General features: G+C 36.0%; 1 protein-coding gene and 2 long non-coding RNA genes across 3 annotated transcripts in view; 1 reads left to right on the top strand and 2 right to left on the bottom strand.

Annotated features, from left to right (window-relative positions):
* LOC106492589 (uncharacterized) overlaps positions 1-926 on the bottom strand; it is a 14117-nt gene extending 13191 nt beyond the window's left edge. Inside the window, exon 1 of the long non-coding RNA XR_001294031.1 lies at positions 830-926. This is a non-coding gene — a long non-coding RNA (uncharacterized lncRNA). The remainder of the gene's footprint in view (positions 1-829) is intronic.
* A 38981-nt stretch (positions 927-39907) lies between these two features.
* CDH10 (cadherin 10) lies at positions 39908-140747 on the bottom strand. The gene is made up of 13 exons (XM_013952901.2): positions 140478-140747; positions 136927-137281; positions 100475-100853; positions 78263-78557; positions 67683-67802; positions 66894-67061; positions 61283-61470; positions 58055-58308; positions 54601-54737; positions 53352-53473; positions 44104-44212; positions 41826-42077; positions 39908-40966 (listed from the first exon to the last, which is right to left on the bottom strand). Exons 3-13 carry the CDS (start codon positions 100703-100705, stop codon positions 40473-40475), a joined length of 2370 nt encoding a protein of 789 aa, XP_013808355.2. The 5' UTR covers positions 100706-100853; positions 136927-137281; positions 140478-140747; the 3' UTR covers positions 39908-40472.
* LOC136991272 (uncharacterized) lies at positions 42004-43665 on the top strand. The gene is made up of 3 exons (XR_010883375.1): positions 42004-42015; positions 42880-42958; positions 43586-43665. It is a non-coding gene; the product is annotated as an uncharacterized lncRNA (long non-coding RNA).
* Positions 140748-144179: the final 3432 nt, after the last annotated feature.

Below are 144179 nucleotides of genomic sequence, written 5' to 3'. Positions count from 1 at the left end.
GTACATCCGTTGTTTAATTTAACCAAAAGCATTATTTTAGATAGTCTCAAGAATTAATTATTAGTTATAATAAAAGTAGACACTTGTCATCTAAGATTGTAGATTTAATAGGCAAAATTTGCAGTTGAGGATATAGTAAATAAAAATACAGAGGAGTGCAGAGAAACTTAAAAAATTAAGTTCTAATTTTTCCTTATTCTGATTCAATTTCTTAATAGTTTGTGTTACTGAAATTTCTGATGCCCAGATGCTGAGCTTATATACTTATACTGAAGTCATCAGTGTTCATAAAAGCAGAAGGAAGAAAGATTGTGCGAGAAGACAGTGGGAAAAAATACAAATTGTTTACTCCTTCCAAGTAAACCATTCTAATTGTTGCTTGTGTGTATTTTACAATGCAGGATCAGGCTTGGTGAATATCAAGATCATTTCCTAAATACATTTATATTGCATTCTACAACGCATGTTATGTTCCTGTCTGATCTTGCCAAGCATGTTGTTATTTGCCAATCATCCAACACACAAATTACTCTGGAACCTATTTACATTCTGAGATCAAAGTTTTTGTCACATATTTTTTGTTTCCAATTATTATTTATTATTTGAACACTACTTCCAATGTGTGAGAAGCATTTTGTCTGCCTTCCTATTTTTAAAAACAGTCACTAGCTAGCTAATATTGTTTGAGGGAAGCAAAAGGAACAACCCCTTAATAAATTGATACTTCTGTTTGGCATTAGCATTCTCTCAGCTGAAACTATGTCTATTTTGAAATATCTTAACTAATATAAACTCTATTTTGCAGTCAGTTTCAATTAATCATAATTACCTTTTGTCGTGCTTGTTCAATTTTTTCATCCTCTCACTGAAATATCTTACAATATGTTGTCTCCCCCCGCTGTTGTAATAGAAAAGCCAGCACAGGACATTCCTGTCTCTGAATTTCACCCTCGTGTGAATGCAACTCTTTATAGGGCTGCATCAGATCAATGTGATAAAGTGAGGTAAAAGATCATTTGAAAAAATATTTTTTTCTAGCTCAGATCATTTTAATAGTATAACAAGGCTTCATAAACAGTCTATAACCAGAGATGACTGGGAAGGAACAAGCTGCTGGTGATGGGAATTTTCTATATCAGCTCTGTTGCCAAAGAAAACATAATCTAACTAGTTCCACAGAGTTATTATTCTCAGATAATATTTTCAGAAATGCTTACTTTCAAATGTTTCTTTCTTTAATATTAAATTATTTTTATTGCGAGACACTTTACTTTGCAATATACATAAAAAATGACAATTCAGAGAGCTATATATCTGTTATACAGCAGTAGGCACTATTGATTAACTTCTTAGAGAAGCCTGAAGCAATGATTAGGACTACAATAAAGGCATAATATGCAGCATTGCAAGAAGATGCTGATGGTTGTTGGTTTCTTCACTATGATATATTTCTCACCATTCTTTCTATAACTGACATACAATACAGTTTTCACGAGCTGGATTCTTTTTCTTTCTCCATGTGTGTCTGTGTATACATATATATATTTAAATACATACATATATGTATAATAATATATATATGTAGAGAGAGAGATTGATGGTTTCCCCACACACACACATATAGCAGTACTTTAATGTAAATTACAGTCAATTTGGGGAAGGCATAAAGCTGTTCTTCTGACAAGAAGCAAATGGACCACTATGAAAATAACTTTTTTTCTGCTAAAATTCAAATTTTATGTAGATATTTTAGAGTTAAAGAGTTGTTAGGGATACAAATTAGCTTCTTGCTCTGTATTTATTGCTTTAAGGCAGAATTTGGTCAAAAGTACATATGCACTTGAAAACGTGTGTTAGAGTGCTGAAAGTGCCATAGTCACTACTGGTCATTATGGTCCAACCATCTTTGGATACTCTTCTGCAGAGTTTTATATAGTGATAGTAAAAGTGAACATTATTGAATAATAACTCAGCAAGTAATTAGACATTGGTTATGTTATACTTCGGAAGAGATTTCATATTGTGGGAAGGAGGATTAAGGTTGAAAAATCAGAGCAGGATCATGTCTTATAGCCACTGAAACCTACTGTTTCACAGGGGATGTATATTGAGATAGGGCAGATGGCAACATTTCTAGAAACATCTGTTGCGCATCATTCTTCTGCACAGCAACCCAGATACTGCTGACAACTTGTATGTAAATCATGCTGACAATTCGTTCAATGTCTTTCCTGCTGTGACTGAGGTTGTTCTGGCCATACCATTTATCAGATATAGAAGATATCACAGTCCTGCAAGAACGGCTCCAACTGTTCTGTTGGCCAACAAACAGTGGAAGTCATTAAATCAGTGAAAAAGTTTCTCTCCCTAAAATTTATCTCTATCTTACAAAAGGAATAGTTACCTCTATCCCTGATTCTGTGTGAAAATGAACATTAGATATTAAATGTTGTGCAGACTAGAAAAATGCTAAATTGCTTTCTATGATTGTTCTTAGCCATTTTCCTTTATTTTTCTAGTGACACTGGTAGATACTTTTCTGACCTTGTGTTTTAAAATTACTTTCATCTCAAGAATGTGACATATAAGGGGGAAATTATGCATGTATTACTGTATAAATGTCAGCCTTTTTAGTTTGCAAATGCCTGCTATAAAATAATCGCATTCACAGGAAGTTGATTTACAACCCATATCAGGCTTGGATCTGCATCTTTCTAATTTAATATCCTAAATGAAGCAAAAAAAATTTGATATTGTATTAAGATGGAGAAAAAAAGTCAGTGTAATATTTCTTTAATTAATAAGACTCTCAAAATAATGAACTAAAACACTGGTATTTAGTAAAGATATATATATTACCCCTGTTAACGACTATCCACCCTTTAAAAGTCTACTCTATTGTGAAGAAAAAATGATTTAGATTCATAGGGTAGAATGACATCCTACGTGGAGGCAGTGGAATAGTATATATGTGTTAAGAGGTAGGTAATGCATAGTTCTTATGTGGCAATTAAGAGAAGTCTTGCATCTTAGAATTATGATTGTTTCTAGTACACTAGACATGAACATACATTAGAGAAAAGTGTGTGTCAGGGAGAGAAGTGATCTGCAGGTCTGATTCAGACTGCTAAGTTTACTATTTCAGACAACTAGTCTGAACTGGAATATATCAAGGAGTATTAAATTTCATCCAGGCATTTAAAAAAATTTCACTGGAGGAACTTCTGTGGTCAAATACTAATGAATACAAGCTTCATTAGACGGTGGGAAGAATCAAAGTCAGTAGGTAATGAAGTCTGACTGCTTCCTGAGAGGTACTGAATTTACTCCTAAATTTGAGTAAACTTTAATGTACGAAAATTCTGATCACCTTGCAAAAGCAAGGAGAATTAGATGACCAGAAAACATTATATAATTTCAAGCAACACAATGTCTATACCTTGTTAATATATGTAGTAATCTGAGTTCTTCTGTTCCTGTGAATGCATCTGTTGTCATTCTGTGACACTACCTATATGCGTGCAATGAATGAAAGCTGGTCTAAAAAACAACCAAAAAAACCTTTTGTACTATTTGACATGTTACTTTAACAAGTCCTAATTTTCTATCAACAAACACATACAACTTACAACTTAATGCCCTGCCAAATAGCATGCTATGGCTTGCATTATGGCCTTACTGAGACTGATGCCAAGGTTGTTCTTGTTTTCAAAAGAGCTTTAGAATTCCAGTAGCTCAACAGGGAAAATATTTTGTCTTGGATTTTCTTTTTGTAGTTTTGCATGTTTTTTTTTTATATTATTATTTATAATTCACTTCAGTTTTTATAAGGTTGACTATACTTGGGCTGTTGTAAACTTGCACTGTTTTCCACTTAATATTATCAAAGTGGTTTTATATATATATATATATATATATATATAATTTGTAAAGGAACATACTCAGAAAGTCAGGTAAAATTATCAGAATGGTAACAGAGTCATAAAAACTTCCACCCCAACACCTTGGCATACTGCCCTTTTATTGGACTATAATATATTTTAGAAGTATATCCAGTGCTTATTTGAAAACTTTGCTTACTCTTGTTTAAAAAAAAGAAATTAAAATTACACAGTGCTTTTTGGTCTGAATTCCTCTAGCTTTAGTTTCCTATCATTTTTCTACTATTAAAGATGTATGTATTATGAGGAATGACAGCTGTTCTATTTCTAATGAATTTTTAATAACCTAATGTATTCTTAATTTATTTGAATAACAAAAGTAGAAAATAATTCAGATAGAATAGTTATTTTGAACTGCCACTATATCATTACTTTCTGCTGTGATTAAAATGGATTTAAAATATCACTATAGTTATTTATTTTACAAATCAAGAATCAATAACTGTTTGGATTCCAACTTGCAAACATGTTAGAATTGAAAAATTGCACACTTTATACCTTGTGACAGTTTTTTCATAAAGTTATCCTTTTTATTAGAGTATTTCACCACCTCCAAACACACATGAATATGTCACAACATGCAGAGCATGACTTTCCTCTTGAAATGGTTCTGCATCTGACTGATGTGTGATACACACATTATCAGGAACCAAGTGTGAAGTCTGTACCCTGCAGACTTCTTTGAACTTAGGAAACCATGAGTTCTTACGCTTCCGTCTGCAGTCAGTCACAATATTTAAGTTGCAATAGTCATGATAGTCATAATGTTTACATTGCAGGCAAGATTGAAATAAACTTCATGGAGGACTGAACCCAAGGACTTTTGGTTCATTAGACATACGTAAACTGTATGATGTATTTAATTTATGTTAAATGATACAGATTCCTATGTAATAAATACACTGTTCCACTGAAGTAGGTGGAAGGTGGAGTAGACATCACGCTTTGGGCATCTTCCTGCTTCTATAAATAAATGTCAAGGAATATACCTAAAAATTAGTATAGAAGCAGTATCTGGGAAGAACAGTGCAATATCCACCAGCATGTGTAAGTATGAATAATGAGACAATTGCTAAAACCAAGGTTAATCTAGACATTCCAGTAATTAAAATGTGTTCTCCCTCTTTGATGAAATCGCATGAGTTTTCCATTCTACTTGTTTGCTAAAATACTGTCACCCTTGGAGAAAAGAATACTATTTTCTATTCCTGCTGCAATTAAGATGTTGGCAGTTTTCACATGCGAAAAAATGAATTTATGAAAGTCTGTTTCTATTTCATGAAAAATGACCCTGAAAGATTTTCTGGTAATTCCTGTAAAATCTTTTGCTATTACACAAAATTTGCTTGGATCAATTTGTCAGTTTATTGCCACTAATCTGACTACTTCAAAAAGCAAGCAGTGATATAGTATTTTTGCAGACCTGAGAAGCCAACAAGTACTTTCCAGCTACATGTGGAAAAGTTGTGGGTTCTGCCACTTGTATTTGAATATATGTGAATATCTTTGAAAGAATATTCTTTCCTGTCTGCTTAGGACAGAAGTGAGACAGAGTGAAAGACAGACTAGAGTAATATCACTAGCTGTTGCTCACAATTAAATCATGAATAAAATCTTCTATTAAAACCAGTGTTTCTCCCACTTCTGTATTCTGGTGCATGGGTGCCCAGACAATTCTATCAATTGCACAACCAAAGGTTACGGACTTAGTAGTTCTAAATGTGGATTTAGTAGAATATCTTGCTGGATATTTACCTTTAAAAAAAGTTTTTTTAACACGTTTTTCTTACCAACTTTCACAGTTCCTTTCCTCTTTTTGTATAATCTACTCAATCAGAAAGCTTATCTATATCATAACGCGTAGATAATGGGTTAATTTTTAAATATACATTAGGTATACATTTTCTGTGGTGCTACTTAGGATAGAATTCAGGGTATTGGGTGTTCTGCATTTCACTATTTTAATGCATTTCTTTTTTGCTATCTGAAATCTCGCTCTAATTTCCCAGGTTTACGATGCCTGGTATGGTATCAGTGCTTATCTTTTGTACCGTGTTATTACTGTTTAAACTATACTGACTGAGTCTGAACATCTTCATTTTTTTAAAAGCAAGCAACCATCCCACACATGAATAAGAAAGTTAAGAAAATCTTACCTTATCCTATTTGCAACTGTTTGAAGTGTTAAGTTTAAATGGCTTAATTAAGAATGTAAATGCTTTACACCACTCTTAACAGGAGAACATTCTAGCACATTAAATTCAGTTGAAAGTTGCTTACTTTTTTTAGATGCAGTATGCATCTTGAAATTCCCCTAGCTTTTTAACATATTCACATGCACTTATCCTCAAATTACCTTTCTTTCCTTCAACACTCCTGTTGTACGCATGAAAGTAAACTTCTACAATACACCTTGCAGGCTTGTTCATACTCCTTTTTAGTCTGTCATTTCTAAGGGAAGGTTGGCAATCAGAATCTTCTGAGGAGAAGCTCTCAAAGAAGAACTAAGTTTCAATTCAATATTGAGATTTTTTATTGTTCTCACTGGTTTAGTATGTTGGTAAGAACAGTGGGCCAAATTCAAGCCCTTACATCCTGTATAGATTAGTCCCTGTGACTGCTTCAGTCCATTTGCTCTTACAGACTGTCTTTTTGTTGGAGATACCTAAAATAACTTTTTTTTTCTTTTTTTTTTTTCCAGCTTGCAGCTCCTAGGCATCTGCACAGGTGTTTGAAAGTGCATTTCATTTTCCGTCAGAGAATCATCGGATAAAATGCAATCATTTGGGGGATCAGGGAGCAAAATCTAGGTCTTCCCCTCAAGGTGAGCATCTTCCACAGTGTATTACAAAACAGGACTCTTTCTTCTTCATTCCCTTCTTCTCAAGCCACATAAATCTTACATTTCTATCTGCACTATGATCCAGTTTCACCAGGGAGAATGGAGAAGGAATCCCATCCCTGAGTGTTTCATAATCTAATGAACTCTAGTCTTATTTCCTAGACAATCATTGCAATCACAGAGGGGTTGCCTGTTCCTCCACCTTGACTGTAGAAGCTGGTGTGATGTTCCAAATCACCAGTGAACAGAGGCATTAATTGTGAAAGCCTGACTTAGGTTCCTGTTCAAGCTACCTGTTTGCCCAATGCTCTCTGTAGAAGACAACATACCACGGCATCGTGCACGAGTGCTGAATTTGTCTTACAGAACCACAGAAGTTTCTGTATAGCCAATGAGGAACAGTAAATGTACTTTAGTTAGACACTCTGACTCACTTCTTAGAGACATATGCCTACAGCCATTGATTACCTAGGGAACTAGAGGCTTCTAGACTAAGAGATCCAAATCACCATGATGAAGCCAGGTGTGAACTATGCTTTAGGCACCACAGTATGTGGGTAAAGCTGCTCAATAGACGTCTCAGGATGGCTAACTTTTAGATAGCAACATGGCCCATTATTTTCAAGTGAATTTTCCATTCTGAAGAGTGGAAAGAAGGTTTTGAAAAGGATAAGAGAAGGTCTGATAGTGCATTTGAGGGGCTATTTTTTTACTTCAGTTTCTACATTTATGAAAACTTCCTTTTTAAACATGCTTTGATAAAATTTTGTCAATGCTGGGTACCTGCTACAGTTCTGAGACATACTGTTGCTATTTTTTTATAATTGGAAAGCGAACTGGATTGAATCTCTGCTTTGAGCTCAGAAATCAACTAAACTTTGTCGTGGAAGCTGCAAACGGTGTATTTCATCAATGCTATCTAAACATAGTCCAGTCCTACAGCAATATCTATGCTACCCCTCAGGGAGACATAAAGGCTACTGTCAATGTCAAGTTTGGGATACACTTGTGGAGTTTGTCCATCCTTTGGCTGACTACAAAATAAACATATGGACAGAGAAAAGGCATAATGCAAAGCATGGTGTGTTTGATTCCATCCTGTCACTGAAGTTTAACCTGCATGCCTTCATAGGCCTTTTACCTTATTGCCATTTTGAAAGTAATTTTGTTTAGAAATGGAAGAATACCCTTTAAAATGTAAATATTTTATTTATTTTCTTGAAAAGCAATGGAAACTTATAAATAGGGATATCCCTCCAGAGTTGATATACAAGCTCTTCTGGAATAGATTTTGATTATTCACATAGGCCATTAAATGAGCATTTTACTGATAAATAGAATGAAAATATCTTAATTTCACAGGTAATCTTTCTTATGAATGCCTAACAGTCCTTTACAAATAACCCACAGTACCAGAAATTCCTCACAAAAGCTGGAGCAGAGTTTGGTAATTGGAAAGGGACATTCTGTCGGATGAAAGACAGCCACTAGGAAGGGTGAGGGGCAAGAGGCTATTAATGTAGAAAGAACTATACAGTAAGCTTTTCTTATTTTTCTTTTACCTGTGTGACCTGAAACTGAATTCCAGGCTTGCTTGTTTTACCTGTAACTCTCAGGGTATATGTGTTGAAAATATGGCACTTTCATTCTTATCTTGCCTTCTGTCCAGTGTTTTCTACAAAAAATACATTTTCCACCATCATCTTTTTTCCTGTTTTGAAACTGCTTCCTATGCTTTTCCTATTTCCAACTCCCAGCCTTCAAAAGGTTTTGTATATGAATACTTTGAAAGAGTTAAGTGATAATATATTATTGCTCAATCTCTAATATTTACCAGAACGGAGCATAAAATGTGACTTGGAGAGCAAGCCAGTGTAAAAAGAAAACTTACAGGGAAGCAAAAACATTGAACAGGGCTGGACTTTGACACATGCCTCAAACTGACCTATGTGGCTGTGAGTCACTGATGCCAGTGTTTGGATTTCTGATATCAGACCAAAAATGCCGTGGTGACCCAGCAGGACCTAACATAAATTCTTGGTTTTGGTTCAAATTTATTAAAGTTTTTTGCTGGGTTAGTTTGTTCTGCCATGCTTCATGCCAGACTAGGTATAATCTGTTCATGCTACCCTGAGTGCAGTGCGTCCTCCTGTGGCCGATGGAGTCACCGTAAAAATGCAGCAACATCCTCTTATAAACTCTCTGTGGGGGCTCTGACTGTTTCAGCAGCAACACAGTTGTGTAACCTAACTGGTTCCTGCTTAAACGTTTGCTCTAGTGCACAGACCCAGTATTAAAGATAGTGGAAATACAGTCTGGTGGTAAATTAGATTCATTTAAGTTTTGTATTCTGACACTGGAAACTGAGCCTAATGCTTCCCTTGTCCATAGTCTTGGTGTTTGAACAGGCATGCATCTTGCATTTATTAGTCTTTTTAGAGTGCACAGTGATTTTGAATGTAGATATCTTGATAGTCAATGCCAGAAAACTGAATGTTGGTTCCCTATGAATAAAACTACCTGGCAGACTGAGGAAACCTGACTACAAGCAAGAAAAGTAGTCCAGTGATAGAAGACAATGCTTTGGGAGATAGGGATTCCCTGATATATGAAATTTCTGTTGGAAAAAAAAAACTTCACTCAACAAAATTTAGAGATTTAGGTTGACTTTTCAAGCTACTGGAGTAGAGAAGAGTTTACTTGCCTCCAACAGAAGCCATTCTTTTGGGTTGAAATTCTGCCTTGTTTTACATACTGATGAAGTGCCCATGAGGCAGCAATGTGCCCTTGTGGCCAAGAAGACCAATGGTATCCTGGGCTGCATCAGGAAGAGTGTTGCCAGCAGGTCGAGGGAGGTGATTCTCCCCCTCTACTCAGCCCTGGTGAGGCCACATCTGGAGTACTGCATCCAGTTCTGGGCTCCCCAGTACAAGAGGGATGTGGCACTGCTGGAGCAAGTCCAGTGGAGGGCTACAAAGATGATTAGGGGACTGGAGCATCTCTCTTATGAGGAAAGGCTGAGAGAGCTGGGCCTGTTTAGCCTGGAGAAGAGAAGGCTGAGAGGAGATCTTATCAATGTGTACAAGTATCTGAAGGGAGGGTGTCGAGAGGATGGAGCCAGACTCTTTTCAGTGGTGCCCAGCGACAGGACGCGAGGCAACGGGCACAAACTGAAACACAGGCAGTTCCATCTGAACATGAGGAAAAACTTTTTCACTGTGAGGGTGACAGCACCAGAACAGGTTGTCCAGAGAGGTTGTGGAGTCTCCTTCTCTGGAGATATTCAAAACCCGCCTGGACGTGATCCTGTGCAACGTGCTTTAGGTGACCCTGCTTGAGCAGGGGGGTTGGACTAGATGATCTCCAGAGGTCCCTTCCAACCTCAGCGATTCTGTGATTCTGTGAATGCTTCACCAACATTAATTCCTATTTATGCAGTTCAGGTAAGAATGAGATTACCTCCTTCAGCTCAGTAAGATATTTTAAGGAAAGCGGTATTTGTCATTCAAAATCCAGAGTAAACTCTATCCTCTGAGGAAATATTTTGTATGTAGTAGAAAGAAAAATATTGGTTTTTCTCCACAGTTAGAAACACTATCTTCAGGTTTAGAGAGTGAGGGCATGATATAGTTATGCAAACTAGGAACAACCAATAATTCTATCATCTTTGTTTTGAAAGCAAAACTTTGTTATGCAAAATGAATTTGCTGTTTTAACAAATGGCTTACTTCTATGGAGAGTCTTTTCATTTTTTGTTGAGCTTTAAGGCCTATTGACCTCTGCTAAGCTCTTAAAACTTTCTTTTTCAGATTGTTTAAGGAGCATTCCTAGAGAAGTCAGAGTTATTTTAAAATTCCAAGTGGTAATTTGCTATATATTTTGAGAATACTAATGCTTGTCCAAGTCATTATGTTCATGATTGCTTTATAACCAACCTGTTTCTTTAATTTAGCCTCTGCCCAGAAGTTTTGTAGTAGCGTGAGAAAGTTCCTTGCTTTTTCTCTCCTGTCTTTTGCCCCACCCCTTTATAGCTCTCATTGCAATCTATAGGCGTCCTTTAGTTCTTTGATTCTCTGTGGCACAATAAAATTAGGCTGTAAAGGAAAAGTACCATAGGAAACAATGTGTGCTTCTGGAATACTGATTAAATATGGTTACTTTCCTTTTTTAAATCTATAATTCATAGCCTGATCTACATTAAAGCTTTAGAATATATTCCAGACTTGATTTTGTTATTGTTAATTCATTTTATTCACTTTTTTTCCCTATCATCCTTTACACTTTAAAATATCACCTAGTATAATACTAGCTAGCATTTTAAAGAATTGATCTTGCAGCTAAATTGGATTCAGGAGCACTTCTTATTCTGCAATGCATTTATTCCTGATCGTGGATATGATAGGTCTGAATCTGTTTCTGCTTTAGTCCAGCTCCATTACATTCAGATTACTTCATATTTCTGCTGTGACATTAAATTCTTCTCTGTAATGGTGCTCATTACTTGTAACAATTTATACAAATATCTTTTTCGGTAATACTCTTTTTAATTTCAATAATGCATTTGTCCCTTGATGAGAGTGCCAAAATCTTCCTTTCAGTTTGTTTTATTATCCCCATGGAAGAAATGAAAGCATTTGGGAAATCATTACAAGTAATCAGAAATTTGTTGTAACTAGGTGAACAAGAACAGGAGTTTCCTCACTTGTTCTTTTCCCAGATGATTTTGAAGAGTTTTTGGGAAGCAGGGATACTTTTAGCCGAATACATAGCATAACTGATGTAGAGCTATGTAACTGTTATCATTCCCAGACTTTTAATGTTTTTGAGGCAAAAGATTTTGGAAAACCAAAAGCAGGATTATATATCGGTACTGATGAGCATAATAACCAGAGTCACAATTGTGACTTCTTTTCCCAGTATGGTTATATAACTGAATGAAAAACAGCACTTCCTTAGAGACTTGAGTCTATTTCTACATTTCGTAGGTTCTAGAACATGACAGCAGTCTTCCTGCCTCTAATTGATAAGAAGTTTTTTATGTTTTCCTCTGGAAAGTCAGGAAAAAGGATATTCCAAATGGGCCACCATCTGATTGTCATGACTGTGCCTATGCCCTGGGAACGGTACACTGGAAGCAGTGTCATGCAGACCTTGCCACCGTTAAAGCTCAGTTTCCTCAAAGGCAACTCTGAAAGGGAGATACAGAAGTAAAAATGGATGGAAATCCAGGGATTACTTAGTTTCTGTTAGTCTTATTACTAGATAGACTGAAGTATGAAGAACACTGACAAAGTTACCTAGAAACTTGGGATTTTTTTCCTATTGCTTTCTTTATTGGGAAATTAATTCCTATGTTCAGGTATCATGAAAATTTGATGACCCCTCCACCCACCCAAGTCAGGAAGTTAACAGCTCTCTTGGTAAAGTTAACTTCCTTGTCATATTTTACTTAGGAAAGAATAACTGTTCCATTTTAGAAGATTGTATAAGGTATTGTGTTTGGGAAGTATATTTAATTTAGTTAAGGTGGAAATCATCATAGGATATAAGTTAGTTGGATTGTTGCCATATCTCTGAAATAAAGCAGAGCAACTTGGATATAGAGCTTGGGTATTTTTAACATAGAGATAGATAATTAAACTTTTACAATTTGTTCTATGTTCTGCTTTGAATGCTTTCAAATTAATCTTTGGTAAAGAGTTCCATCATTAGAATTCTTCGCATAGTTTCCTAAAGAAATGAGACTTAAGGGATCATACCATCTGGCTTCTATATTTTACTATCCGTTGATAACTTTTGCATCATTTGACCGGTTGAAAACAAATTTATCAGAGATGTAGAAGTCTGAAAAGGAATTAACTTCATATAAGTTGGAAATCTGGAAGATGAATAGAAGAGAGAGTCGCATGTGTGACCTCAAGAACTATGCTTGGCCGCCTACTTTGTGTCTTTTGCATAGGAGATCATGAGGAGATCAGAAAAGAAAACGGAGATACTGTGATAACAGTATTTGAAAATGGTGGTAGGAGAGGAAATATGGGAAGCATGATGGGAAGGGACAAAGTCTCAACCATATGAGAAAAAGAATGATAGTTATATTTGACACTGACCTCTAGGAGATTAAACTTCATTAGTTCATCTGTTTTTGGAATAGCTTGTTTATTGTTAGGAAAAACGTAGGGGAGCTGCTCTGAAATTCAAAGTCTGTCATGATGGAGCTTTAGTAAGATAGATAACTTCCATTCCATGTGAATGATTATGGTCCTGGGCCTCTGACCAAGATTTTCAGCTGTGATTTGTGATGTTATGACTTTTATTATTTTAATAGCCAATAATAGATGCTGTAAAAGGACTTAGTTTTCAGAAAGTACTGAACACTTAATTTTTGAAATATATCATTCTTTTTTTCTGGGGGGGGAAGGCAAGGTCAGAGGGAGTAGAAAAGAGGAAACTCAGAGATTGCAGGTAGGATGTTTCTTCTTTCAGTCTTTGTCATGAGATAATTTATAGGATTGGTACTGTCAAATTAACGTTGTTCTGCCGTTTGTTCTACTATTGTCTTGCTTAGCAATGAGAATTCTTTAATGGTGATTTTTGTGCATAATACTACCTATGGCTACACTTAACAGTAATTTGGTTATATTTAGGAGGTTTTATTTCTGATTATTTATTTTTAATAAAAAGAATGAATAATCAACTCTCAGATTGTGTCAATTTAACTACTTAATACTTTAAGCCAAAAATATATATAACCCTGAAGTGCTGTTTGTAAGAAAAATAGAGGCAAAAAAAGAAATTATCTGAGACTTCAAAAAGTGGAAAAAGAACATATGACTGAAAACATCACTGAGGTCATCCCCTGTAGTCACTTTATTATCAACCAGGTCGTGAAGCTGTGCAATACCTTTAATAAATCTCATCAAAAGAGATCAAAACAATATGAAAAGTACCTACATTGTTAAATGTAGCATGGCACAATTGGTTGAATTTTGGCCTTTCAGGCCTACAGGTCTGAGATTCCTGCCTGCTCTTTTATATTTCTGTGTTGTGAGAGGACAAGAGAGACTGCTGAAGACTTGCAGATGATGGAGCATTATCTGTTGTGGCTGTGACCATGAATAAATTGGTAGCATAATAAGTCATACTAGTGTGGTCCAGTCTCACCTAGTTAACCTCTCTGAGCGGGAGGTAGAGATCTGACAGGACTTAGGTATTTCTGTAGCGTGTGTTTTGTATATAGTTCCATACTGTATTTCTGTGTGTACTTAAAGGCTAACATAGAGGGAAGAAAAATAATGTATGGATATCATTATGAAGTGAAATGAACGACAACAAAAAAAACTAAAGAGGAAAAAGCTTAGATTTTTTGTGTTTTTACTGGTTATATAGTTAGCTCATAGTTAGGGTGAACTCAAACTATTCCAAATATATGCTGGTGAAGATGGCATACTCTTATGAATAAGATACTGGGGTGGAGCTCTGGATATCTCAATTTTATTCCCACCCTGATGGCTGTGTGTTAGTTTTCAAGTCATTTCATTTCTATCTGTCCTTCTTTTCCATTTGTTAAATGTATGTAATGGGAATAAATGTACTTTGGTCAGCAAGCTGCTCTTCTAAATTGAAGGGAAAGAATCCTTTGGAGGGTGACTTTAAAGAGCAGCTTATGCTTTGAATATCAAGTGAGTGCTTTGGCCAACCCAGGTACATGATGTGTGCTGTCCTTAGGGGAATAATTACCTCTGTTCTTTCTTTTACATAGCATGTGGAAGGCTTATAGCTGTGCACTCACCAATCACTCATCCATTTTGCCTCCAGAGCCATAAGAAACAAGTTTCTATCCATCCACTCAGGAAGAATACAGCCAGCAGGAAGAATCTCATGCTATATGGCACTGTACTGCCAGTTTTTACAATGTAATATTGCAAAAGGAATTCTCCTGGGGAGGGCAGAGTTGGTGCAGGGCTGCTTGGGGTTTTCAGCCTTTCATAGTGTCAACTGGCAGAGCCCAGACTCTGGGAGGCTGTGAGCACTGAGAAAGGGGTAGGAGACCTATAGATCTTCAGATTATGTCCCTTATTTGGGGGGTTCTGACTGGAGGGTATAAGTGGTGTGCTATACCTTTGCATTGGACACTGATCATTTGGTTGCATGATACAGAATTAAATGAATCTGTGGTCTGTCAAATCAAAAATATCAGAGGGTTTGTGTTATCCTTTAGCTATGTGTCCCAAGGTGGAGGAATCAATACAAGAGTACTAAGCTGTCTTTGAGAGAAGTATCTTTCTTTCCACAAGCAACTTTCTAATTTAGGCATTGAATTTGGTGTGGATATCTTTTGCTCTGAAAAACAAGGCCCTGAAATTAAAGCTGTACAAAACCTTTTTTGTCCTTTCTGTTGCATTCTGCTCTTGTCTATTTGTGAGCTTTGTTACTTAGGCCTTTGGGGCAGACAAATCTGATATAAAGAAGCAGCAAAATTTAACTGTGAGCATCTAGAGAAACACTAATTTGTTTAAGGATTTCAGTCTTACCTATTTTGTAACCTTTTCTATCTATGATCTCTTTTGCATAACTATTTAACTGATGAGATCTGTAGTGTAGACTGTAGATCTGATAGGAGCCTGTAAAAGCTGCCGCAGTACAGATAACACATTAATAAAGAATGACTGACTGCAATTGTTTGTTAAACCTAATCTTTGTCACTTATTTCATCTTGGAAAGCTGGAGGCTAAATATTCTTGAACGCTAATAAAGAGACTTTAGATAATTGGGAAATGTTTTTCAACATTTTAATTCTAGATCATTTTGACTGAAAACTAGAATTTCTGGGCTAGTTATTTTGGTTGCTTTTACTTTCTCCTCATTCATTATTCTCTGTGAGTCTTGTTTTCAAATACCTGCTCATTTTTCTCAAAACTTATCATATTCTTCACAGAAAAGAAGTGAGTGCTCCATTTGAGACTGGACAAAATATTACAGTATATTATTTTTTATTATAAATAAAAGAAGGATTTTTTTAAATGAAATTATTTTAAAATTAATAGCCTAAGGAATATTGCAATACAAATATTTCTTCAGCATCTATAAGGATGATGTATTGCTATGCCTTATTATATGCAGGGTAATCACTGACATCTTTCCACTGTGCCTTACAGTTTGCCTTGTAACAGCTTGTTCTGTAGTCAGGAAAGTATTTAATACTCTTACATCTTATAAATGTCTTCTATATATCTTATTAAAACACAGTAAGCATTACTGAAATGTTGTATATTTCTTATTAATACTACAATAACCGTCAGGAAGAAGATCTATATATCTTATTAGTATACCAATGACCATTAAACTATTTTAATATTAATAAAAGCATATAAAAATGTCATTTTAATATACAGCCCTAGTATCTTTTGTATACACAGTACGTTTATTGTAATGTTATAATAAAAAGAAAATATTGCTAAATAAATACAGCAGAAATACATTTTTCTGTAATGTGAAGAATGGTTTGAAATAATCCCTATTATCCAACAAACATAAAAAACTGTATGCAGAAGTATGCTAATGTTAGATAAATATACTTTAGATTGATTAATCAGTGAGATAATTTGCCTTTTACCTATTTAATGGATTGTAGTTGTTCTGCCAGGCTGTATAATTCATCTGTGTTCTTCCCATTAATTATTTTTGACTGGAACTTGTATTAACACTCAGAATGTTTGAGCAGCTTCAGATAGACATCATTAAAAAAAAAAAAAAAAAAAGAGGAGTGAGAAAAAAACCTTATGGGAAACTATTATGCTCCCCTTCAAACTGAGATTTTATGACCTTGTATGTCTATGTCAATATTGTGCTTATGAACATTTTACAGTCTGATGTCTCATCAGTTTCAGCTTTCTACTTTCCACCTACTGCATAACCCCTTGTTCTTTTTGGCCTTAGAAATTAAAACAGGAAATTTCTGTAAACAATGGAAATATTGAAGCCATTTTTCCAAAGGATTTGAGTCTTCAAGGTAAAAGTACTTTTTGGATTCACTGATATTTCTGGCTGCAGCTTGGAGAATTAATGTTTCTTTTTTTTCTTCGTTCTTCTGTTCTTCTTTCAACATTCTTCAAGCATACGACTTATGCATGCATACACCTAAAGTTACAAACCCAAATAATCTTTTTTTTTTGTTAAGCGACACTTAATTCCTTCATAGTTAAGCACTTTTCCAGGTTTCTGCAACATGAGAGGTTGCAGTCTGCATAAATATTTCATTGGCATTACTTGCTTGATAATTTTCAATATACACTGCACCCTGTAAATTAGCAGTCTGGAACATTTTGTAAACATTAAGCTAAAATTTCTATGCTAATATTAAAAATTAATGTTTGTTTGCATATATCAAGAATTATTATTGTTAAAAAGGCAATTATTTTAAAGTATTAAGATAACCTTCAAAGGTTATATACTTGCACACAAGTTTTGCATGGCCTGTTCCAGAAAGGATCTTAGATTTCAGTAAATCCAGTAAGAACAGTGCTCTGCATTTCTCCCCTGACATTTCCAAGCTCCGCTTAATTGGAGTTTTGGTGTCCTGGAAATGAAAAGTCAAATCTTTAGCTTCGGCACTGGGAGAGTAAATTGTTTGCTCAATAAGAATGAAAAAAAAGATTGGTAGTAGTACTAACTTGTTTATTGCATTTTTCACATATGGATCTTGGCGTTCCTTGCATATTATCCTCAGATGCTTTTGGTCATGACTAAAGAATCCACTTAGAATCCACATTTTGTAGATCACAGTAGAGTCGTTTTTAATATAAATTGTTTTGCTTGAGTAAATGTGTCATACTTCCTCCAAAGCAGTGAAAGCTATATATTAGTATGGAAAACTACAAAATACTAATCTTTAGCAAAGATGCTTGCAGAGTGCTTTTCATTGTTGTTCTTCAAAAATATTATTTTAATTTGTAGGTAAATTACAAAGGAGATTATACATCTAAAATAAAAAGGCAGATCATTTGCAATGAATAGTGAGAGTCTGTATTCTACTAAAGATGCCAACAGTGGTATATGTGATTTAATAGCCCCCATGCTATAGATAATAACAGCTAGAGTAGCGGTGGTATTCTCAATGGACTGAAGCAATTTGCAGAAGTACTTACTGTGTGATTGTAAATAAGTCATTACCAATCCATTAGAACATATATTAATAATAATTACTAGTTCACTTAAGTATACAAACTCCTAGAAGTCTGTGGTTAGGTTGCTTACCCATATAGTCCCTCAGAAATTTGGCAAAGTACAAAGTACACAGTACAAGCAAAAATGAAGTTGATGAAGTATTTTTGCACAAACTTATGGTAAGATGTTTTTATATACCTATGATAACATTGTAGCATTTACTGGGAATGTCAAAGATATGCAAGTCTAAGCTGCAGACTATCGTGAATAATATATCAGTGTTTGAAACCTGAATAGAATTTTTTTTCTTTCGACTACATGTTTTCCAGAGGTCCCTTCCAACCTCAGTCATTCTGTGATTCTATGGATCTGTGTTTTCAAATATTTTATAAACTAGTAATAGCTGTATTTTATTATATTTAACTTCTAACTTGTATGCAATTATTTGTCACACAGTACCCAAAAATGTCTTATGAGCATGATGGACTCATAAAAGGTAAGGACTTAGGTGAAAGGACAGGTTCTAATAATAAGAGGAAACATGAATATGAAAGAAAACATGAATGTGAAAGGGAACACCAAACATGAAAATTACAAATGGACTAATAGAGAATTTATTTTGTGATAGAAATAGGTCATGTGGGGAACTCATTTAAAAAAAGTTCCAAATTTTACTGATGAAACTTGGTGAGAAGACAGGCACTCTCACTGACTAAAAAACTTGGTGATTGGTGAAAATTTTTATGTGTAATTTGCCATAGTTTGCCACTGTGGGTAGCCCACCAAATGCAAACTTAGGCAAGAGTACTACACATCAGATAGCTTCGTAGAAACAGTAACACTGGTTTTGGGCAACCTTTTCTCTTATACAAATGGCTGCTGCAAGGGAGAGCACTTTGACGCTTATTTAGATGTCACATAGCTTAATAAACAATAGAGCAATAGAGGTGCAATACATCCTAAACATCCTGCAATGCATGTCAGGCCATTTTGCACATGGACAGTCAACCCAAAGTATCACTTCCCTATAAGTTTTGGAAGATACATGGAAGAGATGAGAAATGGAGAAGTATAGCACACACAGAGGAAGAAAAGATAGTGTTTGGCTTGCCTTCACATTTCATATTTCTACAGGTTGTCAGAATATAAAGAAGAGCTGGAAAGAGCTTCAAGGTAATTGTGAGCTACCTGATAGTGCTTGGGGATGTCTGATTTTTGATCTAAAATATTAATCTGAAAATAATATTAAGGAAACTGTAATCTTCCCACCCAAACATAGTAGTATCTTGCCATTTGTGAGCTACATGAAATATATTTTGGATGGAGAAGGGATAGTAGGGTTTCTACAAATAGATAGTTGTAGAAAATGTAGTAGAAGATAATAAATGCACCTAATTTTAAAGAGATGCTGAGATGATTGTAAGAAAGATAATAACTTAGCCTACTTTTTCTTTCACGTTTTACTTAGAGTGCTGTGTGCTAGCTAATCAACTGATATTAATCATTCAGGTACCAAGAAATACGTATAAGCCCTTGGAGCAGTAGTGATACATTTGTCTCATTGTGACAGAATTGGTACAGAACTACCTTAGGAAATCTGTATTCCTATATTGTGTATAATGTCACCTGGAGTTACTCCATGAACACGTGAGCTTGGCCCTTCTCCACTAGCCAACATAGAAAGTGTGGGGAGGAGGCAGAAAGAGAGAAGAAATTATGGCCTTAACTCTAAAATCACAGAATCACAGAATCGGTGAGGTTGGAAGGGACCTCTGGAGATCATTTAGTCCAACCCCCCTGCTCAAGCAGGGTCACCTAGAGCACGTTGCACAGGATCACGTCCAGGCGGGTTTTGAATATCTCCAGAGAAGGAGACTCCACAACCTCTCTGGGCAACCTGGTCCAGTGCTCTGTCACCCCCCTCACGGTAAAGAAGTTTTTCCTCATATTCAGACAGAACTTCCTGTGTTTCAGTTTGTGCCCGTTGCCTCGCGTCCTGTCGCTGGGCACCACTGAAAAGAGTCTGATCCCATCCTCTCGACACCCTCCCTTCAGATACTTGTACACGTTGATAAGATCTCCTCTCAGCCTTCTCTTCTCCAGGCTAAACAGGCCCAGCTCTCTCAGCCTTTCCTCATAAGAGAGATGCTCCAGTCCCCTAATCATCTTTGTAGCCCTTCGCTGGACTTGCTCCAGTATGTCCACATCCCTCCTGTACTGGGGAGCCCAGAACTGGGCACAGTACTCCAGATGTGGCCTCACCAGGGCTGAGTAGAGGGGGAGGATCACCTCTCTCGACCTGCTGGCAACACTCTTCCTGATGCAGCCCAGGAGACCATTGGCCTTCTTGGCCACAAGGGCACATTGCTGCCTCATGCTTAACTTGTTGTCCACCAGCACTCCCAGGTCCTTCTCCGAATGTCTCTTGTGAGGAAGAAAAGTATGGAGAACTCCTTCATTTGTGTTGGGACTGTCACATTTATACCCTCACTCTTAAGTGAAAAATGAATGGGTTTTCTTTTTTTTCTTTTTTTTTTTCCTCATTAGAAACTTATATTGATAATCAAGCTATTCCTGTAATTGCTATATCTTCATTTACCCACTAGAGGTATTTTTGCAAAGGACAAGCATTTGAGAGGCATTGTATTTGCTCAGTGAGAGCTGGTGGTTGATAGTACAAGGCTTTCACTAGTTGGATACTCCATTTAGCATTTCTATGCATTTTATTCTGACAATCTTTTTCTCCCCGTGTATTAAATGGGCTAATATGTATAGAATCCATTCCTGAACCAAACTATGTCAAAATGATCAACCTAGCTTAAAATAATACCCATGAAAACTCCATTTTTTTTTGTGGAGTTCTGGCATTTTAGCTTGCTTGTCTAGTTGCTTAACCTAAACATCATTCACAGTTACAACATGCAAGTATGTGTTTTTTTGTGGCTTTTGCCAGACTAAAAACTGAACCCTTGTTCAAACTGACAGTAGATCAATTTTCTTCTGTTTAGATGTTATTAAATTATTATGTAATATCATCTTCAAAAGCACAGAACAGTGTTCTGACCCTTGAGAAGGTTGTATGTAGATATGTATATTCTTCTAGTATAAATTATGTGTATGCATGTATTCAGACAGACACATATTTGAATAAATTTGCCATCTTTTTCAATTTGCAATACCGTAGGAAAACTGAACATGGACTGGATTTGGTGCTTAGTTTTAACATCTTTGTCTCTCTAAATGGACCCCAAAATCAGACATCCTACTTAATTTAAATACTTTACTTTGTTTCTGTTACATCCTTTTTCTTATTTATCTTGTCTATTGGTCAGAAAGTTGTGCACACACTGAAATGAGTTATGAGTAAACAGAGATCTTCAGACTGCTACTGATTGTTAAATCAAACTTAGGCATCTTTTTTTCTGAAGTTCTAGAAATCACTTTGTACAATTATAAAAATCTTGGTAAAGGACAAAATTCAGGAAACAGTTCACAAGAAGGATACTCAAGGAACAAAGAATTCAAATGGGCTGGCTTCCCTTGCAACAGTTTTATACTGCTGTTTTTTATTAACTTCAGTGGAATTAATGCTGATACACACTAATTTAAGGGGAAGCAAAATCACTTCCTAAGTCTTTAGATATGGTTTCAAAGAACAATCTGTTAAAGATACACTCTGGCACGCTTACTTAACTTCAAGCAATTAAGGATTTAGAAACTAAACTGGAATCTCAAATTGCTAAAAAGTTTGCATGTATTTAAAAGGGAAATTAAAATTAATTCTCACACGACTAATGTGTATCAATCAGATGAAAATTCAAAACTCTTTTGGCTGTTATAAGTAGATATATTGTTCATATTAAGATTAATGCTTCAAGGAAACATTTAGATGCTGCTACTGGATTTAAGCGAGAAACTGAAGGTTGTTCTTCCTGTAATAATCTTATGGTTGTTCTTGAATCTACATTGGATAGAAAGAATTGCTGTGGTTTAGTGAAGACCTGCTGTCCGTGAAGAGGAAAAGGTATTATCCTAGAAAAAGTATTCCTCTAAAGGAATTGTGCCATCAACACATAAGGCATAAATATTATATCTGAAACAGCTGTTGAATTTCTTGTGTGTGTGTGTATATATATGTACATACACATATATATACACATTTAAAAACAGAATTTAAGAGCAAAGTATAGTTGTGGATTAAGCAGTATTTTAAAGATTTGTGTCTGTAGCTAACATTTGTTACTTCTTTTCTATAGAAGAAAATGAGATTTTTCCGTGCCAAGCTTACTAGAGGTCTGTGACTGTCTTTTGAGGCTTGATGCAGAGAGACTAATCATCCAAAAATGTGTCTGACCTCCGCTTGGCAGACCCTGGACTAAATCTACGCATTCTCATCACATCTGCCGCCTCCTCAGTCCTTCCAATTCATCTGGTTTCTTTGTGCTTAAACTCTTGTCCTATCTACATTTGGAGAGAAAGACGAAATGCTCAAAACGATGAGACACAGACATCAAATTCATGATCTGTTTTAAGAGGCCAGCTTTTCTTCCAGCTGAGTACCGTTTTGCCTAGTATACTTATCTCAAACATATGCTAGATATCTGTGCATTGCATCTTATGTAGAACTGCTAAGTCATATCTGAAGTTCATCTGGCCAATCTTAATATGACTGTTCTTGGATATTAGCTTGCTGCTACCAAACATCTTCTCCTTTCCCTGCATGTGCTTCTGTTGCTTCCTTTGCACTAGCTCTTGTGGTCCTCTGATCTTTTTCTGTGCCAATTCAACTAAAAGCAAAGTAATTTAGTAAAGGAAATGAATAGTTTTCTGCTGGGTTGCTGAATTGAATTGACCAAACTTTTGGTAAATTACTCAACAGTTAGTTGCTGGAGTTGGTACAAAAGAGGTGGCAGAATGATGCAGGAGAAGGAGAAGAAGGGGAAAACCTGATGAGGAATAAAACCCTTGTTTTAGTGTCAGCAAGCTACTAAATTGGCTCAGCTGTATCATTTAGCTGTTGCCCTGTTAACTAGCCGGCACACCCTTTCAACACCCTTATGTAAATAAATAAATAAATAAATACTTGTGGTATGCTTCAGGCTTCTTGTTTGTTCTGCCTGTGCATTTAAAAGGCTACACATCAACTAGTTCTTGTATTCTAGTACTTTGCCTTTTTCTTTTGATAACAAAGAAAGATATTTAAAATGACGTCTTGCCGATGTTCATTATCACTGTCATTCTCCTGAAAAGTTAACGTCCCTGCAAACTCATTTTAAACTCATTTAGCACAAAAAGCATTTACACCTCCAGCTGTGCAATGGTATTGCACCATAACGTACTTCAAGTTATGGGGTCTGTGTTTAAAAAATAAAGAAACTCATTTTTATTGTCTTTCCTAGTTCTGGTTACCCCCTGTGTCTGACCATCTCGAGTCTAGAAGCAGGAGTGTTGAGGGTGGAGGCAGCAGCGAAAGCGGAAGAAGAGCAGAAGCTAGACTTCATTGAAAATCCAAACGAGAGTATACCCTTTTAAATTTCCAGATTGATTTTGTACTCTTGAACAGTAACAGCATTTAAGTAAAAGCTGTTCTGACATATTTAAGAGAATATTTTGATTACGCATAGGATCTGGAGCTATGTGGTCTTATCCACCAACTTAAGGAGCACAGACATTCTGGGTCCAATTATTTATTTGTAGTTGCAGTGCTCTGCCTTCAAACAGATATGACAAAGAAGGTATTGAAACGATTGTGTTCATCATCAATCATTTACAACTGCCTGATGCAATTGTTTAGTGCAAAAAAATCATTCATATTTGCTAGCTTCTTCTATTCATATAATTGCACTGTTAACAGGCAGTTCACTGAATCCAAATTGTAAGTGATTTTGTAGCCAGAGATGACTGTATGTGGAGAGAAAGTAGAAAGGGTAAATATCAGAATTTTAGACAGTCTTAGTAGTTAATCAAGTATTAGTGCTCATCATCTGCATGGTTTTGGTTTGTCACGTTATTACCAAGTTTAAGCAGGCTATTAATGCTTTATTTAAAGCTTCACAGAGATGTTTTTAAGGTGCTTGAATTGTTATTTGGTGAATTTTGAAGAGGCTGCTTAGTCAAATTAAGAGCTAGGCATTTTCCAAAGGTAAGCAGGAAAGCTGAGAAAGTTAACAACAAAAGCAACCTATAACGAGCTGAGAAAGCTGAAAAGGCATGACTGGTCAGTACTGTCTCATCCTTTCAGCAGGATGCTCTTGTCAGCTGAAAATAACCTAAGACAATTCTGAGACTTGATCCCAGAAGAGATACTAAAGAGAGTTGCAAATTGTCACCATAGTTATTATAGTCTCTGTAAAATGTATGCATGAACTGGCACATGCACAAGGCTAACTTGCCACATTTAAAAGGAACACAGTCACTACATAGCAATCATGCATTATTTCTAGCCTTAAATAGCTAAGTACTGTTCTATCCCTCTCAGCTGACATGTTGCTCCCAATTGGAAAAGCAGCAAGGTGTGAAAACAACAGTCAGGGTGACAGAGCTTACACCTGGGACTTGAACAGCTGGAAGATAACTGCAGTTGGATTTCCATCCCAGGAACCAAAGAATATTAGTATGTATCTATTGGTACAGAAGTGCAGAGTAGTGCAGAAATGCAGAGCTGGCTAGTGGCCATTTTCCTGTTGATCTGTCACTCAGGAATTTTGCTGACAGAACTGATTTTATGCTCATGGCCATCTGAGTCAGCCAGAGGTGAGACAGAGCTGGAAAAGAAAGTTCGAGCAAGAGTAAGAGGTGAGGTGGGTTAGCTTGAGCTCAGCACTGCCTTGCTGTGGCTGTACAGATTTCAGTTTGGAGCTCCCACATTTTGTCTCATAGTTGTGAAGTGCAGTAAGGATAAGTTCATGTAGTTTTGAGAAAAATGGGTAAGATTTTTGTCTTTAGACAGACATTTCTATGTTATAAATACAGGAAGCTTAAAAGACAATTAACAAGTTGCAAGTATAAAGACCATCAGTGTTTCTATCCAAAGGGGCAGTCTTGTAGCCCAATTTAATTCCATGTGTTTAACATGCTATCTCTTGAACTGATTTTTGCTTTGTTTCAAGGAAGCACACTTCTGATATTCATGTGAAGTTGTTGCTAAATGTCTTTCCATGCGAGTATCTGTTTTTTGTTAGGGCTATTGGAATGATTTCCTTTTTTGTGTGTGTGTTTATTTCATTTATTGTCATAATTTATTACTTGTGTCCATTCATTGTTTGAGCACCAATATATGCTATGTCTGATCTGTCTGATATTCTGTAGGAGACTAATAGCATTCAGGAGGGCAGGCAAAATATAGTTACAAGAACAGAGTTTAGCCATATTTAACCTAGAATTCAGTTTAATTGCAGTGTTAGCTATTTTTCATACTTGTACATGGTGTGCATGTATCAAGAGTGATCAGTGGCTTTTTACTCAGTTAAAAAAACCCAAAATAACAGTCAAGAAAAATGGGCATTTTTCTGTATTAAATAAAAAACTCTTATTTAACTAGAGTTCAAAGATTTTCAGACACTTATCCCAAACACATCAATTGGCACCAATATATTTGTTTTTTTGTTTGTTTTACATTTTTTTAAAGAAGGAAAACCTGTCTACAATATAGTATCTTAGGACATATATTTCATGTGTTAATAATAGTAATCCCATTGATACATTCCTGGCTGGAATTGCTGCTCCAAAAAAAAAACCCAAACCAAAAAAACCCCACCAAACCCAACCCAATGACAGATGTGCTCATATGGCTTCTGGTCACCTACATTTCTTGTCCATCTGTTTGGATGGCATTGTGCTTAATCACAAATTAATCAAAGCCCTTTCCACGAGATTATTATGGTTTGCCAAAAATAAATTTGGAACTAGTAGTTTGTATTATGCTACATGTGCCAATTTTGCTCTATGCTAGCATTGTGCTTTAGTAGATTCCTCCGGCATTTGATCACGTCTGTTCAGTTCTTAGACAAAATTCAGTAAATGACCAGGTGAAAAAGAAAATAGTTTAAAGACGGTCAAGCCTTGTACAAGACAGGTTGCATAGCAGTGGATGTTTGAGAAAGTCAGAATTCAGATGTTGACATGACCGTAATAGAGATGAGCTTCTCCCTCTTGAAGTGCTGTAATTCACTTTATAGTGCAAGCTCTCACGCATTGCCAATAAAGAAAAAAAAGCAAGTTAAATTATGATCTGAGATAACTACTTATCAAGAAAAGTAAGGAGCAATCTATAGAGTATGACATCAGGAGTAGTAAGGTGTGAAATGCCTTTTCAGAGGGCTAAAGGAAGTAAAGAAAACTGCTGTCTATTTTTTCTCTGTTACCTGGTATTTTACAAAAGGTATATTTAATGGAAAACTCTCAACTGTTTATCTCAACTGTTTACCTGAAAGGAGCATGCCAAGATCAGTTTTCATTTTTTTCCTGTTTAAACCCCAAAATAACTTCATTGAAATGCACTTACTGTCCTTCAAAATTTACATTAGGCGATCCTTCCAAATGGTCCTTCATGGAACTGCTAGAATAGTCATAGCATCAGGGCAGCAGACTGATCAGGAAGGTTTGACTGATCAGGAGTGTCTCTAAGGGACTTGATCAGGACGCTGTGTCCAGCTGAAGATGAACTAAGACAATTCTGAGACTTGATCCCAGAAAAGTTACCAAAGAGGGTTGCAAATTGTCACCATATTTTCAATCCATGTAAAATAAATTGAAAACATTTTAATACAATTTTATTGAGAAATGCAGTATGGGGGTGGGACATAAGAACTTTTGTTATATAGATAATGCTATTTTAATATGAACTCAGGGGCGTTTTTTGTAGGAGCATTCTTACAGATGTTTCATTAGTACACAAAATCATTCGACAAACATCTCAGGTTCATCGTTTTTCTAATTCATCCCTAGAATGTTATTTTATGAATTATATTGATAATGCTACTATAGGACATGTACTGGAGTATACTTTAAATAAGACTTAAAATAATACAGTTGAAACAACTATTATTCCAACAATCTAATAATTCATGTGGAATAAATTAACGCCCTCATCATGTGACTGAGCCCAAACTATTACAGTGAAAGCAGTTTGGCAGCATTGTTGCTTAATATGCATCTGCTTGAAATGCCATTGACCATCTGAAAAAATAAATCTAGAGGGGGTGGAGGAAAGACCCACAAATTAAAATAGGAGGATTTGAAGCCCGTTGAAAAAAATCTCTTGGTTTCCCAGTATAATATTAGATTATCTTGCAATTTTACTTCTTTTCTTGGCTCGGTTGAATCAGTTGTCATATTGATTTACTGAAAAAGTTTAGAAATGTTTCACCATGTCCTGATTTGTTATATCAGAGCAAATATTCACTAAGCTAATAAAATATATAATAAGTCTGCCTGAATAAAGGATATAAACTTTTTTAAACTTTATATAACTCATTCTTTCTCCCATCTGAAGCAACACTAAAGTAAAATGTTAAGATTAGGTGCTGCTCATTTGGGGAGGGGATTTAAATTTGGATTGTATTCTGGTTAATTTTGTATTCATAAAATGATTTTTTTCTAGAGAAACCATTTCAAGTGTTCTAGTTTCAAATACCTGAGCCATTTCTTAATACCCTGTTAGAGCTATACTAAAGCAGTGAACCAGTGTTAGTAGCCTTCAAATTTAGCATCTCAGTTTTCTGTTTAAGTATACTTAAAAACATATAACTAAAATATGATCTTTGCATATTCATCAAAGCAGATGATATCTTCCACAGATGTTAGAAATACAGGGCTTCTCACTGAAATGTAAAACTATTTTGGCACATAGAATGTGCTGTAGACAGTTGTATCTTGACTCTCTTCTTAGCGGCCTAGGTGATAGTTTCAAAATGTTTAAATTCTATGAAGAGCACTAAAAAAGAAGATCACAAAATGGGCCATTTTTGTATAATTCTTGCCATTGCTACTTCTTGTTCTAACCTGTTGTCTTGTTGGGATAACAGCAACTTGTAAGCAAATATCTTGAATTACATTAATCGACTTGTTGTAGCATTAACATATGCTTCCTGTTCTCAAAGAAATTTTGAATCACTAGGAATAATGTTTTTGCTGAAATACAGTCATGCTAGGCAGAGATATAGGTGATCTTCAGTCTTAGCCACTTTTCTGAGAATAATAAGTAAAAATTGGCTGATTGCTTTTATGAACAAGGGCACGGTCACAGACTTTAGAGTTCTACTGTCTTTTGCCTAATCCTGTTTTTCTGCTTATTCATTTGGGGTAGGTGCCATTAAAATAAATGAATGCTGCTTCCCTTTGGAATTACACCAGGATATAGTAGTAGAGTCTGTTACAGTTTCTTCTCAGACTTGATCCCCTTCATGTCCTGAACACAGATCGGCTTATGATTATCTGCACTTAAGAAGAGAATGAAAAAATGCACAGCCTACTGTTTTCCTTTTTATAGCTCTGTGACAGTCCTTCTGCACTGAGGAACAAATGAGGGAATGTTAGACTTTCACAATGAGTAAACACATTGATTTTTACCTTGTACGTACTTGTTTCTCAGGTACAAAATATTTTATTGGGAAGGTTGCATTTATTTATGTGTTTTTATCTTTGCTCTCTCAAACTTCCTTGATTGTGCATGACAAAACCCACTATACTTATGAAGGAGATGTAAAACTCAAAACTCATAAAGTAAATGGTCCTGATAGCATTTCTGATTAACTCAAATTGGATACTGCTGAAATTACATTAAAGTCATGTCTCATGATATTTCAAACTTGATTATGAGACTGAGCGCTCTACTTTCTTTAACATCAGCTGTGGAATTTCAGAGAAGGAAACCAAGAGGGATTAGGGCCTAAAAACATGCAAACAGGCTGTGAATTTAACAGAGCTGTGTTTAACAGAGCTGAACTGAACCTCACAACAGTTTGAGGTTCTTCCACTGCTAGCATGGAAGAAATAAAACCAAAACGATGATAGAAAACACCTGCTGCCTTTGCCAGTTGCAAAGCCAACCCTATTGTTATACTATTTTAATATTTTGTACTGTAATAGCCCTGGTCTAGACTCAGTGAAACTCACTAGTCCGCTTCTGCCATTTTATAAATAAGAATGATTTTTATTTATGAATTATATTTAAATTCCAGTTGCAGCATGAATTGATTTTAATTTCATAGTGTTTTGGTGCTAGGCCAAAACTGGAGTGCTGCCTACCCCTATCTGACATATTCCTTTTAAAAATGAATTGCTTTTTCTTTAATAGCTTACATAAAACTATTGTTTGTGCATTAAATGACTTAAAAATTTATGGATAACTGATAGTGACTAAGAGGAATTATTTTCAGTGGGTTTATACGTGGACAATATCTGCTCATAAAAATGTTGATTAGTGTTACTTATACTTGTATTAATTAAATTAATGGGTGTCATCATAGAAATCTTTTGTTTTCATTGAAATGGACAGCAGTGACAAACAGCTACAAAGCTGAAGTTTAATTACTCAGACTATGTATTTTGTTGTTTGTTCTGTGGGTTGATTTATTTTTTCTTACAATCAACTTTGAGGAAAGTTTCCTCTTCTCTTCCCATTATAGGTCTTAAAAGTTACTCCCAAATCTGTTTTTAGGCATCATCAACAAAGCTTATTGCCATATGTGATAATAATGTTAAGGCATGCTTGAGAAAGAGATAGGCCTTGCTTGTCTTGTAATACATGCTGTAGTTGATACTGAGAGATCTAGCATCATTTTGGAATGAAGAATAATCAATCAGGCCGGTAGTGTTGAACCATGCAAAGATTTATTTTGAAGTTTGAAAGCAGATACTTTGAGGTTTGTTTGCTTGTTTTCTTACTAAAATGAACCCTTTTGATTTTCTAGCATGTTTTATACCTGCATGAATTATGTAATATCCTGAACCAAATGCACTCAGCTACAGCAGATATGTAATTTCACATTAGAAATCTGATCTTATTCTGGCAGCCCTTAAAAATATGGGGAATCCCTATGGTGTAAGTTAGGACATATCTGTGAATAAAATGACAACAACAGTTCATAGTCCTATTAATTTATCCCAAGTTATATTTCACTTCTCTCTAATACCAGGTACCACACTGGCTTCAATGCAAAGTTGTAGAAATCCAGGATTGACTACAGTGAATTATTTGGGACTTGCCCTCAAACTTCAGCTTTATGTCTTTGTTTTCTTGCCTTGCTTGCTTTTCATTAGAGCAATAAGAGGTTCAGATGGATTTAAGTTTATAAAGACTAACCCTCCCCTTCTTGTTACAGGCAAAAGGACTTCCAGCTTCACTCTGGACCTTGTTCACCTGTAGGAGCTGGCCCAGTTGTCCTTTATTTGTACTGGTCTCTAGCCCACAAAGTAGACGTTTTCTAATACCTGTAGCATTTGGATTCCTCTTCTCTCTTCCTGGGCTCCATCTGTATTTTGAATCTGAACTGTGGAGGTCCATGACAGGGTTAAACTGGTGGAAGGTTGCAAGTAGCAAAGCACCTGGGAGAGGAGAAGCAAGTAGCAAGCAACAGGAGCCTCAGATAAACATACCCAAGGACACCGGTGCAGGTGGGAATGATACATCCTGAGAAAGTACAGATAAACCAGCAGAAGCCAGTGGGAACCAAGGTTAAGAACAAGACAGCTTTTCTCCAACTAAGGAAGCAAGTAGCAAGGTACAAGGCATGATCGCTGCGTGCGTGATTGGTGTATTGATTGGCTACCTGTGACATAATCTGCATGATGACTGGCTTAGCAAAGTGTGTCTGTGAAACCACTGAAGCAGCTAACTTCTTAGTATAAATATGCTCAGAAACAAACAATAAATGTCTCAGGATGCAAAACCTCCTGAGTCCGTGCATTCATTCGCTACACTGAACAGATGGATTTCTTGCTCTGATTTTAAATCTATAGTTATTGGACAGTTAACCAGATCACAGTGATGCCTAATATGAATATATTCATGAATATATTACCCAGCAATTCTAGATGTTTACTCTGTAATCTGTAGGGCTGGTGAATCTGAAATGCCAAAGGGAGTTCTATGGGAACAACCTGGCTACCAAGGAGTACTAGTAGGCAATCAGCCAACAGGACAGGACTATGGCACCTCTCCTGTCAGTTACTGTGAGGTTAAAAATGTTTCCAGTTTAAGCATACATACTGGTAAGAGCAATATCTTTGGAGATTGTTCTATTACCTTTACATTGATGGATCTAACTTTTGTTCTTTTGCAAACTGGCAAAGAAACTTCAGACAGAGAAATGCCTGAGACATCTAACTGTTACTGCTATTAAAGAATGTGGTTAGTCTGCAAATAAAAAGAAAAAAGAAAAAAAAAGCTTTTGAGTTATTTTACAGAAGAAATGAAAGTGTATTAAGTCTTGACATCTGTTCTTCTGTTCTTTTGCTCTACTTAATGAGAATAAATTAATGGGTACTAAAAAAATCACAGAGGTGATCTCCCACTCATCATCTTGCTAAAATTACTGGTCATGAATCTTTCCTCCAAACTGACTTTTGTGAGGACCTTCCCCTCCCTCTTTCCCCACCAGGATTCCACTATCTTCATATACAGGAAATGCCAAATGGCTTGTGTGAGGGGGAGGAAGTTCTCTGCCTGGTTGTTTGGTTTCTAATATAACTGCAGGCAGGTGACCTTTTTATGCCAGGACACTCCGGCTTCGCTGTGAAGAAGCCAATAAATTGTCAAGAAGAGAGCTGTTCAGTGTTCCTCCTTGACCAATGGGTGGCCACAGCTTCCATTTACTCTATTCTGCTCAGAGGCTGCTATCAGTATTCTTATTTTTTCAGGCATTCCTATAGTGCTCGTCACTAAAAGAAGCTGAGTGCTTCACAAGCAGTTAATTTAATCAGAAAAATCCTCAGGACTAAAGTTTTTACATCTGTATTTTACAAATGAGAAGCTGAGGAACAAAGATGAAAGTAAAAAACATCTTCTAGTTTTGAGATGCATAGCTTTGAATTCTCAGTCTTAAAGGTTATATGGCTCTTTTTGATTCTTGTTCTCATTGCAAATACTTGACACTTTTGCATTTCAGGAACCTTTTTCCTCAAGTTTGGTTCTCAGAAATTCAAAGCTGTATAGGTAATGATTGCCAATACTTATTTTATTATTATTATTTTTTTAAAGATTTGCTAGCACTGTACATGAACTCTGTGGTAGATGTAGAAATGGAAAAAACTGTTTCCCTGGGCAGAATCCTGTTGTTTGTCAGAATATTTCTTCTGCAAACTGGCAACCTCTGTATCAAAAGAGGCAAATCTCTGCACAGAAGTCTTTGTACAGTATCCTTGATTCATTTCAAAAGCAGGTCTATTCTGTGCAAACTGCATGCTTTTTTTTTTCTTCCAGCCTCATTTCTACTGATGCTATTTAGGTCACAGCTTTGAGATGATGATGCAGGATTGTTTATATATCTTTGGCGTAATTGTGCATAGTAGCTGTCTAAAGTTTCTCTGCTGGGAATGTCATCTAGAAAGGTTATTATGACATTTCGAAAACTGTCTCTTGTTAATATGAATGAAACATGTTTTTTCTTCATGTCACACATGTATATATAGTGTGTATGTGTGTATATATATAAATAAATAAATATATATATAAACACATATACATGCACATACACACAGAACATGGACATTAGAAGTAATATTTTCTTTTTGTTCTATTCTTCCTTGAATGCATCAATAAACAGTAACAAACAAAACAATAATTCTCAAATATAGAAAATTTGGAGACGAGAAGATGGACAACAGTTTCCTTGCTATCATAGTTTTCACCAGCCTCTGAGTTACAGACAAGTTTCATCAACTTCTGCTACTAGTGTTGCTTGTGACAGATAAGTAACTGTATAATAAGCTTCATTGTGTCTGATGGACCTTCATCCACAGTAAAATAATTTAAATGGCAATTTAAATATTGTTACATTAAACCTAATGATCATTAGGTTTTATGCTAGCAATGTGTTGAAAACACAGTCATTAAATTTTCTTAGAATAAATTCATATTTTGGACTCAGCCATATTAAAATGCAAATGCATATTCATAAATAGCAAAGGCAAGGTGAGTTTAACTGAGTAAGAGAAAGTTTTCCTACTATTACTGCCCATATTTTCTCCTTATCTACATCTCTTCTGGATGCTGTTGTTAAAGTACTTTCTGGAAAAATATCTCTTGACTCAGCAGCAGTTGCAGGTACAAAGAATTTCCAGGATCACCAAACCATTTGTACTCAGAATTATAGGATGGGAGTTGTTTTTGAGAGAGGCAGGGGTATCATAAAAATGAGAACATGTGAATAACTGTACCAGAAGGTCAAAGAGTCATGGAGCTCTGTATCCTCCCCTTGTTAGTGGCCAGTAGTGGATGATTAGAGAAGACTGTAAGAATAAAGTGAGCATGTAGTGATACTTCCCTAGGACACTTCTATGGCCTCTGGCAATGTAAAATTTAGGGGCTTCTTGAAAGATGGTATTTTGAGCTTTTGATAAATTTTCTTCTACAATTTTGTTCAGATATTTTAAAATCCATATAAGCTATTGTTGTGTGCCAAATCTTGCAGCAAGGAATTCCACAGTTGTGTATGCATGCTATGTGAAGAATGATCTCTTTTTCTTTCATTTGAAGCTGGTATTTGTTGTTTTATTAAATGACTTCTGATTTTTTTTTAATTGAAAAACACAATGAACAAGAGATCCTTGCTTACCTTCACAGGTCATTCATGTTTTCACAGACATGTATCATATCTCTTATCAGCGGTCTGTCTTTCAAGCTGAAGAATCCTAGCCTGCCTCATTGTTCTTCACAAAGAAACCATTTTCTGCCTTTGATCACCTCTCAACCTCTTCTTTACTTTTCTATCCTTGAATATCTCAAGATGATAAGGGCAGCAACATTGAGTATAAGGGTATGCCAGACAACGGCGTAACAATATTTTTTTTGTTCTTTTCCTAATAATTAATATTTGCTTTGCTTTTTTTTTTTTTTACTTAACTCTGAGCTAAGATTTTTCTGCAATTATCTCTTATAACTCTGAGATCTCATCTGTGAATAATCATGGCTCATCACTGTGTTCATAAAGCTTAGATTTCTTTTTTTTCCCCACATGCACCACTTTGCATTAATTTAGCAGAGAAATCTCTATAGATTGGTGAGCAGTCATCTACAACTGTGAAGTATCCTTCCACTTGTAACTGGCCCTTTTCATTATTGTTCTTAATAATAATCATAAACAAACTTTGTTACTCCATTATCCATCTCCTTTTCCAGATTGAAAGATCACATTCTGAAGGATTCCACTAGTGGCCTTCCTTCACTATGATTATTGATCATTTATTCCTATCATTGATTTCCTGTCTTTTACCCAGGTGACTACTTTCCTTTTTATCCCATGACAGCTTAATTTCTTTGGGAATCTCTACCTTGTTAAACACTTTTTGGAAATTTAAGTAGACTGTGTCATCTGGAGCTCCCTTCTCCACCTGTAAATACTGTGACTGCTGTGATTAAGTCCCCAAAGGTGATGAAATCTTTTTCTGACTTTCTGTGGTGTGCCTGCAGCTGTCTTTCACTTCAAAACCACTCTTTTTTGAGAGCTAGTTAAACAAGCAGATTACCATACCATCTGGAAACCAGCCAAAACCACAGGTGTTCATTTCTTCTGTAACTCTTTGTAATGCTGAAGTTCCTGAGGGCAGATGTATTAGAGCCATGCATTATACTGCAGCCATTCTTTATGCATCATTGCTAAATTTACCAAAGTTCCTGAGTAAATTAAAATTTGTCAAAATAATTATGATCATCAAAACTTTTCAAGAATTACTGATTAACTATCATCTCAATTCTTGGATTTGCTGCACTTTTCTTATATCTGCAAGTTACACTACTTTGTTGTCCTGTAGTCTGTTTGGATCATAGAGGATGCTTTCTGGATTTAATTGTTGGCTTTCCTCTGGCATTTTGATGGATGTTATGTAATTAGAGTTTGTTCTGTTCCCCTCAAAAGGACAGATATAAGAGAGGATTGTTGAAAGTTTTCATGCACTGCACCTAAACATGGTTGCAAGTATTTTTAGAAAAAGTTTTCCTTACAATATAATGGAAATGTTCAGTAGTATTTTGGCAAGCATAAGCTCAAAATGTTATGTTTTTTCATAAGATTATAGGAATGTCTTTACCAGGTCAGAGTCATGTTGCCCAAAATTTCATCTCTCTTCAATAGCCAAAATCAAAGAAAGAGTGTTTGCCAATTTTATTTTCAAAGAGGTTTTTTTTATTATTTTTCATTGTTAATTTAGATTGACATCAACTTAAAGACAGCGAATTTTTCTCAAAAGTTAAATGTTTGGCTTGAAATTTTTGTTTGGGAACAAAGAGAAATTCACATTTAGAAAAAATATAACTTTAAAAATTGTCATTTTAATTTCAAAGTTGACAGATATTCTTTTAAAATGAAAACCAGGATAACAGCAAAAAGACAGAGAAAAAAAAATGAAATGCATTGTGTCAGGTTTATTGGATTTAGAAATGCTTATGTTGTAATTACTATTTTTTACATCTTCAGTTATGTGGAAAGTGATTTTTTTCAGCTAGTTCAACCATATTAGTATAGTGACTGACTATGCCTTTGCAAAACTGGAGTGATGACAGTGATGCCCATGACACTTTGCTGGAAAAAAATAATTACACTCACATGACACGGCTCTTTATATTTACTCTTATCTCCTTATGTTTACTATTTACATAATCTTTCTGGACATAATAGATACCACTGCTATGAGTAAATGAAGTTGTTTTAGCTTGAACATCTGTCTGCACTTCTTGCAGTAAACTATTGAGTGATTTCTTACTGTTCAAATGAGTATGATAAAAATAGTACAGTGTTTGAATGTTTCCCATAACTTTTGAAGTCAGACTTGTAGTTTGCTCATTTGAACAAAAGTAAGGAATCATACTCTCTTTTGTGATATGCTCATGTCATATATATGTTTGTAACTAGTTCCCAAAAAGTTCACTGATTTTTTTTTTTCTTTCAGGTACCCAGTGATGGGGGCAAACAAAAGTTTATTTGGTTTTTGTTTTTGTTTTTTTCTGCTCAAATCTCAGATAAACTCAGGAATGCTATCACATATTTTAGCTTCTGCTAGAATGAAAGCAAACAAGTGTGAAAAGTGCAAACTGGTGCAAAAAAACTATTTCAAGTGAGCCAAATGATTGGCTCTGATAGTTTCCACTATTTGTGATTAGCACAGTAAGCAGCTGTGTAGCCCTTAACAGCTATTTTTCTAGTTACTGGAGTAGTAACAATTTATAAGAAGAGGTTTGTAGGAGAATAATGTAGCAGATTTGGTTAATTTTCTCACAACTTTGCATAACAGGTAGCTTAAGAAGCCGTTCAAAAATTATCATGGGAAAATCAGATTCAATAGCAATATGGTCACATGGGACAGAGAGAAGAAATGGAGGGTAGTTGCTTGCTAGTATGTAAGGAATGATAGATGGTGATGTTACTTACAAGTAGTTTGACCTGGGACAACATTTTTTTCAGAACGGGTTAATATTGCATGCTGCTGAAGGACAAACCATGGAAATGTCTGATTTGAGGGAGGCAGAAAAGGAAGAGACTAGCAAGACAGTATGGTTGGTAGGTCTTGTGACAGTGAATGAGTAAAAAGCATCTGCATATACAGGGGGTGGCAGCTGATGGAAATATGTTGATGGGATGAATGTGAAAGATGAGGATTTTGATGGTTTAGGTATGTTTTAAATTCCCTGGTTTTTGAGTGTGCTCAGTCAGTTCTTACCACCAACCCTTTCCCTGAAGGCCCTACAAAATAGTAGTGGTCTACCATTATTGTTACTGTTCACATATCAGTTTGTACATGTAAGATCTTGCACACATAGCTCGCTTCTCATTAATAATCTTTTTTGTTTATTATTTTTTTTTACTTGTGGTAATGGACTCTAAGAACTCACTATTTCCTGAGGCTTCACTGGTTGCAATACTTTCAAATATGTTTCTGAATTTTTAAATATTCTGTCTTGTAAGTCATTTGTAGGTCCACCTGAAACACACTATTAATGTATTTTCACTTTGTTGCAGAAACTTCATTCAGGCTAAACAATATTAGGGCCTTTTTACATTTATATTTTGTATTTTACATGGTTCAGATGAACAGGTACTATTAGGGAAGGAGGCAGTTTGTTTTAAATTTTCTCCACTTTGCTGAATCATCTGGGAGTTTCATCCAATTCCTCACCATTGCAGGAATGTAAGAAGGTCACTGGGAAAATGCCCTCGATTCCTTTCTTCTCCCCTTCCATGACATCTGATATGCATGACTTTTAATCTTTTACTATAGGACCTTACACTTGCTTTCAGATGCTCTAACTCATTTGTGGCAGGTGGGAGCATGGACAGCACATCATTTGTGAACTAGGTATGTATTCTGTGGTTGCCTGTAATATTAAGGAGTAGACTCAGTTACTTGAATGATCCAGTTCCTAAAAATAGATTAGATATGCCAATGAATTACTGGCTTCCTGACTATTTCTTTTTACAATTTGTCTGCACAGGTGACTGCATGTTCCTTTTTCACTGGGCTAAGGTCTGGTTTACTGAAATGTTGTTTGTATGGTAAAGTCGATTTTTTTTTCCCTTTACTAAAAGGTATTGGGAAATAAAACTCCATGCATATGACAACTGGTAAAAGATATTTTCATTTATACTATTATATGATAATTTTAGTAATATTTATATATTCTTATATATTATGTATACTGCTATTTTATTTAATAGTACATACAGGATTAAATTTGCAATATTTGCTTCAGATTATTCTCAACTATTATAAAATAAATTCCTTGAACATAGTGATAAAGAAACATTTCCACATACTTAATCTTCAGAAGTAAGTACTGTAATGCAAATGAAAAGAATACAGTCTTATTTGTTATTTGCTGATGTGCTTAAAAAGTTGGGGAGAAATGTGTATTTTTTTTACTTCTGCAAACAGAACATTGGGATTCTTGCTGGATTATGCAGGAGTGTTGGCTAGATGTGTTTAACCAAAATCTTTATTTAGCAAAGGGGTGTCAAACAGCTGTATTATATCCTGTTTTATCTTCTGTCCTAATACATACTCAGTTTAAATATTTGGGGAGTCACTGATATCAATACTGCTGCAGGCAGAAAGCAGTACTGGAACCTAGCCTTGCATTTGTGTATTTAACACAAGAATTTTTGCTTGTTTTTTTGTACTATTGCCTCCCCTCCCCCCCCTCCACAACCCCCCAGTAAAAATGGAAAATCTTTTGCACCTGGAATATATTCAGTTGTTTGTGTCACCTATGGATAAAGTTAGATTGATTTAGTTTCTTCTCTCTTTTTGTTCTTGGTATAATTCTGCGTGTTTTGTCCTTTAAAAAAATACTGTAAAAAACTGTATCAGTAGTGTGGTTACAGTATTGTGACACTTTAATGGTAAACTGTACTCTTCGGGGACTGGGAAGGAAGAAAAAATTAGATCCATTTCACCAAATAGACATAAAAAAGAGAAACTGTATGACCTATAACACTTTTGCATAACTTTACAATGCTGATTATCTAAGAGGTTTCTTAATATTCTCTGAGTTATTTTCTATTAGAAAATAGCAAAATTCTTTAGCTAATGAAAGTATTACTGAATGCAATGAGGAAAAATCCATAATCTTCAAAGTTTCTTAATGGATCAAATATTTTAACCTGATATCAAGTCAATAAAAATGTGCTCTTCATTGCACCAAAGTAACTTGCATAATGCCACTGTATTTAGCTTTCAACTTCACTGGGTTTAATCACCCCATTAAGGAGAAGAAATGTCTGATGCAATAAGAATGCAGCATTTCACTTTTCAAATGACTAATATATTTTCAATATCTGTTGATTTTATGCCAGTAAGAAGTTAAGGGTGATGGAGGAGGAGGGATTATCCTTCAGATATGTTTCTTCCACAGGAATTAAGTAAATGCAGACCCCATTACGTCCTGCTTTTCCTCTGAAATTATTTCATCTCAGAAATGTTCCAAATCCCAGAGTGCTTGTTTACAAAATAGATTTGTGTAATCTAAAGATTGTGGGAAGAAATACCCATCTCAAAATGCCTTGGGATATCTACTTTGTTTTGTGATTGCTAGAGTGTGATTTCTGTTATATCAACTTTCTTTTTTACTAGACTTTTCCAGGGCCTCAGAAAACTCTGTAAATCGGGTGAGGCATGGTGTAGTTTAACAGACATTCAGCTTTGTCTGCCTTTAGCCTGCTGCTTTAAAGCAGAATATGCTACCCTTGAATGGTTACAATCTAACACGCAATAGTTTGTCACCAAAGGATTTGCCTTCGGAAAAGGATTATACTTGAAAATGGTTGTTTAAACATATTTTTACACTTTGTCCAATGTAGCTACAGATTACATATAATGATGTAATTAAGAATCAAAACGGAAGGCTGTAGAACAACTAATCTCACTTTTTGAAATTAATTCTTCGTGTTTTGATGGATTAGTTGTACCAGCATGTTTTCTGAATTAGGTAGTTCAGGTAAAGACAAAATAGTAGTTCGTCTTCCTAAAATAAGATACCATTAGTTCAGCTCAAAAATAAAACAAATTCTCTCTTAAACACGATGACTGTGGGAAGCAGCACTTTTGAGCAAGCAAATAGACGTGTAACTTAATCTTCTCCCTGTGAGCACAGGCACTTCAGACTGTGTTAAATGCATGCAGTATACTGCTGCATAAAAGTACTAGCAGCTGGCTGTGCTCTCGTTGGAGAAATGTCATGCTCTCTTCAAGCCTGGGATCGATGGCCACAACAGGCAGGCAAGCATCAACATAGTTGTAAAAACTGGTTTATTTCTTAAAAATAAATACAAAAATATAAATATAAAACATTGGCAGATAGAATTCGATGAAATGAAGTTGCACAAACTTTTTTTTTTTAAACCAGCTGCATATTACACTTATTAACACCACATGTACATTTTGTTTGAATTTTCATGTACAGAACAGGACATACTGTTTTTTTTCTTCTTTGCCTTCTTAAAAGCGGCACTTGCAAGGGCAGGACATGTACCTAACAGAAGCGGCTTGTGCATGAGGTTGCTTAAGGGAGTATCACCCTGTTCAAATTTCTGAAGGGAAGGTATTGTTTGTTTTACTTACTAAAATTGACAACACTGAATTTCCATAGCTTTGGCTCTTGGAAGGTGATTAAATAAAATGCTGTATATATTCCATGTGAGCATCCTACTAGAAAGAATGAATGACATTAATGGACAAACCGAAAACAAATTTTAAAAGGAAACCATTGTGCTGAGTGGCAGGAAAATTTTTCTGAATGTTAAATACTGTTGAGTGCAGAAGGTGTCTGTAAAATTACTTCTGCTCAAAGGAACCAAAATGTAGCCTACTGCAGGTTAAGAAGCGTCTTTGTCACTTTCTCCTCCACCGTACATTTCAGCAAGCTTATTAAACCGAGGGCCCCACTCTCGGAGGTAATCATAGTTTTGGTCTCCTTCAGTGGTGCCCGACTCCAGTGAGCTCAAGGATTCAGCTATAGAATCATTGCCTTCATAGGCGTAGGTTGCGAGCGAGTCGTACGGCGGCGCAGAAGGGTCAGTATCATGCTCTTTTAGCCTTTGGTTAATGAAATCTCGGACATCTGTGTTGTCTGGTGCTGAAGGAGTCCTCCGCGGTACAAATAACGTTTCGGGGATAATATCTCGTCGAAGCTTCTTGTCTTCGATAGCTGCAGGATTCCTCAGTGTGCCAATATCAAAGGCTTGGGTGTCTTCCTCTCCACCGCCTTCGTCGTTATAACTCACGATGTTGTCTCTGATGTCCTCTTTAGACAGGATCAAAGGCTCCTTCTTTCGTTGCCTCTTCAGAGCAGCAAACAGCACCACTATGACTTAGAGAGAGAAAGAACGGGTCAAGATTCCAATTTAAAAATTTCTTACTAGCAAGTCCATCAGATAGAAGAGCTTTATTTCAGCTACTTTTCACCAATTTATTTCTGTCTGATAAATGGATAAATATCACTGTCTGTATTACAGTAGCACAGTAAGGGCCATATCAAAATGTGCTATTTTGCACACACATTGTGTGTGATGCTTTATGGAACCACAAGCTTGTCTACGTGCTCCTTCTGTAACTTTGATTAGCTTTAAAATAGCCAGGTCTATTTTGAAGATCTTTTACCTCTTCTGAGTTCAAAGTATAGTGTTCAAACTGTATTTGAGGTGAATTACAGTTCATTCAGCGATATTCTGAAAATCACAAAATGGAGGCTTTACAAAATTTGCGATGTTTTTGATAACAGCACAGAAACTTCTGGATATACAGTGCTTTAGTATAGTAAAATTATTAATTTGTGGCATATTTTGTGTGAAATATATACTGCATATTGACTTTTGATGGCTATTTAAATAAAAAAAGAGATTCTCTCTTAAAAAAAAAAAGTTAAGACATGAAAGCAATTTTTGAATATACTATTCCTCCTCTCTGACCCTCCTCTTAAAGAGAACTTAATGAAAGAACAATAATGAGCTGCTGGTTGCACACTGATAACAAGCTGGGCTATGAATTCTTATTCACAATGTCCAAATTCCCAGAGAAGTTGTTTTTGGTTTTGCATTTTTTTAAAGTTACTGTTGAATTCTTCTTGCAAATACCATGATCATTAATTTTACCAACCTGCATAGTTTTGTAAAATGCCTCAGGCCTGATGCATTAGTTCATATGGAGAAAGATACATTTCTTTTTCTTACCTAGCAGGATAACGATGCAGAGGAGAATGGCAATCAGTGCCCCTGTGCTGAGGCCAGCAGGGAGGAGCAGGGCCTCGGCGTTGCAGGACTGCATGTTGCCCCGGCTGTCGCAGGCACACACGCGAATGGTCAGAGTGCCCGTGCTGCTCTGGATCGGGTAGTCGTTGTCTGATATCACCACAGGTAGAAGGTAAGTACTTATTTCATGTCGACTAAAGCCATTCCTTCTTGTCAAAATTCTGGCAGTGTTATCTAGATTGATTAAAATATACTCTTGTATAGTATATGAATTTTAAATGCATAGCACATATAATACATGCAAACTACTTGTCTATTTTACATCAGTGACAGTATTTTGAAAGTGGCCACTCCTGATATCATAGTGGTCTCTCTCTTTTCTAATGACATTCCCATTTGATCAGAAAGCTATTTATGACTTTTATGGACATCCAGCTTGCTCCTCTGTGCCTCTGCAACGCCTTTGCACGTGAGTTGAAAAGAGGATTTCCCAAAGCTTAACATATTTTATAGATTACTGCATGCAGTGTGCCACACAATTCCATTCCATGGCTTAATGCCCTGAAATGAAGTGGCCAACAGAGAAAAAATAGCCTTTCATTTCACACTGTTCAACACACATTCTGCTTTTAAAGATTCTTTCTATGGATCATCTGTGATAATACTCAGAGGAATGCTATCTATAAACTCAGTATGAGCACCAAAACACTTTCAACATACTGTAGAACAATGAATTATATACCTCAGCACATAGAGCAGAATTTTTTTGGAAAAATTGTCTCAGGAATTCAGAAGATCGATGTGAAAACTGCACAGTTCTGAGAAGTGAACTTACTAAATTGTATTTGTAGCAGACAAAGTTTCGTTGTCTGCAGTACACTTCAGCATCGAAAGCTGTTCACTGAGTGGCCAGAGAGACGGGAAGGAGAAGGTGCTGGGGCAGGAATGAGTAATGAGGGGGGACTATTTCTTCTATGGTCAGTGCACCTTATGTTTACAAAACTGTAAGCTAACACTAGTGTTTCTAACTTCATAGTCCCAAAGGGAGAAAATACAGATTCATTCTCCAGGAAAGAAGGAAAAAATCTTTTTCATCAAACCTGTGGTCTCTCAAGGTAAATGGTTACCCAGGCTAAATTAGAAAAACTTGTGCAAGAAAGAAAGAAAATAATTTTAGATTGGAAAATATATCAGCGTTTATCCCTCTAGAGACTCAGAACCTAATCACCAGGGTATATACTTTGTTTAAAGTATTATTATTATTATTATTATTATTATTTTTTTTTTTATGGCCTGCATGATATGAAATGTAAAGCAGTTCTTTACTGTATCCTTTCATTGGTTTGGGGTACTTGTAGGTGTTGGGTATTTGCTAAGTGTTTTCATTAAACAGCAGAAACAATGTGTTAGAAAAGACCTTTAAATACCCCTACTGCTGGAGATTTTATAACGCACCCAAAGAATTGATTCTAACGCTTCACTATTTGTAGTGTTAGAATTTTTGTCTCTGCTATCTACTTTAAATCTTCCTCATACTGTTTGCAGCCTGTTACTTCCTGTAATCTTCATCATGAAAAGGGGAGTATTCTCACTATCTTCATGTCTTTAATATATATGAAGGATGTTACCATATCACCTCATGTATTTCTTCTGCAGTCTAGAGTCCTCTCAGTTAATCACACTGATAATGAAATATAAAATGGGTGTGTATGACTTCTCATCTTGTCCCATTCCCCCAACAGAAGCTTCTGAAAGTTTTCCGTGCTAATAGTTGAAGAAAGAATGACAAATGATCAAAGGAAAAGCCACAATGGCCATGTACTTTGAGTCATAAGTGTTTCATTCATCATCATAAAGGAACAAAACAGAAAACTAGGAGAATCAGAACTGTGACAGAAGTCTAAAGTGAAAAATCTCAATTTAAGAGGTGAACTATTTTTCAAACTTTTTTCCCTCCTTCAGTCAGGAATTATATTTGGCTACTCACCCTGAACCAACACTCTAAATGATTTTCTTTATAATCGGTTTCATCCTGTTCTAGTCATGTTAACTTTGCCTCCTTTACACAGAGGAAAATACAGATGTCCTAAGCCACAAAGATTCAGTTAAAAATATTTTTGTTATTATCGTTACAGGTTTCAGCAGCCATAAAGGTTTTTCTGAATGTTTATAGATATCGAAAGCAAATTCACGATATTGCAGGAAGATATGTCAGATAGTAAACATAAAGCTCCTTTCCTGGGCTAGGAATGTATTTTACCTTCATTATCCTGAACAGTGAAGTTTGGGTTAACAGCAGCTAAACTGAAGAAAAATTTTTGTCCACCAAGTGGGTCATCTTTGTCTACTGCACTTATAGTCTGAATAAGCTGCAAGAAGAAAAAACAAATACATCTAGGTATTTGATACAACTATCTGGTTACTTTCGGAATATCTAAACTGTTAAGAAAGCTTCATATCCAAACTGCATACATACTGATTTAATACTTAGTCTGTAAAATGTATTAACTGAACAAATTAAAGAGTTTATCGAATAAGCTTTCCAACAAGAACATTATTGGAAAACACACATTTTATGTACACATGTAAAATCGCCAGCTTCTACCTAATTTAGTTCTTTTTGCTTCTTTTTTTGATATATATCTTTATAAATACATAAAGGACAAAATTACAATCAAACGAGCTCATGAGAGTGGAATTCACAGGATATTTATAGTTTTGTGAGAAGAATGGGATTTTAGCAAATATATTTTTCATAAGGAAGTTAAAATTTCAAATTAAATTTCAAAATAAATATATTTCCTTCTAAAACAAGGCTTTTCTATTTATTAGTAAATCAAAATACATAAATAAGATTCTTGGGAAGAAAATGCTAGCTAGAATACATCTTTCAGCTTTTGAATGACCATAGTAGCATACTCTACAGCTGCAGCACCTCTGAGTAGGATGAGAATCTGGTGTCCAGTCAGAACTCTCAATATAAGCTGCATCAGGCCTGTTTAAAACTTGGACTGAATACTTTCTGCAATGCCTCCAAAATGATTTGTGTTTTTTTTTATTTGTTTTATTTTTTTTTGAAGTAATGGCAAGTCCTTCATGAACATTCATTTATCTATCAGGTAAATGAATTTGTGGCTTTTTTTCACTGGAGTTTCTAGATCTAAGGCTGCCAAAATGCCAGGTTCCACATAAAATACAGTTCTTGACATCTTCATTGCTTTATTTCAGAGTAATTTTGTTTTTTTTATACCAGAACAATACAAACTGTACCCATGGCTGAATTTGTGTGTGTGCATGTGTGTGCGCATGCGTGTGTGCATATGTTCAGCTATGTGCTTAAGTTTTACTTGGCAAAAAAAGAGATTAATCTTTAACCTAGGACATTCTTATTCTTCATTTCTGATCCATCATTTTAAATTGCACTGTTTTTGCAAGCATGCAACTACATCTAATTTTGGCACTACTCCTTCCCTGCGGCATACTTATTAAATTTGTTTGTTTTTCCTCTTCCAGTTCTTCCAAATACAGCCATTTCTCGTCATCACAGCTTTTGTCAAGACCAAACATCTTTCACATCAACAACTGCAATGTACTCCTGTTTGCCTTAAAAAACGCCTAACCCACCCCCAACTTCTCTCTTTGTCCATCCAGAGTACAGCAACAAATTTCTTCAAGAGGGAAGATTTGAATTTAATACAGCAGCTTGCTTGCTTTCTCAACCAGAGAGCTGTCTTTCTCTAAACTTGTTTCTCACTTAAACAAACGTGTGATATAATAACCACCAAGACATGTAAGTACCTCCAGTAACTTACTGGATGAACAAACCAGATAATACATGCATAGAATATTATTTGTGTGTGAAGAAAGAAATTTTTCATATCTAGTAAGTTTATAAATAATTAGTAAATTAGTCTTTATAGGTTTTTGAAAAATTAAACATATTTCATAAGTCAGAAAAAAAACTAGTGCATTTTACTTCACAAGGCAGGCAGATTTTGGTGTTAAGCTGATGAACAAGAAATCATCTACATCTGAATATTGATACTCATAGTTTCTATGTAGAGGATTTACAGCCTAAAATCTTTTACAATTTACAGGTTTATTCAACTACTAAGACAATTCAGCCAAATTTGCAGTACCCTTAGCAGAACATCAGACAAAAGGATATGTCTCCTATTAATTCCCCCATTCATCACTTCTTGTAGCAATTGGTGTTCTCTGAGAATTTCTCTGTTCAACCATTGATCATATTTGACCTTATAATACATTTTATAAGCAAATTTAGGTAATTTGCTTACATTAGGAAAAAAGCCTGCTTACATTTTTTTTTGTTGCATGCATCTTTTAGAAATGAAAATGTACAGATAATTCAAAATTACTATCAAACATCTGGCTAGCTAATTTCCATTCAGTTTCATGTTACATTGCTGATATGTATCTTTAAAGGGCAAAGTTTTAAGGATGACCTTAATGAAACAATGTAATTAGGTTCATGGTCACATTTATGGCATCTATATACTAATTTGCAAAATACATCACAAACAAAAGCACTGTTTGCTTCCGTATCATTCTTGATCTTTAAGCTTTCAAACTGTTCTACAAATTTTTTGCAAATGAAGCTATGACTGAAAATTCACACTGGAAGTGCATTACTAGTTCTTTTTCAAATGAGACCACATATACATAATAACAGTGCATGTACTCATAATCTTCTATGTGAGCCTTGTAGTACTGCTAGGGTATGCACTCTGGTTCCTCCCTTCTTGTTCACTGTATGGCATATGAAATCAAGCATGCCACCATTTAAATTCCTCTCACCTACTCTGCTGAAGGGAATGCTCAAATGCTCAAATGTGTTAATGTCTCCAGAGACTCCTATCACAGATCTATCCAAAGTTAAAATTACCAAATAAGTCCCCAGCAAGAAATCCGCTATTTTTTTCCTCACCTTCTCCAGGCAATGCTGCTAGGGTTGCCGCAGCATCTCATTAAATGGAGTGAGGCAGGCCTTGACACCAATAAAAGACTATCAAATTCTACTCCAGCTGACAAAATTGAAAGTGAAGTGTCTTAAGATCATGCCTCTTCTCTGGCATCAGTTTTCCCTATGAGCAGTCTCTTGGCACTGCTTCAGTGCCAAAATGTAAGCATGGCATCAAGCTGCTTGGTTTGTGCTGACGGACTAGTCAGGGCCTTTTTCCATATCTTCACCTCTGCTCATCATGCCCTTGACGAGGTCTCAAACTTTATATATTTGTCTTTAATGGCACAAGACTTGCCATTCAAGGCCAATGCTGGGCTGCTTCTCTGCCTCTGTACTTCTACTTCCCTCTCTTCCTGTATACGTTTGTGACCCTCACTGGTACCATGAGACAGGATTCCCTTCTTCACAGGATTTCTCTTCGTGCAAAGGCTTACTCCCTGACTTTTCACTAGATGATGACACTCAGTATGTCAGAATGACTACTCAGTGGTGCCATGGGGTTGAGTGATATGTATATGCCTTCCCTGCATGGGTACTGGGTTTTAACATAGAGGAAGCTGCTACTTGTATTCTGGATAGCACCGAGTCTTGCGCTTTTCCAATCAATAGGCCTTTCAGGATTACTATGATGTGGTAGAATCGCTGTGAATTCCTGTTGGGATTCCCTTCTTCTTGTTGCCCTTCCTCTTGGGAAGGGACTGATCCCTGTCACAATTTGGTTGATAGCCTGTACTATCCAGGGTCTCTCCCTCTCTCAACACTTGTGATGCCCTGGTATAGAGACTGGTACTGGTTGCCAGTTTTCCAAGGACACGTATGTGAACCTGATATCCTCTTCTCACAACTATTGCAACAGAAAGAGCCAAAAGAACACAGCTTTGTGATAGGAGGCCTCAGAGACTGAATGCTGTAACTCCAGGTTTCTTCACTTCTGCTTCATGAAGTATTTTGAACTACCTTGTTTTTCTTGTATGAGTTTTAAAGGATAAGATCTCTGACTTTGCAATGAAGAATTAATAATTTTCTTTAGTCTTTCCAGGGCACTTGGAAATCATATAGACTCTTCATACCTTGCACCTAGGAGGAGGCAGGCCTTCCTTTTCTGCCACTGGCTCTTCTGATCTGCCTGGCCATTTGAAAGGGGTAAGCACAGATAGGACTTTGGTTGTTACAGCTCATCTGCTCAGTCTTTTCTTCAAATCATTGTGTGTGGCTGCCCTGTCATGGTGCTTCTGGAGACCTGAGTTTTGCTTTCTCCCTTTGTGCCTCTCTCTCCATCTCATCATCATTCAGGGCAAGACTGGCCTTTCATTTCCTATATTGGTATCTCATTACATTCTGTGTTGTGATCGCTGTGTCAGCAAGCTTGGTTAACTGTTACAGAGTTCTGCAAGTTCTGTCATCAAGAGAATCATGTGAGAACCATGAGAAGAGCTGTAGAAATTGTAATGTCACAGGTTGGAAACAAAGGTTTTTATAAAGATAGAAGCTAGTTCCTTGTCTCCAAGTGTATGTGTTTGAGGGAAGGAGGGATAGTTCACCATTTTGGATTTACATATAACGACCTTTTGCATTTGCAAATTCAAGGCCATTATGAGTTTGGCAGGTATCCTGCCAGCTCTCCATTCAGGCAGGGGACTGGTTTGTATTTCTTGGTTTTTGTAATGCTTATTTTCATGCTGTAACGAGGTTGGATCACCATTATATGTCTGATTCATGGAAGATCAGGTTCACTCTCAAGAGTCAGAAGCTTCCATTTGACTTGTCCATAGCTCCCTTTGATTTCACCAAACTTCTGACAACAGATACAGCCAACTTCTTTTGTCACAAAGAGATTCCTTTATCAGTTCCCTAAGTTGATAGTTGATTTGTAAGGGGTCCAGATTTTTTTGGTCTTTCCTCGATCTATGATCACTGACCATAGTTTTTGCTTAAATGTCAAAAAGCCATGCCATTCACCACAAGATGTGATTTCTGATGCTTTATGGAAATCCTCACGTGCAGCTTCACACCTTCTGTAGGTCAGCAGGACAGTCATGTCTCAGCAAGATGTCATTTCCTTGAGCAAGATTCCAGGTTTGACTTAAATGCATTCATGTATGCAGGGAAAGAAACCGCTTCTTTCTCCTGCTGCTTATAAATGTCCATCACAAGGAACACTTTCTTCACCAAGCTGGAACTCATGTGGCTGAAGATCAGGCTCTGTGGTCTTTGAAGGGATCAGCTGCTTCCTATCAACCTTTTGAAGTGCTGCATGGTTTTCTGTGCTCGCTTTCTGGGCTCAGTGGTGGACGATCAGGTTAGGGAGCATTTATACAAACTGGATGTCCATGGGATTGGGACAATACAAGTCCATGGGACTCGATGGCATGCACCTGTGAGTGCTGAGGGAACTGGCTGATGTCATTGTGAGGCCACTCTATCATTTGAGGGTCTTAGGGATTGGGAGAGGTTCCTGTGGAATGGAAGAACCAAACATCGCTTCTGTCTTCAAGAAGGGCAAGAAGGAGAACTACAGGCCTGTCAGCCTCACGTTGATCCCTGGGAAGGTGATGGAACAACTAATCTTGCTATTTTGCTAGATACTATATACTTTGCTAGATAATATTGCTATCTTGCTAGATACTATTTCCAGACACACGAAGGACAAGCAGGTGACTGGGAGTAGTCAGCATGGATTTACGAAGGAGAAATTGCACTTAACCAACCTGACAGCCTTCCGCAATGAGATGGCTGACTTGGTGGGATGAGGGGAGAGCAGTGGATGTTGTCTGTCTCAGCTTCAGTAAGGCGTTTGACACTGTCTCCCACAACATCCTTATCAACAAGTAGATGAAGTACAGACTAGGCAAGTCATAAGGTGGACTGAAACCTGGCTGAACTGCTGGGCTCAAAGGGTTGTGATCAGCTGCATGAAGTCCAGCTGGAGGCCAGTCACCAGTGGTGTGCCCCAGGGACTGATACTGAGGCCAATACTGTACATCTTCATTAATGACCTGGCCAATGGGGCAGAGTGCACTCTCAGCAAGCTTGACACAAAGACCAGGAGGAGTGGCTGATGACAGACCAGATGCCATTCAGATATACCTCAGCAGGCTAGGGAAATGGGCAGAGAGGAACCCAAATTTTAATTCGGTTATTATCCAGTTGTTTGTGGGCACAGACTGATGGCAGTAGTTAAGAGTATAAGTAACTGTGGTAGCTGTATTGCACAAGATTTCCATTCTGGGCAAGGTGCTAGGCAGGCACTTGGCATACTATGTGTTTTACCAAGCCTTGTTTCATTCTTGAAGGTTTAAGGACTGATAAAGTCTTCAGTATAATAGTTTTTAGTCATTGTTTGCTTGACTCTGAAACCTCTGGGCAGTAATTGATGGCAGGGTAACTACTTAGAGTCTCTAATAATAATAATTATGCAAAAGACTTCAGCTGACTATAATGAGGAAATTGTTGGACATATAAAGATACCAAAAGCCAAGATTAACCAAGGTTATCATGGAAAAAAAAACATCCCTGGTAAAACAAAGGGTTTTATATTGTCAAATAGTCGACATGAAGAGGCACAACATGAAAAGAACTGGTGAAAGAAACCTAACATGTTTATATGATCTTTGATGAATTAAGTTTCAGGAAAAAAGAAAAAAGAATGAATAAATCAATCATACATATTTTAAAATGGCATTGAAAGACAATCCATGATGAGCTAGAGTGATTTATAACACTTGGACATATAATAAGGCAATGAGTACGTATAGATTTGGCAAAATGAACACTCAGAACAGCAAGATTGTAACAAGCACTGCTCGGGGAGCCAAACAGATGAAAATACAACTTTCCTCATTACTTTTGAGGCTTTTAAAGCTACAGGAATTTGTAGTTATATTTATTATAATGACCATAATACTTTTTTTTTTTCTATGCCTTTTCTTCTTTTCGCAGGTCATTTACCAAGAGAGGACAGGAAGAACACTTTTCCTGGTCACTACATAAGGGTAAATTAATGTGTAGAAAAAACATACTGAACTCTGTGGAGCAGGACTCCTGCTCTCTACCCTGCTCCTTGTCTTCCACGTAGAGGTTTTCTGGAGGCTTGCTCCTGTTCTGCCAGAGGTAGGGCAGCTGGCAGCTAGCAAAACCCACAGGAACGCATGTGCCTTGACCCCAGCTCTCCCCAGTTGGGGGTGGAGGGCAGCTGACCTTTTTTGCCTACAGGGCTGCATCTGTCCATGCATTTCGCTTCTTTCTGCCCCTCAAATCCTACTGAATCCTGCATAGGCCACATGAATGCCCACGGCCCCCATGGGCCATCACACCAAGATTGCCTTGTTTTTTGAGAGTTTGGAAAAGTAGCGGCTATCCAAGTGGTATTCTGCCACAGGTGCCTAAATGCTTGTTTGTAGCATGAGCTCGCTGGACCAGGATTTTGCTATAGCTTGGGACCTCCTTGTATGCACTTGCATCAACAGTAATGACCACATTATTGCACAATATACCACACCCTGTGGTATATGGAGATTATACACACACACACACACACATATATATGAATTATGTGAATGGGAATATATAAGAGAAAAAAAGAAACTAGAAAGCTATAATATTCCAGCCTGTCATTAAAAATGTTTCCCAGTAGGAGATAAGGAGTATTTAAATGGATACTACAGAATTTGTGACTGGTAAAGCACCATAACAGTTTCAGTGATCTAACAGGAGATTTAAATTTAATTGTGGATCAAATGTATTCATGAAAACCAGAAACGAAAGAAAAATAGCATAAATGTGGGACAAATCAAAGTTAGAGAACCATGTTCAGTATGGATTGATTAGGTTCAATCCCTCAGGAAATGACTGAATTCCAAAATAATGAGTCTTAATAATGATCTACCAGTAAGCAAGAAGAATATAATTACATTTAAATAGATTTTTCCTGTTATCCTGCATTCTTTAAACAATCATTTGCAACTCAAAATTTTTTTACAGCGTTATAATTATAGCCCTTATGGTAAATGTCGTGCTTCATTCCGATAAACAGGGAGATACACTGCTGAGCTTATAACAGTTCAGACACACATGTACAGATATGTACATTTATTTGTCTTCCTAATTATTAGTCATAAATAATTAGCATTTTTTATGACTTTTTGATTATAACAGCCTTTTCTGAAATGAAGCAGGAATTGAGTATAAAATGCAGAAATAACTTTTACAATCATTTATTTTTAAATTAGACTAACTTAAATAGTTTATATAGAGCAAAGGAAAAAAGTTTCTCAAAATATGATTTCATGAAAACAAAACCGTGTAATAAAAAAGCACTGGCAATATTCTCTAAAGTTACTAAACCTGAACAGACTCTGATTCAAAAATCTCAAACTGAGTAAGATTTGTGGATTAATGCATTTTATTTTTTTCACCCAGAGTTTCTAGTGAAACTGGAAGAGGAAAAAATACATTTTTTTATTTTCCGAATGCTCAATCCGTATCTTATCTTTGAAGTGATTATGATATGATTTTAGCATTCACAGAAGACACTAGAAGTGTCAGAAATTCCAGATGTTTAGCCAGTGATTTCTACTTATCCAATAGCTTGACTTATAGCTCTAGTAGCAAAAAATTATAGTTGCTTAATATTTTTAATATTTTATACATTCTAAATTTGGGTCTTAAATCCTTTGTTATAATTTCCAAACTATGTCACTTTAGAAAGAAGAATGGCAGCCTGAAAGTGAAACTTGTCATGCAACCTGAATGTGATACTTGCAGTACTCAAACAGTTCAGATACGCTGGCACTTCTCACCTGTTCTATTCAAAGATGCTGAAATGCTAGCACTGAGGTACAACTACTACTGTTTTAAAGGATTATTATTGGCTGAATGTACTCTGGCACTGTAATAGGCAAAAAGGTATTTAACAGTTCTAATAATCAGCTGCCTATGAGGAATTAGATATATTAAGCAGTGCAGTCATTTCACTTAAACTGAAGTACACTTTCTGTAGCCTACAAGAGGCAAAAAAAATACTATGTTACCAGTTCATAATTGTATGCCTTGTATTTTCTTTTCAAAAGTTTTTGGTGGGATAATCCAAGATGAATCTAACAACTGCATAAAAACAGGTGACTCGGATGTAGATGTCTATAATCACCATCAGCATGGATTGAAAGTACAGTTGAGTTCTGCCATTGAGACTTCTTGAAAATATAATTCAAACTTTTTAGTAGTTATTTATAACATTATGCTTTCTCAGTGAAGCTAACAGCAAAACTAATTAAGACCATGCCTCTTGGACATATATAGATAGGATTTAACAATAGTACAGGGTTAGATAAAGTAATTCACACGCTGGTACTGTTCTAAAATACTGATATTTCACTCTAAGCCTGATCTGCAGAACTAGTTGCTTTCATTTTCAACATTTCAAAATATGTTTCAGACCTAACCTCTTCCAAGCCACACGCAAAAATGACCTATGATTGAGTGCCATAGCAAAACTGGATAGTAGGAAGTGCTTAACAAGGGCATACCTGTCCAGCTCTTGCATTTTCACACACAAAGGTATCATAGAATACAGCAAACTGTGGGGCATTGTCATTAACATCCAAAATTCTCACATAGACAGGAACACGAGTAGTATCTTTGGGGTTGTCTGGCAACAGAAAAGACAAAAATAGAGAGTTTATTTTCACCTTTAAAGTATTCTGTTTTCTTCAAACTTAACCAACAACAGCTATTCAAGACTGGCTATGAAACTGGTCAAAATTTAGCATGCAAACTGCTACTAGGTGAGAATCAGGCCTCCTGGAAACTAAGGAGAGGTTTTGCTTAGAGTCAAAAATAAATTAATATATTGGTATCTAGCGAACAATTAAGCCTTTTACATGAAAATAGGGGCTGCAACTGTTAATGATCTATGCAAATGTAATATATGAAAAATATGTCCATTAGTATAATGACAAATTTGTTTATTTGGTGAGCTCTAGAGTATCATTCTACTGTAAGGTTTTGATTTTTAATTTTAAAATGATTTGTGATCAGATTCGCTTTACCCAGAATAGACATTCTTGACTTTCTGTATACATGTTCTGAAAATTTTTCAAGCCTGGTTTTCCTCTCTTGTGCCTTAATAAATTGGGGGAAATTCCAATGAAGCTAATAAAATACCCCAATATAAATCTGGTACAGAATTGAGTAGAATCAGAGTTTTTATGTTTAAATTGTCTTAATTGAACTTGAACTTAATCTCCCCCTTCCTGTCTCCAAAACTAACATACCTCTTTGAAGAACCCTAACTATTCCAACTAGGTCCAGAATGTAAATTCTCTCAAAGTATCCTGAGAAGGAAATAAGTTTAATACTATGATTTAAGCATAAAAGGTTACTAATTTCCTTCACTATATAAATATTTCTGAAAAAGATTCTTATACTAGTGAACAGCACTACTAAGTGCTAAGAATTGTAGACCCAGGAATATGCATCAAAAGAAAAAAAAAATGTATAGCTATCAATGTGTGACACAACCAGCATTTGGCCTCTACTATAGAAGACATCCAGGCCCTGGACTACAGAAATGGGGAGAGGCAGGCTAAGAGTGGTTAACTGGCTGGACATGATGGTTTCTGCCATGCAGTTCTTGCCAGCCATGCTACACTGATCAGTGTACCATGATCAGAAATTTTCACTTCTTTTTGACTGATGTAGGATTTACCCTAAAACAACAGAAGCTTTGAAAGAAAGTGACCTTCCCCGCCCCCACAAGTGACCAAATTGGCTTACTGATCTCAGCTGCTATAACACTAAGATTGTGCCATTGTGATATCTCACGGTCAAGTGGTTTGGAGGTATAGATGGATCCATTTCCGGAATGAATATTAAATATCCTGTCAAGGTCAGTGTGACGATCCAGAGAAAATCTAAATGCGATAAAGAAAGGAAAATTATTGTCAAACTGATAGAAAATGGAAGAAAGCATACATTTCACAACACATGAATAATTCTTTCATGTTCTATATGTTACATTATATAAATGCTACTTTTAATAAGACAAATATTTAGTTTCTGCAAATTTAGCACTTAAACTTTTGTCTGGGTCATTCATCAGTATTTTAACGATTCTTTCTAAAATTGAAAATGCATATACACACTTATGAAAATTCTCAAGATTAGCTCTGTAGAATGAGGAATAATAATTACAGGAATTTCTTAAATATGTTATAATAATGTAATAACGGATCATCTGAACTTTTATAGACATAAATGAGAATTATAAAAAATAAATCAGAATTTCAATATAATAATTAAAGAATTGTTGTAATCCTGAAAGGAAAATTCTCTTTGATGTCATTGTTCCTTCAGACTGAAGCTGACAGCTTACTCTGAGCTTTTCAAAAACTACTGGTTTATAAGCCAAGCTGCTACACTTTAAGATATATTAATTTACGAGATATCAAATTAAAACAAATCCTTATAAAAACAAGTTCACTTGCAGAACTTCAATTTCATGAACCTGCTGATGTTAAAGGACCTTACATGTTACTACAGATGCTTTGCCTCTTCAGGCAGAACTTCTACTAACATAATATGGCAGAATGTCAAATTATGATCAACAAGCTGCTCTTTCCTCCATTTTTTCTAATATTCAAGACTGCCTTTAAAGTGAGGATTGAACCTTTGATGTGGAATTAAATGTAGGATTTTGTGAAGTACAGTATATTTGTCTAATTCTGGCAAAATTGGGCCAATTAAAAAAAAATTGTATGAGTATACTGATACAGTGTGATGGAAACAATTGTTGAACAGTTTTAATAAGCATTTATGAGTGACCTTAACAGTTCATCTCGTATTTCTGCTTTTACTTACAATACCTAACCAGATTGAGCCAAATGGAAAATACTGTAATACGAAAATAGGGTTTGGGTTTTGTTTGCTCATTCCACCACTCAGAAGAAAATAAATATATATAAAATTCAAGTCCACACCAAACTGAATGTAAAAATGAAACACATGGAAAATAGAACAGCCAAAATAAAACTTCCGAAACTGTGTGACAGATTAGCTCAAATTATTTTTCTTGATCAGCTGGCTACAATAACCCAGTTAGAATACAACAGAAATCTCCTATTTTCAGAGAAATTATATTTAAGACTGTGTGCCCTAAATGTTAAACAACTGATTTTACTTCAACCATGGAAGGAGTTTTAATGAGGAAAAAGACTCATTTTGACAGTACTCTAGCCAACAGTTTTTCAATAGGCAATGATCACTTCTCTAGCTAAGAAGATCTATTCCATATTGCCTCATTTAAAATCCTGTATCATTTGATATTTGATTATGGTTATGTTAGATAGGTACATATTTTTACATCATTGTACTAATGCTAATGGGCCCACAAATGCTACTGAAATTATTTGTTTCAGAAAGTATGTCCATATTTATTGAATGGCATTAAAAATCAGTGCAGCAGGAAGCTGCCATTCATTCAGTTTATATGATGTTTAACTTATCTATAATTTTAATAAACAGAAACTAATATTTTAAAAGAAACAGCTAATAAGAAAAAAGTTAAAAACTGAATCAATTCTATAGCCTGAAGCTGTGATTTGTTTTTTAAGTAGAAATGTCAAAGTATTATTCAAACTGCCCTAATTTCAAAATAAGATGAAACTTTCAAATAGTTTAGTCTAAATGTTAGCTGTTCACTTCCAGGGCAAACACATATTATTTTGTAATTGATTTTGAAGTTGTAAGAAGTAGAAGTGTACAAAAAATTACTGTAGATAGCTACACTTTGAATTAATACATAAGGCTGCTTTGCAAGTTGAGGGACAGAGCAAATACTGGAGAGATTAATTTGATCTATATTTTGCAAACTGTTTTAAAGTTCTTGTTTTCAAATAGATATTAAATAGAAAGCTAGATGAATGACTGAAATATAAAGAACATATTGCCACATATATCTTGGATTTTTTTCAAGTAAACTAAGCCTAGGATTAATGGTCCCCTTCAATTTTTTTTTAGAAATTTCTTTGTCCTTTATTACTATCAGTTTGCCTCACCTGCACCTTCTAAATTATCTTCTGTGACATTAACAGGACATAGAAAAGTTGTACAAAATCATTTTTAGGTTGTTATTCTGTATAAATAATATTAATCAGGGAAATACCTGATTCTGCTGCAGCCCTTCCACTCATCAAGTTGTGTCAGAAACAACATGAGCAAAAGCATCAGCATTGTTCTTTTTTCAGTCATGATTAAGAAAACATAACAACTACAATTGTCACTTTTCTCATGCAATTAGAGTGGATATAGATGCAGTGCTAAGTTATTTATGTATTCTTAAGTTTTAGAGGCTTGGTGTTTTAATCTGTTAACTTTTCCATACACACAAATCACCGTAACAGAAAATGAAATTCAGTTTCAATTCCAAATCCAGTTTTTACCACTCAGGCCTCATTAAGGAGTGTGTGGCAACTAACTTCAAAGTCAGTAAATAAAGTTCTTTGGCCAAAATGTATTTTTTACACTTTGTTAGGTATTACAGATGAGACGTACCCAACTTGTACAGCTTCGTCTTATCTGTTTTTAAAGCTTATGCATTATAGCAAAACAAGCAAAAAGCACAACAAACTACAGTTTACTTCATTCAACTAGATGTGATCTAGCATGTAGCATCAAGCAGTATCCATACAAAATATTGTTAAAAATACTAACTTTTGAATTGCTAATTTGTTAGGGTGCGTGACATACAGAGAGATAATTTTATCCTGTGCAGCAACTACACAGGCAAGCCTACAAAGCAGCAGGCACCAACCACAGATTAAGAGTCCATGAGATATAGGCATTTCATACTTTTCAGGACTGATCCGAGGAAACATTAGAAGATGCTCTGTCCTTCATGGCTGATAGACTGGATCAATGCTTTTTCACAATTTGAAGCAAGGAGTAGTTCTGAAAAGTCTACTTTAAATCAATATGCAACTTTATAGGCTTTCTGAGCTTTGAAGTGATAAAAAACATTTCTTGTTTATCTCCATTTGAGTGAACGGATGTTCCCTGAGATGTTCAGAAACTTACAGATAGGATCGTTCTCAGCTCTCTATCTCTGGCACATTAGTAAATATGAGAAAAAGCACTACTGCTTTTTTTCTGTGCACAATGAAAATTCAGATTGTATTAGTATTTTTCATAATTTCTTTAGCAAATTATGTTTATACAGAGAATGGTATATTACCTTATAGAACTTGAAGCCGAATCAGGGTCCCGTGCCATTACTGTTCCTATTATTGTCCCCAACTCAATATCTTCATGCACTTCAAAAAGGTAAGATGATCTGCTGAAGACAGGAGGTTCATCTACATCTTCTACAGAGATTTTCACAATAGTTGTATCTTTAAAAGGCCCAAGATAATAGAATCGTGGATCCACATGGGTATTCTCAGCTTCTACTTTCAATGTGTAAAGTCTTCTCGTCTCATAGTCCAGTGGCTAAAAAGAAAGATGATGCTAAACTTTATTAAATTATACTGCATATTAACAGATGTTGACCTGTATGTGTAACTGAGGTGGACTCAGAACCTTGCCAAATCTTCTCCTAGGTTGGGGAGACCCTCATACAGTTCAAATTTTCTGCAGAATAGGGACCACTTCCTCTAGTAAGAAAGTTTCATTGTCTTCAGAGAGTGTCTCTGTACCCAATTATTAAATGAATTAATGTAGCACCAAAAGCAAAAAGATTTTCAGTGCAAATTTACCAATTGTTTGGCAAATTTTGCTGCTGTTTCACCAGAATAAGGATGGAAACAATTATATAGGCATTTAAAAAACTTGAAATACAGACTCGAAATACTGGAATTGCAGAACAAGGTTCATATTTCTAATATTTCTCAGGAAATATCATAAACCATTGAGTACTTAAGACTGCCAGAGTTTCCTTGCTGTCAGACAAATTTAGCTGGCCTTAAATGTCAACAGTAATTTTTTTTAGGGGTGCATGTGGATAGGTTGAAGTGCTGTAGTTCTAGAGAAAACTTGAGAGCTTAATCTCACTCGTTTTCATTTCATTTCATGAATCCAACATCAGAGAATTTTTTGCGAAATAGATTTGACATTTTTGACAGCAGTTACTATTTAAAATGGAAGGAGGAAAGGTTCAGGGTTATAATTAGAATCCATTTTGGGTAGAAAAGAAACTCCATTCCTTCAAAATTTTCCAACTGTTGTAGATGAAAAGTGTTAGCTAATTAATGATACTGAGGAAATGAGCAAGCTGAGAATTTACCTTTCTGACACAAAGAAGACTTCATTAATTCCCCCAAAATAACAGGGAGATTTCAAACTAATGTTTTTCATTCATCAAAATGGGTGGTAGAACACATGATTTCCCCTATCCCCATTGCTTTTAAATAAAGATTAATGTTCATGAAAGATGCCAAAAATGACAGCTTAGGAATTTAAATATTTAAGAGCAAAAAGATGCAGTCCAGACAATGAACGCTTATCCCCCTTCTGCCCCAAACTTGTTATAAAAAGTAGTCAGAGGAGAAGGGAGAATCCTCTTGAATATACCCAGGTAATGCAACTTTCCGAGCTAGATCTGAGACAATTGGTGTGTCTATAAAGTGCAGCATACTGCTGTTAAAAGATGCTGGTTGCAAGCCTAGAAGTAAAGAAGTCATGTTAGCCCTCCTTTTTTTTTTTTTTTTTTTTTGTAATTAGCAGGCTTAATTTGCCAAAAAGTGCACCACACAGGTACCTAACCCACTACTAGTATATTCACTACCAGTCTGGACATCTCTTCAGCCTACACTGCAGAATATAGATATAAAATGTGTGCATTATACAAGTACTTTAACATATCACCAGTATGAAATGAATAAAACTGTTGTCCAAGTATATGAATCTGTAGCAAAGGAATAGTGAACTTACTTAAGCAATTATTTATCTGTGAAAACTTGTACAGAAAAACTCTTAAGTTCTTTTTCAGTTCTTTTGCAACTCAGGCTTTAATAACTGAAGAGCATAGTAAAGCAACACAAGCTGTTGTGTACTTGTTCACTACTGAAAACAGCAATCACAATCGCACTGGCTAAACAATAAATACATAGTGAATATTTTTATACATGAACGAACAGAGCATGGCACTTTCTTCCTTACTGGTTAACACTGTTGTCTGTGCTATATGAATGATAAACTACTTATTCACCAATATGAGAATGTATCCTTAAAATTTCAAAATGTTTCAGATTACTAATGATACAGTGAAAAAGGTCTTTTCATTAGCATTTATTGGTGATATTTTTGGAGCTGCTATGTTATTTATGAATTCTTTATGCTTTATCCAGTTATTAGGCTGGTTTTCATTAGGACTCTATTGATTTAGTATAATAGGAGTCTGTCTGGAAAATACAAGGCAATGAAGAAAGGAATGGCACAGGAGAAGCCATTTCTCTGAAAAATTTTAGGAAAAGGAAAAATATCAGGCCTCTGAATTTGGAGTTTTCCTTCCTTTCCAGATAAACTCAAATCTGACTATAACCATAGAAGAATACAGAGATTAAAAAGCTCACTCTGATATTTGCCGAAGTTATCTTTACCTTGGTTGCCATTATCAAGGATATTAAGAATTGCTGGAGAGAGATGTATTTGTATAGTAGTGTTTAAATCACTATTCTGTGCTTCAAGTGACTTGTACAAGCTGATACAAATGATGCTTTGGGTTAAAAGGCTGCCTGGCCTCGTTAGAATCACTCATCACAAAATCCCAAAGGAAAGGACTAGAGGTCCTGAGCCAAGCAGGGCTTCTGGAAGGGAACTTCTCTAGGAGCAGGAGAACTGCATTTCTCACTGTGTGAGATCTTACGTCTTTGAAACTCCTCCAAGACGTGCGTGAGAGAGGGCAGAAGTAAATCTAGCTCCAAAACAAGGACACCAGTCACTATACACTGCTCATGTGTTAACCAGCTGACCTGCTGGAAACAGGAACATAACAATATACATTGTGACTTAGCTTCTGGCAGTGTATTTGTGTCCTGGTGTATTTGGTCACCCAAGCTGATGTTCTGAGAACCTCTTAAATAAGGAAAACTTAAATCTCTCAGTAGTGGCTGAACCTTGCATTACTCACTGAGGAAAATAGGTTACAGGAATACTAAATAGATATGTATTTGAAACCATGGAGATAATTACAACTAACATCTTGGGGATAGTTCATTTTTGCATATTTTCCTGGCAATAATACTTTAAACCTACACCTGCCTCTCAAAGATATCTCTGCCACCTGTTATTTTCAGTTCTGAATACAAGGAAATAATACCATTTGCACTCACAGATGTGGAACTCTTGCAAGTGTTAAGCATTTACAATTACCAATACACAATCTAAACTTCCTTTTTTTCCAATGAACACTTTGTGGCATAACACTGACACCAAAATCATTTCAATGAATGTTATTAATAGACACCTTTCGCACAGTTATGATGCCTTCCTGTGTGTCCTTCTGCGTCACAATATCAAACATATCTGTCCCGTCACCATCTATAATTCTGTATTCTACTTCTGCATTTTTCCCAGTGTCTGCATCTGTGGCCTTGACGCTGCCGATGGCAGTCCCAATCGGGGAGGATTCGGAAATGCGGAGGTGGATCGTATCTGTCAGCAAGACAAAGAGCCAGTCAAGAGTTGCACAGTCCATTATACACTCAGTAAGTAACACTGTACTGTGGGCTATGCAGTAGCTGGTGATGTATTTTTGTATATATTTTATTCTAGAGAATTCATTTTTAGTACTGAGAGGATGGGCAAAATAGGACGCAGAGAATTGTACCATGGGAAAAGTTTAGGTACAAGAGTGAAAATGAAACTGTAGAAAACTGGAGTTGAAAATAACCTCTAGAGAAATATACAGTCTATTCTCCTACTCCAAAGAAGGATCACATATGTCTATAATATTCTTGCCTATGTCATTCCTGAAATACCATCAGGAAAGATTTTTCTGTGATGTCTTCAGGCTTCACTCTCCTTAATACAGTTTTTTTCCCTTAATGTCTAATTAGAATATTTCTGGACACATTTTACACATGGAAGCAATACAAAGAACACCCCCCCCACACACACACACACTTCTCTGGCAAACTATAAGCAGCAGTTTGAAATCTCAACATTCAAAATTAAATAATAAGATACAATATTAAATAAATTTGACATTCTTGAAAATCCACAAGCAGAGTGCAGCTGTATCTGTTAAAGAGGTTAATTCATGTTAAAATAAGACTCACAAATATTTTCATTTTTGTTTTGTGCTGCTTTCCATGGCTCAGTTGTATCCCTATATTGCAGTTTCACACAGCTGATATAAAACACAGGATAAAAACCCCCATCATTCAGAAATGCTGCAATGAATTGAAATAAGTATCTTATTATATATTTTAGTATTCTGTAAACTAGCCATATGGTTAAAACAGTAAATAAGGGTAGAGATCTCTGATCTTATCTGTCTGGACTTAAGAGTAAGAAAAACATGTGGGACACAATGTACTATGAAGAATTCTTAAAAAAAGATTTAAAAATGAGTACAGATGCAGCTGTCATTCCAAAGATGAAAGTTAAGTCATCCAAGCTGTATATTAACTGTTCTGAAAAAAATTTCCTTCTCCAGCCTTAGTTAAGTGCTCCAAGATTTGCTGTTTTACTTAGACACTTCCTAAGCTAACCAAAGTGAGTTAGAAAGATAATTCAGTTAACAGTAACACAAAACTGGAAGTGATAAAGAGGCCTACAACCACAATAGGGAAAAAACTGGACAGGCTACTTGAAAGGTAGTACATAAATTCCTGGGTACAAATTAGAAACACAGGAAAGTACATAAAGCCACTGGGAGTTAGTTGTATGAGTGATCACGATGAATCACTGGGAGACAGCAGTGACAAGGAAACACTGGAATGTCCCTGGCAGCCTTATTATCTTACAGATCTTCGGGAAACCCCAGATAAGTCCTGTGAGGATTATTGATATCTTTAACAGAGTGCAACCAAAAAAATCCTGTTATTGAGAAATTTAAGACTTGCTCTCAATTTGAAGTAGCAGTTTTTCTATCCCATTATGTTACAGTTTGGCCAACCTAATTAAAAAAAAAAATCAAAAATGAACACATTCACCTATAGATTGTAACTAAATGCTGAATGGAAAAAGACTAAAACTGAGTTTCTGTATATAATTGTATTTAAGCAGCTTTTGATATGAAGCTGATACACAGGAGCAGAATTAATACTTTAGGGCCATGTACACTCCACATTCTATTAATATGAATTTATTTTTGCACAGTTCCATTCCAGCATTTCAGGCAAATGCTGACACTTGCGCTGACATTTTCGTTACCTTTCTCTAATACCTAAATCTGTGTACTTTGCTACATTAGTATATAATCTCTCTGTAATCTGTTAATGGTTAAAAAAGAAGAAAACAGCCTCTGCATCCATTTAGTATTTATTCAGTACTATGTGAGACTATGATGAAAGAACTTTTTTTTCTTTTTTCTTTTTTTTCTTTGCAATTAATATTTATATGTTCTAATTAGTTTTATGGTGTGTCAACTATTCTCTGCATGTTTTTCTCAAGTGCTTAAAACTACATCCCCAAGCTATACCTTGTGGCCACTACTTTGACTCCCACTGCAAGACCCAGCTCATTAATTTAATCTACAAAGTGCTAAGAACTCATATCTTGAATTACTAATAAGGTAGGGGAAATAGAAAATGAAAATAACCAGAAATTTATCATCTGAAGGACTATTTTACAGTTAACCTATCCTTTTATAGAAATATCCACCATAATATGAGATACTTCCTTTTATTATTTTTATCACTGTAGACTATAACTCATTTGGGGCACTACGTATTGGAGCTTTAGGTACTGTATGAGAACTACAACAAACTACACCAGCTCAGGATTACTCTTGCAAAACCCTTCTGTGAATGCTTTTGCTCATTCTTCTTTTCTTCTCCAAGAAACGGTCATTTACTGTTTACTGTTTACTCCAGTGAGTGATGTTCTTGCATTTGTCTGTCCCATAATAAATGAGAGGAACGAGGAAGGGAAAAGCTTTTCCATCTACTAAGGAGAGTGGAAGTCAGCTGGCAGATTAAAGTCTATACCCTTGTGTCTGGACAGACTTCAGTCAGTCATAAAGAATTAAAGAGCAATCTTATACACAGTTACACACTTGAATACGCATTTACTCTATACAAATATTTACCCTGAGACTAATATAGGCCATAGTCTCACTGAAGACTTGGGCAGCTGTTACTCAAAGATGCAGAGTTTCAGTCACACTCAGGCTCCCAAATCCTTAAACCACTTTGAAAAGTAAGACTCAGACTCCAAATATGTATTAGCATATCCTAAAATGTTTAACCAGGGCACTATATAGCTCTATTTGTAAAACGCTAAAACAATGGATATGCTGATCAACCATATTAAGAAAATGAAAATATTATTCTAAAATATGCTACTCGCTGAGCAATTTTCTCTTCAAAACAGGTAATACTACTTGTGTGTATCATGCTAAAATGACAAGGCATGTTAAACTACTACAGCTTATTTCTGATACTGAAACCTACTGTTTCTTGCATATTAATCATTTCAGAATTTCATTGCTTCCTACACCCCTACTCCAATTAACTGGGTTTAAATTACAGTGTGGAAGGGTTTTGGAATTTCATTTGAGCCCAGGGAATGCAGTAAATATTGTTTCTCCCATTTAGCATAGGGCAACATCTTCTTTCTTCTGAAAACATTTGAAAATTAGGACAGTTGAAATAGAGATGCAACATTTGAGGTCTTCTATGGTCTTGCTGCGCAGAAGCTTGACTATGTGCTAAATTTCATCATAAATTTTCTCAGAAAAAGAGCCACTGATCCCACTGTGGTTTTCAGGAGATCTTTAAGATGAGAAAAATATTCTGAAGAGCCCCTGCTCCATAATCTAAACAATCAGAAACTCTTTTTTTGAGAAAACATGATGAAATACAATATGTTGAATTTTCTACAATTCTAATATCAGTTTCTTGTGCGAAAAGTTTAATTTGTCATGAAACATTTTGTTGGAATTTGTAGCTTTAATATGCTACTAAGTCATGTAAAAACATAAGGGATCTATTAATATTTTTACTGATAATTTATAAATCTGATATGAATATGGTCATCTCATGAAGCTACTACAAGTCTATTATTTATTAATAGGACAGAATAAGAATAATTTAGCTTAATCAGTATGATTTCCATTAGTCTTATTGAGCTCTATTAAAATCAGGAATCATTATAATGTCTATTTGCATTTTGAGATTAAATATAAGGATTTTTTGAAAGTCAATACCTATCACATATCCAATAAAATTGAAGCCAGGTTGATAAATGTTTCAGATTTCATTTCCACTGAAACATATATTCATATCTAGTAAGGCAACAGGTAGAGAGAACAAAAAAAACCCCCATGAGAGTAAGATAACAATTTCCTTTAAAGCAAAGGCCAAATCTGGGTTACGCTGATGTAATAGGAAAATGCCCAAATATGTCTGGGATGCTACATCAGATCTTTATCTCAGTCAAATGAATATGATGTTGGACTGCCAGATAAGTCACGTAAGCACGATTCCATAATCACAGTCTAGAAAGTTGATTCCAACACTCTACATGTTAATTTAACATAGTGTTTAAGAAACAAAAAGAAAAAGAACAAAATTAAAAGGTAAGCATCAGCATCTATATTTGATGCTTATATGCTGTCCTAAATGCAAATGTTAAATTAGCATTGCCCTAAATCTTTGAATGTGACACCTCTTTGAATGGTCTTCCTCAATAGTTTGTGAAAACTTCAGAGAGCAGTCAGACAGCCGCCTTCACCTACACAGCACTAGTACCATAATCCTGTATATACAAATGCAAGCTAAAAATTTAATAAATCAAAATATTGAAGAAATACAAAAGGACATACAAATTAACAATAAATTCTCTCCAGAATAGGGCCTGTAGGGAAATGCGCATACTCAGCTGTTCATGATTTTTCTATTTTGAGTTTATATGAGATCAAATGGTGATAAACATCTTAGATAAATGCATATATAATAACTACAATATTAAGTTGAATAAAACTGTGTACTCCATTTGTGCCATAAAGGACTTGTTAAAATCAGAATCATTTGAACCTGATTCTCTTACTTTATGCCTGAAATCTTACCATCCGCAACTACTGGAGTCAATGGAGTTATACCAAAGAAACTGGGTAGCTAGGATGATCCAAATCCATTTTTTATTGAGTATGTCCAAACCATCCTGTGATTATTATGAGTCCAGTTTATTTAAAATATTTAACCTCTAACAAATCTGGTATCACATAATTTAATACTTCCATATTATGTAGAGACCAGTAATGGTTTCCTGTTTTAGTCTGAGGCTACAAAGTCTTCAAAGATGTACTATTAGACATTTAAAAGCAATCTAAGGGGCTTTGGTAAACTGAAGCTGTCAAAAGAAGCAATGCTAATTGCCATTTGCTTCACTTTGGGAAGTTTTCTATCCATCAGATTTTGTAGCACAGTGATTGTACAAGTACAAATCTGCTTGATTTCCTTCAAGTAATTCCTTTCCCAGGTTCATCATGATTAAATGTTTAAGCAGAGACTACAATTCAAACATTTCTGCCTAGCTAGAATTACTACATGTTTTATTTTCTAATGAGGGAGTGTGAGGGAATTAAGCTATAGGTAAGGAGAAAGAAAAACATTGCTCTAATGCTCTTATGATTTCACTTCTCACCCCCTCCCATAATACTGGAGAGAATCCCAGGTTTGCTGCCATTATATTTGATCACATAACTGTTTTCCTAACAAAGGAATGCTGTAACATTTAATTTTCCACTTTAATAATAGTGAATAAATCAGCACATAAGCCTTTTGTTCATGTGTTCATGTGTTCATGCCCCATAATCTAGATTTAATCTAAATTAAACCAGATGGTGATTGCTTAACTCTTTAGTCCAAAGCTCTTATGGTGCAGGACAACTATTAAATGCAGCTTACTCTGGGGGAATCGAGGTGGATTGTCATTGACATCCGTCAATGTGATGTTCACGGTGGTGGTCCCTGATAATCCACCCATCTGGCCTCCCATGTCTTTTGCTTGGATAACTACTTGGTACTGCTCCCTGTTCTCTCTGTTCATGTTTGGCAAAGCAGTCCTGATGATGCCTTAAATAAAAACAAAGACAAAAACTGTTATTCATCTCTCTTTGACATGTAGCAGTCTGCTGCATCTTTTTGTATTAGTCTGTGAAATATATTTCTGATGTATGCATTTAAAATTTTAAAGTACATATTTCTGATTATAAATTTACAAATAGTCTTCAGTACAGTCTACCTGTTTGTTAAAAAAAACCTTACAACTCCCTTTCCATTTTACATTTCATGTTAAAAATGATGCAACATACCTATACAAGACAAGGTTTGTGGGTAGAAAGGACACCTTTTATTAGTCCAGCTACTACCACTAAGAAAAAAAATGGCCATGTTTTCTAGCACACGAACCCTTTTATTTGCCTTAACTAGAAATAGTCTTACTTAGATCTTTAAGCTATCATAGCTATTTTAATAGTACCACTGTAAAGTTACTTACACTTCATAGTGTTACCTGCAATATCTATTTTTATATATTCATTATAAGAATTATAAATTATTAGAAAAAAGGAAGAAATATTATTTCATTTCAGCTAGATATTTTTAAAATACATTCTTTAGGTGATATGAGATTTGTAAAATGAAAGAAAAAGCTCACAGTTTATGGTAAGTAGAAATAATGACAATTTTCCTAACCTGTTTCTGGTTCCACAGAGAAATAAGGCTGTCCTTGAAGTATGCTGTAAATGACTCTGGCGCTGTTTCCATATGAAGGGTCGTCGGCATCAGTGGCTGTGACTTGCACCACAGAAGTACCTGAAGTATGCAAAGTCAGCTTAGTTCCATAGGATAGCAGAAGGAGGCCCAAGAACTCTAGTTTCCATTCAAGTAGACCCCAATGGAAATTTCAGCTAATAAAAAACAGCTAATGTTGATTGGATTTTTCAAATATATTTATTAGCTTATAGTCAACTTCAGAAACTTCCTTGTTTCAATGATCTCATTCTAAATAGGTTGACTGTAGACTTCCCTAATTCTACAAGCATGATTAAGACCTAATTATTAAAGGTAAAAACATCAATGGCTGAGCTGAGTTCTTATCCTTATATCACCAGGTCATACTTACACAGTCAATTCCTTCCTGTTTTCAGAGGATTTATTCGTTTTTATTATAATATATCTCTGCTTTTCATTACCCAGAACTGATTTTTTTTTTTTTTTTTTTTGTCCAGTGATGTCAATATGCTATAAAACTCCACATGCAGGAACATGACAGGACAAGATGATTGAATAGGTCACAGAACTTGGCAAAAACTTATAATCAATTCCTCTTACCTTCTAAGTGGAAATGCAGATAGATATTACTAGAAGAAACATTGCTACATGATACACTTTGAAATCTGTTGGTTCCTCAGACTCCAGGAAATTTTCAAGAGCATTTCTAAATTTTGGTGAAAAAATACCGGAGTCCTTCAAAACATTTAACGTTTACCATTGTCACTGCCATTTGTTTTGAATCAAAAGAGTTTCAACATCCTGTTCAACTCTATCTCTCCATCAGAGGGGGGAAAAATAAAACTATCAAGACAACTCCTCCCTGTTGTAGCTCCATATAGGGCAGATATGCTTTTAGGTATATAGAAAAGAAAGGGGGGTGGGGGGAACAGAGGAAAAGAAAATAAGTCATCACATGCATACAACTGTCCTAAAAACTGATTTGCAAACACCTCATACTTCCAGCAATACTAAACTGTAGATATCTATGTTTAAAGGTAAATACTCTGTTAAAAAAGTACGGAAACCTTTTTGTTGAATGTGTTAAAGTTTTGGAGAGCATTATTGCCTTGATTCTGAAATTGCTTCTGAAATTCTTGTTTGTTCTGTCTGTATATGTAGCAAACTACAGTGCTAGAACATACGTATACTTGCTCCTAAATAGCAGAAAGGTGGAGTGTTGCATGTGTAAAAGAAAGACTAGAACAAAGAATGTTCAGTAACCTAACTGCTGTGATAATGAGTAGAAAGAATAAAACAATCAGAAAAAAAAACCCACAGGCAAATGCTTCATTAGTGTAATGATGCTATTTCTTAAATACATAATGCTCAAAATTCACTCGGTTCTTTCTCCTTCCCCCTCAATACACTTGCAAGTGACTGACATGGCATTCTCTAAGTAAAGCTTACCATTCCTCTGTTCAATGTCCATAACCAACAGAGACACTCTATCACTATAGCACAATGCATTAATCAGATGGGGCAAAAAGTCCGCATTTCAAACTCACAAAAGGTGATATTCATTTTCTCTTTATTACATGAGTCTGTGTTATTTCCTACTGTTTCTAATTTTCACATTTCCTTTATATATCCAGATTAGCAGTATTTATTAATAGGAAGTCAATAGTATTACAAACTTATTTTATTTATATTAAACGTAATGAAATAATCATCCAGAATCTACTTTGAAGGATAATTTTGAAGAAAAACCAAAGAACGTGTTTAACAACTTTAAAATTAAAAAACAAAAAGTCTTTTTGTTTCCAGTGTAACAACATCTGTCTCTGGCAGTTACTGCTTCCTCAGTTATGAGTGTCCAAAGGCATATACGTGCATGCACACACACAAAAAATATAGAACAAATTATATCAGCTATCCTTTCTAGTTGCAGTGAGCATGGCTGCATATACACCCAACTTCTGAAAACTGTAGATTTGATCCTGTTCCCTTTAAAGTCTATGAGAACAAATTTGGGCTCCTTAATTTTATCAGTACCACACAGTGCCATTTCCTCAGTGGGTTATGCTCAGGGTAGCATACACCGTATCACCCGAGAGTAGTAAGGATGAATTACACATTTATAATGTTGCCTCAGCTCTCTGGCTCTTGCCGACCCCGCAACAGCTATGTAGCGGGTAGGAAAAGGGCAGGGGCACAGCTACACTCCTTCTGCATGTCATTCAGGACACACAAGTCACCAGTTTGATTTTGGCCCCTGCCCATAAGAGGAAAAGAGACGTGCTGTCCATGCATGCACCAAGGCATCCGTGATTCCTGTGAGGAACCCGACAGAAATCGCACAAACAAGCAGACAGGAGGAGTGTATTAGCTTGGGCGCGTACTCCAGACTGCTGGCACGCAGAGTTTGTTCTACGCTGCAGGCTCTTGCCTTACATTCTCTTAGCACAGTCTCCCAGCAGTCCGGTCACTCCACAAAAATAACAAAGATCAATTTGAATTTAGCAACCACATTGTTTCTGTTTTACCTGCCCATTTATCTGCTTTGACACAAGGTGCTTTCGGGGCCATTCACATTATGTAAAAATACACAGTGAATGATTACTTCAAGGCTGCTTAACCTCTTGCCTATATTGTTACTTTTTTGCAAGTATTTATTTCTTACCTGGCAGCCTATTTTAATGTATTTCAAAAACTTTTCCCCTGTATCATGCTTTGTTTATCAAATATTTGTAGCTCCATCCTCTTTATAGGAGCAATACCAACACCTTTTCTGATATCTGAGTGAAGTCCTTTGCTTCCTCTTTGTTTGCTAAATAAATTTTAGTGAAAAATACTCAAAATGCCTACTAGGTCTTCTGGATTTACACATCTTTTAGTTTTATATAACTTTTCATCTTTAAAATATTTTCATTTTTAAATAATTTCAAGCTTAGCTACCCTGAGGGAATGGCACTTCCGTAAGAAAGCCACTGTTTACACCATTATAAGGTTTCCCTCAACCTTCCCCTCTCATCACCTAAGAAATTTTTTCTCATTTCTGTATTTTCAGTTTTATTTGTGGAATTACATATCATATATAAGTGAACTTGGGAGCTGTTGCTGGGCAGATAAAGGACAGAAGAATGAAAGAGTTGGAGAAAAGTTTGGATGCTGCCTGGGAAATGCTAGACGGATGGGTAAGCAGGAGCATGATGGAAGGTGGAAAGTAGGGCTCTGGTAGGAAGCCACTGAGCATCACTTCAAGAACTGAGGACAGGGGTTAAAGGCATGTGAGAAGATTTGAGTGGCAGCCTTAAATTCAAGGCAATCTCTCACATAACTTTTTTTTTTGCACCTACTTTTTGATAACTACAGTTAAAATAATAAAAATGATAATTGGAGGTCTTCTGGTTTTTAGAGTGGCTTTATATTTAAGTAAAAATGATGTATTTAAGATGGCAAACTACCATTTGAACTGAAACAAATTGTAAACCCTCTCTTCTCAGCTAGTGTAAGTCAGGAATAACTGTTGGCTACACCGGTGGAAAATGCACATTAAATAAAGCAAATTAGGAGCTCTAGAAGGAGGAAAAAAAAGAAAGAACGAACCAAAAAATACTCAGCTCTGTACATTGTTAAAGGTATATTGTGTACATCAGTTGTCAAGCTGCTTGCCTTTTGTTTTCCTTCAATTCACTGAAGTTACCAAAGTCCAATGATCCTCAGTGCTATAAATGTATTTTTGTTGCTCCATTCTGATACCTGGAATGAACTAATTAGTATGTGAGACTAGAAAACCCAAGGCACGGAAGATGATCATGTGGACCAGGGTTTAAAAAATGCAGTGTGGATGTGGCCAAGTCTACACTACTCGGTCCAGCACCCAGGCCTCGCTCTCTGACAGAGATAAGAAAGACCGTCTTTTATGTGTGCACAGATTGCTTCTCATGAAGTTAAGGGCTGTATCTTTGGCCTTCAGAATCTAAAAGTATTGGAGTTCTTCAGGAGGACGTAAAAAACAAAGTGATGCATACTGGAGAATATACTGTTAATAAGACCTATCAATAATATATTTTTATCCTTGCATACTTGAAAAATATTACTATAGAATAATCTAAAATTATACAGTGATGAGGTAGGCCCACCTAATTAACTAATACCTTAAGAAATAAAGTCATTTGCCAGATTATTATAGTTCTTATCTGCCAGATTATTGTAGTTCTCAGAATGCATATTTGAACATAATTTTAATTATAATGTTTGAATCTCCCTAAAGTCTGGTACTATAATAATAACTAATACACTTTGCCCTTTTAATAATTAATACACTTTGCCCCTTTAATGCTTTCCTTGCAAACATATTCAAACACCACACAAGCATTAATGACTTTAACCTCACAATGCATTTATGATGTAGAAATATTAGGTAAGAATCACTGAAGATAATGAACTGGAAAAAGACATACAGAATATCTGTTGTAGATCTGAATTTGAAATGTATATTTCCTTACTCTCACGTGAGTTATGTGCTTTAACTATCAGCAAGTACCCTTCAAAGTGAATTATCTATACAAGTAACAAATTGAAATAGCAGAATTTTTCTGCTCTTTCTGGTGGAAAAGTGGGGAAACACACACATTTTCCCCTGAAATAAATACACTAATGAATGCAACAGAACTAGTAGAGAAGTAGAAGAAAGGGCTACATATTCATGGAAATTATGTCAGAAAGGTATATGGTTACTTGTTACTACTGTAACTCAGCAAACAATAAGCTGGAGAACAGCACAGTGGATGTTTCCAAGTCTTTTTAAATGTCCCTTTTAAAGAAAAAAAATATGATTAATCTCCTCCCTCCTCTCCCCCAGTGAGGCAGTGGTTGTTTGCATACTGAAATCAGAAGGTGTTTGTAAGAAATGTGGAAAAGAAATGTAATCATATGCTTTTTCAAAACCTGTCATTATGAGAGTCTAAATCAGAAGATGCAAAAGGCTTTGGTGAGAAAATTAGCAAAAAAAAAAAAAAAGTGTGTGTGTGTATGTGTATATATATGTATATAATTTGTTAATAGGATTAATATGAAACAAGAAGGAAATGTTATACGTGCTATGGTAGAAAAGAGAATGTAGCATTAAGAATAGGTGGAAACAGCACTAATGAGGGAATGAACAAAAAAACTGGGGAAAAAGCCAAGTAACAGCAGCTATAAATGCTATCTGAAGAGAAAGACAAAAAGACAACCACAGGTAGAGATGACAGGCTAACTGTGGGATACCCAACCTGTAGATCAGATGTAAACCCAGAGGGAGGCTACATCATTATGAAATGTATATTGGCATCCCTAGTACAGAAGCTGAAAAGACCAGCTAGGAAGGATGACAGCTATTAGAAATGCTAAGAAATCAGTGCTGCTGAGACAGTAATTCATAGACAAAGTTGCTTAGCCCTGAAGATAAAGAATGGAATAAGGGTGACGAATGATTAGAGAATATCTAGGCTAGAACAGATGAATAGAGAAACATAACCTAATAAAAGAAAGGATGTGCTATAAAAAAACAAACATACAAACAAAAAAACCAACCAAACTTCTGGCCTAAATAGGAAAGACTTCTGAAAGATTGCCTAAAAGATGTCAACAGACAGAATCCACAGGAAAAGTCATACAGAAGAAAATAGACTCATCTGCCGCTCTGAAAAGAAGGCTTTGAATGAACAAAGAGAGATAGATAGACACATGAAGAATACAATGGGCAGAAGAGAAGATGGTAGGCAGAACTGGAAGAATATTCTGAGTCATAAACTTTGGGAGTCAGGAAAGAAAAAAGTGAAAGAGGATAAAGTATCTGGTAATCTATACAAAGACTTCAGGAGAGCAAGATGCCTTCTAGGCTATTGACCTAAATGCAAGATCCTGAAGTTGGCCCATTTATCTCTGCCTTTACCATGATTAATGAGCAGCAGAAGAAAGATGAACAGAACAACAAAGAACTTATGGGCCTTTGTTAACACACTGCAATTGATAATAGAAATAGCCAACATTTTCAGGTATCTATCTAGCTAATATCACAGCTTGAGGCAGAATTAAAAAATTGCTCTTTCTTGTCTGAAAAAGACTGGCATATGGCTGCATCACGGTTTGATATCTTAAGGGGTGTCAGGTACAGTATTAATAGTCTTTTTCTTACCTCCTGGCCCTCTTTGCTATGCTTTATAATGCAGGGCATTTTAGGATGGAGCAAACCCTGTACTCCAAGAGGCGTACAGATTTCAATTATTTGAAGCTGATGCTTCTTGCACATTTTTGCTACTTGTGCACTTCTTTTGCTGCATTTGGTAAAGAAAGCAGGACATTAGGTAATAACAGTCTTTTATGAATTGGGAAAGAAAATACTGGTGATTAAAAGTGGTTTATGAATTTACTTGGATATTAAGTAACAGATGCATGATGGAATACTGATGAATCATATATGCAATCTTGCTGAAAACTGTGAAATCAAGTGTATGAAGAACAGTTCTGAATACTAGCTACTGTTACACAGTATGCCTTTCTACAGTGTAGACTGCCTCTAGGTAGCTCTAATTGCAGTGAAGAATATGAATAAGCTTACATGGTAACAGGACTACCTTCTTTCTGGCATTCAGATATATGCATTTAGAGTTAATGTGAATATCTCAGCATGTGCTTGCAGCACAGATGTGTCCAAATACATAAAATAGTTGAAAAACTGAAAAATGGCTGTTTTTTTGAGAACTCTTAGAAAAGATGAGATTGCACCCATCCATATGAAACACTCACATTCAGTATTGGGATTGAAAGTGCAAGCACCAAATTACAGCAGAGGCCTTGAGAACACAGTCACAGAACAATACCAGAGGCCCCAAAGGTATTGCAAATTACTGGTCAAATTATGGACTGACCTGGTTTTAAGACATAACAAAAAAACAAAGAACAAATATCCAGCGTACATAACACATTCCATATATGGCGAAAATGCAGAGGCGATGACAAGAAGGTATAAAAGACAGTCACAGCCCCTACAAGAATTGGAACAAATGAAGAACAAAAAGAATGGTACCAATGCCCTGCTTTTTGATTTGCTATTTACCACATTTTGCTATTGCCACTCAGCAATCATATGTATTATCCTTTACTATTTAATTGGTTTAAATAAACTAGGATATTAAAGAGCAGTGTGTGTGCATGTGCGCATTATCACGTTTTGTGCTCCGGCTTTCCCACATAAGGTGATTGATACTGAAATACTGAGTAAAACTTAGATGTACAAACAACAGCAGGAGTGCAAGATATTCTATAAGCATATAGATACATTTTTAGTGGATAATTCTGTATAGTGCAATGTCATACTATGTTGGCATTGCTGGACTAGTTAGTGAAAATAGTACAGTCCTGTTAGCATCGTTCTCTTTACAGAATAACATACCCGCTATCTCCTAGCACAGGAAAGTGCCACCCTAATTTAGCTATGTTATTTCTCTTCCTGGTACCTATGCACAAGTCAATATTCATATTCTAAACTCTGCTTAATGTTTTCAGACACCTGTTTAAAAGTTGCATGTTTCTGTATGCTTACAGAGGTGAGTACCGCAGGAGACGCATACAAAGTGACAGTACAATTACAGCCAAAATTGTAATTTCTGATTACTTTCCTTATATCAATCATTCTGAAACTTTGCTAGTCTATGGTCAACTATACCAGGTAAGAAATGGTATACTGGCAACATTACAATTAAAATACAGTCATCTCGGGAGAGCAATACATATAGCAGTGGAGAATCTCCTTTTTCTATTTTCCTTTTGGTGGGTGGGTGTTGTTGCCTTTACAGAAATAATTTTTGATTTTCATTTTCCATAAACTTCTTCTATAAGGTTTCTGTACTAAAAACACTCAAAATGTATGATGCTTGAAAAAAAATCTAAGCTAGTAATTTAAAAAATATTTTATAACTAAATGTAGTGTTCCATAATTAATTAAAATATAAATACATGAAGATTTTCTGGCATACCAACTTTAAAATTTCAAATTAATTATATTTGGCTCAAAATTTTTTATGCAGGTTTTTCTTTTAGAACATTTGTACTCATTTCTTTCTTCTTTCAGCCTTCAGTTCAGAGATCACAGGATAGATTGTTTAAGTTGGGAAATTAAATTAGTATTATGAAGAAATGAATCAACTTTGATTCCTGAAAAAAACAGATCTTATAAAATCATGTCATCCAGTCACGGACCACAGATGATAACATATGCCTCCAGGGATCAGTTATAAAGCTAAAAGCAAATTCTACCTATCACGTGGTGAGTAGTCTAGTAGTTGAACAACCACATTTAAAAAAACCAGGAACACGATGGATTTTAGCTTAGTTACAATTCTCAAATAATTCTCTAAATTATAGTGATTTTAAAGTCTTTTCATTTTAGCACAAAGAGTTGTGCAAGATACAGGATTAGCACTCTAAGCACATCCAAGATATTTTGGTCTTTACCCATCAGATCAGTGTTTTGGATATTTTTCTTATCATCTTTCTTATCTCTTTTTTTTATATTTTTTGTTGGTGGTGTTGTTGCTGCTGCTGTTGCTGCAGTGCAGCACTTTCAAAATTTGTATAACTCGGTGGACATACAGATACACCAGCACCTAGTATCTTGAATACTTTAGAATCATTGAAATAATGCCATAGATATTTGAAAATCCTTAAGAAAAATATCTTTTTTATGTAATTGAGACTGGGAAAATTATGAGTCAATAGTTTATAACTGAACATTATATAATAGCATAATATTTAATGAAACACAATAAATCACTTTGTGAAAACTTTCCAAGAATATTTTAAGCAATGCCTACTGGGATTTATGTATAGAAAGAACATGAGGAAGAAAGTGGAAGCTCTAAGATGTCTTTTTCAGTTCTACTGTAATCTTGCCACGTGCCTTTCTCTCTAGAAAATGCAACAGTTCTCTTACAAAATGCTCTGTTAAAACTGCATATATTTACTGAAACATGGTTCTAGAAAAGCTATCAGTAAATGAGTAAATCTGTGTTACATTTTTGTTTTAACAGTAAATATAACAGAAGCCTTTTCAACTCTCCTCTTTAAGGGGACTAGCTTGACTGGATCCCAGCATAGCCCTATGCAATCATCTAACATATTTCTTTGTCTTTTCTTTTCTTTTCTTTTTTCTTTTTCTTTTTCCTTTTTTTTTTTTAATACTAAGAACTGCTTGCTGAGTGTTGGGACTTTTTAATTATTCAGTCACAAATGACAAGGAGATTGAAACACCATCCTATAAGGAATAGAAAATTATTAGTATTACGCTTCCATACACTGCTGTAGAGCTTTGCAGAGTCCATTATCTTTTAGTAATTGTGTACCTTTTTGGTTTTAAATATCATCCAAAGGAAAGTAAGTACTACAACTCAAATAATACATACAAATACATACAAATACACACATATTCCAAAATGTGATTGTGATTGAATCTGACTAGTTGGCATGATGCTGGCCACGACTTTGTGTTAGCTTCATGTAATAAAATTCTGACACAGGCATCAAATACTGTTAATCTTAGTTACACTTATCACATAGTCATGGTCAGCAAACTGTAAGCTAATTCAGTTTTTCACAAATGTTCAGTCAATGTAAAGTGTCCTAATGAAGAAGAGCCTTGGAAGGCTACAGGACAGATTCAAGCAAAAATTATCATAGCTCCATCAGAGCCCCCTGGTCTCCAGCTGGTGTTACACAGGTCTTCTCTTTAGAGGGAAGATATCAGGATCAGCCCAATCATACCAAGAACTAGATACATCAAGGAATGGCAAGGGTTTCACTAGTGTAAATTTCTAGTTAGTCAATCCTTGGCAACACAACCAACAACAAAGAGAAGAATAACATGTAGGGCTCATCCCTAGGAACCAAAAATAAAGTGAAAATAGAGGAAAGATGAACTCAAAAGCTGTTATTTATGCTGCCATTCATGAATAAGTTAAGAGAAGAACTGAAAGCAAAAGATTTGTCCATACGTTCAAAAAATGAATGCAAAGAGGAGAATAAAGAGGATGTCTACCTGCATCAACAGTACTAGAGTAAAAAAAAAAAAAAAAAAACACTCTAAAAAAACCCCCAAAAAACCCTACTGTCCTCAGCCACAGAATGAATGAGAGACAATCTCAATGCTTATCACCACTGAGGACCTCTAGTGAAAATGAAAGGAAAAATTCATTGAGCTTTTGACAAGCTAACTCATTGATCTTATTGTAACGGTTCTTACGGAGGAGGATGACTCACCATGAATTATTATCTATTTATACCTGTATATTCCAAATCACTGTAAATGAATATTTTAAAAATTCTAAGTAGAAATGTTCTCAAATCACAAAATCTGTTTCTGGATGCAATTCTAGTATTTGAACAAATATATCAAAACCTAAAAATATTTAGTTCATGAGCTAAAATTCTGGATGTGACTGATTTTACAGAGGATGGGGAAATTATTCTTCAAGTAACATACTTAGAGCAGTCACTTAAGCCTCAATATAAGTACTCACCCACTACTGACATTTCAGGAACACTCGCAGTATAAATTTCTTCTGGAAATGTTGGTTCATTGTCATTGATGTCATGGATTTTGATGACAAACTCAGATTCGGGTTCCACCGGTCTCAGAGTTTTTCTATTTATAGCTTGGGCACGCAGGGTGTAAAAGGCTTTCTCTTCCCTGTCAATTCTCCGAGTAGCGTGAATGTCACCAGTTTTCTCATCAATAATAAAAAGAGTACCAGCCCCATCTCCTGACAGAATGTATTTGAGGGATCCATCTCCCTTGTCCTGGTCAGAATGAAGCTGAAGCAAAAAACAGAGGAAGAAAAATAAAGTATTTTATTAGGAAGAAACAAAAGGTTTTTGTAATTACTATTATTTTTATATATTAAATAATTCTGCATGCAACAAGCAAGATTAATACCAACAAAACAGTCATGTTCAGTCCCCATTGACTTGCAGTCTTGGTGTTATACTGAGGCATCTTTTTACTAATTTAACTCCAAGAATCTTTTAGCTTGACTGCTGTGGCAGATTTTAGTTTTGCAGCAACACCTGTTCTCTGCTACGAAACCTTTGCACCATGAATCTCAAAGAAGAGTTTTATGTTAATGCTGACCTTTTCCCTCCTTGAAGAGATCCTATTAAAAATTCACAACCTGCTGTGTTAGTTGTAAATTCACTAAGCAGATAAAGGACATGGCAGGATACATGACAATTAAGGAAAATAGAACAACTGGTTCCATGTCATACTAATTTTAAATTTTTTATTTCATATTATTTACATTTCCCTAAATTGGAGAACATTTCATTTGGAGTCATTATCACTTTCACTCCATCTACTAGTATAAATAGCCTATGGGAAAGAAACAGATTTATTAAGCATTCAGCATTGATTTAATACCCATTATCTAAGTAATATAATGCACATCTTCCACTGCTAATGGCCTTTAGCACTGGACCACTCATAACAAAAAATATATTCTGTTACATTGCTTTGTTTAGTACAGTAATGTGGTTGGCTCATTCGATCCTTTGGATACACTTTACTATTATTTCTCTCATCACCTTTTCACAAAGTTCCTTGCAATCTCATTGATTTCATAACAACTGAAAGAATCTAGCATTTAGATTTATTTTCAGCTGGAAATGTATACTTTATTTATTTGTGATTCAGCAGAAGGGTCATATCAGGTAGAATTTCTGATTAATTTTTAAGAACCTTTTGAATATTCCTGATTTTATGCATGCAGTAATAAGAAAAGCATTTTATAACATATGAACAACCTATGCAGACATATGAAAAACTATGCAGATTATTGACTACCTATTCATAAGCCTATAGTGCCATATAGAAAAAATAACCATTAACTGTATTTACAAGATTTGCAAATGATGTAATTACTGTTGACGACTACTTGGTGGTAGGCAGTTTTATTTTGTAAATCGTGTAAAGCATGCTTAACTCTTTCATTAGTACACCTACATGTATAAAAGTGAAAAATAATACAAGATATAAGCAGAAAAAACACTGATAGATATAAAAATCCTAATTTGAGCCTGCATTATTTTTAACATTGATTTGTAAGCACAAAAATTAAGTGCAAATATAAAGATTGTTCTTAAAAACCAGACTCAAAAAGTATTCGAAAGTTCCAGAAAGTTTAAGATAAAACTAGGGCATCCTTTTCCTTTCCAGCATTCTGAACATAGTTATTTGAACACACATTAACAGCATCACATAGAATCATACAAAGATCACATCCAGTCCTCTGAAGGGTTTTTGTTAGTTCAAGGTCCCACTTCAGGTTATGGAAAACATCACAGGCTTAGGTCAATATAAATATCCCCCTTGGTACATGGTCATAGACATTTTTCTCTTTCTCTGTGGTGCCTTCCTATTATCTACAAAAGCATCTATTTTAAACTGGTATCAGAGGTAGAATATTAAACTAGAGGGCCTGTTAATTTTTGAATGTAGCATTTCCTTGGCTTTTGTGTTGAAACCAAACACATACAGTTGCACAGTGAAGCTGAAGTCAAACAGTAAACTTCTCTGCTGTGATGCATTTTCAGACACTGAATCTTTCCCAGGCAGTCACAGTGCATAGGACAGGATCATGCAGGATCTTGGACAAAAGTCTTCATCACAGAAGTTTAGGAAACTATCATTATTTTAGACTTTGCTTTTCTTTTTTTTTTTAATAAAGGTTTTCCTATTTTATTTCAATTCAGAAACAAACCTTGAGAATCACTGCAAATGTTTAGCAAAAATGACAAAGTATACTTTGCTTACATTAAATTTAAACTACACAGTGTATATTTACAATACATTTTCTTACTGCTTTCTTAATGAAGAACACGAAAAGAGCAGCAAAGAAGCAGCAAGAGAAATCTCTTGCAAGTAAATCCTGTTCTTTCTTTTCCTTCCATGTCTCTTGCTGACTCCAAACTGAAGGTTTCAAGCCATTCTCACTACCCTTTTGGCAACTAGTTTATTGTGAATTTTCATCCCTGCTGCTCTTTTCCCACAGTCCATTATAATTGTGTTCTTTCACCCTTTAATTAAAGAATTAATGTTCTTTTTAGAGGACTGAAGACTATGGACTATTTTATACTGTACTTCAGTGTAGCTACTCCTCAAAAGTGTATTAGATATTGTCTTCTCCTGGGTTTCCCAGGATATCACCTTATCTTCAAAAGTGTTTTGGTACCAAGAGCTCATTGGTGGCCTCTGACCACTAGACACAATATTGTCATGACAGCATCATGAAGGACAGCTATAGGAGGCTGCTCTTTCTCAGGCATCTGCATGTGAAATACAAAATCAGGGCCCTGTTGAGTGAGAAAGACTGAGGCAAGGTAAAAAAAATTTCTTCAAATGGGAACATTGCAATATTCTCATATGCTTTCCAAAGTTAGGTCTGGTATTACAAGTTCTCACAAACTCAGACCAGACAGCCATGTTAATAAGGAGAGCAAACTTTGGCCTCTTCAGGGACCTACTTGGAGGAATCCCATGGGTTAGGGCCCTAGAAGGAAGGGGCGTTCAAGAGAGCTGGTTAATATTCAAACACCACTTCCTCCAGGCTCAAGAGCAGTGCATCCCTATGAGTAGGAAGTCAAGCAAAGGAGGCAGGAGACCTGCGTGGATGAGCAAGGAGCTCCTGGCAAAACTCAACCAGAAGAAGGAAGTATACAGAAAGTGGAAAGGGGGACAGGCCACTTGGGAGGAATATAGGAACATTGTCAGAGCATGCAGGGATGTGACAAGGAAGGCTAAGGCCCGTTTGGAATTAAATCTGGCAAGGGATGTCAAGGACAACAAGAGGGCTTCTTCAAATACATCAGCAGCAAGAGGAAGACTAGGGAAAATGTGGGCCCTTTGCTGAATAGGGTGGGTGCCCTGGTGACGAAGGATGCAGAGAAGGCAGAGTTACTGAATGCCTTCTTTGCTTCAGTCTTTACTGGTCAGGCCGGCCCTCAGGAACCCCAGACCCTGGAGGCAAGAGAGAAAGTCTGGAGAAAGGAAGACTTTCCCTTGGTGGAGGAGGAGTGGGTTAGAGATCATTTAAGCAAGCCTGACACCCACAAATCCATGGGCCCTGATGGGATGCAGCCATGAGTGCTGAGGGAGCTGGTGGATGTTATTGCTCAGCTGCTCTCCATCATCTTTGAAAGGTCATGGAGAGCAGGAGAGGTGCCTGAAGGCTGGAAGAAAGCTGATGTCACCCCAGTCTTCCAAAAGGGCAAGAAGGAGGACCCAGGGAACTACAGGCCAGTCAGCCTCACCTCCATCCCTGGAAAGGTGATGGAGCAGCTCATCCTGGAGGCCATCTCCAAGCATGTGGAGGACAAGAAGGTGATCAGGAGTAGTCAGCATGGCTTCACCAAGGGGAAATCATGCCTAACCAATCTGATAGCCTTCTCTGATGGAATGACTGGCTGGGTAGATGAGGGGAGAGCAGTGGATGTTGTCTCCCTTGACTTCAGCAAGGCTTTCGACACTGTCTCCCATAACATCCTCATAGACAAGCTCAGGAAATGTGGGCTAGAGGAGTGGACAGTGAGGTGGATTGAGAACTGGCTGAATGGCAGAGCTCAGAGAGTTGTGATCAGCGGTGCAGAGTCCAGTTGGAGGCCTGTAGCTAGCGGTGTCCCCCAGGGGTCAGTCCTGGGTCCAGTCTTGTTCAACTTCTTCATCAATGACCTGGATGAAAGGACAGAGTGCACCCTCAGCAAGTTTGCTGACGATACAAAACTGGGAGGAGTGGCTGATACGCCAGAGGGCTGTGCTGCCATTCAGAGAGACCTGGACAGGCTGGAGAGGTGGGCGGAGAGGAACCTCATGAAGTTCAACAAAGGCAAGTGCAGGGTCCTGCACCTTGGGAGGAATAACCCCCTGCACCAGTACAGGCTGGGGGTTGACCTGCTGGAAAGCAGCTCTGCAGAGAAGGACCTGGGAGTGCTGGTGGACACCAAGTTAAGCATGAGGCAGCAGTGTGCCCTTGTGGCCAAGAAGGCCAATGGTCTCCTGGGGCGCATCAGGAAGAGTGTTGCCAGCAGGTGGAGGGAGGTGATCCTCCCCCTCTACTCAGCCCTGGTGAGGCCACATCTGGAGTACTGTGTCCAGTTCTGGGCTCCCCAGTACAAGAGGGATGTGGCACTACTGGAGCAAGTCCAGCGAAGGGCTACAAAGATGATTAGGGGACTGGAGCATCTCTCTTATGAGGAAAGGCTGAGGGAGCTGGGCCTGTTTAGCTTGGAGAAGAGAAGGCTGAGAGGAGATCTTATCAACGTGTACAAGTATCTGAAGGGAGGGTGTCGAGAGGATGGGACCAGACTCTTCACAGTGGTGCCCAGTGACAGGACGCGAGGCAACGGGCGCAAACTGAAACACAGACGCTTCCATCTGAACATGAGGAAAAACTTTTTCACTGTGAGGGTGACAGAGCACTGGACCAGGTTGCCCAGAGAGGTGGTGGAGTCTCCTTCCCTGGAGATATTCGAAACCTGCCTGGATGCAATCCTGTGCAATGTGCTCTAGGTGACCCTGCTTGAGCAGGGGGGTTGGACTAGATGATCTCCAGAGGTCCCTTCCAACCTCAGCGATTCTGTGATTCTGTGATTCTGTGTAACAATGAATTGAGGCTGCACTGCCTGATCGTTAACTCTGAAATCAGTTAGCAAACTCTGGCAATACCTACTCTAATAAATTTTCAATCACCAGAATAGTGTGGCCCCATGCAAACTGTTATGGGGAATAGTCCCTGGCCCAAGTTAACTCAAATCGTGCAAGGAAGTTGTTTGGGAGAGCAGTATTTAGCAAAAGCATGCCAGGGGCTTGTCTAATAATTTAACAATCCAGATATTCACTTTTCAGTACCTGGGAATGTTGTAGAAGCACAGACATAACATAGTGAACAGAACTAAATCTAAAAACAGAAGAAAACACCTGCCCTACAAAATATGAAGCTTTTAGACAACTATATTTAGATCCAATTCAGGATGTAAAGATCTTTCAACACACTCATTTGTTTAATGTGTAATCTACCATCAATGTAGATAATTTTTTATATCTTATCCTATAGCTCTCTGTAGGTCAAAAATTCTTACTAGGCTGATAAAAACATACAATTTTGAGACATCCATATAAAGACTTTTGGGAAAGTGATAGTTATATTTCAGAATAACATATTTAAAGAAAATATCAACCTGCACAGTTTAGAAGAATACTTTAAGCTATAACACTTTGCATTTTCTAAAAATTGTTGATCATTCCACTTCGGATTAGTAATTCAATTTCTATTTTAAGTATACACATAACAGTCCTCCGTTATTTTAGAAGAACTTCAAATTTAGAATGACACTTCAGAGAGTGTCTTTGGGAGACCAGGAACTGCAAAGTCATAAACACTATGAACAAGACTCCCAGAGATAATTAAAGGAGTGAAAATGCTTTTTAATTTATATATATACATATATACACACAAACATACATGTATATTAGAGGTAGTACATATATATATATATATGTAACATCATATATATATTTACTAAATATATATACACACACACACACACATACACACACACACACACACACATATATAATTATAAGTAAACAAGAAAACAGAATACCTCTCCTTTCATTTTGTTAGCTCTTAATTCAATCCAAAAGTTGTTAGAGGAATCAGTGTGGCTACAGATGGCCATATGTGCAAGACAGCCCTGAACACTGACTCTTTACCCAGCTCTGAAATGGATGAACATTATGTCAGTGAGCACTGCAAGGTTTCATCATTTTACTCTAGTATAAACTTCTCTGTTACTTTTAATATAAAGTGTTTTCTATAGTTGTTTTGGCTAATAGGCATCTGTGATTCATGTCAGCTAAGCTGAGAAATGGAGAGACATCTACTGCATTTAGCAATTTTTTTGCACAAAACGATCAGCTGTAAAGATGTGGTTTTGTTTTCATATTTGTTCCTGATATTTTGCAAACTCTTGTTTCAGTGAATTTCTTGCTTCTCCTCCACAAAAATACTTTCCTTCTCAGCTGTCAGCAGTACATGTGTTTTACATATACTTTATCTCACTGTACAGAAAAACAGAATATCTGTTGGTTTCATTTTATATAGCCCTGATTTATCATACAATAATTGCAATTACCATTTGTACCACATTTTTGCATATTTGGCCATCTACCTAAACTGTTGGTCAGACTCATAAATTAAGAAGGATTTCATAAGAATGATAAAGGACAGTATCGCTAAAAAAGATAATGAGTATGAGGCAACATTTAAGGGGGTGGAAAAGTGGAGCGTTACATAAATCCTTAAAATAGAAATTGAATTACAAATACAAAATAGAGAGAAAAAGAAGTTTAAAAAGATGGAGAAAATTTGGCTTCAATTACAATACAAGCAGACTTAAATCAGATGTATTACCTTCTTCTTCAAGGTAAATACAGCCATAAATACAGTTAGTTAATGAAAAGATGCCAGAAACAAATTCGACTCAGTATCTGTTTAGATCTGTAAAAGATCTTTCAGAAGATTTTAGATTAACAATGTAATAGCTCTACTCTAAAAATGGCTTGAAAATTACATTGTGGAAATTCTATGTTAATTGTCTTCCAAGTATTCAGATTAAACCTGCCCATTACAAGAGATTTTTTTTCTATCAATTCAAGCCAGCTCTGAAAGCTCCTAATGAAATATAAAGGTTATGAACTTTTTTGTAATATTTATTAGCATAAAAGTGCTAATCCTATTTCCATCAAGAAAGCCAGAAGATGCTACTGTGAAAAACAGAGAGCAGATTAGGTTAGTAAGACTCATTTTAACATATAAACTACCTCTGGAATTGGAAATGACTTATAGCAATGCCAGAGAGCAAGACTTTAAGATTTGCAACACCTATTTCTATTTGAATTTCTGATGCAGAAGTCATTTTATGAATTTTCAATGAGTGGTATCCATATAAGTAGAGATCAGAATATGACTGTACTAACAAACCAATCTTTAGTCCAAATTCTTACTTTAGGCATTAATGCAGTTAAAAACAATTTTTGTCTTATTTTATTATACTATAATATACAGGAAACTCCACTGTGTGGTTTACAGTTCTTTTTGCATTCTTCACCAAATGACAGACTACTCCATTATTACCTCAGTAAATGCATTTTTACTCTCCTACTTTGTACTAAAGTCATTTTTATTTTTATAATCTGGAAAATGTTTTTCAAACGTCCTTCTGCAATATATATTTTAATCTGAGTAACACAATATCAATGAGACCTCAGTACTCTCCTGAATTAATCTATATTTATTTAAAAGTACTGAATTTCCCCTCATTTTGAGGGCCAGTGTCATGGGCAAAGTTTAACCTACTGGCTCTTTTCTATGTAATTGTATTAGCCACGGGATGCTAATATACACTTGTGGAAGCATTCACAATTTTGCTCTAGTTTTCTACAGCACGCATTATAATAGCATGTTTACTGGGTACTTTATAGAATAATACTACTACTCTCTCTAAAAATAATCTCAACAGAAAGGTTATTTTTTTAAACAAAATCCAAAAAACAAGGAAAGCTGGAAAGAATTCAAAGAGAATTGAGAACTGGGGGAAAAGTATCAGTTACACTGGGTATATTTGCTCTGAAATCATCAGAAAAATTTGATATAGAATTTCCACAATGGAGAAATTTCTTTTAAACATAATGAAATGAACTATTAAATAATGCAGTTGTTTAACATTATTTGCACTCATCCTAAAAGGCATTCAGACCTTCACTAGCTCTTTTTTTCTTTTTTTCCCCAGAGATTATGTCCTGTGCAGTATTCCCTTTGTTGCCAGATTTAACTGTCACAACTTTGAGACAGGTTTTACTCATCAGAGAGATTTTAATTAATTCACTTTCAGTTAATTCACTTATTTCAATTAATCCTTATGGTAACATTTAAAGCAACTCTCTTCTGTGATGCAAGATTTTGCACTGAGTTTTAATGAGAAATGTCACATTTAATTTTCTCAGGTATATTATCAGTTTGCAAGTTCTGAGCTATTGTGTGTTATTTAAAAGAGGAGAGAGGTGGAAAGGAAAAATGCACATCTCAATAAGAAAATTTCTGTGAGACTAGGAAAGATAAAGGGAGAACAAAGTGAAAAGGAAGCCTAACAAGTACTGCAAGATGAGGAGAGCTCTGAAATTCTCTTACTTGCTGAGAAGAAAGTGACAAACAAAAATGAAAAATCCACTCTGCATTGCATTTTCAGGTTAGATTCATTTACATCAACCTGATTCATTAGCCAAATGAAATAATAAAACCATTGCCTCCAGTTCTGTGAAGAAAGCCTATAATAGTTCCTTGCTGTTCAAGATCTTTTTTGGTCCCACTACTCTTTTAAGTAGAGCAGTAAGAGTTAAATTAAAATGAATAAAATTGTTAGGGTTCCTTTACACATCGCAGGTGAGACAATATCTATCACAGGATCAGGAATATGGTTTTCCAAGCCCCATACAATCATTGTGACTAAGTGATATTATCCTCAAGCTCCACAAACTAGTCATACAACAGAGGTGTTTCTTCATCACTAGACTTGCACCTTTTGCACAGTCGCAGCTTTTACTCATACAAAAGGGAGTATTCACACTCTGGAGAAGGGCAGGCAGGCTTGTCGCTGCCATCAACTCCTAGGATTTCTGCTGAGAAAGGCTGTTTCCTTTTCTATGGCATATTGTATGAGCATCAGAAGTTTTTACATAGGTGCATTGAGTCAACATGTGGATAACCAACCCCCCCTCCCTCCCGTTCCTGTCCTTAGCTGACGTTCAGAGAGCAAGGCAAGAAAGTTGCCACTTCATTAGACTGTTCCAGCTCCCACTTTGAAAGACCCACAAGCACTGAGCTACTGTGAACTAGAGACTAATTGAACTTCATACACCAAAGAGCTCTTGCATGAGCCAATATGTATGTTCCCTTCCAACCTTATTGTAATAAATACTGTCCCTATGACAGCTGCAGACAGAAAGTAGAGAGCTGGCATGGAAGCTGTGTTCTTGCTTACTGGCTACTTGGCCTTACACCTCCTATAAATGACTAGACATAAAAAAGACAGAAGGGAATTCTTGGGCTAAAGATAAAACAATCCTGATCTAAGCCTATGCTTTAAGGTAACCTTCATTAACGAAGTAGATATTAAGCAAAAAACATCCTTTGGTCCTAAGCCCTACCCAGCTTGATGTTGCACATGCCTGCACTCCTGCTTCCAATGAGCAATGTCTGTACACCAATCTAAGGCCTTAGGATGGAAATATATCGAATAAGATTTTCCTCAAACTTTTTCTTTAATGCATATATTCTTGGTGTTTTGTTTTTATTTTGTTTGGCTAATTCTGGAGCAGCAAATCTGTACTAAATATTGTGTAAAAAATTAGCTAGTTTCCAAAAAGATCTCTCTGTTCCACCATGGAATTGTCTAGGAAGCCTAACATGCTAAAACAAAACGTACCTTTCATTTACTGAAGTCAGAACAGCTTTTTGCATTTGAAAACTTTGTATTTCATTTTCTCTGTTTTGTTTTGTTTGTTTGTTTTTTAAGGAAAAATCACCACTAATTCTCATACCCTCTGCATTAATAACAACAGTCAAAGAGGTAATTAAGAAGCAATTTTTTTTAGCTAACAAGAATGTTTTTATTATAACATATATGGCTTCCTAAAGTATTTTAGGTATTAACCAAATAGCCATTAAAACAACATTAAGTTCTTACATATCTTAATACACAATTTGCATTGTACATAAACAGCATTAAATTATTTTCCTTTGAAACAAATGCAGAATACCATTAACATCAATGCTGCTTAGTTCCTTTTGCCTACTGTTGGTGGCTATATAAAAACACATTAAATAATATTGTCTTTGTTTACAAATAAAATCACTGTAATATGTAAAATGTTAAGAGCTAAGCTCTTCTGCCTCTATCATGCGTTCATTTTATTCTCATGAATAGCCTAAAGACTAAAGTATATGCATCTTCAGAACAGGTATAATTATGGGCAACAACAAATATACCACAGAGAATTGAGTGACAAAGTATGCCAACCAAGATATGGCAATAGCCAGTTAAGGTGGAGGGTATATATCAGAATTAAGGAATAAAAAACATTAAAAGAAGATTTTAATAATCTCTAAATCAATGATATCCATGATAATATAGTATTATGGTTAAATTTAATCCTGAGAAAGGGAGAAGAGAGGAGGAGAGAGAAAAGACATCCATATTTTTCATAGGCTTCTTTTTGCTTCAATAAACTACTGTTGAATCTGAACTGATGCTATATTTAAAGTTTTCGAACAATGAAGAACTAAGATGACGTAGATCAATCCTGAATTAATTTTGAATCCCAGTGAGGTCAATGGGGCTACTCATGTGATGGGTACATAGTCTAGGACAGACATATTGATAATTTGTAACCCTACAGGGATATTCAAAGTATCAGAGGTATATTTTTGAGAGCAGAGGTAGAATATGCATAAGTCTTTAAATTTAACTCACATTTTTATTTGCCCATCAAATTTAAGTCATTCATTTCATTAAGTTATAAAATCCATTATTCTAGAGAATAATATTCTCAAGAAAAATCCTAAAGATATACCAATTACTAAGTAGAGAAGATATAATTTAAACCATTAGGTACAATTACATAAGGAAATTTACCTTAATTTAATTGCTTTTGTATGAAGACCAGGTAGCTATATTTAAAATATGAATTAAATTTTCTACCAATAATAAGCAGCATCTTCTATTCTTCTGTCAGACTGCAAGATATCAAAGTAACCAAACTCGGAAATAAATCCTGGCAAGGGCCATTACAGGACATCACATTATGTGTATATAATCACTGGCCAAGGAAACTGTATTCCATATCTACTTTTAAAGGGTACAGAAAGAGCAAGAAGCCCATCTTGATCTCTGCTGCTACAGATTAAAAACCATCCTCCATATTAATTACTTTTCCTTGAAGTCTTAATTGCAGTTTTCAGTGATGTATTCTGTGTACTACATCACTGATTAAAAATTATGTGAACTGTGGTAGCTGGTTGATAGGCCCAGTCAAAACTTCTATAAAGCCTCTACGCAATTTGCTGGCATTTTCAAGGCATCAGAAGCAATGTCTCTCTAAATTGCTATACAGTATACCACATCTGTTATACTGTGCTTTTGAAAACAAAACAAAACAAAACATATCTCCTTGGCTCAGCATAAATTACTGCTTTATTATTTGTACTAAAAACCCCTATTCTTTTTGTTTTGTCTACAAAATTGCAGAGAGATTCTGCATCCTCTTTTCTCCATGGTTAGGCGCAGCTTCATGAAGATTTGGTTCTTCTTGCTCTGTACAATTTTAGTTCCTGCTTTCTTCTCTTTGCAGGAAAAAGAATTCTACACAGTATTTCCAAGAAAACTTTCTAATCCTCTTCTAGGATATGCAGCCTTACACGGCACTTGAAATAGTACATCTTGCCCCCTAATGTCTTTGTTTTCTATACATCGTCATTCCCTCTTCCTAGCAAACATCTCAGTACTTATGAAAGCCTTACAATTATTCTCAAAAAATAAGCTTTGTTTAATCCCATGCTTCTCTTTCATTGTCTCACTCCTCAGTGGTCCTCTAGCCATTACATCTATTTTACTTGGCTTTTACTAGCAAACATGCCACTCCCGACAGAGTGAATGGTCTGCAACACAACCCGACTTCCCTAAAGAGAGAAACAGGCCATCAGTTTCCTTATCTTCTAACTGCATTATTTATAGAGTTGACTCCTTATCCTTTTTGAATGACCTAAGACATCCTGCTGATTGCTAAGATATTTCCAAATTATGTCAGGAATCCTCTATGGAGCTGGTATTCTCAGTTGCATCAGCATAAGAAAACATAGTAATGTTCCTGCACAATAGTTCTCATAAGCAGCAGACAGTTTTAAAGAACAAAAGGAGTGGTGAGTTCTGTGACATTTTGCAAGCAAAAAATTAATAACACTTTAACAACGCATCCTTCCTGATTCCTTCCCCTCATAGATGGTTTTATCTGCTATTGAGCTTGTACCCATTTAGCCTCCTCTGCTGCTCAGTATACTCTATTTGTCATTTAAATTTAGCATTTCATAATTACCTGCACTTCATTAAAAGTTTTCCTAAATTTTAATAGCCCACCCTGGATCACTGCATTACTCTAACCATTCTTTTGATTTTCTTCCTAAAAATGGATTGTTTCATGACATTTTCTTAAATTCCCACTCTTTAAATATAAAAAATCATTAGAATCTCTCTCATTTTTTCTCCATTTCCTTTGTGACATCCTACACAATACATTCTTCATTTTTTTCACTCTGCCAAAATGTGATCAGCTGAAATTTCAGTATCATTTTCCATATATTTCCATGCTGTTATCATTTTATCATTTAAAACTAACTAGATAATTTATAACCATGATTGCCTAGGTAGTAACTGTTGTTAATTTTTATACTCAGTCCAAAATAGCACTTCCAGACTCCTGTATCCACACTATTATGGGTGTGCAAAACATTCATTTTATGAGTAGAAAAAATAAGAATTGAATTTTGCTCAGGGAATCACACTTCCTGAAGGTCCCATTTGTAATGGGATTAGCAAACATAAATCCGGATACTTGGATATTTTAATTTACACATATTCTATATCAAATGTCATACCCTAGAAAAGGATATGTAAAAGTTCTCATTGGAAGGTAGAGTTCTTAAGACAGAAAGAAGAAAGCTCTATACAACTTTCTCTACATATCTAATATAATGTATTCCTCTAATCACTATATTCTAGCATATGCCCTTCTAAATTATATATAATTACAAAACCAATTAAAGCATTTTAGGAAGAAAACCCCCAAAAACATTTTCATAACACAAAACAATTTCTAAATTTAGTGGGAGGAAAAAAAGTCCACTTCCTTTCCCAGCTGCTTTTGGATGAGGAAGAGAGAGAGAAAGTATTCTTCATGACCATCCCTCCTGTAACAGGTAACCACTTCAACAAATACTCAGAATGGCAATGTTACCAACTTCTCCTACAACATAGTGGTTCTGCCACTACAGTTTTACCCTGAAATATTTCAAAGCATGAAGTCTAATCACTATTTCCAGCCTTGTTATCTTAAAAAAAAAAGTCATTTGTCTGTTAAGAAAGGAAAAAGATTCTTTGGGGATTAAAAATAAATCAGAAATCACCAAAATAATGGAAATGAAGAACAGTATGATTACCCCAAGCCTCACAAAAAGAGGAAACAATATTTTCATGTCTTTCCACCACTGCATTGAGATATACATGTGGGCAAATTCAAAGAAAAGGTAGGCTGGAAGGAATAAAAGAAAAACCGTGAAGTAGAGAGAGCACACACCTTTCTGCCTACATGAAAATGATTCAAGAAAAGCTAACTCTGTATAGGACTGTATTGCCTGTAAATCAGGTGGCCTAATTACACTGTAGACCGAAGTGTTGAAAGTGGAAGGCACAGAGTATCAGTGTAAGCCAGCAGGAAAGAGCATGGCTTCTATACAACTAGGAAAAGGTGAATAAAAGAGATCAAGAGAATTGCAATGGAGCACTGAGGTTCTGTGTTTAATTTTTACATCTTCTTGGAAGTATCCTGAATTTTCTTTCTTGCAAATTTTAAGGTCCAAGCTACTTAAGTATTAGAGTTCAGGCAGTTACATCTCTTAGCTATGATTATTCTCTGCAACATAGGCTTCAAAAGTACAATATCAAGAATATCCCAGAATTCATCTTTTCCACCTAGATGTTTGCATGCAGTCAGTCTGGATATGCCTTTTAGCAGGCCAAGCCACCTAATTACACATTAATGCCTTTCTGAGCAATTAGATGTTTGCAGACATGTCAGGTATCTTGCACCTGCATTTCAACCCAAACTTCCAGGCTGTTGGGATGGACAGGAATCTAGTCTTTGAGAAGACAACGCAAGACTTTTGTTCTCAGACTTGAAGAGTGTAGCAACTGGTTGAGGGTCACACATTAAAAATTGCTACAGACCAAAATATAGTAAAAATGATGGCAACTGTTTCCCACAGCAACTCTGTCTTCCTTTAAACACTCTCAAACACATAGCTGTGAAATGATTCAGGAAACAGAAATAATATAGTTTGAGAAAGTAATAGGAAAAGGACTGAGGGGTTGGAGAATGATGTTTGCTTACTCCTAAGAAAAAAATGCTGCTTTGTCCATCAGGGACTAGAGATACATTGATTTTATAACTACATACTACCTCAAAACAGAAGGCACTGGAGGTTCTGATAAAATTTGCTATCACAGCCTTTTGTGTTCAGCATGTCTTTAATTATCTCCATGGACAAAAACACTTACAAATATAGGGCAAGGCTTCCAGCGGAAAGACATTTTAAAAGGGTAAACATCAACTTTTAACGTCTTAGAACTGTCTCCCTCATGGGTATTTTGTTGCAAGTCACCGATTTTCCCTTAGTATTACCCCTGGCTCTTCCTTGTTATCTGTGTATATAGGATATTTAAAAGGTCATCTGCATCTGATTTAAAAAAAAAAAAGAGAAAAGAATAGAAAAGAAAAAGCCCCTAAAGCATCCATCTTTGAATTGTTGTTGAAACTTGACTATTTATACATTTATCATTTCAAACAAGGTGTAGGTCAAACATTTCTAAAGCTCCCTTTTCTATTATGCTTTTTAATTCCTCCAGTGAATGGATGCACTGTGATGAAGGGGGCTCTACTTTTCCTGAGCTATGACTTTGAATATAAATCCTCCCTTCCCATTCTTCTTTACTGATCCCTGTCATAAGAATCTGCTCCAGTTCAAAATTCAACCACACTGCCACAGAGCTGATTCCCTACACCTGATAGGGGAGGCATTTTCTGCTCAATGAGATATTCACATCAGATACTGTGCCTGCACTTTCAATTTAAAATCTTCAGTCTCTCCATGGCACCAAAGGTCTTTACAAAAAAAAGAGCTATGGCAATCAAACGCTTCAGGCATCAAAATACAGAAGTTTTTAAAAGGGTTAGTAAGTCCTCTTCTTACCACAACAGCGACACTTCAGGCGGATCTCACTTTTTGTCCCAGTTGATGGGAAAACCTTTGAAACTATGACTATATGCTCCTTTGTATTATCCTCTCCAAAATCAGTATTTTCGGTGGCTGCTAGTTCAGACAGAAAACTGAAGTGAGATGCAAGTCTTTATGAATATATTCCCATATTCTGCTTTCCCTAGAATAAGGTAATTTTTGAAGTCCATTCAAAACTCCTGACCAGGATGGTTTCCAGCTTTCCTTTCTTTGAGGAAATTACTTTACCTAATCTTTCCTTAAAATTCACTGCTTCTGCAGCAATGGTAACTCTATACACTTTAAGTCTTAGCTAATCTTTATTCTTTTGTACCAACAGAACATGGACTTTCAGGAAAACTCCTTATCTTTTCATCTCTGTGATGTTGCCAAATTCTGTGTTAATTATGTCTCATTGGATTACAGACTGAAGCAATACTATAAACTTGATAGAAGAGAATATTTAATTCCAATAAAGGTCAAATTAACTAGAGAACAAGGAACATCAGCGGCTTTGTTACTTAACATCTTTATAAATAAATGGATGGTAAGATGCCCAGGGCTCTATTCACACTTTTGTTAAACACTCTGCTCTTGCTGAGGTGTCTAAAAGCAATGCCACTTTGGGGAAGGCTGTCTTTCAGACCTTATTCAGTTAAGGGCTCAGGATCCTCCTTCAGATAATAGTTCTGTGGTATATCATTTGCAGTTGTCCACAGCATCAGTATCCATACAGACAGTTACTTAAAAGAGAAAGATGGGCTATATATATATATATTGTTCTTGGAATGTGTTATGTACGCATCCATTCCCAATACTCCAAGTCCTTTCCTCAGAAGCCTGTCTCTGCTGGGATTCTTGGACTGGGAGGAACTAAGTGAGGTTGGCATGTTCTGCTCTTCGTATCATCAGAAGTAAAGGATGGATTTAGAAGTATGCAATTATGGATACTGCCAGGACGATCCTTTCTAGTAAGAGTTCTAGTATGGCACACCCAAGATTATATATAAATTTACATATAAACAACACATTCTAAAGGAAAAACAGTTACAACTAAGGATACTGTCTTTATATTATATTTCACTCTATATTGCTTAATATATGATAAATTGTCTTTTGAGATACTAAAAAAACACTGCAGTCTAACTAACAACTCCAATCTCTGAAAGTATGGTGAAAGTATTCTGAAAAATTCACTACAGTTGATCCTTTATACTGTACAATTACTGCGATGAGAAATTGTTTGAAAAAGTCATTATCTCAGCAAAGTAGGAAAAGTATCTACAAGAAAGAAGCAAATGGTAAGATCTGAGGAAATAAAAAGGAAAGAAAATAAACTTCAATATGGATGAAGAATTTATTTGAGAATGACTATAAATTACGATATTGTTGGTACACAGTACCAGTACACAGTCCTTCAGGTGACAACTGTTAGAATATATTTTTTAGATTTAAAGGAAAAATGCTATTAAAGAGTTTTCTCTGGATGTATTCAGGATAAAATCAAATTTTCAGAACACAACCGAAAATTAGTCATGCCTTGTAATTGCACCACTTTCTTAGAAAAATTAATGAATGGTCCTTGAACCAAGATACTAATAAAAAGAGAGAAAAACTGTGAAATAGCCTTCAGCATACAAAGAAAGAATAATAGAGTATACATAGACTTTCCGTGCAGTTAAAACAGAAAGGAAATATTAACCATAATTCTAAAATCAAATCTGAATAACATGGCTTTTCTCATATGAGTTTTAAGTTTCATTTTGAACATTCCTGTGTTGTTTCTCTCGAATTCTGAAAAATAGCTTTTCCCAGAATTACTGTTTCCTAGTATATTTTTATAAATATAGTTCAATAAATTGTGTAATACATACATAGGTCTGGTTTCCTATACTGCTCTTTATGGCTTCAAATTTTATTATAAACTGCCATTGTAAATATTATTTAATAATGCAATACAAACACAGATTCTGAATATACAAGATAGTCGTAAAGTTATTCTATACTTTTCATTTCTATCCTCAGAATGCTGCATATTGCACAAAGGAAAGGTCAACAATGCTCCTTTCTTAAAATAATAATATTGCCCTGAAATGATCAGTGAATGCCCAGAAGCCATCAATAAATACTTGGCTGTTGACACTATGCTACCATTTTAGAACCATGGTTGACTTAAACAAGAAACTCTCCAGTTGTTACTGCATTAGGTATCCCATTCATTCATCGAGCCTACTGCTATACATTGTTGTAATGTTATTTCAGTAGAATCTTCTGAAACTGACCGAAACAGTGAATAAATCAATATATAAATTGCATTCTGAATTGCAGACACTGGTTTCAAGGGCAATGTGATATTCAATAGTTTTGGGGTTCTCTTGACAGATACAAAAATGCAAAACAAGAAACTTAAAAACAAACACACACATGAGCTCTGCAAGCAAGCAGACACAAATTCACAAATCCAAATGTATCTAGTACTCCAGATTTTGAATTTCTGCCAATCCTTTCACTGATGTATTTGTCATCTGACTATGATTCCCAATTTAAAAAATCATGCTTAGTCCTTATTCTTGACTGAAACCTCACCTTGATAAACATTCTTTCCTAGTCGCTGGCCATGAATGATTTATTTCTATCTTATGCTTCTTCTGAATGCACTTTATTTACAAACAGCATCTCCAAACATATGGCAGGGAAACTAACAGGAAGGTGTCACTTTATTTCACCTACCCAAACATTTGGGTTTGGAGAAAACCACATAAAAAGAACCATCCAGAAACTCCAGCCAGCCAGATCTATGGATGTTCAGACAATTTCCTCTAATTTTGATTGATTTTCTCTACTTTTGCTAAACAGTTGTTTGTGCTAACTTTTTCTTCCCAGCCACTTTACTTCAAATTCCTTCTTTGTCTAGCAACTTGGTCTATTTTCTTCTGCCCTGCTGTCACACCTTTTTCTTAAATGTTTTCCGTCTTCACTTTACTCTGAGTTCAAGTTCCTCTCTTACATCCACTTAATCCCTTTCTGTTGCAGCCCAGAAAATATGATTTTTGCCATTGCTAGTAAAAGGCCACAAACAGGCTTCGTACTGACCTGACAGTGAAAGGTCTCAGGACTGGTTTGGGCTTCCCTTGGCCTCAGTTTCTCTGCCACCGGCAAAGAGGCAGATGCTGACACCTGGTCGCAGACGTGCCTTCCCCTGCTCCTCCAGTCTTTCTTAGAGAAATCAGAGGTTGACCATACCACCCCGATGGGCATCAGAAGGGTGAGTGATAGATACTAGACAGTTTATGCACTACAATTTTAATTATTAATGATTTTTTCCATAATAATTTGAGAACTTGGTCTATTAGACTGCTAAAATATTAATTACAGTAACACTAAAGTCCTAGTTCCACATACGAAGTCTTTTCCTTCTTGGCATAAAAAGATTTTGAATGTGCAACTCTCTCTATGCAAACATGATGCTATCATACTGTTCATTTTACATGTGTTTTCTACATTCTTCCCAAATCTGACAGAAACTGACTATAGGTCAGTTTTAGATACGTAGGTTAATTTTAAGATTTCTTGCTCAAATGAGCAACTTTTTTGCTCTACCCAGAGCAAAAAAGTGAAAATGCAGTCTTAACTGCTCCTCAATTTTATTCCCAGTTCTGTATTTATATTTACCAATTTACTTACCTTTACTTACTCTGCAGTTGCAAACATTTCTTATTTTCTGTCAACCAAGGTACATACTGTGTTTAACAACATCTCTCTCTCTTTTTCTAACATAGATTAATTAGTCTATAAAACTTTTATCCTTTTTCCTTCTATTTTCTCTGAAAAGTCTTACTTCAGTCATCATGACAGCAAGAAAATTATTGATTAATATCACTCACATTCAAAGGGATGATGGGGAACATAAATATTCAAAAATAATGAAATAAAAACAGTTATCACCAGGGTGTCCTCTAACATGTTCACTTTAAAACATACTGCTCTTTTGAAGGAGACTAAAGTATTTGAATTTCAGGGTACCCTGCAAACCTGTTTATTTCCTGGGATTTTTGGGAGCAATATGCTCCCAAATACAATGGCATAGTGTTTTGCTACAATGACACTTATTATTTTGTAGGCAAGGCCAATTTTCTTTAGCCATTAGTCTGACCTGGATTGAGGAACTAGTGCTAGTTTCACTTTGGAAGCATGAATTTACAACTGACAAGTACATGAAATAAAAATACAGAATATTTTTAAGGCTCTCAGTATTCTTCAGGAACTTCTTTATTATTCAAATACTAGTACTGAAATTACAGACACAAAGCAACAAATAATAAATGGAAACAAAAAGGCAATTTACTGCACATAAGGTTGTCCCTCTTAAGTTTCTATTTCCTATTTAAATTTCCTGTAAATTTTAATAGGGATCTTCTTTCTCAGGGGGGAAAAAAGGGGGGGAGGGGGGAAAGAAACATTTCTAACTCTTCCAAGGAAGGATTTATTTGAATAAATCTATTTTCTTCCTTTTTCCAGCATTTAATGGTGATATCATTGTCAGAACAATTGGTCTTTGGGAGAATTTATAAACAGAAATCAAATAAACTGCTAGGATAATTGTCCCCTAATATCCTCATAGACAAGTTGATGAAGTACATACTAGGTAAGTGGACAGTGAGGTGGATCGAAACCTGACTGAACTGCAAGGCTCAGAGGGTTGTGATGAGTGGCATGAAGTCCTGCTGGAGGCCAGTCACTAGTTTGAGTACCCCAGGGGTTAATACTGGGGCCCATACTCTTTAACCTCTTCATTAATGACCAGGGTGATAGGACAGAGCGCACTATCAGCAAGTTTGCAGATGATAGGAAACTGGGAAGAGTGCACCAGAGGTTGCACTGCCATTCAGAGGGACCTCAACAGGCTGGAGAAACGGGCTGACAGGAACCTTATGAAGGAACCTCAACAAAGGCAACTGCAGAGTCCTGCACTTGGGGAGTAATAACTCCATGCACCATACAGACTGGGGGCTGCCCTGCTGGAAAGCAGCTCTGCAGAGAAGGACCTGGCGATCCTGGGGGGACAAGAAATTGAACAAGCAATGCGCCCTTGTGGCAAAGAAGGCCAATGGTCTCCTGGGCTGCAGGAAAAAGCATAGCCAGCAGATTGAGGGAAGTAATTATTTCCCTCTACTCAGTGCTGATGAGACCACATCTAGAGTACTGTGTCTAGTGCTGGGCTGTCCAGTACAAGAAAGACCTGGACTTACTGGAGAGAATCCAGTGGAGGGCCACAAAGACGATTAAGGGACTGAAGCATGTCTCATATGAGAGGAGACTGAGAGAGCTGGGACTGTTCAGCCTGGACAAGAGAAGGCTCAGGGGGATCTTGTTGATGTGTACAAGTAGCTGATTAGAGGGTGTAAAGAGGATAGAGCCAGACTCTTCTGAGCAGTGTCCAGTGAAAGGACAAGAGGCAATGAACACAAATTGAAACACAGGAAATTCCATTTAAACACAAAAGAAACTTTTTTTTTACTTTGACTGTGGTTGAACACTGGAACAGGCTGTCCAGAGAGATTCTGGAGTCTCCATCCTTGGAGATACCTAAAACTGGACTGCACATGGCCAGTGGCCTGCTGTAGCTTACCCTGCTTCGAGAAGGGAGGCTGGACTAGACAACTTCCAGAGGTCTCTTCCAATCTCAGTGATTGTGTCATTCTGTGTTTTTCAACAAGGCAGCATTTCTCCACATTAATTTACAAGTTAAAAAGTGTGTTCATATGAAAACTTGGGTTATAGAAAATGAAATTTATTTTCTTATCACTATCCACTGATGGTAACTGGTATTCATGACTGCTGGTGGTAGCTTCCACTTACCAGCGAATTACCATTTTGAATGAATTCAGCACTTCCTTTCCTCTTTGTATATCATTGTGGCATTACACCTTATACTTATTAAGAGTTTCCTGGCAAAATGTAAGTGTTGACTGAAAATAATTTGAAGGATACTTCCAGACAGTAGGTGTCCAGTGTATTATGCAGTCATATGAGCATTTCTGCTGACTTCTCTTGTATTTCACTTCTTAACCACCTGTTTTCTATCATGTGGTTGTTAAGGAAGTTCACTCCCAGTTCACTTTCAGTTTCCTGAAATTCTGGGAGAGTTAGCAACACTGAATATTTTTTTCTTTAAAATAAACTGCATTGCTCAAATATAAGCACAGAAAGAGAGTCTACATTGTCTTGCATGAAATACAAAATGTTCAAAGAGAAATAACTGAAAAAGATTTTATAATAAATTTTAAAATACTACATTCTGATACAGAAGATAAATTGAGAAGGCTACTGGTAGAAATAACGTGCTAAAGAAAACAAATTTGTCAAATGTCTATTTCATTCAAATGTTTCTGAATAACTTTAGCTAGCAAACTTCTTTCTTACTACTTTTAGAGATTCTAACACCACAAACAATAGAAATATAACTATTGCCTGGAAATCTGCTTCTTATGCATGAGAATAAAATGTAGAAACTGGAGCTTTGTAGAAAGATAAGTAAACTTGAAAATAATACAGAAATTACAAACCTTAATATTTACCTACCTTGCCTACATACTGATAATCAGATCCTGTGTATTCCTCTAAAAGGAAAAACTGGTTCCACATCCAGCCTCGCTTCTGGCGGTGAAGCACTTTTCCATCACTCCCTAATGCATGTCCCACAAAGCTTTTGGGTTTGAGATCAGGAGTCCATCTGAACAGCATTTCTGTAGAGCAGGGATGCAGCAGCCACATCCAGAGCAGCAAAAGTAACAGGACTCGCTTTATTGTCATAGCTCTCCACTGCTGATGCTCTCTGAGCCAGTCAGTGATGGAGTCAACAGCTCTGTTTTCCTTGACTTGCTTTCTTATGGCTCTAGTTGCTGATGCAGCCAAGCAGTTTCCAGCACTTCATCTCTGATCTGTACATAGTAAACAAATCCTGAAAGCAAACAGAAAAGAGACAATCTAAGTTGAAATGCTTCCCCTCCTACTGTACATTGAAGCTGCAAAATCTTACGACACAGAAAGCAACTTGATCATGAATATAAAGGTTATCTTGCAAACTTGGGATAATGAGAATGTTCCAAATGTTAGGTAGCTGCTTTCAAAATACTTCATAAAAAAGAGTAAGAATGCACTGAGATGACCATCTATTTTCCCATTAAAATCTTTTGATTTAGGAGCTTCTAGGAGTGTTCTTTATATAGACTAGGGGATTAATACTGCTAGAACTTGCACATTAAATACTCCAGACTTTACTTCAGATGTTTTCCACCTGATTTGATTTACAAGAAATCCAGTGTTTTATTAAGCTTACTATCAAGAGGCCTGAAAGTCTAACACTAAGCAGTTTTAGAAATGAGGAAATGGTAAAACACCAGTTTTAGCATCTCTGGGGCATTTTAAATAGCAAAAGAGAAAATCATATGCATCAGAAGAAATACAATATGACAAGAAGCAAACTTTTAAATAGAAAAACTTCTTGAGATGGTGTTCCTGCAATATGCGATTGCAAGAGTGATGCAAACTCAGCCTTAAAATGAAGAAAGTATTTAATAAATAAGGCCTGTATTGCAAGTATCCTAAACAGTTTTAGTTTTGCAGAGTACTTAAATGCATCTCACCATGGGAAGCATTATAGCAGAGAAGAAAAAAAAAAATCTCCAAACTCATTTTTTTTTCCTCTCCACCTTTTTTTTGTATCTTGTTTTCCTCCTTCTAACAGAACTGTGAAAAGTTTGTATCTCAGCAAGACAAATTCAGCCAGGTTCTCCTTATATTTTCACTTGGCATCAGCCACACATGCATTGTTTCCATCCCAGCTTTTGCTTTCTTTTGTTTTGAAACATTAGTTGGAATCTTTTCAAAGGTTTAAAAGTAAATCCTTGCAGGATTTCTTCTGATTTGTTTGAGTATCCAAACCAGGAAAAAAAAATCACAATAAAAACTTCCAAAAACTCAAATCACCAATCAAGTGCATTCCAAAGCATTCAATTAATTTAAATTATTTTAACAGTAAATATAAATCATCAAAAAGTATAATGGGGTTACTACAAATATCATTGCATACTGAATACAGATTAGTTTATAGAGAGCACAGACTAAGTATACTCAGATATACCAAACACCTAATAGCGTGAATTATACACCATAACTTTTACTTTCTTTCTGCTCATTTCCTTTTTGTACTTTTCAAATACTCTTGCCATCTATTCAGCCTCATCTGTTTGTTCACTGACTTTCTGCCATGCAAGTTCTGCATGCTGCGTGGTGGTTATGTTACGATGGAAGAGCAGGGAGGAAGGCTGCCTTGCCCTGCGGCAGCTCCAGGGCTGTGGGGTGCAGTGGTGGCCTCCAGGAGAAGCTGGAAGCAGGGCATCTTCACTGTGAAAGGAAGCTTCTGCTACCAAGAGGAATGGAGAAGCTGGTTTCCATTAGGAAACAGACCCACTGCCCACCTTCAGAGGTGACAGAAAGATCCTTTCCTACAGATCCAAGCAAATTTGTACAGAGCTTGAGCAAGACATGGGAAATTGCTGGGCTAGAAAGCAAAACCAGAGGAAAGGACCAACCCTACAGAAGCACAGAGAAGATGTATTTTCAACTTTTTTTCCAACCATTCTCTGCTAGCAGATTAGAGATTTTTTCCTACTTTGAAGGAGTTACCTTATTATATTTTGTGTGTGTGCTTTAATAAGTTCTACCTTAAAGTCTGGAAACCATTCCTTAGCTTTTGATGTATTTACGTTGAAGAAAAGTTCGAGAAAACTACAATGCATTGTCCAGTCCAATTTGGGGTTCTGCCATCTGTATTTTATAGAGATAACTTTAAAAAATATATAACTAGTAAAACTATTTCTAAAGTAATTTGTATTATTAAACAGAATAACAACACTACTTTTTTATTTCTTCCTCATTTATGTTTTCTACTCTTATTTATTATTTATATATAAGAAACCAAATTTTCCCGAGAGACATCATTTAATCACAAATCTACTGGGTTGTATGTACGAACACAAGGCAGCTTTAACAATGACTTCAGTGGGACTAAGGTTAGACATTTATCTGTGTGTTCCACAAGAATAATCTTCTTATGTATAAGAAACATCATATACTTCTGAGCGTTAGTAACACACTCTGTACACATACTAAATCTTTCATATGTTACACACGTAACAAAACAAAAGATACTACAGAAGTTTTCTTACGCGGTTGTTCTTTAAAGAGAAAGTTTAGTCGTGCATTTTGGAACCAGTATCTTTTAGCAGTCTCCCCAGTCTCTGCTGTGTGGGAAATATGACTAAATAGTGAGAGTGTATGTTTTGTCTTCTTCATAGTGTATACTTTCTGACCATTTTAATGAGGTATTTTTTCTCACATTTACAGAAAAGAATACAAACAGACTGTGGTTAACACATCTTTGTATGTTCTTCCACATGCGGCAGAAAACTTCAAGTAGTAACAATCTGGGGTGGGTTTCCTCATCTTCACTGATTTCGATAGCACAGTAAGATTGCATGCAGCAACTCTGTGTATTCTCCAGTTTCGATAACATGACACCATGACTTACTACCATCTTATATATTCTTGATTATTCAAAGCAGAGCTATGTAAAACTTTCAGAGATTCTTCCTGTGTTTGGGACTTGATATTGACCTGCTCCTCAAGGCATTTCGAACAAAAGCCTGTGTCGATTAAAAGGGTTTGGGATGAAACCTCAGGGGCTTAGGGTGAAAATGTGGTCTTCCACTTTGGATATTATCTATCACAATCCACAATTACATTCTTTTGAATCAAAGATACAGAGTCCCCTGAATGTAATTTACTCTCAGATACTTAAAAATGTTTCTTCTCAAAGATATTATGAATTTCAAAGCTGAAATGAGGTCTTCATGATCTTACTAGTTTCCCTAAAAATTGTAAAGTTATTGGATAGTTTGAAAAGGAGATACATTTTCTTTCTTTTGGTCTCTCTTTTCTTCTCTTTTTTTTCTGCCTTCCTGTTGTCATCAGTATATATATTGCACTATTCACACATTATTATTTGATGTAGAAGCGCTGTTAAATTCCTCTTGGGAAATAATGTTTCAGTATTAGGGGTTGTTATTGAATTTCCTTCTTGTTAAATTAGGTCAGCGGAATGAAAGCTCAGATGAAATTTGTTAAAGTTACAAAAGTAGCTAATGTACACGGACTTGGCAAGCAAGGCTGCTTAATGGATGTGCATACCAGCAAGGTTTTTTCCTCCTTTGAGACTCCTATTGGAGTTCAGCTTCCTGTCTTAAATGCAATGAGTTTGACAGTCATCTACGCTAAAGTGATAACATTTACCTTTAAAAATAAGCTAGCAAACAAGAAACCCACATGGCAGTAAAAGGATTGACTACCCAAAGAGTCATTAAATAAAAAGCACTGGAAAAAAAATGTTTGAAGAGAATTAGATGAAGGAAACTTTTCAGTATATAAATACAGAAAACAGACAGAAGTACCAGTTCTGTAATACATATCTTGCATTTTGTGCTACCATGCCAGGGCTAGAACAATGAAGAAGATAGGAAGAAAGGAAGACAAATTTATCATCTGTTTTTTAACTCCCTAGAAAACTAATTGGAATAATTCCTAAATTCTGGTGAATCCTTTTTGTTTTTTAATCTTAGAAAAGGATCTGTAAACTTATCAGAAAAGTAATAGTTTTGTTTGGCTTTAGGTTAGTATTTATTTATTTATTTTTAACAGCACTGAAATAATTTTAAATGAGATTAGATAGTTTTAAATAAAACTATTTAACTGGTCTTTCTCCTCAGATCTCTTGCTCTCTCTTTCTCCACAGGATCACTTCTCCACTTTTTCCCACAATAGAAAAGAAACAAAGAAAAAAACTTCAATCTTTCTGTAACCTATCAAATACATGCTAAGATTCCATATTTATGTGTAATATCCGTCTAAATTAAATCAAACCCACTACAGAGGAACATTCTGCCCAGCTCTGCTCTTGCTTACACAAGCTTTTGGTTTGTTGGCTTTTTTTTTTTTAAATGAGTTTTCTTGGAATGATTTCCAGTATGAAAGAGGAATCAGAATTACTAGCAAGAATAATCTTCACTGAAGCTATTAATCATTTCACCATTATCTCAGCTAACAAATTAAAAACAAGCATGCAGTTTCCACAGGTTAATTGCTTCTCTATCTCTCAGAATTTAGAAAAGAGCATTTAAAGCAACTGTAATTGTATTCCTATGACTCCAAATGTAATTTTCTCAAAATGTGAAAAATAATATATTTTGCTTCCCCCAGCCATGCAAACTCCTAATGCTTGATATCAAAATCCACACCTCAGTGACAGCACTGATGCTAAAACATACTTCAGAGCATTTGAAACTCATGATATTTAACAGCTACATAAGATGTCCCATTAATGCCTTTAATTGATCTAGTATACAAAGTTATCTTCTTATCAGTCAGACTCCTGTTTACTGTTTGCTCCTAGCTGTTCTTCTTTTACAGCCGAGATGTTGGGTTTTTTTAGAAAACTATTTCCTAAATTATTTCCTCTTTTTGCCTGTCTTTCTCCATTAATGCTCAATTGCCTTTAAAAATCAGCAGAATTAAATTTAAAATAAAAACTTTAATATGGATCAAAAGCTTATCTATTTTTTTTTTAGTGTAGAAATTTTCTAAAACTGACGTCTTTCCCCTGACAACCAACATTACCCAGCAAAAGAGCTTACACGGGATAGCTGCTAACCTGGATTTTCGTTCAAGACAAATTGTCAAGACATTTTTGTTTGGTCAAACATGAACTGAATTTTAAGTGTGAAACATTTCAATTAGCTTATTAAAAGTTATTTGTGCACTGTCATATTATCTCCATTTCTGTTTTAACTGGGCACCATTGACTATTCACATCTGTGAATATTTTTGTTTACTTTATTACTGTATTTCTGAAGTCCCAGAAGAAGATATTTTCTGAACAGAAAATGCTTTGTGACAAATTAGGTTAAATTATGTTGGAATTTTATGATGAGAAAAATCCTTAATTCTACTATAGAAGACAATGGAGTCTGTTCTTGAGCTGTAGCGGTGTAATGTCTCTGACTTCAATAGCACTATCTTGGCAAGGCCACAGCGAGAAACATTCGTTATTTTCTGCTCCATTTCCCCAATCCCTTGAGCCTCTCCCCAGCCTCCAGTATAGAACTGCCACCACGGGCTGCAGACCTGCTTTCAAACTGGCTGCAGCCAACAGAGGTCCGACATCTATCTGCTACCATTTTGATTTTCTCCTTCAAAAGGACAACTTGGTAAGTTCCTCAGCTCTTTCCATTTCAGATCTGACTCTCAGTTTAAGCAGTCATGACAATTTCAAAACTGTGGCTTGATTTTGAACTAATCATCTGATCTGTTTAATAAGCTAGTAGAAATGGAAGTAGGAGGGTAGCTAAGTGCAGAAATGCTTCATTTCTCCATCAGTCTCAGAAGAGCCTCAAGCTCTTAGATAATTTAGTTTTAACTTTTTTGCCATATTCTTATTAAAAAAAGGGAAGAAAATTTTAATGCTCTAGAGCACAGTATGATGAAACATGTACTTGAAACAGACACCTGTGCAGGAGACTCTTTTACAAAATACAACAAAATATTTTCCTCTTATAGTGTAGCTTATCCCTTAAGGGGAAAAAAAGACAACACTTTTTATAAAGGTTTGTTCAAGAGTGCTTGAAGCAAACAAATGAGTTCTTTCAAATGATCAGTTCTTAGTGGACTCTAATCTTATCATTCCTTGTATTACAGATTTATGTTCCTGGTTTTATCTATTATATCCCAATGAAGTTGCCTACAGCCATTCACAATGTAATTGCCCAGTTCAGACTAAGAAGATAATTGGTAAATTGTCAATAAACTGCTCATTTTGTAGCTTCCAGCAGAACACTTATACAGTGCAGTGACTTACAGTTATTAAATTACAACATGAGTTTGTAAAGTAGTCAGCTATACCTTTGAACTTTAGAATTCAATCCTCTTTATGAAGTCCTGAAACCCTTGATCTACCTAGGAATTTGACTCAAGCATGCAAAGTTTGATACTAAACTAAGAAAATCTAACTTATGTTTCAGAAGAGGGATGTGGGGTGTTATATAAATATATATAAAATATATATATATAAAATAACCCCAAGCTGACATCAAGATGGAGGAGGAAGAAAGCTAAACACCCTGCTTCTCCAAGTGTAGAGGGGGAAGAAACTCCCACTGAGAACATCGCACTCCTCCCTGAAAAGTTCTTTGGATGCTGACGGCTGATCATAACCCCTTCCCCCTTCTTCCTGATGAAGGCTAAAACTGTCTGTCTTAGGACACAGTGGGACATTGACAGGGTGAGCAGAACACCAGAGAAAAGGGAGTAGATAGTTGTAAGTTTTCTTGCATAAAATTTTGACTATTTATTAATGATATTTTCTGAATTAATTAGATAACTTGTATACCTAACAATAATTTTTAGCTCTCTATATATGCTGCCTTCAGTTTTTCCCAACAAGACATTGAGCGTAAAACACTATAATAGTAATTCATCATTTACACATTGACATCTAAATTTATCTTTGTTCCTAAAATTTTGGGAGAGAAGTGATACATGCAACAGTGAGAAAGCGGTAGTAGCCTTGTGAAACGGTGACTCGTGGACATGCAAAGTGATTTAAATCTCCATCACTTCTGTTCCCTATCAGATCCCCATAACATTTCATTCCTTGCTGCATCCTGTTCTCCCTACTGTCTATCGTGGTACAACTTTGTCCAATGCCTCATCCTTTCTGAATATATATGCTGAGTGAACTTCCATAGATCTTGGTAACTGTTCACTATTTTTCGTATTATTTGGATGAAGAAGTAAAGAATACATTTATTAAATCTATAAACAGCAAAAAGGCAGAATTTAAATTCAAAATATTCTTGAAAAACTACAGTAGTTTTCTGAAATACGTAGGATTTGATTTAATAAAGACCATATTTAGCCAATAAACTGCACAAGATAGGAAGAAACTGCCCACACGGAAGTTCTGGAGAAAATAATTGAGGAATGAGAGTATCTCAAATGAAGAATGAGAGTATTTCAGCAATCTCAACACCATGGATTATTTTATCACTCACCTTTTAAAACACAAAATATAACTCACCCATATGTGAAGGTGAAGAGTGAACAAGATACCTTTCTTAAGAAACACGATATATGTACAAGATATGTGAACAAGATACCTTTCTTAAGAAACACGATATATGTACAAGATATGTGAACAAGAGCACCTTTCTTAAGAAACATGAAGTAATCCTTCCTCTCCTCTCAGCTTCATTCCAAATGCTGTGTTCAGGTTTGAACATCACAATATCAAGATGTAAATAATCAGAAATTCAGGTCAGTAATAAAATGTTAAAAAAAAAAAAAAAAGTTATTTCTGAGGGAAGACCAAATACTCATATTTTTCTAGTCCGGAGGTGGAAAACAAAAAGATGGAGAAGAAGGCAATATAGTGTTTTTCAGAACCAGAAATGCTGTTGCAAAAAGAAATTATTCCCCATGGCCTCCACAAACAAGCAATTGTTTTCAATCACAACAAGGAAGATTTAGGTTAAGCACTAGGAAAAAATTTCAGATCTATTTGTAGGGGTAGTTTGCAGCTGAAATGATATGAAATTAAAGATTCTGAAGAACAGGTTGAACAGACTGCTTTCAGGAATGGATTGCTTACAGTGGGTATGTCCAGACTGCTGGTCCAGAGGATTTCTTGAGGTCTTTCTCAGCTTCATTCTGCAAAATTCTCTTCCATCTTTTTCCATGCACCTATTTCTCTTTGTTATATCTCTCCACTTCTTGTTCACACTGCCTCCATATTCTCCTGTATATATTATTAATTCCAATCTACTCAGCCCCGTTCTCCATTTATCTGATTTCATCTCAAAACCAGCTATAGATTTACTGTTGTGGGTTGAAAGCAACTTAAATTCTCTTCCTTGCCAGTCAGTGTGACAAGTTCTCCCATATCAAATGATGCAGTCCTAGCCGCATGGTTCCCTCCCAATTAGGTGAGGCGTGTGCCAGTCCTTTCAGTCTCCCTGCATAAGATTTTGGGGTTTCATTTATCTCATCAATTGTCTGCTAAATTCTGCCAGTTTAAGAGTGAACTTAGTTCTTTGCTGCTCCTCCCTGACTTCATCCCATGCCCTTCCTAAATTATTTTCTCCATTGTATATAGCCTATGGTTATTTTTCCCTTTTTCTGGATAAGGGTAGCAGCATTTTAAAATATCCACATTCCATTATTACTAGACCAATACCTTCTGTAAGAGAACAGTCCTCTACTTTACCCATCAAAGGGAAAAAAGTTGTTATAATTTTTAGTATTTGCTTATTCTTTCTTTCTTTAAAGAAAACCCTATCAATTAAAAAAAATCACTGTTCTGATATTTAGCACATATACTGGAAGAAGGGGAGAAGAGAGTGACAGTGGAGAGGAGGATAGTGACATATTTTGCTGAAAAGCAGCAAACTGAGTTCTGGAATTTTTTTTTTTTTTTTTCCTCTGAAGTAGTATGGAGTAGAGGAGAAAATAGTGAATTATCACAGAAAAGTAAACCTATATGAATCATTATAACATTGTAATTTAGACACAAGAGCATGTATTGAAGAGTACTTGTACAGAATTTGTTAACACCCATTTACTTTTCCTTATTCAGTTTAGTCAATCTTTGACAGACCATGATCTTTCTGGAAATGAAAAGATCAGAAAATTCTGACTGAATGTTGCCAAGAGCCAAAACAGAGAGACAGTTGAATAGCTAGACCTGGGGACTTAATATTCTTTTTCCCTATCCTGAAAGGGTTTCACGAACAGGGTGAATTCCAATGAATAATGCTGAACTGTTATGCAAAAAGACATTATTTTCCTTTAGGGCAGGTGAAATTCTAAATCTGCTCGGCTTTGCTGTCCAATACTTTCACTTGCCAGTGAACTATCAGCCTTAAAGAGAAACAGAATAACCACAGAAGCGTGCCAAGTATCTAAAAACTCACCATAATCTCATCTGGAGTTTGCATCTTCAGCTCAGGCTGAAACCTTACAGCTTCAGAGAGCAGTGGCAGTTCACTAAAGCATAATGAATTGGGGCATTGAGAGACTGTGGCTGCTTAGAAAACTGTGTAATTTAATAAAGCGTTCATTGATGTCTACACAGTGGCTCCTCAAACTTGTGTTAGTGCCTGTGTCTGCAGCATGGATAGTCCCATTCCTGCTAATTAGATGATAGCAGGAGGATTACATTCTTCTGAGCAGACAGGAAGAAATGGAAATAGCCATCTCTCATGGAAGCTCACAGCTGAAATCTAACAGAGAATAAGAGGAATGATAACACTTTGAGAAAGTTTGTTCAGTCATATCATTGCATCTCTCAAATTTGCTAGAATAAGAGCATCAGTAATAAAAGATGCACTTGTGTTAGGACACAAAGTGTTAGGAATTTCACCTTATGTTCAATTTCTGTATAATTATTTTAAAATTTTAAAACGCACTGCTATAGCTCTTTGTATTGTTCTCAGTTTATATAGCAAATTAAAAGCCACTTTATGGAGTGTCTACAGTGCTTTTGGCCATGATAATCCAAAATTATCAAAGATACAAAAAGTTCCTAGAAAGTGGTAATATCTTTTATTATACTAGTACTGTTGGACAAACTGGTCACAGTTCCTTCATCGATATTACAGTTCTATGGTGTTTCTTTTCCCTGACTTTTACTGCAGAAAATGCTGCAGCTTTATTCATACTTCCATCATTTTCCACTTTAATGAGTCAGGATTATGGAGCACATTTTATAACTAGCAAGAAACCTGTTAAGAATGTACCACATATATGTATGTTGCATAAGCGTATAGCAATTTGTGCCTAGTATTATACCATCTACAGTACATTGCAACAAGATGAAATATCAGGCATCCAAATTGGGCAGTATAATATTTGATATTGCCTATGCAATGTGAAGCCACCAGCTGTACCATGTACGCATGATGATACAAGCTAATTAGGCAATCACCTCCTAGATCTTCCCAAAGGGTCCTTGCCTTAAGTCAGTGCGCAGCAGTCTGCAACTGACATCACTTTGAAATTAGTTTTGCACCAGCATTAACTATAAAGGATTGTAGTTCACATAAGGAAAATGCACCCTTCTTTGCATATCCCAGTGAGAAAAAGGGTCTACGTCTGGACTGGTTTGGGAAATAGATATCTGGTCTTTAAAGTAGCTCATCACCCTTTCAAGAGGCATTAGATATGGGCATGATAAACTGCTGATGGACTTCGGTCAGGTAGAAACTTTGGTAGTGAGAAAATTTTCTCTTAAAAATGCTTATATCTGCTTAAAAACACCACTAGCACTATAATTATACTGACCCTCAGACTTTTTCACACTCAGTAGACATCCTTTATACTTATGTTCTCATATGGACACTTCTGTATGAGAACGTATAGATAGATTTCTTCCAGGAAAAAATTGATGTGCTGAAGAATACTTGTAATATCCACCTTAGTAATCTAAAGATGAACTCTTTCCAACATGAACACTCCTATATAGAAATAGGTCACACACAGTGCTGCATGCTCTCCTGGTAATTGCACAGGTGGAAATAAGCAACCACTATGCGCTGGAATGGACTCACACAGGTGTTCAGTGAAGGACTACACCCAGCTGCTACAGGAGAAACATTTTACTCAAAACAGTCATTTCATCTCAGATCTTTCACTCTTGATTTTCAAGGGAAAACAACAAAAAACCTTTCAAAGATGCACTTGGAAGTGAACTTCAAAACCCATCGGGAAGCCAAAAACAATGGAGTCAACAGTGTTTCTGATTTCATTGAACTTTATAATCTCTCTCCCTTCCCTGTTAACCTCTGTATGTCCACAGGCTATAAACTACCTCTTTCTCTCTTTCCTTTAGGAGCTAAATACTACTTTTGTCTCCTCAGCACCCTTCTAATACCAGTCTATTTCTTTGGTAGCAACTTTTTAGCTATCTAAACTCTGAGAAATTATCCTCAACTTGTGTTTAGGTTTTAAGTGCACTGTTTCTATTTCAAATCTGAACAAGTTCATATATGCCTGAAAGCATGTCAGATTTTTCCAAATATAGGATAATAAAATTTATTGTCTCTATTTAACAAGCTATACGTTGTCTGTAAGTCCTTGGATCATTACAGTTACAGCAATACTAGCAGTCTTTATGGCATTCATTCTTCCACTATTCAAGATGTGGAGAAGGAATATTACTCTATTCTATTATTCCACAGAACACAATAATAAAATATTATTCTATTATAATATTCTAGTCTCCATGAATAGGAAACTCAAGCAAAGAGAGACTAAGTGATCACCTGAGACCACAGAGCAAGTATATGAGAGGCAGGGAAGCAAATTCCAACTTCCAGAGTATCCAGGCAATAATACTGAATGGTCTTTCATTTATCCTCTACTGAGAGATTTCTACTAGACTTATATAATCCTGTTTGAAGTCTGTTTGATGAGCTTATGAGTTGTAACAAAACATTAGTCTAGTGAAATCTTTCAGCTGCTCAGTGACGTGTACGTGTGTGTGGTATTTGCAGGAAGGGGCCTCAGCTAGCAAGGAGGAGAGTAGCTCTGATTCACGGTGCAATTTAAAAGGAATGATTGTCCTATATTTGTATGTGTGTGTGTTTATATATTTTGCCTTGGGAAGAAAAGATCTTCTAGCGCAAATGAAGTTGGCTGACACAGTGATTGGACTTATGAAAACCTGGCTCCAGCTACAGCATAATTATAGTTGAGCCTGCTGTTAAAAGAGCTGTAAAAGGAAAAAAACAAGAGACAGTCTCGGAAAGCGCCCAGACCTTGGGTTTCATCTGAGATGGAGTTCTGGTGGTCTGCACAGCCTGCCTGAAGGACGAAAGAGATCCTTAAGAAAAGTCTATTGGATCTGATATTTTGAATTTGAGTTTTGAATTTACTGGCTTGGCCAAGCAAATGTTGAAAACAAAGCTTTATCAGTAGTTGTGGAATTAAGTTGTTTTGTTTCCTGCTTAGGTGCTATATGTAAATTACACATTGTAAAATGCAATATTAAAAATTGTTAATGAAAGAATGCAGGATTTGTTTAAAAGGTTGTTTTCTTCTCAGCATATTTTCTCTGCTACATGTAACTTCACTAACTCCACAACCATTCAGAAATTCAGTACAGATGGCAGCTAATCAGGCAGAGATCTTAAGCAAGGCCATTCCCCTCCAGAAGGCTGTTCTGATCATCGGCTCTTAAGGTCTCTCACAGTCCCTCCCACTGAAATTATTCAGCACTGTGTAAACTTTTTAATAGTTGATGAGACAAAGAAGAAAGAGGTAAGAGAATGACAGCTGACCAGTGGTCTTGCCACTCAAGAAGGCCTCAGAGGAAGAAAAGTCAAAGCCAAGAAGAATACTCTATTATAGTTTTTGCTAATCTACATTCTGGCAACCTTTCACTGCTCTTACCTTCTGCTTGCAACACCAGTTAGTATCTCTAGGAACCACACTAAAAACTGAATAAAATAGTGTTTTCATCAATATTCCCCAAGCTGTTAACTAATTTTGAAGACATAATTTGAGACTTCTAAGACCTAATTTCTCATGTATCATTCACAAATAACTGCAGTTGGCCATGAGTTTCAGGCTATCTGTATTCTTCTGTCTAGGAACTTGAAAACTGAAACACTCTAAACTTGTGGACACCTGAACAGGCTGGTCATAATCCTTCTGACAGAAAAGACTTTCCTCCTTTTTTTCCCTCCCCAATGACCTCAATGGCTTCAGTATAGCACTGAAGCAATTATCTAGCAGAGTGTATTAAACTGTTTGACAGTAGCATTCCTGATAACAGAATATTACCTTTTATCTGGTGCTACATAGTTTTTCTCCCCCCACCTCCCCCTTTTTTGGCCAGAACAGCATAGAGTACCATCTGCACAGTAAATTTGACTTTATTTTGTACCACTCTGTATGCAATAGAATGAGGCTTCAATATAGTTTGCAGTTAATTCAAGAAATTTTGTACACAATTTCTGTACAGGAGACAATTTAGTATATATATATGTGTGTGTGTGTGTGCGTGTATGTGTGTTTGTGTGTGTATACAGACATATATACACACACAACCCTGTGTGTGTGTGTGTGTGTGTGCGTGTATGTATGTATGTTGCATGTGTAACAAACAAAAAAACTCATATAAAACTGGGTAACTTAAAACTTTATCCACCTTTCAACCATCTATCAGCTAGCACTTGCTATTCAACTGTTACTGTCCCAAGAGCTCTAGTGTCGTAATCCTGATTCCAAAACATTTCACAGAATTAAGATTATTTTACAAAATTAGGCTGAATGCTGCATTCTGTCAGTCCCTAAAAACAACTCACATTAAAAGAAGAAAATGGTTTAATACTACAGTTTACCAAAACATCTAACTGCAGCCCTCTCCCCCTTCAGCTTTTTATCTTGACCTTTTTTTTAACATATTATTCCTAGTTCCTAATTATTTCCAAAAATAATTACAGACCTTTGTTTTCTATATATGACCACTTTCTTTTTCAATTTTAGCCATTTTCTGTAGAGAGCATACAATAGAATTCTTCTTAGTGTTTATATTCTATTAATAATTCTGTCCTTTTATTTATATATTTTTTCTCCTTTATCGCTATAATCACAGATCTCTCTCACATAGCTGTTGGACATTACTGAAGTAGTAACCAGTATTAATCAGCCAAACAATAACAACCAACTCTCATGACTTTTGAGTCAGAGACAGAGAGATTCTCTATTCCCTAACAACTCTCTTCTCTCCAAATTGAAAATACAAAGCTGTAAGTGCCTCTCCCAGGTAGAGTCCATACTTGTTCATACGCTATCCAAAATGACATTGAGTCTTACTATTTCACTCAGATGATTCTCCAGGTATGCCTACAACAACTAGAAAAGAAGAAAAAAAAACAAAAACACTGTATATGTTGTAAAATTTAATTATCAAGCAAACAACTGAAACAGGCTCCAAAAAGATGTAAGAATGTTGCATTACAATAAACAGCAAGGTAGCTCTGATGGTTAAAGTTCAAAATGAAAAGGATTTCAAAAGACACAAGTTTATGCAATTCCTCCCAGAGGAATTTTTTTAGCCAACACATTTTTAATTAAAAATACATATATTTATAAATATAGTTAGCTACAAAAAAAAAAAAAAAAAAAAGATGGATTCTGATATAGGATTACCTATTTCCCAGTACAACTCACTGATTTCTATCAATACACCTGATCTACTTTGAGTTCTGTGGGTTAATGTGAGGAAATCCTTTTATCAGATGCTTGCAATGATTATAAAAATATCTAATTATCTCCTTCCCCTTTTTCTTTTGACTCTAAGATGAATGTACAACTATCATAATTGGAAGTCAAATGTTTATATTTGAATTGTAACTGGGAGTCAATAAGGAGTCAAATCTTATACTTCTGTGTGAAAAATGCTCTTTTTTATATTTCATATGACTGAATAAGAATTTTACAAGAGGACTACAAGATTTTTAGATTATTGTAATACTTTATCTGTCAATCATTATCTAGTCTCTGGCTCTTGTTTCCTTTTAGAATTGAGGTTCTTTCATCAGAAAGTGCACTGCCAATAATTTAACTCAAGAAACTTTTTAAACAATAGTCTTTTCTCAAACTGAAAACAAATTATCAATGATTAATGGTGGTATTGATCTTACAGTGCACAAAGCAATTTTTGCTGCAAGAAATATTAAAGTATTTTCACAGGAGCCTATTCCTACCTTGTGCTGTATCGTATGCAATATTTCAATACAATTTCTGTACAAGTGATGCTGTCTTAGGGAATACGTACATATTTTTCACAGCAGAAAAATGTAAACTTACTAAAGGTCTACAACAATACGTGTAGAGAAAGCGCTCTCATAAATGACCTACAAATAGGTAACCAGCAGAAGAAAAATAATTATGTAATTCTAAGAGTCAACAGCATATTCAAACAAAGTATCTACTCAATGATCTACTCAGACTTTCATTCCATTCTGTCCTCATAAACAAATAAATAAATAAATATGTAAATATAGTTCTCCGAGAAAACTGCCTTGAGCAAAGGTGTTTTCTTAGGACATCAGGAATTTTATAGCTCACCCATACTTGAGGACAAATCCCTTCAAATCACTCAAACAAGAAATGAATCACTTGGTGCAGGCAGCATGTTTGATTATAACAAATAAATAAATGTATATTTCAGTTTGGTTTTGTGGCAAATACATGTATGTGACATCTATACATACATATTACTATATGTAATATGTTGCAAAATACCACAACTAAGATATTTTACATCAATTTCTTGACTTGGTATTTAGAATAGAAAATGAAGACTGTAAACTGAAAGTCTGGATAGATACAAAACATTTCTTTCAAACAATTAATACTTGATTAATACTTGCAAGTATTCACTCAGCTATGGCAAAAGCAAAGAAATCTTACCACTTAATCCCTATATATATATATATATATATATATATATATGTATATACACACACATAACTATATAACTATAACTAGAATGCTTCAATTCCTTCCTCTATCCATTTTTGGGGGGGGGGTGATTTGTTTTTTTTTTTTTTTTTGCTTTGTTTTTTTTAATAAGTGCCCTATTTTTCATAGAAGGCTATCTTACATAGATGTAATTTTTCAGGATACCCAGAAACCAGATGACATGCTCAACAGACTCTTTCAAATCACTCAATACAGAGGGAAGCACTGCAGAAAATCACAGAAGTATTTATAATAAACTATCCTTACCATTCTTGGCTTGCAAAGTTGTCAGGAAAATCTGAATCTGGTATCGACTAGGCAAAAACATGAAGATACAGATACAAAGATACCTGTATAGATACAACATATCCAGATATATTCTGCTAAAAAAATATCCTTGGAAGCATCAATATTTAGGAAACATTGATCAGCTGTGACCAGATCCCCTCCTGGGGAAGCAAATCCATTGCTGTCCAAGGCATACTATGACTTAACTAGTAGCTAAAGTATTACTGTTTTATCCAATCTTCCTTGATATATTTACAGAACAGGATCGAACTTCTCACTTCTTGAAGCCTTATGGCAGGTTAGATCTCTGTCATGCTGCTACAATCATTATTTGCTGCATCTGCTAAGAAGAATGTATGGGTCCAATGCTAGAGTCTGCACAGGAAAAAACAATGCCGAACCACTAAAGCTCCCTGTTCTCTTTTACGGTTTGCTGTACAGTAAAGCAAGCAATTGCAAGAAGCTTAGGACGCAAGACAAATGTAGGAGGAGTGTCAATTCATTAAGGTCCAAAAGAACAGTGGCTCCAAGCTAGAAGTGATTCTTAACAGGCTGTAAAGCTCACACAAATTAAATGGAAAATTTTAACACCCCATTAATTGCTTTTTCTAATGGCTCTTTCTGTTCCCTTTTACACTAATTTCCATCCAGTGCCATTCACAATGAGTTACTTGCTGTGCCATATATTTTAAACTTGGTAACTTTAAACTATATTTTAAATTTGGTGTATTGACATCTCTCCATTCTTTACCTAACATTTTCATTTTTTTTCTGGTATCTCTTTTCATTCTTTTTCCAGCACTTTTTTGAGACAGGCAGGATAGCTTAAGAGTTCAATGTCAGTAACAGCATTGTATTTCTGTTACTGCAAGGATGTCAAGAATCTGATCTCAGTTTCAGCAACAAAAAGCCAGCTACTTCAGCAACTGAAGTGTGTTTACTGAAGAAGTTCACTGATGTCACTCAGAGCACAATGTGATATATATTTAAAGTATATATTAGCATATGTAAAGATACTGAAGATTTTTTCTAAGTGATCAGAAGTACAGAACTGCAATGGTGTAGCATATATACACACATTAGTTAAACTTTAGAGAAAATATTAAGCAATGAATTCTACCCTCTCCTTTAAAAGCTGTTATAAAATAAAATAGATTTATCATCTATAATAACTGTTACATGAGTGAAAATCAAAGAACTCAAGTGTAAATTTTTCCTGTTTCTATGAATGAACCTTCCCATTTGCAAACTCTTGATCACATTACTCAACATAACTCTTTGAGAAAGACAGCTCTATGACAGCGAATAAAAGCAATACATCATATATACTGTTTAAAATATGGCCATATACTGAATACAATGATGAAAGTCACTTTCATACTGTTAAATGCTTTGCATCTTTCTGGCACCTTGTGCAGTAAGATGTCAAACAGCTGTGAACAGACCAGGAGGTCAGCAAGAAGTCATGTCAAGCAGCACCTGGACCACAACAGCAGTACTCCACTGTCATTGCCATACTCAGTCCTCTTGATATATGTAGGCTTCACGTGTGTCCTTTCTTCTGGCCTGCAGCTGGACAGCAGCCTCCTAAAGCCTCTATACCTCAGTATTTTCCCCACTCCTGTTTCACAACCTTTTCCAATTAATTTGGAAACTTACCCCCCAGAAGCTCTAATTTATGCAAACTGCTGAAGTCTGCTACAAATGCTCAACTGTGACAAAAGATACGCAAGTGTTGCTCACAGCACCAACATCTGTAAGAACGTCTCATTCTCTTTTTGTTAACAAACTTCTGTTATTCATTGCCTTTCACAGAACTCTCTCATTAGGAAGGAAACATCAGTTTTATACAAACAAAATATTCTGGAAATAAGTGCATGACTGATAATGTCACCTGGACTATTTTGGTTTCCTCATTTAGGGGACATTTTTCTCTGATCTATTAGGTAAAGATGAGGTCTTTCTTAGGGGAACTGAGGGGGAAAACAAGGAGGGAAGATTGAATTAATAACTTAGGAAAGACAATTTTAAAGTAAGCAAGAGAAACAGGAAAATATAATTTAGATATAAACAGGAAGTACTGGAAACCAGTCTAAAGGCAAGGGGCATAAAAAGAACAGGAGGCAGCGATTCAGGAAGGATAACAAAGATACTACATCAATCATTTGTGAAACATCTGACACCTGTATACTAATGCAAAAGGCACAGGGAGCAAACCAAGAAAATCCAGAAGGCTTTTGTTTTAGAAGGTGAAAATCATATAATAAGCATAATAGAGAGTTGGTGAAGTATCCCATAGGACTGGAAGATTATGACAATAGTTACAGCTTGCGCAGGAAAGACAGGAAGACTGCAGGAGGAGGCAATTAAAAGAAACTATATGGCATTAAAAAAAATTCTTCTAGTGCAAAAGTGGGACAGGAAATATAGTAAAGAACAGAGTTTGGCTAAGCCACTTTCTTTTCATTCAAAACACAGGAATGCAGGCATGCCAAAACTGTCAAATATATCATATTGCTAAATATATAAAGGAATGGCAATGTATAAAGGAATAGCAGGAGAAGAAAGAGATAGAATGGACAAGACCAAAGCAAAAAATGAGATATCAGAGACATCTAGGATAAAAAGAAATAATTTTACAAGAATGTTAGCAACATGAGGAAGGCGAAAAACATTGGCTTAGTAATCAGTACAGAAACAAAGTTATTTACAGATAAAATGTAGAAAGCTGGAGAGTGCAATGTCTTATTTCATCAGCATTGGCTCGAAAGGTAAAAAGTCAGGACCAAGATTACAGAACTTGCATTACACTGGCCAGTCTTTGCAATTCGACCAGTTGTGTAACAAACTATTTCTGTAGCCAAGAGGTAAGAGACACTTGGGAACTCTAGAAATTGCTCCCGGATGGGAAATGATGGCTGCTCCTCCTGAATGAGCCCAACTGGTGCTGGACAAGGTATGCAGCTAGGCAGCAAGGCCACCCACTTGCAATAGCTTAAGTAGCTCCTCCTTTGAGGCCCGGCATTCAAAAACTCAGCAAGCCTGGGCCCGTATGGTCTTGTGTCGCTGAAATGAAACCAGCTCAGCATGGGAATAGGGTACGGCTCCAGGACCACCTACTGGCCACTGCGAATTACAGGTTTTTAAATCTTTGGGGGCCTAATGAATTTACTATTGGGATAGAACATTATCCGGCTGGAGCAGTTTCAGAGTAATCAGTCATTCTGTTATTCAAAAACATATTTTTCACTCAAATCTAAATTCTTTCTATAACTCAATTATCATCACATCTGTGGACAGAGAAAAATCAGTAAATGCCTACTATCTTGATGTTAGTGGGGCAAATATGTCATTTAGATCACTGAATATACAAATTATATCACTGAATTATCAGTATCATCTGTATTCCCAAAAGACTGTAATAAAGAGGTTTACTACCTATAAGACAAATGAAGTACATCTTTACTTAGGCAACAGTGGAAAGGGCTCAGCTAAAATAAGAAGTCCAGTTGTGAACACTATACTTCAATTGAGGTGTGGAGAATTCAAAGTAAAACAGGAATTATCATGGCCAGTGAGGCACAAGTGAACAACCTGGTCCTTTCAGGTTATAACAGAAAAGGCTGTGAGTGGGGAGAGCAAGTTACAACATTCAAATACTTCTTCAAAGAGGCAGGCAATAATCTGTTATCTGTATCTACTGAACATGACAAGAAGTAATGGTTTAGATGATCTGTAGCTGGGGAAAAAAATTGGCCAGCCCAGTGAATAAATTATTTGTAACTTTAATGATAATTACATCTACAGACAGAACTAGTACACATTTACATAGTACAATTCCTCTCTTAAGATTGTCTTAGAAATTAACTTCCCCTTCCACATCTATTCATCTGTAATCTTGTAAGTGCTATACCCAGAAGACCAATGCTGAATTTCATATTATTTACACTGAAAACGTAATAAAAGGCTGTTATATAATATATACTTTCAGATGGCTTTCACTTCCACATGGTGGCTGTGAACAAAGGACGAGAACCAAATTCTTGGAGCCAATCTTAATCCTACAGACCCTATTTTGGGAAATAAAAAATAATAAAAAGGTCTGATAAGCTATATTCAACATAAAATAAGTAGTACTTGTGGGCTTGCTCCCACAGCCCTCTAGTGATCAAACATAATTTGAAAAGCTAAATGCCCACTCATATTTTGTTTACTGGTAGCTCATTCTACATTTGCTTTTTTAGAGTTGTCACTTCAACTACTGGATTTTTAGGAATACCTTTTAACATCACTGGAAACAGGAAACATAGCCCAAGGGCCTGAACACACAATGGTTAATGCTTATATAACCACCATGTATTCTAGGGAAGGGAGATGGAATGATTCCAACGATGCAGAAGAGATGCTGTCCAAAATAGGAAAAACAGCATGAAAGCTGTAATCGCATTGCTATTAAGGATGACCTGTCTCCAATATAATGTCTGATTCTTTTAGATATTTCAGTCATTTCAAGTCACATTTGGCTCTAACATGATATGTCATTTATCATCAAACATGCAATGTTATGTTTTCAAAGGGGATTGAAGTGGGAAGGAGTAAACAAATCAATATTTTTTAATTTAGAGAAAAACTCTAAAAATTCAACCCTTTGTTAAGTTGGTAAACTACTAATTCATCAACACCAAAAGGCTTCAGGAAGTTATTTTCCCTTTACACACTTCTTTTAATATAAATTTTTGTGGCTTTTATTTAAACATACTGATTTGATCCATAATCAGTGGATAGGAATAAACTCAGGAGAAAGTTCCTATTCCTGAATCATCAAGCAATCTGAAGTGTGAGTTAGGGCAAGTTATTTCATCCCTCTGTGGGCTTTTCTCCACCTCCTACTCTTGGGCAGTCTTGTCTACATAGCTTATAAACTCTTTAGATCAGTAACCATCTCTCACAAGCCACAGCATTTCCATACAGGTACTTCTAAAACAGCAAGAAAATTGAAGCGGATAGACAGGAAAGTTTACATAGGGATTACTTAATGCCAGAAGCCTCAACACATGAGATGTTTTTGCTTGCTTTTCACTCCTGTATAGTATTAAATGGATAAAGCTACATATCTTTAGAGAACTTTCTGTAATTGTACACGTCGTGTGTACACTGGATTACATACTCTGGCCTTTTCAGCTCCCAGTAAACTCCCAATAAGGAGTTCATGCTTCTTATTTCTTTTCCCCCCATACACACCTTTTCTGCCCTCCTCCACAAGCAACTCTCGTGGCACAGCACTCCAAGGCAGATGGAAGGATGCTGAGCAGCATTGCTAAGTCCCACCTGGGTCTCTTTACAAGGAAAGGAACCCAGTGATTACACCTAAAGCAGCCCAATTAGTAGAACAAAGTCCCAAGGTGAAACTGAGACAGAACACCATTCTCAGCCTCTATGCGCTCCTGTACATTATTTGAAAATTCCACATAATCAGGAAGCCTTGATTTTAGCTGTTATTTGGTCTACAGTGGTAATAGCAGTGCTCTCTCTCTATAGAGAATAATGACTGCTAGTTCAATTTAGATTTAAAGAGGAAAAACCATCAGCTACGGAAATACAACTTATTTTACCTTGTACTAAATATTCTTTGTATGCTGCCCAGCCATCTGCAAACTCAATAAACTTTTTAAGAGCTTTGGGGACATCAGAATAAGTAGTATGGATATGTTTTGTTTTGTTTTTTTCATTAATTATAATGCATTATTATTGACAACAAAAAGGCCTACAGTCCTTAAATGACACTGAGGCACTTGGTGTTCCAGAAACATCCAGGCAGTGCACAAATACATCAGACAGTGTCTTACCATAACCACTACTGCAACTCAAAAAAACACAGTACTTCACATGCTTATTTATCACTGATAAGTGATATATAATAGAAATTGACTTTTCTATATCATTAATTAAACGTTCATAAATAATATCCATTCTGTACTGAAAATTATCAAAAAAATACAGTTCTACAACATGAACAGTGATAAATGAATTTAATATCTCTAAAAGCTCTTAAAGCATACCAGTGAGTATGAGAAAGAAGAAACACAAGGAAAAAAAAAAAATTGTTTGTAAGGATATCTAAAATATCATAGAGTATCCAAGAGGTGTCTGGAGGTGAGTACTGAAACCTGGAGATAGCCTGGAGAACTAATCCTGTTCTTAGTGACAGATGTAACAAGACTTATCATATGAGTGCTTTTATGTCTGGACAATTTTTCTATGTCTCCTTGCTAGTGTGCCACACTGTCTCTTACCTGCCATGTTTCTTGAGCGCACTGTTACTCAAATAAATGCTCTCAAAGATTAACAAATCTGATCCTGATCATACAGCCTGGGAAAAAGCAGGCACAACACCACAGTACTTAGCCACCCAGAGGTACAGCAATTTTGTACGCCCAAAAAGAATTCATAGGTTTTCTTTAAAACAAGCAAGACAATGTGTCACAGAGGTGGGCCACGTACACAGAGGCAATCTGCATGCAGTGTTATAACCTGTTCCCTTAAGTACAGCATAACGTCTGTAACTAAAGTCTAGAAATGTTCTATGTCTCAGCTACATCAAAAGATTTCTCACAGAGGGCTTCAGCCTCCCTTTAGCCTCTCACAATGAATGTCAGTCTTGTTTACAAGAACTGCAATTTCACAGTATTAAATTTCTATTTTGTCATTTTATTTCATACAGTTCAAACTCAAACACCTATGGGCCGCAACAAGTATGAAGTGAGAAGCAAAGAACATAATTCTTATGTCCTAAACAAAGAAAATGGCACATAAAAGGAATACCAAATTACCAGCAACTGCACAGCACAAAGATAAAAGAATGCAGGTGATCAAGTTCTGAGCAACATGATAATGCACAAAAAATTACAAAAAAATCGCTAATATTTTTGGAAGGCTTCTGAACAGAAACACATAAATCATAACATGACAAAGACCAAAATCTCAGGAGTAAAACGTGTATACAAAAACTACAGAAATGAGAGCTTGTGATTTGATTTCACCTATAGTTTAATATGTCATATTCTTATTTTCAAGATTTATATAAACAACTATAAAATATTTGGCAACATTTGGCTAACTGCACTGTAAGATAACATGCTGATATTTTGTTAAGTATGCATTTCTGTATGTTGCTTTGGATGCAAAAAATTCTGCTTAGTAAGCCATAATGATCAATCCAAAGCAGGTTCTTGTTTGGCAACTTCTCTTCCAGGACAAAGTCTGATCACACATACCATTAAGCAATTCTATATTTAATTCATTCATTCCATCTATCCTATGCATTTTGGTTACTAAGGCAGAATGCTCACCTTGGTCTTTAAATCAATTAAACCAACTAACTGCTATTTAGAGAGCATTAAGAGGTTATGAAAAAAACCACTGCATTCTGAGAATTATGTGAGGGATGAAAATTGTCCTTTTATTAAAATCTAAGTGGAAACCAATAAAATACCTAAAAGAATTAGAAATCCTGAACATATACCATTCAGCTAAGGCCACTAGCAGCACTGTATCGCTAAGTGCAAACTGAGAAAGACATAGGTTAGGTTGATGGTTAACACCCAGTTAATTTCAGAAACACAGAGCCATTGTATTTTTATTTTCTGCTAGAAAATGAAGAGGTCTCAAAACAAGGCACAGCTTTGATTAAGTACTCAGTTTGCCAAAGCACATGAGCGTATACATAGCTACACAGTGTTAAAAACAACTTAAATGTGCTTAAACTTATAATACGATCAAATCCTATCAATGGCAATGGAAATTAAGCATAAGCATCCATCATTTGCAAACTGCTGGGGTCTCCCATGCACAAAATCACGTTCGTATAACGGGATAACATGACCCTCAAACTTCCGCAGTTTAGTACATTCTCCAGGATTGTAACGTACTAGGAGGTGGCTCTTAATCCTCCCCACAGGCAAGCGCTCGTTTCTCCCACTAATTAGGGAGAGAGCTCCAGAAATTTGCTGACAACCAGGAGCTTCTGCAGTGCCACCCAGACCTACATCTCCTGCTGGTTCACGCGGCCCTTACGCGTGAACAAGTACACGATGCTTCAAGCATGGCCTAACTGACGAGAGCACCTGACTGCTGCTGTTAACCAAAATGCCTTTCAGAGAGGGTACTGAAACACACAAAAAGAGGCTGCGTAATTTAATGTAATCCCTTATTTACTGTCCTTCAGGTTTTGTTTTGTTTTTTTAAGTGAAGAGCATGTAAGAATTCTCAAAGAGCAAAAACCATGAAGAGTTCCTCTCATGGAGAGCAGAGAATCCCCCACTAGCAAGGAGAACGCACTAGAGCTGGTAATTTCATGTTATAATTCCTTTCTCATGTAAATCAGCTGTCATAAGCTCTTTCTCTTTGAGGAGGTAGAGAAGAGCTGCAGCTTGGTCTAAGACTACTGTAAGACTACTGGGATATTACAGAAATGTCCCCCCAACTTTGGCTGAAGAGAACTTAATTGAATGTTGTTGGACAGAGATATTTCTAGAGACTTCAGCTTCTCTGATAGTTTTTCTTTCCTGCACAAGATAATGTGAAGTTATTACCAAATTATTATTAAATCAGGAAAATAAATATTTTTAAATGTGCTAATGCAGGGTTTTTCCCCTCCCCCTCCCATTTTTAAGGGACTGCAATTTCTTTTGTCCTTAGTTTTAAATATATTCCTGAATTCTCTTTACAAAACCGGAACGTGATAGCTATCTCCATTTAAGTATTTCACTATTTGTTCTACATCAAAGGATGTGGATATAAAGCTATTGCAGAGAAATACAGTTTTCTTTCTGAGGTGCATAGAATTCACTACATCAATCCAATAAAATGCAATTCTAATTTTTGTCCCAGTGCTGTATATTCATACTGCAAAGACAACTTAAATCACTTCTACCCTATAAAAGGCAGTAATAGCAGTAAAGGAAACAAGTGCTTCATTTGTGGGTGAGAAAGACATCAGCTCCTCTGTTCATCTCTGAGAGAAAACCACCACTCTGGGAAAGAAAAGCTCTTTTAATCTAATGCCCAAAGTAATCAGAATAACCTGAAACATCAGTGGCACTGCTCTTATTTTAACACTTCTCTTTTCAATTTAAATAGCACTTTCTGGTTTGCCCTAAATACTGTAATCTCCAAAGGGCAAAGTCATAGCAACAACTCATTCAGACTGTGACTGCAGGTGTCTGAGAGGACGGTCTGTCTGTGTCTTGTATGTAAGAACAGCACTCCTGGTTGTTGGGATCCTGCGCCTTCATGACCTTTACATCTTGTTTAGAATTTCTCCAGGCATTCAGGTCCTGAAACGCGTCAGATATATATTACTGCGGGTATACAGCATGATGAATTTTCCCTTCCTTCTGTCACTGCCACAGCCTAGGTGCATGTTGCTTAGCCTAGCTGGCAGTCACACTAGACAAAAATAACTTTGACAGTTGGGAGAAGAACACACTAACTATACAAGTTGCACGGATCAGCAATCAATCTTATCTGACTGACTAACCCCAGAAAGTTTTAAAAAACATTTTTTTCCTTTTGATCATCTACACAACATCTGTGACAGACACTCTTCCGACTCTTCTTTATATAAAGATCTAAAAGTTGCCAGCATAAATATTTACTTACCTAACCAAAATTCTAACTAAAAGGAATGTTCTGGGATTAAAAGCGAAAAATCTACTATTCAACAGGTGCAATTAACAGAGAGGGCATGCAAGTGATTTAGCAACTGAGATGAAGAAATTCTAACAATTCCACTTATTTCGAAAACACATTCTAAAATGGTAATAGACTAAACAAAAGATGAGAATAATTAATTTTTAAGTAATAAAATATTGTTTTCAGTTTTCTGTGCACAAACACTATTCATAAAAAACAAAAAGGGGCATGAAGGTGGTTCTGTCTATATAAAGTACACCTATTTTCAGTAAAAAGTGTTCAAATTGAAAAAAAGTATTTAGAATGTATCTCAGTGCTGATTTCCTAACAGCATTAACAGGCAGGTACTCCTGACAGTGTAACACAATATCATTAACTTCTTCTGTTCTCTTTTTACCTCTATGAGCTCCATAAATGGAAATAATCATTTTAATTGACTGCTTCCTATTCCCTCCCTAACTTTAGTGGGGACATTGATACTTTGGATTATTCATCTTTCTAAATCACTTGCCTACCTATCTACATTCTCCTTTTATCTCTTAAATTTATTTTGCATCCTCCTACCCACATATCACTATCTGTAAATTTTCCAATATATAATCTTGCATCAACTTTATTTCTGCTCATATCCTTGGCCAAGGCATCGATTTTTCTATCTTTAAACATCATACTGCTTCTGCATCTGGCCTCTGCCCTTCAAGCTTCACTTTTTGTAGACTGGTGCAGTGCATTCTCACATGAATTGAGATGCAACCTTTACAACACCTTTTCTTCCACTTTCAAAACTCTTCTGTTCAAATAAGAATCCATTTAAAAACTGGACTTCCTGAAGTGCTCCAGCTATGCATACCAAACAAACCAAGAAACTCCCTCTCTGTTCCTGCATTGCTGCCATTGACTTGTTATTCTGCTGCTTTTTGTACTGCATAAACACAACTGCTTGTCATTGCAGACCTTCTCTTTGATAGCTTACAACACACTACATAGTCTTTCTATATCTGTGCTTGATTTGCTGCCTGTCTTGCTCCACTTTTTAGGTGAAGCATGCTGCTTTTCCTCACCTGCAGTTTTTGTAGTTAAACATATTGAAACACAAAACCAAACAAAACTTAATATACATAACACAATTGTACTTTTCTCCTTTTGAATATTCTTTAAAACATTCTGCACTCAGTTTGCATGAAATGTAACAAGAAAATTGCCACCCCACATGCACACAAATTAAAATTATTCATCCAGAATAAGATGCTAGGAAGATGCACTTTTGGTAAGTAACTCACTAGAGAGCCTTTTAAGATTTCACTGTTACAGACTAATCACGAGTCACCCTGAAATGACAGAAAACACTAACTGTTTAGTGACTAAATACTGACTATGTATTTCTGAAGTAAAAAAGTATAAAGTCTCTAACAGGCCTAGAAATTGTAATTATAGAAATTGTCTCTATCAGGCCTAGAAAAAAAAAATCCAACATAGAATGATATAGAAACTCTTACGATCTGATTTTATATGGATATCACAAGGCACATAAAGTACAGACAATATTTTGGATTTCAGTGTAAACATTACTGACGTATTACACCTGTCATAATATCATAACAGTATTTATACAAACATTATTTAGAGTAAGGCTCTAAGCTGCACACCTTTATATCAAAAAAACTATGACACAGGCTTCAGTTTGTCTTCCTTTTAAGGGAATTTGCAGCATGAGAGTTGATCAGACGAGCAATTGTAATTCTTTATTTAGTTGTTTCACCTGCCACTGAAATTTGGACATAAAGTAGACTAAAAAAAAGACCAAAAGATACAGAAAGAGATAAAAGAATTCAATTGTGCTAATTGTCAGGAGAATTTTACTGGGATGAGGAGGAAAAATTATAACTTACAAATCACCACATACACGAGCAAAACTGTCAAAACCTTATTGCATGAATGCTATGACTCTTATTTCAGTTCTAACTGATGCGCAATAGAAGTTTCATCCTTAGCTATTACAACTAACCTTAATCAGAGAAATCACAGCGTCTCTAACCAGCTGAAAGGAACCCTTCAACCACTGAGTGGTTTATCACAGTCACTGCCACTATATGGCAGTATACAGTTTTACATCAAGTGATTTCTTATTAAAAATCATCTGCATTCTAGTGACTAGCATTTTAATAAATGCCATAAAACTGCTTGAAAATATATCTTACATTAAAATTCTTATCATATTTTTATTTTTCATACAAGTTTAGAAAGGAAGTATATTAAACGCAGTGAGACAATATTGTCCATGCATACAGAAAGTGATGGAAGTTCCTTCCATTGCAAGAACATCCCTTTGGAATACAACTTCTGTTTCAAAGGTCACAGCCTGAAAAGTGTTCTCATTTGGTATTCACCCTGATAAAATACACTTCTTCAAGTAGATCAGTTTGGACAACTAAATCCTACCATGAAAGATAGAAAAAGAACAAGAAAAATGCACTTGTAAAAATTCTGTGGTTTTGTGGCTACAGGGCTGGACTAAAATTCAATATTTCAAAGTCCACTTTCTAGCCCTCAGGTATGAGTATTTATAATCTTTCTACCCTTTCAGGCTCCTTACAGGAAAAAAGATATTATAATAACTCGCAAAGTTATGATCAGCAAGAAGTATTCAATGACTACAAGATATTCAGATGTTATGTGGACAAGGCTATAGGAAATATCTTTCAGAAAAAAAAGAAGAATAAAGCTTGTCTTTCTTTTGAAAGAATACGAATAACCAGCTTCAGTAAAAGCAGGACTGACATCTTGATTTTCTTTCCAGCCATTGACAAGGAGTAATATTTTTGCATCTAGCAACTTTCAGCATGACTGGAAGTCACAGACAAATAAGTAAGGAAATATGGACTACCACACAGAAAACCCTTTAAGAGATTGAGTGAGAATGTGATCTGTACTGATTGCAGACATCCACAAGCATTACCTTCAAATAACCAGGTATTAAACTAGTATTCATTTAGCACAAAACCAGAACATTGATCTTACTGAACCTGAATAAAAGCAGGAAAATAGATGAGATTAAAGCTTGCCTGTGCTACTACAGCTTTTTTTTTTTTTTGGGGGGGGGGGGTGGTACACAGGCTAGTTTGAACTTAACTTTCCCAAGCCAAAAACACGAAGCAAAATGAAAAAAAAACAAGAATGCTAGCACAGGCTTTAGCTTTCTGCTAAACATTACACTATGCTAAAGTGAAAAGTGAGTATTGCCTTGAGCTAGCTAAGCATTAAAGTATTCTACAGAGATCTAATGCACTAATACAGTAAAAAATCCATTGACTATTGCCTTGAATTAGTTAAGTATTTAAGTATTCTACAGAGATCTAATGCATTACAGTATCAAAATCTATTTCTATGTGGTAATTATAGTCAATTTTTTGTGAGGTTTCTCAAATCAATATTTATAGTAATGTACTTGAAAAGGTTAAAAAAAAAGAACTTTTTTCCTGTGCATGACTTGATTTAATATTTTATAGTTACTATAAAAAAATCATACATACATAGCTATCACTAAAGCAAGATATTTTGCTGGTAGGCATAGAAACTGTAGAAGAGGGAGTACCTTGTGTTTTCTTATAATTATTCTCTTGCCACAAGATGGCACCAAAAGATTAAAAATGTCTGTATTCTTAATGTTCCCATCTAAAAAAATGGAACAAACTTTTGGGGGAACTGCACAAGAAAAGTTATCAGCATTTGACTTTCCATTCAGTAAGCAAGTTATTGACAACAAACTGCTTACTTTGACAAACCGCTTAAACACTGAGACTTGCCATAGGGTTACTAAATACAGAGAAAATTTTGTTTTACCAAAGCTTAAGTTTCCTACAAATTGCAAGTAACAAGGAATGATCATTTAGAATTAAGTATTTCATTTTCAAGATAGGGAAGTAAGAACATATATGAGTGTATGAATACAAACAAAACAGGCACAAGACAAAAAAAAAAAAAAAAAAAAAACCTCCAAACCCAACAATTTATCAGTCTTCCCTAAAGCAATTTTATCAAAATAAAGTTCAACAACTTGTGCTTTAAGCAAATTGCTTCTTCTCCACTCAATTTTCTCCCACACACAATTGCAAATTTAAAAATCAGTCTATTTCAAATTCAGTGAAATCTTTATAAAGCTACATGTCATTTAACATGAAATGGAAGAAAAAAATATTTCTAGCATATAAAATACTTCATTGTCCATGAACATTTTCCTATTTCCACAACAAAACACCATCCTTCACAAAAGAAGCATTAGATAATAGGAATGGTTGAGAGTGCACTAATAACGAAAAGAAAAAGAAAAAAAGAAAAAGAAAAAGAAAAAGAAAAAGAAAAAGAAAAAGAAAATCTCAACCCCTAAAAAACTTATGGGGGTGGAAAATTTTCAGACTATAATTACTTCACTGGCAATTATTTCATGTAATAGATTTCACATATCTATATACTTAAAAAAAAAAAAAAACAGAACAGCAAAAAACCTGTAATAAAAGTGTTCACAGCCTTCAGCCAGAAAGAAACCAAACATCTCACAACACAAAACTGTTAATTCATCAGCAAATTCTTTAAGTCATTATAATAGTTTGCTTTAAGGTGAAAAGACCCTGACAGAAGTTTGCATTATAATAGAAAGGTGGGTTTTTTTATGTCAGTATTATCTTGAGTGTCATTGCCAGTACTTCTATAGAAAAACATTAAACTGCCTTCAAACAATTTTTCCATACAATGATTAATTTTAGCTCATATATTTTAAAGCATTAATGGAATATCCTTGAAAAGTCAGTGTTTGACTACACATTAGAATCATTATTATGAATGCTGTTTACTTAAAGAGACTTTAGTTTAATTCTTTAAAACATGCATGCTTTTCTCCTTGCAGACATCATGCCATTATGGCACTACATTTTTTCCCATCTTATTGTCCTGATAAACAATAGTCCCATTTTAATCTACTGGAAATTAATGATAACAAAATATAGCTTGAATTTGAATTAATTCAGAAATTCAGTTTAGCCCAAACGTAGCGTGATTTAACTCTTGTACCCTTTTATTACAAAAGAAAGGTTTTGATATGCTAGAACTAGAAATGGACTCATACCAGCACATGTAGAGTAACAAGGAACTATTCACACCACTAAAACAACTCTATGATCATGCATTCCTGTAAAACAGGACAGTTTGGGAGCTCTTCCAAGGACTGAGCTGGAAGGGTGCAATTGGGAGCTGTGGGACTGCTGCCCCCAGCCTGCCTTTGCCTCATGAGCGCTGACTTTGCGGCTGAACACCTCTGACCTTATGGACACAGGCACGTACAGACTGAACTGTGATAGCCACAGCCACGGAGGAAGGAAAAGGTAGATGCTTCCTCCCCTGAATATCCATAATCCAAAATTTAGCAAGAAGGTGCTACTGTATTAATGCCAGGGTTTACAATCCAGCTTCTATGACTTTGCAGGCTGAACTACTTTGAGCAACAGCATTTGTGTTTAACTGCAATTAAGATGGTGTTGCTAGAACTGAAAACATAAAAATATTAGTTGTTAATAGCTGTTTGTAATTTTTGTTCTAAGCCACTAGCATAACAAGAGTAATTTAACCTCCTAAATAAAACAAATTGAAATTATACTGTTATTTTTTTTAAACTTTGAATTCCAAACTTGAACAAGATGTCTTCTTCTTTGCCACAAACTTGTAGGTATTTAGAACAGCTCAAACCCAATGACCTTTTTATTCACATTACACTTTTGATGGGTACAAATTTTCAGAATAATTCAGGAATCTGTAATGAGTTTATTTCTATAATACACTATGTCTTATTTCACTATTCTGCTCTAATTTTCGTTATTCTGACCTCAAATAAAAAGCCACAAGAAATGGAGCCACTGTTGGGATATATTCACAAATAGCACATGTATTCAGAGTAGGCTCAGACGCCTCACTAATCAAGGACAGGAGAAGTTTTGTCTTAATTTTCCACTCCGTATGCACGTCACATACATACTTATATTTTAGAAAAGAGATCAGTTTCTTTTGATCAAAACAACACATATTCCTTTTAAGACTATCAAAATTTAAAAAGTAATACACTTCTACCTTAAGAAGTCAAATTAATTAGTCAAATCAGGGTACTATTTCATCTGAGACCACTTAGATGAAAAATTTTAAGGAATTAAAGTGTAAATGAGAAAAAAAAAAAGGTACATCATTTATAAGAGAATAATGTTATAAAGAAAAATCCATCTATCTTTACCTGTACATCTGTCATTCACAGATGTAACAAACTACCAGAAAAAGTGCATCTAGTCCATAACACATAAGTTTGTAAGTTCTTAATCACAAACTGCCAATAAAATGCCCCCAAGTATTAAGTCATGGAAAGAACCAAATGTAGCTAGCACGACTGGGGCTCGCTTCACCCACTGTGATCAAGGTGTCAGCTTCAGTGATAACTTGACCATGAGCATCAACTCTTGCTCAAGGGAAAGAACACAGCTCCGCACTCTAATGACAGGAAGAAAACCCCAATGCAATGAAAAAAACAAAACAAAAAACCCCCCACTTCTCTAAAAGAACTCACAATGGTGTTTTGTATCCTACTTTCTTCTTACGGACACTAAACATTTCTGCCAAAAGCCTATTTTAAATATTCCAATGGAAAACAGAAATAGGAGTCAAAAACACGATTTAAAACTTGGTCTTGCAAGGGGGGGGAAGTGGTAGCATGTCTAGGGAAGCTGGTTATATTCTCCTTAAGCAGATCTTGAACTACTTTTCATGTAAGAGTGAAATTTCTAACTTCCCTATTCTTAAAACTGAGGATTTTTTTAAAGTAAATATAGTTCCAAAATTTAAATAGGTAGACTCTAGTAACCTTTACATAACTTGAGGTTTACAGTATTACTTATCTTTCCATTTACGTGGTATACTTTAAGAGAATTTAGAAAAACAAACACAAAACCATAATTTGTTTAAAATAAATTTTGCCTGAAAATGAAACAGGACCTGTCTCATAGATAAACTGGCTGTCCACAAGTTCTATGGTCTGCAGGGCAAATTCTGCCCTCAAAAATCAAACTCATTTATTCCATATTGAAATACAGGACTATTTTGATTAAAGACCGCTGATTAAATGGCTGAATGCTGTTGAACTCTGCTGAAGTTCCTCATAATCTATGGCAGTGATTGTATAGCTTCTACTGCATTAATATAAAGTTGTTTTGATTTTTTTTAAACTATGTATTTAACTGCAAGTCATTATTAGGTAGGCTAAGAGTAAGTTAGGTTTTCTAAGAGTCATGAAGAGGGGAGCTATTAGCTGTGCATAGCTTACTTTGCAGGATTAAGGTTATAATGAAACAAATAATGAAACAAAAAAAAGTCACATACAATAGTACTGATGTGTGCAAGTCCTCCCTGTACCAAATAAAATACCAAAATTTGGAAGGCAACTATACTGATGATGAAATCATCATAAAAAATCAACATAAAAAAAATCAACATAAAAATTTTGTAAAAGGTCATATTAAATTAAATTCTTATAAGTAGAAAGAACATAAGAGCTGAAACATTTTCATGTTCCTGCTTCAATTCATCATGTTTTGGGATTTTTTTGTTGTTGTTTTTAACATACCCTGATTTTTCCTTTGTATTCTTCTTTTTTCTTGCAATTATTTCTAACAACTGATAAACTGTTACCGAAAATCTAGGTCATGTTGAGTAGCTTCAACATTAAAAAAAAGTTATTTTAAGAATTGAATCTTATTCACCTAATTAGCACATACACACCTCTAGTGAATACGACACTTGGAAACTCTGTGTTGTATAGAAATCGATAAGATTGAAGTATATACTTAACTGATTTGTTCATGACACGTTGATAATCTGGAGCTATAGCTCTTCAAGGAATCTTATGTACCATGAAATAGAGATAGACCCAAAATAGAAACTTTTAGATCCATACTCTTCCAGGTACGTTTAGGCTCAGATATTTCTTTAGTGAAGAATCAAACACAAAACCATGATTCTAAGTACATGTATTAAAAAGATAAAGAAAACAGCCTGAGGATTAAAAGAAGCCATCCTTGATTTCAAATTAAGTATAGTAACACTCTCCACAAACTTCGACCAAGACCTAAAGGAGGTTAGGCACATATTTTTTCCCCTTTTTCTCTTTGCCCAAGGAGTCGATAGATATATGGAGCAAAGATGACAGTTCTTCCCCTGAGAAACAGGAACTTGTAGAAATAATACACGATCCCAATTTGTAATTGAAGCCCATATGTCCTTCATGACCATATTTGTCTATTGGCTTTTTTAAGCCCTAGAGATGGCCAATATTGTTAAAATTATATAAAAATTATGAGAATGAGAACCATAATGAGAAAAAGCATGACGGGGACAAAGAGTCAGAGAAATCTCAACATTAGAGGTCTCCCTTTCCCCCTGGCCTCTGCTGATCTCAGGGTCTGTCTTCAGGAGCCTGGAGCCAGGGCAGCGGTGTGAGCACAAGGACCTCTGCAGCCCCAGGCGAGCCTCGCTCCAGGACCCACCGCCCCTTCGCTCCCCTGGCACGAGCAGAGAGCTAACGCTGTAGCCCCAGTAACGCCGCTGGCATCCAGCGAGCCCTGCAGCTGAGGCACTGCCCACGTTTGCAGGCCCAGGTCCACTTGCCGCAGAACAGGCACAAGGCAAATGGCAGATGGCCACTGGTAACAGAAAGGAATTTATGCTTTTAAGGGATGGTTTGCCTGGGAATCTTAGAAGCATACTAATCGTCCTTCCTCTGGCCTGAATACTTTCAATACATGTCCAAATAATTACAAGTACTTGTTGTTCTTCTCTCTTTTCTCACCCTCAGTTAAAAAAAGTACGTTTTTTTTGTCCATTACATTTAATCTTATATAAAAGATATGCAACATACAAAAGAAAAATCTATATCCAGAACTCTTGAATTCAGAAAAAGTAAAAGTCAGCTCTGCATTTATCTTGCGGACTACTGCTACTTGTAGAAACCAATGACAGAACATACATCATCTAAAACAATTTCTTAGACAGAATATTTTTATTTTTGCTTAATATTAGGATAGTTTAACAACTAATAGGATGATCATTTCATTCCTTAAACAGGTGTAAATTTGGTATGAGTGAAGTGTGGTTGACACAAGCACGTGATAACAATTTAGTTATACACATTTTTAATTTATGTTAATTTGAAAACAAAAAGCAGTCCTGCTGGATGTTTTATTTCAAACCTTGCTCATAGTGCAGTAAATTGCATTGCTATCTATCCTTTATGCCTTAAAAATCTGGGTATTATAGCATTGCAGTGTTCATGAGGATTGTGTTCAATTTAAAGAGCATGATCTGATCAGGCTAAGTGCTGGTATGTCATGTTCTTTATGCTGTAATGCAAAGCACTGAAATTGGATTTATTGTATTATCCTATCTGTGATGTGGCAGATGATGGAATACCAGGAGTAAAACCATAAGACAAACCTTTTTTAATATATACACACAGATATATGTGTGTGTGTGTGTAACATAATATACAATTCTTCCCGAGAAAATATTTCAGAGAGAGATTTTTGTTGTTGTAAAACACAGATGAGAGCAGCTTTAGCTTTTGAGCAATGGAGTTCTGGAAACGCCTATCTCCAATTCACATTTTCTGAATGATTACATTTATATAACCACACATACACATACTTTCTTCTTTACATGCTTTCCTACTGTTTCAAACATTATTCAAAGTTTATTCTGAGTTATTGGTAAGAGATGCCATAATAAAACTGAAAATAGAAAACCATCATGTGAAGAATAAATTAAAAATTGATGCACGTGTGAGAACAATATTAGAAAAGATACCTGCCATGTTGCCTTGCAGTATACCCAGCTAACTTCCTAAGTCTTTGTATTCCCCTGATGCAGCCTGTTGGTACAGGGAGAGTGCTGCACACTTCCAGCTAGCAGACTTGAGTCAATAAGCATATTCCAATTCAGATGCCCTGTGACAGTACAAGCTGGAAAACACCTCTGGGATACTTTTAGTGCTTTATGCCTCCTGCTGCACACACTTCCTTATCAACAAAGTGATAAACATATTTATTTCACATAAGTTTCTGGAGGCAAGAAACAATAGCAGGAGCTAGCAAAGCAGGAAAAAGCAAAGTAATAAAAAGCTAATATAAACTAAGAGATAATTTGTACAGTATTCTGTGTGCTATAATGCACTCCCTGTGCAAGACAAAGATTCTCCCTGTTTGCCCTCTCCCTTGCACGAACACACACACACACACACACACACACACACACACCACACTTGAGGTAACTGGCTCTGATATTTAATAATCAGGGAGACTGCTTGTAAAAGGACATGCTTCATAAAGCCTCACCTTTCAGATTTTTGGCAGATCCTCCACATACTAAAATAGTCAGCCAGTAGAATGTATAAGCTCAGTAGCTCTTTGGTTGGGTGGTGTTCTCGCTTGCCACCAAATGAAAACAGAATAAAGAAAAACCAATGCCTGGGTCTGGTTGATTTTCTGTGGGTGTTGCAATACTGCCTGGTGACTGTAACACACAGCTCCCCAGAGATGAGGATTATGTTCTATTGCTCTTTTGTAAATGTTCTGACCAGCAGAAGCAGGCAAGTTAAGGAAGTCGTCATGCCAAGGACTCAAAGCTGAAGAGGTGTAAATCCAGGGAGGGAAGAGCAACCAAACATTCAACACAGGAGTTCCTCTTGGCCTAAAGAGAGATTTGGGGAACATTTATTTCAAGACAGAATTCAGAACCAGTGGTTCTTGCATTCAAGGTTTGCCAGAAGTTGGACAACAGAGGAACAGTGTTTAGTCAGGTGTTCACATTACTGCATCTGAGGGTGCAGGATGAAGTGCGTGTTTTACAAGTTATAGTCAACCAAGGCTTCAGTGAACGTTACCTCGAGTTTGTTTGTGCTTTCCTTGATAGTTGCATACTATTTAGTGAAATTTAAAAATATGCTATCAATGGTTCTCTTACATACATGAAATAAACTATGAAATCATCCTTCATAATGTTTTACCTCGGCATACTTAAACTGCCTGTAATAAAAAAGTCTTATTGCTGAATTTCAATTTTCCTTTTTTTTTTTTTTGGTTCATTAAAGGCATTCACAAAATACCTCTTGAACCCTTACCCAAGGGTATCTAATATAAGCATATTCTGTCTACTTACTTGCCCAAATGCTCAATCCTTCCCTTCCATTTTTGTCCATCACACAGTATCAAAGAACTGACTGTGCTGCAGATTCTTCAGATGCATGAACAAGGACATACTGTGAAGTCCATAAGACACTTCAGTGTTTACAAGCTTGGTTTCAAGTGATAATAATGAATTAATTAAAAATAACATTATGATAATAGTCAGAAACCTCACCCCCATTGCTACCATTCAGCAATATTTTAATCTTAATTTGACCCTTTGCACTAATGCTGCAACCTAGTGGCGTAATAAGGTATGAAATTAGAAATTATTAGAGGATAGCATATCAGCCACCTGGCTGTAAATCTGGCTAGCAGACATAGAAACTAAGTAATTTGCGCAGAATTACCCAGACAGGCCCTGTCTCAGTCATTTGTTTCCTTGGGAAATCATGTTGAGATCAGGAAATGACTTTCTGAGAATCAGAAGTAGGTATTATTTTCAAAGTAACCTTTTCTGCCTTTTACATTGAATTATTTAACAAGGAATAACTATAACTGACATAACTTAGTTGAATTTTGTATACTGATATGCATATATACATGTGTATATTAAGAATATCTATTACATAATTAATGAAGAGATCGTATGGCTTTGAGTGATGTATGACTTTTTTTATGCATTTACTTTTCAGCTACATCTAAGCACAGAGAACAGTAACCACAGCATCTTCTATGAACGCATTTGAGTATTTCATCAGTTTCCTCACAGACCCTTTGTCTGTCGAGAACATGCAAATATGAAGTTTTATTATATCTACACTCATATTTACTATAATGAAAAATCAATGGTACCATTTCACAGAATATGTAAGTTCTGATATTTAGTCCAATATGTCCCCTAAAGATATATTTTGATATTTCCTTTTTGCTATGAACAGTTGCGAAATCACAAGCATTATAAATATAAACCATTGGCAAATCAAGCAACCAAGATGTATTTTCCAGTGCTACCTACAGTAACAAAAATCAAATCAGAAGCAGCATTTTCAAGTTTAAAGATTATAATCAACACTCCTCATATATTACAAAGTTCCTATTTTAAGGGTACAAAATCATTTTGACACCACACAGAGAAAACATGGACATAAAGCAAGACTAAAATTAACAGAAACCTACTACAGAAATGACCTTTTCACTCATATTTTTTATTTACCATATAGAAATTTGAGAAGATCCCCAGGCACAAACTAGATTATCAGTTTATGATCCAAAAAGTACTCCTCTCCTGACAGAAGCCCATATTGACTCTAAAAAGCTGTTTTTTCCAACTAGGAAAAATAGCTTGTCTTTCATAGTTCCCTAAGTTCGTTCTTCCATCTCCTCCTTTAAAATAGCACAGACTATTATTAAGTTCAAAAAATAACCAATTAATATAAAAGTTTGAGTAACTGGAAAATCTCAAAAATGTTTGCACCAGACTCAAAATATTTCTAGTAAGTGGTACATTTAAAAAGGAATTTAGAGATTCAGAAGTGTGCTCCAGTCTCCAACCCCTGCTTTCCCCCTCCAGTAACGTCTCCATGTAAATACAAAGCCCGCTAGCATGAAAAAAAAAAGACATATAATTCTTTACAGACCTGCTTCCTCGCAGAGTGCACACATTCATATCTGCATACACACATATATACACTGCAAGTCATATAACTCAAAAAAATACCTTAAAAGCAATAGATGTGCAGTTGGGGTAATACAGAGGCTTTTACTGAAATGAAAGGTGAAGATTATAGGAAACAGCTCCATTTGTGTGGAAGCAATGGAGATGATAGGTCAGTTTTAAAATGCTGGTTGCTATTTGTCACTGCACGTGCAGATGCATTCTCTTAAGCTGAAGGGCTGTTAGATTTTTCTGGCTGCAACTAGTATCATGTCCAGTATTAACCTACTGCAAATTTCTAATGCAGCTGACAATGCCATCAATCGTTAGTAGTTGGGAACATGGATTTAGACTTGTATTGTGCTGCATTAATTTAACACCACATCAAATATGGATTTTATTGCAGCAGTGGCAATAAATGCTCACACAGGTGCAGGCTAAATATTTTCTTCTCCCTCCCTTTCCTCTTCCCCCCCACCCCGAAATGTTAAACCTTGCAATATTTTTCTCTCTTTGTGTGCATATAGCTCTATACAGTTATTTGAAATATTGCCTGCATCCACCCTACTTCCATCTCTGCAGGGATTTCCTTTGTAAGGTGCATTTGCTCTAAGTGCATATAATCATTCTGAAATTCGATTCAGGGCAAAACCAGTAGCAGTGAAAGCTATAACAGACTTGCAGAGGCACACGGAGAGTGGGGGCACCTATGTGCGTGTTTCATGCTATGCTCATAGCAGTTACACTGTGAAACACTGTGCTTTTTTCAATTCAAAGACTATTGCTCCCCTCCCTACTGAAATTGCAGTAACTGAATACAGATTGAAACTGCTGCTCAAAAGACAGCTTGCTTATTGGGCTGGGGGGGGGGGGAAGAGATTTCTAAAATGCATAGTATTTCAATCTTGAATACAAAATATCAGTTTACTTTGAGGAGAGAACGAAATTTATTTCACATCTCATCTTGTTACCAAAGCACATTTATAAAATGCATAAAAGTTATCTAAGTAGAACAGTTTTATGCATTACATTAAATATCATGCTGTTAATGCTCAAATAATAATAATAAACAGCTTAAGGAAACACAGATGAGAAATCTGCCTACCTTTTATTCTGCTTCTGCGAAAGTGAAGTAGTCCACCCCAAACAAAACTGAAGAATTAGCTATTAACGTCCTTTTTTGTTTGCTTGTTTTCCGCTGTTATTTCCTAAGACAGATCCTACTTGGATCTAACTCCGGCTTTTCCCTCCCAGCATCACTTAACTCTGGACAGCAGGGAACCAAAGCTAAGGGGGGAGCTCTCTCTCTGACTGGCTTTCATTCAGAGCTGCTGATTAGAGAGGGAGGGGGGAGAGCCCCGCACAGCAGCATCCTTCTGACACACGCACACACGCACACGGAGCGGCACAGACACACACACAGACACACGCACACAGAGCGGCTCGCAGGAAGAGCGCGGGCGGAGCGGAGCGGGGCGGAGCGGAGCGGAGCGGCTCGGCCGGCCGGCCGCGGCGCGGCGCGGCGCAGCGCAGCACTTACCCCGAGCAGGGGCGAGCCGGGCGGCGGCGGCTCTGCCGAGCGCACAGCGATTTGCAAGTGAATGCGAGTGGGAGGGCTCAGCGCGCGGGGGCCTTGCTGCTGGAGCCCCTCGCCCTCCCTTCGCCGGCAGAGCGGCTCTCTGTTTTTTGAAGTCGGAGGTAATCAGCCTAATCTACTTAGCTGCTCGCGAGAATAAAGCCCGAAAACTCGACCGCTTTTTGTAACCTTATTTTTCTTGATTAAATATAACCACTTTTCTGTAACACCGGTGATGTTGCAGCAATGTTGTTCCAAACAACCAAATATTAATAACTAACTAAATAAGTAGAATTAGCATGGTGCCAAGCTAAATTACAGCATCAGCACGCTCGGATGCAACCAGAGGGTAGGTTTGGGGGGGGGGGGTTGTTTTTTGTTTTTTTTTCTCTATTGAAGTGCTTATGCTATTAGATTAGAAGCACTTTTCTCCTCCTGCTTCATTGTTTAATGATTAATATAAAACAAGGCAGGTTCCTATAATATGGGGTATTTTCACATTGCCAGAGATCATCTGAAAATAAGTCAGTGTCACTATTGATACCCCATGAATATTTTTTTCCTCCAGTTGATATTTGCAATGCCTGTGTTTATTTTATTATTTCAGCCACTGTTACTGGGCTTCACACTTTGCAGATGTGTTCCTTTTCACTAATGTAATCTGTGCTGGTTCATGTTTCTAATAGAGGAAATTGGACTCAGCACAATCCTCCTTGGATCACATCAAGTCCAATCCTTTCACTGTGATACTGTAGAGAGTTACGTGTACATTTTTTAGGAGAGATTTAACAAGTAGTTACATAAGATTAAGCCAATGGATGTCAGTATTGCTCTATCCAAAAAGTGTCACAAAGGACTTTCTCTGGTTGTTAAAATGTCCTCTTAAAAAAAAAAAAAAAAAGACTTAAAACAAAAGCTGAAAAATATCTTATTTGTGAGCGAGGAAGAAAGTAACAGTGAAAGCTATTTTTAGGAATTAGGAAAACTAATTAGGAAAACTAATACAAGAATAGGTGACAGATCAATGTTGTTAGGCCACTCAGTGGTAACTGTTTTGCCTTTTTTCAGGTCCTAAGTAGCATTCTGAAGACAATAAAATAAATAAAATAAAAAGAAAAGGGTTCTTGCCTTGTCTTACTTCATCATGTAAGCAATCGCTGTCATTTCCCCAGATCTGCAACCATCAGTAGGAACAGAAATGACCCACCTCCCAAACACAACCTTTTGAAAGATGAGCAAGTCAGCATCTAAAGAATATGCCATACTAACATGTGAACACATCACCTGGGGAGCAGGGGGGGGAAAGAAAGAAGCAAAACACCAAAACACCAGGAGGAAAAAAATCTCTTTTCACCACAGCCGATAAAGTGGTTTGTTTGTGACAAACTCATCTCTCTTCATCAATAGATTCTTAATCTTTAAAGGAAAGACAAGTTCATTGGCTTTGACTCTTGGGCACATAAATATATGCAATACAATGCATAACGTATTTGTAAAGATTTTCCATTGCTTGCTTTCTCCTTTTCCCATTGCTGTATCAATATAAAAATTAGAATCGCCACATGTCCTTCTGCTTCCCAAAGAACTTAATTCTCAGTCCTTTTCCAGGAAAGGAAGAGAGGGTAGAATATAAGTCAAGCTTCCTTATCACCGCCAACATTTGACATTATACTATGAAAAGACACATTCACAGTTCCCAATGATCTGTGTGGAATCGGCAATGTTGAGACATTTGTGCTGTCTTTTCCAAGTTTACCCCTTTATTTGTGCAAAAGTGAAAGCATAAAATTCTCTTCTTTTAGGCAAATCTTCTCATACCAACCTGAAGGTGAAGTTCATGGAACCATCTTTTCTACCTGTACTAACTGTGCTTCCATCACCAGAAATATTATATCTAGGCTTAGTCCCTGCAATAGGAATCTGAACACTGTGTCTTAGAATAACAGTTACACTTCCAATTTGCCAATACGGACCAATCAAATGACCATGAAAGGAGTCACAGATATATGGAAATGCATGCACATGGCTGGGACATAGCTCTTTAAAGCTGGACTGCTCTTTGGCTAATGAGCAAAATACTTAGTGTTGAAAATTCAGTTAAAGGTTTTAATTCCTTTTAACAGTTTGTCTTTTGCTATTTAACTTACAATCATGAAGTAGCAAATAAATGACAGATTGTGCATATATACAAAAACTTATGTGTGCGCACACACAGAGCTACAGCAAATTCTGAATTCACAGAAAGCGAACGATTTAGTGGAATTACTCAGGAACAAGAACTTCAGAATTCTGCACTGAATGTGCATTTACTCTCTTTCTTGCAGAGTATTTTGTTGTATGGTCACCAGTGTTTTATTCAACTAAAACAAACCAGCCTTATCATAGAGAGGCATGGATTTATTCAGGCTTAGTTACTGCAAGTCACACTTGTGCCCGTAACTTGTATTAATTTTGAGAGTTAATTTTTAACTGTAGAAAAGTCATACTCTGTAACTAAATGCTGTTTCTCTTGCTGTGGTCAACTGTTTAAAAGCCAGCATTCATTTATACTGATAGCATATCGATATCTGAGGCAAAATAGTTATTCATCCATATACTTTTGCACACACATGACAGTAACTTTAAAGCAAGGTGGCATCATAGCCTATTTTTAACACTGCGTAATACTTCCTGTTATAAGAGTCCTTTTTAGTTGCTTATAAATTTACCAAACAAATTATTTAGGATTAAATTTTCTACGCTGATGGTCTGCCTCAGGCAGAAATAATTTAAAAACACTTCAGCCAAAAATGATACTGAGATTTCAGAGAACAAGGAGAAATTATACTGTTGGAATTTTCTCACAGGAGTAAAGCAACCTTCATGCTTTGAAGGCAGAATGTGCAACTCCACAGGGTACAGCTGGCCTTTGAGCCAGAGAAGCTTACCGATGGGGACAGCTTAGGTCAAGGAGCATTAAGATAAAGGAAGAGCAGTAGCAGCAGAAGGAACGGAGGCTGGAGGATGTATTCTTATTGACTGACAAAGAAGAAGAAAAAATTTATGATAAAGAACCAAGAAGGAAGAAACTGTGGCAGAATAGGAGAAGGGACATAAATTCATGGAGAGTGAACAAGGAAACCTGGGGTGGGGGGAAGAGGCACACTAGTCAGATAAAGAGTCAAAAATAGAGATACAGACTGTACCAGGGACTGTGGTTTGCTTTTTGCCATCTCTGTGTTGAAGGTAGGC

Source organism: Apteryx mantelli, chromosome 2, assembly GCF_036417845.1.
Source record: "Apteryx mantelli isolate bAptMan1 chromosome 2, bAptMan1.hap1, whole genome shotgun sequence".
Lineage (NCBI taxonomy): Eukaryota > Metazoa > Chordata > Aves > Apterygiformes > Apterygidae > Apteryx > Apteryx mantelli.
Note: the sequence above shows the minus strand (reverse complement) of the source record. Positions and strands in the feature narration are given on the sequence as shown.

What these genes read in the sequence shown, in the direction of transcription:
- CDH10 (XM_013952901.2), bottom strand. Translation starts at nt 100,705, where the DNA reads ATGACAATAAAGCGAGTCCTGTTACTTTTGCTGCTCTGGATGTGGCTG. An exon ending in GCATCATAACTGTGCGAAAG is followed by an intron (nt 58,309 to 61,282) that starts GTGTCTATTAAT and finishes CTTTCTTTTTAG; the next exon opens with CCACTGGACTATGAGACGAG. An exon ending in TGTTATAGCAGCTGAGATCA is followed by an intron (nt 53,474 to 54,600) that starts GTAAGCCAATTT and finishes TTCTGTTGCCAG; the next exon opens with ACAACCCCAAAGATACTACT.